Source organism: Lampris incognitus, chromosome 8, assembly GCF_029633865.1.
Source record: "Lampris incognitus isolate fLamInc1 chromosome 8, fLamInc1.hap2, whole genome shotgun sequence".
Taxonomy (NCBI): Eukaryota; Metazoa; Chordata; class Actinopteri; order Lampriformes; family Lampridae; genus Lampris; species Lampris incognitus.
Window position 1 is genome coordinate 32,474,193 of NC_079218.1, and position 144,179 is coordinate 32,618,371.

Below are 144,179 nucleotides of genomic sequence, written 5' to 3' on the forward strand. Positions count from 1 at the left end.
TTAATAACTTTGGAAATGGGGACTGGACCAACAAACCTCGGAGCCAGTTTCTTGGATTGTCTGTGAATGTTCCCATTCATCCAGGTCATGGTTATCCAAAGGAGTTGAATCGAGTGCAACTGGACTTGGTATATATCCGTGAAGACGTTTTGCCTCTCATCCAAGAGGCTTCATCAGTTCGTGCCTTTCTGACTAGACCAAGCTAGTCTGACTGCCTGGTGATGAAACTCAGATATTTATCCTCTTTGGTGTCGTTATCACATCATTAGCTGTGATAACGACTCCAAAGAGGATAAATATCTGAGTTAAAGTGACCCAGTCGTTGGGTAGATTACGTCACATTCGGTGGAGGGACACTGTCTTCAACCACTAATTCTGGGTTATTTTATGTAAGAAAACAACCCAGAATGAGTTAAAATAACCCAAAATATGGTTAAGCAGCCTCAACCCAGCATTTGAATTGAGAAAACAACCCAGCATTTTTTTAGAGTGTATAGAGCCGAAGGAACGGAGAAGACCGTAGGTTCACACTTTAGCCGTGTAGGCAACTTTCTTTAATCCACGGTAAATCAGAGACAAAAAAACCACAGCTCGACTGAGCGGAGGCGGCAAGAATAATCAGAAAACTGGCTTAACAACCATAACTTAACCCTGCGTTAACCTGCCAGGGCAACCCTGACTTGACCCTTAGTTCCTGGGGTGAATTCTATCCCCAATACGTGTCCACCACAAGTGCATATATTCAGTGTCCGCTGGGAGTGCTGAAAGCCGTTTTCCATTCGTCCCCCTCCCTCATTGTAACTGCAGACAGTATCAGTTAAGTTTTTAGTTTTGTTTTCTGCATTATAATTTTGGTTCCTACTTCTCACCTGTATATTTTAGTACGGAGGGCGGAACTAATCTCCGCGGCTCTATTGTTACCGGCAATTTAAGAATGTAGCACCTCGATATCAAGCGCCAAAAATAATAGCACTAACAGCGACGACAACAAGAAAATAGCAGCACACAAAACAAAGCCAATTAAGAGAAAGAAAAGTTAAGATAACAGGAAGATTTAATTGTATACTTACTGTAAGACCTGAGGAAAGAAGATAATCTAGACGGAGACCAGACGAAGTGAAGAATTTAGCCCCTATCAGTACTAAGCAGCTGACGAGGTAACGTTATGTGTTGCTAATTGTCTGTGCTAGCTAATTTGCTAATGTGCTAACTATCTGTGCAGTTATTGAGAATTGACGTACATGTATGCATTTTATTTATTTATTTATTTATTTTTATTTTCATTTGCTCTCAACCCAGTCTCACGGGTTGGCCTGTTCCCGAAGAATAAACCCCGTTCCTATCCAATACTTGCTTCGTTGTGATTACTGAGTGGAGCTACAGTGAGACTCTGCTGCACCGTCCGGATTAGACCAATAGACGGCGCCAAAAGACAGCAAAGTACCGGTAGATGACAGACAGCCCAAGCTATCAACCCAAGATGGAAAGGTCCATCACTCACTGTCATAGACTGTCATCGGTGCTCCTCTTATCTTAAGTTAAAGTCCTACCAAGAGACTAAAACGCATTTATTTGCATTTCTTATACCAAGTTAATTAAGTTTATTTGCTTACCTTTTCAACTGAAGTTCATTTAAGTCATTTAATAACTGATATTGTATTTGTGTGTGGTTGTTATGTGAATGTTCATATAAGAATAGTACATTTAAAGGTGAATTGCAGCTATTTAGTAATTGCACAAGTTAACTTCAGTGAACATTTTGGTTAATTTAAGTCGTTACATTGGTTATTTAAGGTGAAATAAGTCTATTAGGTATAAAATTAACTCAATTGAGTGTCATTAGCCTCGAGATAAGGTAGTTAATTACCAAAATAAAATAACTGCTCAACTAAGGTTTTACTACAAGGCTATAACAAATAAGTCAAAAATAGTGCTATTTGCTGTAAGCTATAGTAGTTATATCAAAGGGGGATAGCTATTCAACTAAACTAGAACATAACATGTAACTGTAAATGTGGTTAAATTACAGTTAAAGACAAGACTCAATTTAAACCAAACTAAGATAAGAGGATAAGTCAAGTAAAATGTCAGAGAATGAGTATTATTGTGAGGGTAGCAAAAATCCTTTAGATGACAACTTGCAGCACTTCACAGTTAGCAACCATCAGCGGCTGAAGGCAAAGGAGCTGATGAGCCTGATTCCTCACAAGAGCCACAAAGAGGCAAAAGAATCCGCAAGTTAATGGAAAAGGGCCAAAAACTACACGATGAGCAAGTAAGAAGACTTGAACACCGCTTCAGAGTGAGCTATAAGAAGTGGAAGGCTATCTCCAAAGACGCCAACCAAGCACTGAGTGAACAATGCTCAAACGAACTGCTGCAAGAGCATATCAGAAGGGTAAGCGACACATCAAATAATGTGTTCCTCATCTATGATGAATTACGGGATATTGACAGTCCTGACCATGACACACGTCACAGGGTAGACACCTGTGAAGCAATAACAAGGATGATGATTGAGACTTCAAAGGATCATCTGGACACAAGACAGGATGATGGTCATGGGGATAATGATCAAGGCAGGAAGGAGATAGCGCCTGCACTTACTTCTGAAGACTTAAAAAAATTAAGTATCAACACTCACCGCAGCAAGACCTCAAAAACATCATCTTCACGTTCAAGCCTGCCTGCGGCCAAGAGACATGATTTTTCCCTTTTTTCTCCCAATTTAGTGGCCAATCGATCCCTATTTTAATTCAAACACCCACCCTCATACTGCATGCGTTCGCCAACTGCATCTCTCTGGCCGGCAGTCTCGAAGGAGACCGCCTCCCCACTTTCGTGACAAGGCGACTCCAGGCCGAACCACTGTTTCTTCCGACACACACAGAGACGCATTCACGTGACGAACACAAGCCGACTCCGCCCCCCTCCCGAAGACAGCGTTTGCCAATGATTGCTGCTTCATCGAGTCCGGCCATAGTCGGATCTGACGAGACCGGGGCGCGAATCCCAGTCCCCAGTGGGCAACTGCATCGACACAAAGCCGATGCTTAGACCGCTACACCACCGCGGACTGTCCAATGAAGCCACTTTAGAGCTACTGCAAGAGCAAGAACGTTATATGGAAGAACTTGGAAGGCTCCAAGCTGAAGCTGCTCAAGTACGAGCTAAACAAGAAGCTGACAATGCAGAAAGACAACGAGAGCTAGAATCCAAGCGCAGACAAGTAGAGCGTCTGGAGACAATTAAGAAGCTAAATGCTGCCAAGGCTAGACTCCAAATATATGAGCAGAGTGAATGCTCCGACGAAGAAATATATAACATGCTCCATGATCATGTCTCTCTGAGGAAGGAAGTCAAGCATAAAAGCCCATCACAGTACCATCCTTCGCCAAAAGCTGTGACACAACCAATGGCTGTGATACAGCCAAAGCAAGAAGACAGCACATCAGCTCTTGTTAGAGCATTCGCAGAGTCTATGAGTGCTAATCGACTTCCTGTGCCTGAACCAACAACATTCAATGGTGACCCACTTAGATTCAACGACTGGAAAGCTTCCTATCAGACATTCATTGATAGAAAAAAGCATACCAGCTGAAGAAAAGCTATGTTATCTGCGAAAGTATGTGGGTGGACCTGCCAAGGCGGCCATAGAGAACTACTTCCTTCTAGGCACAGAGTCAGCCTATAATGCAGCATGGGCCGTTTTGCAAGAACGATAAGGCAACCCATTCCTCATCGCTAAAGCATTCAGAGACAAACTCGATGCATGGCCCAAGATAAGCACCAAGGGCAGCACAGAACTTCAAGAATTCACAGATTCCGTTGCCAGCTGTGAGGCTGCCATGTTGCAGATGAAAGGGCTTGAAGTACTCAATGACTGTAATGAGAACCAGAAATTACTCATTAAACTTCCAGACTGGCTGACCTCAAGATGGAATAGGAAAGTCATAGAAGAGGAAGAGCAAAGTCACACCTACCCAAGCTTCAGCCAGTTCGTTAAGTTCCTCACACGTGAAGCCAAAATTGCTTGTCATCCAGTATCATCCCTCCACGCCCTAAAAGCAAGTTAGAGCGAAAGGTTCAAGGTTTCAAAAAGCAGAAGTCCCGGAGCAAAGGTGCTGGCAACCAATTCAGATGAGAGGGTTGTCTATTTATCCTGTGATTTCTGTGAGAAGGCAGGTCACAAATGTCGTAGATTTATGGATAAGACAATCGCTGAGCGAGTCAAGTTTGTTCAGGAGAAGAAATTGTGCTTCGGCTGTCTGAAGTACGGCCATCGCTCAAATGAATGTAAGAACAAAAATTATTGTGATACGTGTGAGAAAAGACATCCAACTTGCCTCCATGATAATCGCACTAAAGAAGAAAAGATGGCAATAAGGCCTGATGGAGCAAGGAACATTGACAAGTCACATGAAAGGAGAGTGGAACGCTCACATGATACACCGGCAAGAACATCAAGTGAGGCAAGAGCATCAAGTGATGCGAGAACATCAAGTAAAGCAACAACTTCAAGTGAACCAAGCACATCAAGCGAAGCAAGGTCATTGAGAGTTGTTCAGAATGTCAAGGACACTCATACATCCTCAATTGTTCCAGTGTGGGTGTCAGCAGCAAGTGAGCCCACCAACAAAGTTCTTGTGTATGCACTTCTCGATACACAAAGTGACACAACGTTTATCCTCGAAGACACAGCAAAGGCTCTCCACACAAAGAATGCACCAGTTCAGCTAAAGCTCTCCACAATGGCTGCAAAAACCACGCTTGTGTCATGCAGGAAACTGACTGGTTTCCAAGTGAGAGGATACTTCTCAGACAAGATAATCCCTCTTCCAGGGACCTACACTAGAGAGTTCATCCCTGCAAACAGAGATCATATTCCTACACCAAAGACTGCAATGGCTTGGCCTCATCTTGAACACATTGCGCACGAAATCGCTCTTCTGCAAAAATGTGATGTTGGCTTGCTAATTGGCTACAACTGTCCTCAAGCTCTCCTCACAAGACAAGTGGTGTCAAGTAAGGAGGACAATCTGCCCTTCGCTCAGAGAACAGACTTGGGCTGGAGTGTAGTCGGCTATGGCTATCCATGTCTCGATTATGGAGATGTAATTGGAGTAAGTCACCAGATCATCATGAAGCAAGTAATGCCATGCCTTCAGTGCTCTGCAGATCTCATAAGTGAAGTGCACTATGTCCTTAGAACACAGATCAAGGAGGTATACTCACCTGTGGATGTCATCAAAGTGCTGGAATCTGACTTTGTCGAAAGAGCGTCAGAAGATGACCACTTTTCTCAAGAAGATCTTCAATTCCTGTCAACAATGGAAAAAGGCATCAGGCTCAAAGATGATGGACACTATGAAATGCCACTGCCATTTAAGAAAGAAAGCCCCAACTTACCTGATAACAAGGTGTGCGCCATCCACCGTCTCCGATGCCTAGAAAGGAAGTTGAGGAAAAATGTAAAATACAACAAAGACTATAAGACCTTCATGGATGAAACAATCTCATGCGGAGATGCAGAAAGGGTCCCAGAATCAGAAATCTGTAACTGGTTCACAGGCCCAGATTTTCTCTGGCACAAAGAACTACCAAGTGGAGAAGTCAAGGTGGGAGAAATTAAAAGTGGCGACCCAAAGCTCAAGAAAGCTCAGGTTTATGACACCCAGCCAGAGGAAGTAAGGTCATTGTTAGATCGCCTACACAAGTTCTCCGACTGGTTAAGATTGGTGAAAGCTATTGCCAGACTAAAGTTCATCAAGGAAGATCTTTACCTCTGCAAGCGATGGCGCCGAGTGCAACTCTTAGCCAACAGTTTCTGGGCACAGTGGAAAAAGGAGTATCTCCTAAACCTCCAGCAAAGGCAGAAGTGGACTAAAGACCGCAGAAGCGCAAGGATCAACGACATCGTTCTGCTGAAAGAGGATGCTACACCACGAAACCAGTGGAAGTTGGCAAAGGTTATCGAAGTGTACCCAGAAAAGGATGGACGAGTCAGGAGACTCAAGTTGCTCATCAGTGACTCAACTCTGGATTCTAAAGGAAAGCGCATCTCCAAGCCAGTTCACCTGGAGAGGCCTATCCAGAAGACAGTTACACTGTTGGAAGCTGAAGACGGAAGGCTTTAGTATATCTAAAGACTAATACAAATACAGTAGAAGCTAGTAGTTAATAGCTTAATTAAAGATAAGAATTGTGAATTACGTTGACAGTATAATAATTATTTCTAAAGCTGTCTTTATCTCCAATCCCTCCACCAGTAGTTCAGGTGGTTCACAGTATATTTTTTAAGTTAATGTTTCTATGCAACATGACGTCTTTCAAAGTCTGTCGTTCTAAGAAATCACTAATGATTTGGTGGGCATGTAACTGCAGACAGTGTCAGTTAAGTTTTTAGTTTTGTTTTCTACATTATAATTTTGGTTCCTACTTCTCACCTGTATATTGTAGTATGGAGGGCGGAACTAATCTCTGCGGCTCTATTGTTACCGGCAATTTAAGAATGTAGCACCTCGATATCAAGCGCCAAAAATAATAGCACTAACAGCGAATAAATAACAGCGAATAATAGCACTAACAGAAGAATAAACCCCGTTCCTATCCAAAACTTGCTTTGTTGTGATTACTGAGTGGAGCTACACTCATCCTACCCAGATGGTAAGCATTTCTTAGATCTTATTGGAGAACACTTTAGCACCATGTAACAAACAGTTCGAAAGCAGAGGAAATCAAAGGGGGGGGGGTACCTGTTGCGCACAGTAATTTCCTTCAATCCCCGGTAGTCAGTGCTGGGTCTAAGGGACTTGTCCTGCTTCTCAACCAAGAAAAATCCAGCTCCCGCTGGAGAGCAGGATGGACGCATGCTGCTTGCCAACGACTCCTCCACATATTTTTTCATCGTCTGTGTCTCCGGACCTGATAGCGAATAGAGTCGTCCTTTGGCTGGCGAAGTCCCCAGCAGCAAGTCTATGGGGCAATTATAGGGTCGATGGGGGGGGGGTAGCCTTGGTCTTACTGAAGACGTTTCGGAGGTCGTGGTAACAATCCGGAACCAGAGAAAGGTCCTGGGTCTCAGAGTCTGTAGGGGTAGACTGAAGAACAGGGGCGGCCCAGGAGGACAGTGGTAGAGAGGGTGACACACTTTTGAGACAGTTAATAGCACAAAAATTCCCCCAGGTGAGGATCTGACCAGTGGGCCAGTCTATATGGGGATTGTGTTGTGACAGCCAGGGGAAGCCTGTTGAGGAGTGTTGAAAACTCATCCTTTCGGTGTGTGGATCAGGAAAATAGTGTAATAGATTGGGTGCGGTGTGTCACATTGCAGATAATTCTTCCATCAATGGCGCTGGCTTCGAGTGGTTTTTGAAGACGGAAAGGCTTGAGAGCTAACTGTTGTGCTAATTCCAAATTTAGTATATTGTGCGCACATAAATAAAAACGAAATGCCGTTTCTCCCAGCCCACAGCAGTGCAACAGAGAAGACAAAAATACTCATACAAAAATTCTCTAAAAACAATACCATTAAAAAAATAACAGAGAATTGATAGTTCACGAGGTTGGCATCTGAACCTGAATCAATCAAGACAGTATGTTCAGTGGCGTTTGAAGGGGTAGACAGAGTAACTTTAGACTGAATATGAGAGGAGCTGGAAACAGTCCGAGTTCTGCTCGAGAGAGCTCTCACCTTAACCGGGGCTCTTTCTCTCAGCTGGCAGGTGGCAATGAAATGCCCAGAGAACCCGCAGTACAGGCAGCGTCTCTCTGTCATGGCGTCGCGGGCTTTCCTCGGGAGTAAGTCGAGTGCGCCTGAGCTGCACGGGTTCCTCTGGAACAGAAGAGGGCGCGATAGGATGCTCAGGTGAATTACCCCTCTGTCTAGGAGTCTTAAATCAATCTACGGGGCGATGAGGGAATCCAGGTCAGCAGGTAATTCGAGGGAAGCCAGATGGTCTTTGAGGGGCTCAGATAACCCATCCAGGAAGACGTCAAAAAGAGCCGTCTTATTCCAGTTACTCTCGGCTGCCAGTGTGCGGAATTCTATGGCGTAGTCCGAAACCCGCTGACGGCCCTGACGAAGCCTCACCAGAACCCTGGCCGCCTCTCGACCCGGCGCCGTCTGCTGGAAAATCTGGGTATAGGCTTTGGAAAAGGCAGACAGGGAATTGCAGATGGGGGACTTACAACTCCACTCGGCTGTAGCCCAAGACTCGGCTCTGCCGGTCAGGTGAGAGATGAGGTAAGCGATCTTGGACCGTTCAGTGGGAAAGGCTGCTGACTGAAACTCGAAGTGAAGATCGCACTGGGAGAGGAAGGCGCTGCAATCGCCGGAGTCTCCTGAGAAACTCTCAGGTCGGGACAGAGTGAGAGGGACTGAGGCTGAAGTAGGTGGAGCGACGCTGACTGTCGGATCCGAAAGCACGAGGAAACCGGCTCTGGACCCGCTGGCTGAATCTGCAGCTTCTTCATTTGCTCGACCAGGAAGTTCAGTTGTCTACCGAATGCCGTCACGGTAGAATTTTGTTGGTCGGTCAGTTCTCTTACGTGGTGGCGAAAATGACCGATCTGCTCATACTGTGACTGGATCTTGAGATTGAGAGCTTGAAGCACGGAGCGTGCGGAGTCCCTGTCTGCTGGGTCCATGTTTGGCCAGTTCGTACTGTCAAGCAAGGAACTAGAGCAGGACCCAGAATGCAAACACACTCGAGGATAGGGCAAAAATCAAGTCCTTTATTCAGCAGAAGGTTAGGTACACAGCGTCAATTAGCTCAGCAAAGGTATCCAAAAACGACAGGCAAAAGGCAAAGTCCAAAAACACTCAGGTCTGATCTAGAACACTCACGGGGAAAACACAAGGGGGAAAAATGCTGGAATGCTGTCACGCAAGGAGCAAGGCGGAACAGGCACAGAAGACAGGGAGCACACATACTAAATACCCTAGGGAGGGAGTCAATTAGACCGAAGTGTAACACATTAGGGCGGGGCATGTAATCACACACGCGGGGAAACACAGGGGGGCAGGAAGTGAAAGTATTAAGATGGACTGTGACATCTTGACGGAATATAGAGTTTACAAACCGCCCGTCATTTTGACGGCCCATGGTCGTTTTAGGTAGAAGTGAAATCCCAGTTGTTCTTTATCTAAAGTTTCAATGGCCATGTGTACTATTATGGCTTGTAGCCACGGGTGTGCCTGGGTGTGCCTGTGCCAACCATAGAGCGCTGGCACCCCCCCAAAAAAAATCATGCAAAATGAATGTTTAGTTAGTCTTACTAAAACATTTTGATTGAAATGTAGGCTATTATGTTCTAATTATAGTACTTGTTAATTTGAGAATTAATTATAATACATAATTTTCATCAAAAAACAACATCCACCATCATGCACAACCCTACCAATCAAAATTTTAAATTTTGATATACACACGCATGTAACCTTTGTCCCAGTGAGCATCACAGGAGACTAGCAGTCACAATGAAATGACATGGCAGCTAACTTCATACTTGTTTGCTAATGGTAGATTACATTCCATCATATTACAGTCATTTAGCTGACGCTTTTATCCAACCCAGCTTAAAATAAGTGCATTTAACATAGGACATCAGGAGAACTACTAGTCATCAGATGTCATAAGTGCATCTCCTCTCTAAGCAAGCATCCAAGAGCAAAACCAGTGCTAAAGTAAAAGCGCAAGAAAGAGATTTTTTTTAAAGAGTGAATAAAATAAGTGCTAAGAGCAAGTAACAGGGTAGATACTATCTACTTTATCAAAATGAAAAAAAAAACAAAGCTCGCTATTGAATTTCTTTTAAAAAAAACCTTGATAATGCCAAAATGTTGGGCCTAATTCTTAAAATAAAGATAAATTAAAAGTAGAGAACTGCAATGGTGTTCTGTCTCTTGCTTACCAAGGCCTCCACTGTATCATATTGAATCGAAATCGTGCACCCTGAATCATGAGACACTGAACCGTGAGAGTTGTAAATCGTTCCACCCCTACATTTTACACTGTAAAGTTTCACTGTAAACTTTTGCATTTTGGTTTGTCATTGTTACATCATTGAACTGATCCCCACATAAACAGATATAGATAATGAGTAGACAGATGGACATTACACCTTAAACATACTCATGTTAGATGTAGTGCAAGTTTTATTTGGATGGTAGTGAACCAGAGGTAAGCTACCTTTTTTACGATACAATCTACAGATCTTACAGGTTCACTTCACAGTCAACATTTTGCTTCCAGCATCATCTTGCTGATCTTGCATCAACATCTCTCACATTTGTTGAAAACCAATTATGTCAGTACATGGAGCCATTGTGTTTCAGGGGTGTGATTTTATATTTGGGAGTGACACTTCTTCCTACCTGGGTGGAGCTTTGCGAGTAGTTTAGACAAATATGAGATGAGCTGCATCTGATAGTTTCTTACTTGATTTCCACCTCACTGCCTGCCACATTTCACTGAAATTGGAGGGAAAGTAGTCACTCTTGGAGGTATGTACACCTTCTCTTTTTGAAACTATCTCATCTTCATTTCCCTTTCATTCAGAGAGACTCTTCCTAGATCAGTGATATACTGTCGTGTGCCATGGAGGGCCATGCAGGTTCTCATACCGACCCAACATTACACCAACTGATTTCACTAATTACCACATCTTCAACCAGACAGTGGAATACTGATGAGTGAAATCAGCCTTCGGGTCAGAGATAAAAACCTTCATACACATAGTGTATTTCAGTACATTTGAACATTCAAAATAAACAAGTTTTTTTTTCTTCCAGATCATAGGTTCATTTATTGTTCTTGGCTGGTTAAAGATAAATGGTCTAAATTTTATTGTTTATTTACTGTACTTTTTCTGGTTCAGTAAGCATAAGCCATATTCATCACAGAAAAAAATAGGATGTGGATGTATTTTTTTATCTATTTTTAATGTCACAATTACATTAAAAAGAGATTGTAACGTTTTTTTACATTGTAAAATCTATTTTTCAGTCTTTTTTTATAAAAACTTCAGTCTCTCAGTCACACTCTCTCTTAAATAAATTGCTCCCCTTCCCTTCTTCATGTAAAAAATTATTGAGTTCTGAATGTATAGTTTGAGGGATAGGGTTTTGCAGAAAACTGCAAAACCTTTATATATATATATATATATATATATATAAACTAGGCGGCACGGTGGTCAGCACCTCACAGCAAGAAGGTCCTGGGTGCAAGCCCCGGGGTAGTCCAACCTTAGGGGTCGTCCTCTGTGCGGAGTTTGCATGTTCTCCCCGTGTCTGAGTGGGTTTCCTCCGGGGGCTCCGGTTTCCTCCCACAGTGCAAAGACATGTAGGTCAGGTGAATCGGCCATACTAAATTTTCCCTAGGTATGAATGTGTGTGGGTGTGTCGGCCCTGTGTGATGGACTGGCGGCCTGTCCAGGGTGTCTGCCCGCCTGCCGCCCAATGACTGCTGGGATAGGCTGCAGCAACCCCTCGAGCAGGATAATGGATGGATATATAAACTAGAACTCATGTGTGTGTGCGCACACACACACATATATCAGTTCTAGTTTATATATGTATATATAATTATAATGCATTTTATTTATATAGCACTTTTCATTGTACTCAGATGCTTTACACACACACACACACACACACACACACACACACACATATATATATATATATATATATATATATATATATATATATATATATATATATAGATATTGCTCGTTTGTTGAGCACCGTTGAGTATTTCATTTAACGAATTTATACATATACTAAAATTTAATTTTATTAGTGGAGCCCTTGAAGACAACAGACTGTAGTTGTACTGTGCAGTTCTTTTAGTGTGCCAGCTGTCAATGATAACAGAAAATGTGTACACAAACTTCATTATTCAACTTTGTTTAGTAAATGTTTCCAAGTAGTCAAATATAATATAAAGTCACCTTTCCACTAGCACAGGACTGGTTGCAGTGACTAAACAATAGTCTCTCTCAGAGAGACACAATGACACGTCACATAAAAGCCACCTGGCCTAGATTCACCAGGTGATAGGCATGGCAAACAAATGTAAACAAAACGCAAACAAATTAGGTCTTATCAGGATTAACGAAGTGGTTAACTGTCCTTCTTTTTGTCCTCAGACATGAAATAAAATGTACTTCCAAGCATGGGTAATGATGCTACATATATGGAACAAAAATATAAACGCAACACTTTTGTTTTTGCTCCAATTTTTCATGAGCTGTTCAAAGATCTAAGACTTTTTCTATGTACACAAAAGCCAATTTCTCTCGAATTTTGTTCACAAATGTGTTTAAATCTGTGTTAGCGAGCACTTCTCCTTTGCCGAGATAATCCATCCCCCTGACAGGTGGGGCATATCCAGATGCTGATTAGACAGCATGATTATTGCACAGGTGTGCCTTAGGCTGCTCACAATAAAAGGCCACTCTAAAAGGTGTGGTTTTATGTTGAAGACACATTTACTAGGCACTCAACAATGGATTTCACAGATGGGGGTCAGAAAACCAGTCAGCATCTGGTGTGATCACCATTTGCCTCACATCTTCGCATAGTTGATCAGGTTGTTGACTGTGGCATGTTGGTCCACTCCTCTTCAATGGCTGTGCGAAGTTGCTGGATATTAGCAGGAACTGGAACACGCTGTAGTATACGCCGATCTAGAGCATCCCAAACATGCTAAACGGGTGACATGTCCGGTGAGTATGCAGGCCATGCAAGAACTGGGATGTTTTCAGCTTCCAGGAATTGTGTACAGATCCTTCCAACATGGGGCCGTGCATTATCCTGCTGCAACACGAGGTGATGGATGAATGGCACAACAGTGGGCCTCAGGATCTCGTCATGGTATCTGTGCATTCAAAATGCACCTGTGTTCGTTGTCCGTAGCATATGCCTGCCCGTACCATAACCCCACCGCCACCATGGGCCACTCTATTTACAACATTAACATCAATAAACCGCTCACCCACATGACACCATACACAGTCTGCCATCTGCCCAGTAGTGAAAACCGGGATTCATCCGTGAAGAGAGCACTTCTACAAAGTGCCAGACGCCATCCGAGGTGAGCATTTGCCCATTCAAGTCGGTTACGACGACGAACTGCAGTCAGGCCAAGACCCCGGCGAGGACGAGCATGCAGATGAGCTTCCCTGAGACGGTTTCTGACAGTTTGTGCAGAAATTATTTGGTCATGCAAACCAATTGTTGCATCAGCTGGCTGGGCTCAGACGAGCTTGCAGGTGAAGATGCAGGATGTGGAGGTCTTGGGCTGGCGTGGTTACACGTGGTCTGCGGTTGTGAGGCCGGTTGGATGTACTGCCAAATTCTCGGGAACTACTTTGGAGACGGCTTATGGTAGAAAAATTAACGTTCAATTCACGAGCAACAGCTCTGGTGGACATTCCTGCAGGCAGCATGCCAATTGCACGCTCCCTCAAAACTTGCGACATCTGTGGCATCGTGCTGTGTGATAAAACTGCATATTTTAGAGTGGCCTTTTATTGTGAGCAGCCTAAGGCACACCTGTGCAATAATCGTGCTGTCTAATCAGCATCTGGATATGCCCCACCTGTCAGGCGGATGGACTATCTCGGCAAAGGAGAAGTGCTCGCTAACACAGATTTGAGAGAAATAGGCCTTTTGTGTACATAGAAAATGTCTTGGATCTTTGATTTCAACTCGTGAAAAATTGGAGCAAAAACAAAAGTGTTGCGTTTATATCGTTGTTCAGTGTATATAAACTTTCTGGTCATGAAGTAAACAACTCATGCTCTCCCTCAATCCCTGCATTTCTACATTTAAAAACATAGCAGCCGGCCCAGTTTAGCTGCTCTTGTTTTTTTACCCCCCCCCCCCACCAATCCCGAAAAGACTTGCCCTGCATTCACAGTCCTTTTTTCACAACCTTTAGTCTATAATATTAATGAGAAATACAAATTAGAAACAAACACTTGAAATAGAAATGTCTCTTGTCTAACGCTAACTATGAAGTGTTTCTCTAAATTCATGCACTGGAAACTCTCACTTTTATTTAGCAACCCTGAGCGATCCTAGTCATGTCCAGTTCCATGGAAGTGTTTGAGGTGACGGTGCACACCTCACCTCTGCCTACGTCTGGAACCTACAGCCACTTGATACTGCACCTGATTGGCTCTGAAGGGGAAAGCCCACCCATCACTGTCAACGCAGACATGCAGCATCTCCTGCCTGGCTCGGTGAGGTCCCCATCTACTACAGGAGGCATAGGAATATCAATCCACTTCCTTCTTATCTCTTTCTCCTCACAATTATCTCTCTCTGTGGCATTTTATTTTGTTTAGGTGTTCAGTTACCCTCTCCCCATCAGCGGGCAATACTTCTGTTATGTTTTTGTCTCTCTAACTTCTTTGCAAATCTCTTACCAACTCTTAAGGATGGGTTTCCTCTCTCTGCTGTGTCTTTGTAAAACGGAATTTACAAAGAATCGAGAGACATTTTGTTTATATTGACTAAAATGAAAGATGCTTCTCTATGTTTAGCCCCTAATCACGGAGGAGGTATCGTCCTCCTCCACATTGGCCGTGAAATATTTTAGTGCAATGTGATCACTGTCCAACAAAGAGAGCCAACAGGCGGTCACAACAACCTCATTCTGCCTCAACAGGCATGTGGGGTCATCGTACGGAGCAACAGTCCTTTGGGTAAGGTGGTTCTGGTGAGGCTATCGCTGAAGGCTCAGCCCGGCTTCCCTGACTTGGACTGGCACTGTGGCCTGGTGGAGGTCCTTAGGCTGGGTGTCAGACAGGGGAAGGATCAAGCTGAAGAAGAAGACTGGACGGGACCTCAGAATGCAGATGTGGAGGTTTTTCCTTGCCACAGGTGGCTGCGTTCAGTGGATGGCGATGTGGAGCTGCGAAGCGGGAGTTGTAAGAAAACTACACAGCATTGCTCTGTTCCCTCTTATTAAACAGGATTGTATGGCGAAATTCCCTCATGCTCACAAAACTAAAACAAAATGTTGAACTGCTAAAGCTAATTTAACATTAACTATGCAACTTAAGTCTTTGTATTACAAAAATAAAATTTCTATCAGTCAGATCATGCCCTTTCATTTTTAGAGAGGTTGTGTTATGAATTCAAGGTGTGTGTGTGTGTGTGTGTGTGTGTGTGTGTGTGTGTGTGTGTGTGTGTGTGTGTGTGTGTGTGTGTGTGTGTGTGTGGATTGTGGGTTATTTTGTAGTGCTAAGAATGTCGATGATAATGGGATATTTGTGTATTTTGTGTGTGTGTGAATTTGAATCTTGTGAATTTGTATATGTGTATCGTCATCAATCTGTATCATTTTATCGTTCTGTGTAGCAGAACACTTGTGCTGGTGCGTGTCTGGCCATTAGTGTGTCCGAGGGTGTTTATCTATTTTTCTGCCTGTCTGTCTGTCCATCTATGTATGTACGTATGTCTGTCTGTCTGTTTACCTGTCATCCTGCCTGTGGCTATGTTTAACTGTCCACCTGTCTTCGTGTTTCCATCTGCCTGTTTGTCTCTCTGTCAACCCATCTGTATGTCTGCTAACCTGTCTCCTGCACTTCTGTCTGCCTGTCTTTCTGTGTATTTGAATGGTGAGTTTTTGTTTTTTTCCTGCTTTGTTTATCCAGTTCATTCTGCTAATCTGATCTCTGTGGTTGTTTCCTATTTGTGTGCCATTTAAATTTTTTTTGTTTGTCCTGTTCCTCTTTTTCCGATTATTTATTTTATTCAATGCTGCTGTGACATAACTGTTTTTTCTCTGCATAGCGATTGGTATACTACTCCTGTCTCAACACAGGCAAAATATGGAGTCTAAATTCAAACAAAAACAAACCCTGTCTTCACTCTTGCGCCCCTTTCAAATAACATGGCCTAAAGTATAATTTTGTGAGTTGTAACCTAAACAGGCCCTGTGATGGCCTGGCGGCCTGTCCAGGGTGTCTCCCTGCCTGCCGCTCAGTGACTGCTGGGATAGACTCCAGCATCCCCGCGACCCTGAGTAAGGATACGCGGTTTGGATAATGCATGGTAACCTAAACAGGAGCGTGTCTATGTTCCCTCAGCCCTATTTCATTGAACTTACCTATACTTAATCTGACTTAACTTCAACCTCTACTTAACCTTAACCCAACCTTACTGATAGCAAACCTATTCGCTAGCTAACCCGCGTAGCTGAGGAAACAGACATGCATACACACACTTACTCTCTCTTTTTCAAGAATGTTGAGCTTTAGCAGATAAACAATCTTGATATAAGACAGAGGGTGCTTCGGCCATTCCCTTACAGGCAGTGTCTTCTTTTTGCAACAATGATTATCATTATCACGCTTACTTTTATTTTGCCCACAGTGTGCTTGTTGAACTCGGAGACAGAGGAGAAGCTGAAAGTGCACAGACTCAAAGAGCTGCAGGATAAACAGAAGAATATCCGGTAAACTTTGGCCAAGCTTTTACTGTTCTCTTACATCCTACATGCTCACACTCAGAGTCATAAGAGAGGCCAGACAGTCATTGTCAGGACTAGAGAAGGTAAATGTATTGGAAATATTTGCTACTTTGGTAAATCAGCTTATTTTTATTGTTTGTAAACAACTCTGCTGCTGCCCTACTCTTACCTGAAGCTTCCTCTCTCTCACCTTTACTTTTTTTTCTAATGTTTTCCATGAGTATATTAAATTTGTCTCAGGGTATGTGGAACATAGTATATTGAAAATGATCAGTTTTACCTCTCCTCTTGTGTTATTTTGTCACATTTCCTTGCCCTAACGCCTCTCTCTTAGTTCATCAATCTGGGGTCATTGATGTCAGGGGATGGTGGCTCTGACCTTTGACATGCTTACTAGCAGTTACCTGTAAATTTATTGATCAAGGAATTGAGGCCTGAGCTTCTGTCTCACAAAAATCCTGCAATTTTCCTGGATTTCATATTCAGGGATTGTTATGATTAACCCTTCTTACAGACTGTCGATATCAGCTTTTTCCCAGAATGCCCTATTCAACATACACCCACCAAAATCTATGATTTTTAGTTATGTCAGGCGGTGCAGTGGCCCAGTGGTTAGCACTGTTCCCTCACAGTAAGAAGGTCCTGGGTTTGAACCTCAGGCCATCCCAGGTCCTTTCTGAGTGGAGTTTGCATGTTCTCCCCGTGTCTGCGTGGGTTTCCTCTGGGCGCTCCGGTTTCCTCCCACCAACAAAAAGACATGCATATTGGGGTTAATACTCCTGTCTGTGCCCCTGAGCAAGGCAATGGAAAGAAGAACTGAAGTTGGTCCCCAGGTGCTACAGCTGCCCACTGCTCCTATACAATAAGATGGGTTAAATGCAGAAAACAAATTCATTATGAGAATACAACGACAAAATAAAGTGGCTTTCATTTCATGTCCTGCCCTGTTGTCACCTCTGTAACATTAATGGCAGGTGGACTAAATTATTCTGATAAAAGTTTGTTGTGCAAATATTTACCACACAATTGCTTTTTTGCCATTGTTAATATATGGTAAATCATGGCATTCACTCACCTTAGATATATGATAATATATAATTTATGGCTCTGCAGTGCAGTGTGTTTGGACCCAATTGCAGAGAAGAGGCAGAGGCAGTTGGCAAGTACTAAGTCACTTTACTGGACTTCAGCAAACACACAATAACAAAAAAACCACTGCCAAACAGGGCAGGCAAAAATGCAAACCAGAATAAACATAAAAAGACTCAACCCCTCAGATTCTCCCCAGGTCCTTTCGGGTCTTGTCTTTTCGCTGGAGCCTTGGGACAGTGGGCGACGAAGTGGCCAGCCTCCCCGCAGTACCAACAGCAGCCCTCCCTCATCCGGCGGACGCGCTCCGCCCTTGACAGCCTGGGCCTGCCGATCTGCATGGGCTCCTCTGCTCCCAGTGGAGGGGAAGCTGCTGCAGGCGCCGGAAAGTGGACAGCGGGCTGAGTGGCGTAGGCACCGAGCTGAGATCCATGGGCACCCCGAACCCTCTTCTCCCTCCGCCGCTCACGGATGCGATTATCCACTTGGATGGCAAATTTAATGAGCTCCTCCAGGTCATCCTGCCGCTCCCTGGTGGCCAGCTCATCTTTAATGCCCTCCAACAGTCTGTGCTGATAAACGATGAGGAGGGAGGCAGTGTTCCATCCACTCTCTACTGCCAGCGTATGGAACTTGACGGTGTAGTCAGCTACTGTCTCCCCTCCCTGTCGCAGGTCATATAGTCGCTTGGCTGCCTCCTGCCCCATCACAGGGTGGTCAAAAACTCGGTGCAGCTCCTCCACGAAGGTATGGTAGGACTGGCAGGCGGGTGCACGCTGCTCCCACAAAGCAGTGGCTCATGCCAGGGGAGCAGCAGGATGACCTAGAGGAGCTCATTAAACTCGCCATCCAAGTGGATAATCGCATCCGTGAGCGGTGGAGGGAGAAGAGGGTTTGGGGCGCCCATGGATCTCAGCTCGGTGCCTACGCCACTCAGCCCGCTGTCCACTTTCCGGTGCCTGCAGCAGCCACTCCTCCACTGGGAGCAGAGGAGCCCATGCAGATCGGCAGGGCCAGGCTGTCAAGGGTGGAGCACGTCCGCCGGATGAGGGAGGGCTGCTGTTGGTACTGTGGGGAGGCTGGCCACTTCATCGCCCACTGTCCCAAGGCTCCAGCAAAAAGACAAGACCTGTTAGGAGCTGGGGAGATTCTGACGGGTTGAGTCTTGGAGAGGCTTCGCGTCGGTCTGCGGAGGCCAGTGTGTCCTGAACCCTCGTCTGCCTCCTCTGTGTGAGAGAGTGTTTCCTTAGTTTAGCGTTTTATGTTTATTCTGGTTTGCATTTTTGCCTGCCCTGTTTGGCAGTGGTTTTTTTGTTATTGTGTGTTTGCTGAAGTCCAGTAAAGTGACTTAGTACTTACCAACTGCCTCTGCCTCTTCTCTGCAATTGGGTCCAAACACACTGCATTACAGCAAGACTTGACCAGACATGGACCCAGCAGAGTTAGAGCAGTTGTGCATCGCCATTACCACCCAAGGTGCAGCTCTGGGCGAAGAGCACACGGAGCTGCAGTCGCTGAAGGCGAGTGTCCACTCCACCTCCAGTTTTTTTGGAGAGATCCGCCCCATGCTTCAGCAGCAGACAGCGGATCACTCCCAGCTGCAGCAGGTCCAGGCTCGGCAGCAGCAGATGATGGCCACCATCACTGCCTCTGCCTCTTCTCTGCAATTGGGTTCAAACACACTGCGTTACAGACTCTAAACTGATGACTTGTCCAGAGCAACTTTAAATGGTTTCTCTAATAGAATAACTTCCCATTCCCGAGTCAGCAATGTTACAAGAAACAAATAGCGAGAGGGTCAAAGCCACAATGAATTGATTTTTCTGTGGCTCTGGAGAGTTTTTATGAAATAGAAATGTTGGGGAAAGAAACAGAAAAAGAAGCAGAGGGAAGAGAAGAAAGGAATTTTCTCTACTTAAAGTTTCTGCTGTTGGAAAGTCTCTGTATAATGGCTGATGGTTTGGGATTGCAGATGGCAAACGTTTGTCGAGGGGACTCCACACTGCTTGGATGTGAAGACAGTGAAGGAGCTGGGGCCCAATCTAAGCTACACACACAATAGGTGAGTTAATTTATGCCACCACATGTAAAACACAAAAATATTTGACAGATTAAAGGGGCTGTTTGTCCAACATATCCAACAAGCTTTGTTGATTTTCTCAGCTTTCTTTCTTCTTCCTCCCATATCTCCCTTTCCTCTTTTCTTTGCTTTTTTCTTCTTCTCATGTGTTCTGTCTGTCTGTCTGGAGCAATTTTAACCAGGAAATTCTGGTGGACAGTTGATCTGGATGGCCTCTGTGGCTTATTCATCATACATCAATGGCTTAAAGACATGCTACTGTATGGCGCACTCGGTGGGGAAACTACCAGTTTGAGCTGCTCACTGTTCCACCTTTGCTGTAATGCTTACTTGACTAATGCTCAACCACCTCCACCCTTCTTGCAACCTATTTGGATATGTTTGTATGTGCCGTTTTGGGGATTAATGTTCCATGTTTTTGATAAATATGAATGCACTCAGGGTACGGTCAGTAGCAAGGAACTAGCAACGAATTATAGGCCCTGTCCACATGATGTGTATTAAGGCCCCCCCTCCCCCTCCCATATGCACCTCATATGCACTTCCACATGATGTAACAAATTAATCAACACACTATACTCAAAAATGGGACAGCAATACTTGGCTGTTATCAAAACACCATGCAAAATCGTTTGTTTCTCAACCATTGACAACCCCCACACCTCTTTAACTTTGGGTCTCCAAAATATTCCCCGCAGTTCTGCATCACTGGCAGTCAGTACCTACAAACAGATCTATTCATCAATAAAGCTTAGTATCTTATTCCCATACTAATCTGCTAAAATTATATTTCCCAAAATGTGTGGGTTGTCCTAACTGAACTGTCTGTCTATCTCAGTCCAGGCATCAGTATCCAGTATCTGAAGGGCTTCGCTGAGAGAGCTGAGTCCTGGAAAAGTTTCAGAGAGCTAGAGATCTTACTCGCCCACGGTGGAGACCAGAACACTGCTGCCAGTAGGATGGAAATAACACAAAATGGCGCATACACATACAGAAAGAAAAAAGTTATCTACTGAGTCTGCATTTTCTTTGCCAGAAGTTAATCGCTCTGTGCTGTTACAGTCAAAACACTCACGGTGGATGGTTGGCTGTTCCCTTAATGTTGGCCTGTGGCAATTGGGGCGATACTTAGGAACAAAATAATAGATTAGGGAATTACAGTTGAAAGTGGTACTGCATACAAATGTTGGTTGACTTGCTGGGGAATTATATATTGTTTGTTGAAGGATTGTCAGCCCTGGGATGCAAATGAAAGTGATGCACCTGAGAAGAGATTGGAACCTTCTCACAAGGTTACACAGTTAATCATGTGACATGGCAGACCCACAAGGTAGAGGCAGAGGTGTTTAATGTTGCATTCGAAAAGTCGGGTGAGGAGCTGAATCCTGATGAGCAGATTGGAAACTGAGATTGAGAGGGACATGGTTTGGCTGAAAAAATGAAACGTCTCAACCCCTCTATCTTTTATTTCTATCTTTCTCTCTCGGTCTCTGTCAATCTCTATCCCAACCTATTCATCTCTCTCTCTCTCTCTCTCTCTCTCTCTCTCTCTCTCTCTCTCTCTCTCTCTCAGAGTTTGTGAAAGCCAATTGGTTGGAGGACTGGTTCTTTGGCTACCAGTGTCTGAATGGCTGCAACCCACTCCTGGTTCGCCGGATACGTGCCCTCCCTCCCAATCTGTGTGTAACCTCTGACATGCTCCGCCCCTTCCTGCCTGATGGCTCCTCAATAGAAAAGGAGTTCGAGGTATGCACATGGATACACACACACACACTCTCTCTCTCTCTCTCTCTCTCTCTCTCTCGCTCCCTCCCCTCTCTTCTGGGGTTATGGATGCATTTTTTTTAATTAGATTGTAATACTACAGTAGAACATTTATTTGGGTATAAAACAAAAGAAAGTCACTAAAAACCATAAAACTAGTAACCCATTCACAGTGAAGTTACAATATGAAACATTCTTATTTTTTAGCAATACGTGGTAATTGCAGTATACTCCACTGCAAGGTTTGAGTACATTAAATCAAGATCCAGTCATAATGAAACAGAAATTGATGATTTTGATATATAGCGATTTGCTATAGTATCAAATGCACCAGTGAAAGGAAGTATCGGAAAAGTCATTTGTTTGCATTTAATCCTTCCAGTTAACTTTAAGACTCAATGACATCAGCGCAGGGTGGCATGGTGGCGCGGTCGCCTCACAGAAAGAAGGTCCGGGGTTTGAGCCCCGGGGTAGTCCAACCTTGGTGAATCATCCCGGGTCGTCCTCTGTGTGTTGTTTGCATGTCCTCCCCATGTGTGTGTGTGTGTGTGTGTGTGTGTGTGTGTGCCCTGTGATTGCCTGACACCCTGTCCAGGGTGTCTCCCCGCCTGCTGCCCAATGACTGCTGGGATAGGCTCCAGCATCCCTTGACCCTGAGAGCAGGATAAGCTAAGCGGTTTGGCTAATGGATGGATGGACATCAGGGCAGCACGATGGCCCAGTGGTTAGCACTGTTGCCCCACAGCAAGAGGGTCCTGGGTTCAAGTTCCAGGTCCTTTCTGTGTGGAGTTTGCATGTTTTCTCCATGTCTGCGCGGGTTTCCTCTGGGTGCTCCGGTTTCCTCCCACCATCAAAAAGACATGCATGTTAGGGTTATAATACTCCTGCTTGTGTCCCTGATCAAGGCAATGGAAAGAAGAACTGGAGTTGGTCCCCAAGCACTGCAGTTGCCCACTGCTCCTATACAATAGAATGGGTTAAATACAGAGAACAAATGCATTGTAAGCAAACGATTCATTGTAAGAATACAATGTCGGGGCGTCTGGGTAGCGTGGCGGTCTATTCCGTTGCCTACCAACATGGGAATCGCTGGTTCGAATCCCCGTGTTACCTCCGGCTTGGTCAGGCATCCCTACAGACACAATTGTCCATGTCTGCGGGTAGGAAGCCGGATGTGGGTATGTGTCCTGGTCACTGCACTAGTGCTTCTTCTGGTCGGTCGGGGCACCTTTTGGGGGGTAACTGGAGGGAATAGCGTGATCCTCCCACACGCTACGTTCCCCTGGCGAAACTCCTCTCTGTCAGGTGAAAAGAAGCGGCTGGTGACTCTACATGTATCGGAGGAGGCATGTGGAAGTCTGCAGCCTTCCCTGGATCAGCAGAGGAGGTGGAGCAACGACCTGGACGGCTCGGAAGAGCGAGGTAATTGGCCAAGTACAATTGGGAAGAAAAAGGGGAAGAAGAAAAAAAAAAGAAGAAAATGTCGAATAAAGTGGCTTTCATTCATCACACGTTTTAAGCTCAGGAGTCTAAGTTGTCACTTTGGGAGAGCTTTTATACATTTTAACGAAGGCTGCAGTTGTCTTATGGTCTTGTTCTTTACAAACAACACTTTTTCACAAACCCCTTTGGTATGACTATGACAGAAAGGGACCATTTACTTGCTGGACTATGAGGTGCTGGATGGAGTTCCAGCCAACGTGATCAATGGAAAGCAGACCTATCTGTCTGCCCCCCTCTGCCTTCTCCATCTCAACCAGGAGGGACAGCTTAAGCCTTTTGCCATTCAGGTGAGCCTGGGTCTACCTTGGTGGGTGGTAATGTCCGTTATCCACTAGAGATAGGATGGAAGGCAAAGGAATGCTGGCAAGCAGCAACAAGTGTATATAAGTGTGATTGGGCAAGAATTTTGTCTTGAAAGCCCTACATGAAGATTTATCACGTTTTCCTCAGGGATGAGTGATGATTCTATCAGGTGAGGTGATCATAGTCAGAAACAGTTTTATTTGCCAAGGAGTTTTCACAAAATGAGAATTTGACCTGGGGGTTGCTCACTGGGACACTTGTCATAATTAATCCATTAAGAAATTTGTCGCTTGCGGAGTGGGAGATATGGGTTCAGGTCCCGGCTGTGGCGGTTCTCGGACTGCCCCCCCGAATTCGCTACATTGGTGTCAGAAGTGGGATGGTGAGACCGTGAAGTCATCGGAAGCACGTGCGCCCAGAGGCGTGAGGGAGCTGATATGCTGACTATAACTGTTATTAATTAATAAATAATCTACCATTCAATTTAATTATATCTTGGGTGTATTGGCTGCTTATTTGAACTGGTTAAGAGTGCTGGTTCTATGTGCTTAGTAATATAGAACACTACTGGTGCATTACACCTTTTATTAGAGGCATCACAGGCTTGATCGGCAATTGCGCACACACCTATAGAGTAATAGGTATCGATTACCAGTGTTAAAATATTTATAACTTAAATTCTGGGGAAATACATAGTTTATTAGCTTAATTGTGGGTGTAGTAGTTCCGCAACGGAGGCACCGTGATACTTAATGTGTTACATTTCCGTTCAAGTTTTCTTGTTCTACTTTTCAGTCACATGTAATAGTTACCTATTCTAATAATAACTGACATTTAGGGGTAGACAGGAATTTCAGCCATCTCACCATCGACCGCTGAGAACCTAGGATCCTGTTTTGTTTAATATGAGTGTGACTCCTGTGTGCATTATAACACCAGGTAAAAAGGGGTTACATATACCTTTAGCAAAAAGCAGTTTCCTCAGTGCACATTTAGTACACTTCTTTTCCATCAAAAATTGGTAGGTGTGCTTGTATTTTACTTGTGAAAGGTTAACTTTAGAAGTATATTCTTAAACTTGTACTTTTTAGGCTTGCTGAATACTTTCATACTTTTGCAAAAGGTTGTAACAATAAAGGCTGATAACTGTACTTTAAATTAAACAATATTTTTATGTATCTTATGTACATACTATACATTTTATTCCCCCCAAATTAGGATACTTTTTATATTTAAGTATACGTTAAAAATATACGTTGAGGCGTCCGGGTGATGTGGCGGTCTATTCCGTTGCCTACCAACATGGGGATCGGCAGTTCGAATCCCCGTGTTACTTCCGGCTTGGTCGGGCGTCCCTACAGACACAACTGGCCATGTCTGCGGGTGGGAAGCCGGATGTGGGTGTGTCGTGGTCGCTGCACTAGCACCTCCTCTGGTCGGTCGGGGCACCTGTGCCGGGGGGGATAGCGTAATCCTCCCACGCGGTACGGCCACCTGGCGAAACTCCTCATTGTCAGGTGAAAAGAAGTGGCTGTGGCGACTCCACATGTATCGGAAGAGGCATGTGGTAGGTAGCCTGCAGCCCTCCCCGGATCGGAAGAGGGGATGGAGCAGTGACCAGGACGGCTCGGAAGAGTTGGGTATTGGCCAAGCACAATTGTGGAGAAAAAAGGGGAAAAATACGTAGAATATTATTTTTTCAGAGGGGTAAACAGTCAGCTAGCCATTGCACTGCTGTCTAAACGACGCAACGATCAATCAGTCAACCAGTCGGTCAGTCGTCCAAATATCGATCTAATCATCACATCTTTTCCTTCATTCAGCTGCAGCAGAAACCGGGTCCTCTGAACCCTGTCTTCTTGCCCTCTGACCCTGCCTGTGATTGGCTGCTGGCGAAGATGTGGGTGCGTAGTGCTGATTTTCAGTGCCACCAGTTGGTCTCCCATTACCTCAAGACCCACATGACTGGGGAGGTGTTCTGCACTTCCACCCTCCGGCAACTTCCTGAAGTGCATCCTCTGCACCAGGTGGTATTCACATAGCCTGTAGAATTTATTTGGTCGTACATTTTGAGTATTTTCGAAAAGGTTTCAATCATATTGAAAATTATGCAAATGAAAATTATGACTTCTTTGCAGATCGTATGACGCATTGTAACTAAAAACACATTTTTTTTACTGAATATGTTTCTACAGTTTCAAAATCTATTTAAAGGTCTCATTTGTCCATCAAACACCGTTCATAACACTTAATTTATCAACAGTTCAGGCAATCGATTTCAGAATGAAATTTGCCTTTGAACTATTGGATCAGAACACAAACTATGCAAGAGGTAGGAAGCCAGTGTCATTGGACCAGGCCAGGTCAATAATTTCAAGGCAGTTGTTAAGGCTTAACAAAGTGGGGAGCTAACATCTGCATTAACCCGCAACAACAGTGGATGGCTCATTCCATATCTCAACAGCTGCTGTCGATATCTGGCCAGGCAAAATGCCTTTTTAGAGTAGAACTACCCTGGGTGGGATATTTATCACTACCAGGTGTGACAAACTAGACAAAGGCAGGATTCACTCGTGACTTACTGACCATATATCCATCCATCCATCCATCCATCCATTATCTTTTTTTTTTTTTTTAGAATTTTCCCCGTTTTTCTCCCCAATTGTACTTGGCCAATTACCCCACTCTTCAGAGCTGTCCCGGTCTCTGCTCCACCCCCTCTGCCGATCCGCGGAGGGCTGCAGACTACCACGTCTCCTCCGATACATGTGGAGTCGCCAGCCGCTTCTTTTCCTCTGACAGTGAGGAGTTTCACTAGGGGGACGTAGCATGTGGGAGGATCACACTGTTCCCCCTACCCCCCGAACAGGTGCCCTGAGCGACCAGAGGAGGCGCTAGTGCAGCGACCAGGACACATACCCACATCCGGCTTCCCACCTGCAGACATGGCCAATTGTGTCTGTAGGGATGGCCGACCAAGCCGGAGGTAACATGGGGATTCAAACCGATGATCCCCATGTTGGTAGGCAATGGAATAGGCTGCTATGCTACCCAGACGCCCTGGACTTACTGACTATATTGACTGCTCTTGTGTTTTTGCTTATGTCACCGTTGTATGCATGTATTTCAGGAATCAGGAACACTTTGTCATTTCATGTATTGGTGAACACGAAATGAAATGAAATATAATTTCTCCCAGCCCACAGCAGTGCCACACAAACAAAAAAACACATCCAAAAATTACAAGGGCAAATATATCAAACTACAAAAAAATCCCTGTCCAAGAGAACGAACGCAGGATGACTGTCGGAACTGCTGGTCTGCATGGGCCAGCAGTTAGCTTAGCCTGCCCCGCTTCCACATCCTGTCAGACCGCCCGCGGTTTTTCCTCCTTTGGTGCAGCTCTTGCAGGGCCGTAGTCCCTGGGCCCACTGGACACAGCAGACCAGGCTCCCCCAGCCAATCCAACTCCATTTTTCCCGGCTAGACACCTTCAACACACCTGCCTGCATTCCACACGATGACACTAAAACACAGTCGACGCTAGGCGAGGCTGCCACCAGACCGCCCTCAGTGTTATCCGAACGGCCGGTCTGCATGGGCTAGCAATTAGCTTAGCCTGGGCCGTCCTGTCAGACTGCCCTCGGTGTTTCCTCTTCGTGTGCAGCTCCAGGCAGGGTCGTAGTCCCTGGGCCCACAGGACGTGGCAGACCAAGCTCTCCCAGCCATGGAACAAAGACAAAACAAACTTAGACGCAGATGTGGCCAAAGACACTGCATGGGCGGTACTGGGTGAGGCCGCAGCAAACGTAAGTTCGTGCCGCCATCTTCCCACACTGGAATTGGAAACAATGTTCAGTGCTTCTGTGAAACTGCCATGGCTTATATGAATGTTGTGGTGTTATGGTAGTTATATGTGTGCTTTTTTTTTTTAAATTTTGTTCTGTAGTTGAGTATTGTGAGGGTTTTTAAATGTGCTGTTTTAAAGTTCATCTGCTTTGGTCTTCATACCATGTTCTTGCTGTTACATTTTTTTCTCCCTTTTGATATGTGTATATTAATTTACCTACCAACAAATTTGAACCCGTTTTAAATTGTTCCAGTTTCACACACATCCTGGCAATGTGTCATCACTTTGAATTGGTTTATTGTGTTTACCTCTATGATGGTTGTTTTTCTTGTTTTTAGTTACTGATGCCGCATATCAGGTCAGTGCTGAAGATAAACATCCAGGCTAGGACTTCTCTACTGGTTCACAATGGAGTTTTTGACAAGGTGTGTGTGTGTGTGTGTGCGTGTGTGCGTGCGTGCATGTGTGCGCGCGCACACGTACGTACCTTTATTGCTATACTTGACCCTTTGGATTTGGACCTAAAATGTGAAGATTTGGGGAAGAAAAAACTTTGGCCTCAAATCTCATATTTGAAAAGGACCCATGCTCTTTGTTACCAGTTAATGGTATGGTTCAGTTATTGTGGTGCTTTATTCTCTTCTATTGTGATTGTTATGATATTTTTAGTGTGTTTACTGGGACATTGCTTTTATTATTTTGTTTTTGTAGAAAAAAATACACATACCTCAACAACAAATTTTTTTCACTGAATTCAGCTAGATAATGGAGATTTAACTGAAACAAGTGAAACTGGACTGAATTTAATTTAACCAACCTTCACTGACCTGGACTGAACTGAATTAAAGTGGACTAGATTAAAGTGAATAAACTGGATTGTTTCATATCTCCCTAGGCCATTGGTTGTGGTCTGAAGGCGTTGCCTGTATTGTTGTCTCGGGCTTCATCGCGGCTTCATTTCCGCTCTCTGTGTGTCCCTGAGGACCTGGCAGACAGAGGAGTGGATGTACTGCCACAGTGCTACTACGCCCAAGATGCTCTTAGAGTCTGGAACACACTCGACAAGTTAACAGAACCCACACAATCTTGATTTTTCTTCTGATCTGAGACAAAGGATCACCTGGTTTGAACACAGGAAATCATATGCTATGAAGGGACAAGACTGCGTAGGTTTTCCTTCTAGCCGGTCACTACAGTAGGTGATCTTCAATCAAACATGACAGACTAATGAATGAAATGAATTGCTGTAGTGATCGGTTAGTGATAGGGCTGCAACTTCCATCCATCCATGCATTATCCAAACTGCTTATCCTGCTCTCAGGGTTGCAGGAGTGCTGGAGCCTACCCCAGCAGTCATTGGGCTGCAACTTATCATTCATTATTTTCATTATCAGTTAATCTGTTGATTCTTTTTTCAATTAATCGATTAATCATTTAGTCTGTAAAACATCAAAACAATGTCGAAACAAATGCCCATCACAAATTCCCACAGCCAAAAGTGATGCCTTTAACCAGTTTGCTTAGTCAGACCATACCTAAAATGGTCATTTTATAATGATATGAATCAGAGAAAGTCAAGCAGATTTTAACATTTGTGAAGCCCTACCCAGAAAATGGTTTGTATTTTTACTTGATAAAATTATGATATATATATATATATATATATATATATATATATATATATATATATATATATATATATATATATATATACATTTAGCACAAAAAGTAAGGAAATTTGTGTTTGGTAGATTGTTTCTTTGTTGTAACAATGCTTCTTGGCAATAAATCTTATATCAGGCACCTGATTGTCAGCACCTGGGGTACCAGAAGCTCAAAACAAGAGTCAATGGCAACAGCAAAATAAGCTGTTTGGCATTGGCAGAGAAGATTTGGCAATTTTTTCATAGGCGCAACCCACATACTCAGCTCTGTTGCTCATCCCACAAATGCATGTGCCTTACAAATGTGGCACCATTTAAAAGGGAAATAAACAGGCTTTCCAACAGTATAAGATTTATTGCCAAAAAGCATCGTTACAACGAAGAAATAATCTACCAAACACAAATTTCCTTGCTTTTTGTGCTAAGTAGATATACATATATATATAAGATAGATGTAGGAAAAAAAAACTTTAATACATAGCAGAACAAGCTTGTTCTGCTAGTTTTTCCCCCCTACATCTGTCTTAATATTCCACTCATTTGTTGAGCACTTCTATCAACACTATTGACGGTTTCCAAAAAAATAAAAAGGATGTAGGATGTTGGATAGTTTCCAGCATCCCGTGACCCTTAATAGGATAAGTGGCTTGGATAATGGATGGACTTGATAAAAGGCAAGAATGATTAATAGATTAGCAAAATTATAAAAATAATAAAATAATTTCCTGTTGATCGACTAATCTATAGAACAGCTGACCAATTCAGCACTACTTAGAAGGGAAACCTTAATTCGCTTTGCTCTCCATTGTACATGGTTGTCTTTGTATAACCTAGTTAGCAAGCTAACTTACCAAAACATCATGACGTATAATAAGCTCTGCAGTTATGGTATGTTTTTGTAAATTATGTATATGCATATGTGAGTGTTTGGTAGGGTTTATACGTTTTCTTTTTGTCTAATTGTAGGTTGAAATCCAAAATATCTACATATGCCCAATCCTATCTTAATTGTCTAGTTTATGGTGAGATCTTGCACCGTGATATTGAACAGAAGCCAATACATTTTAAATATTTAAGAAAATTTGTGAGAGGTGCTTGACTCTTAAGTTGTGAATCATGCTAGGTGTATGAGTAAATAAATTGAACCTCAAGCAGTTCAGGCTGGGCTTCTAAAGGTGGCAAAGGCAAAGGAAAAGGCGTATGGTGCGTTGTATGAGAGGTTAGACACTAAGGAAGGAGAAAAGGACTTGTACTGACTGGTAGGATGTGCAGGCCAGACCAGGCCAGGTCAGACCAGGCCAGACCAGACCAGACCATCCAGGCCACGCCATACCAGGCCAGACCGGGCCAGGCCAGGACAGGCCAGGCCAGGCTGGGCTTCTAAAGGTGGCAAAGGTAAAGGCGTATGGTGCGTTGCATGAGAGGTTAGACACTAAGGAAGGAGAAAAGGACTTGTACTGACTGGTAGGATGTGCAGACCAGACCAGACCAGCCCAAACCAGGCCAGGCCAGGACAGGCCAGGCCAGGCCAAGCCAGGCCAAACCAGGCCAGGCCAAGACAGGTCAGGCAAGGCCAGACCAGACCAGACCATCCCCGGCCAGGCCAGGCCAGACCAGACCATCCCAGGCCAGGCCAGGCCAGGCCAGGCCAGGCCAAACCAGGCCAGCCCAAGCCAAGCTCAGGCCAGGCCAGGTCAGACCAGACCAGACCAGGCCAGACCAGACCAGACCATCCAGGCCACGCCATACCAGGCCAGACCAGGCCAGGACAGGCCAGGACAGGCCAGGACAGGCCAGGCCAGGCTGGGCTTCTAAAGGAGGCAAAGGAAAAGGCGTATGGTGCGTTGCATGAGAGGATAGACACTAAGGAAGGAGAGAAGGACTTGTACTGACTGGTAGGATGTGCAGACCAGACCAGGCCAGGCCAGGCCAGGCCAAGTTAGGCTAGGCCAGGCCAGACCAGACCAGGCCAGGCCAGATCAGGCCAATCCAGACCAGGCCAAGCCAGGCCAAATCAGGCCAGGCCAGGCCAGGCCAGGCCAGGCCAAGCCGCGCTTCTAAAGGTGGCAAAGGCAAAGGAAAAGGCGTATGGTGCGTTGTATGAGAGGTTAGACACTAAGGAAGGACAAAAGGACTTGTACTGACTGGTAGGATGTGCAGACCAGACCAGGCCAAGCCAAGCCAGGCCAAGCTAGGCCAGGCCAGACCAGACCAGACCAGACCAAGCCAGGAAAGACCAGGCCAAACCACGCCACGCTAGGCCAGACCAGACCAGACCAGGCCAGACCAGGCCAGGCCAGGCCAGACCAGGCCAGGCCAGGCCATACCAGGCCAGGTCAGGCCAAGCCGCGCTTCTAAAGGTGGCAAAGGCAAGGGAAAAGGCGTATGGTGCGTTGTATGAGAGGTTAGACACTAAGGAAGGCGAAAAGGACTTGTACTGACTGGTAGGATGTGCAGACCAGACCAGGCCTAGCCAGGTCAGGCCAGACCAGACCAGACCAGTCCAGTCAGGCCAGGCTAGGTCAGGCCAGACCAGACCAAACCAGGCAAAGGCCAGGCCAGGCCAGACCAGACAAGGCCAGGCCAGACCAGACCAGGCCAGGTTAGGACAGGCTAGGTCAGGCCAGACCAGACCAGACCAGGGCAGGCCAGACCAATTCAGGCCATTCTAGGCCAAGGCCAGGCCAGGCCAGGCCAGACCAGACCAGGTCATTCCAGACCAGGCCAGGTCATGCCAGGCCAGGCCAGGCCAGACCAGACCAGGCCAGACCAGGCCAGGCCAGACCAAGCCAAGTTAGAACAGGCTAGGACAGGCCAGACAAGACCAGACCAGACCAGGTCAGGCCAGACCAGTTCAAGCCAGGCCAAGCAAGGCCAAGCCAGGCCAAGCCAGGCCAGGCCAAGTCAGACCTGGCCAGGCCAGGCCAGGCCAAGCCAGGCCAGGTCAACCAGACCAGGCCATGCCAGGCCAGTCCAGGCCAGGCCAGGCCAAGCCAGTTCAGGCGAGGCCAGGCCAGACTAGACCAACCAGGCCAGGCCAAGTCAGGCCAGGCCAGGCCAGGCCAGGCCAAGCCGCGCTTCTAAAGGTGGCAAAGGCAAAGGAAAAGGCGTATGGTGTGTTGTATGAGAGGTTAGACACTAAGGAAGGACAAAAGGACTTGTACTGACTGGTAGGATGTGCAGACCAGACCAGACCAGGCCAGGCCAGGCTGGGCTTCTAAAGGTGGCAAAGGCAAAGGAAAATGCGTATGGTGTGTTGTATGAGAGGTTAGACACTAAGAAAGGAGAAAAGGACTTGTACTGACTTGTAGGATGTGCAGACCAGACCAGGCCAGGCCAGGCCAGGTCAATCCAGGCCATGCAAGGCCAAGCCAGGCCAGGCCAGGCCTGGCTGGTCTTCTAAAGGTGGCAAAGGAAAAGGAAGAGGCGTAGGGTGCGTTGTATGAGAGGTTAGACACTAAGGAAGGAGAAAAGGACTTGTACTGACTGGTAGGATGTGCAGACAAGACCAGGCCAGGCCAGGCCAAGCCAGGCCAGGTCAGGCCAGACCAGACCAGACCAGACCAGACCAGTCCAGGCCAGACCAGACCAGACCAGACCAGGCCAGTTCAGGCCATGCCGGACCAGGCCAGGCCAGGCCAGACCAGAACAGATCAGACCAGGTCAGGCCAGACCAGGCCAGGTCATGCCATGCCAGGCCAGGCCAGGCCAGACCAGACCAAGCCAGACCAGGCCAGACCAGACCAGATCAGACCAGGCCAGGCTAGGCCAGGCTAGGTCAGGCTAGACCAGACCAGACCAGACCAGGTCAGGCCAGACCAGACCAGATCAGGCCAGGCCAGGCCAGGCCAGGCCAGGCCAGGCCATCCCCAGTTCAGACCAGGCCAGGCCAGGCCATCCCAGGCAAGGCTGGGCTTTTAAAGGTGACAAAGGAAAAGGCGTATGGTGCGTTGTATGAGAGGTTAGACACTAAGGAAGGAGAAAATGACTTGTACTGACTGGTAGCATGTGCAGACCAGACCAAGCCAGACCAGATCAGGCCAGGTCAGACCAGGCCAGGCCAGGCTGGGCTTCTAAAGGTGGCAAAGGCAAAGGAAAAGGCGTATGGTGCATTGTATGAGAGGTTAGACACTAAGGAAGGAGAAAAGGACTAGTACTGACTGGTAGGATGTACAGACCAGACCAGGCCAAGCCAGGTCTAGCCAGACCAGACCAGACCAGACCAGGCCAGGCCAGGCCAGGCCAGGCCAGGCCAAGCCAGGCCAGGCCAGACCAGGTCAGGCCAGATCAGGCAGACCCAGAACAGACCAGGCCAGGCCAGACCAGATCAGGCCAGGCCATACCAGGCCAGGCCAGGCTGGGCTTCTAAAGGTGGCAAAGGCAAAGGAAAAGGCGTATGGTGCGTTGTATGAGAGGTTAGACACTAAGGAAGGAGAAAAGGACTTGTAGAGACTGGTAGGATGTGCAGACCAGACCAGGCCAGGACAGGTCAGTCAGCCAAGCCAGGCCAGGCCAGGCCAGACCATGCCGGGCCAGGTGAGGTTCAAGCCAGGCCAGGCCAGACCAGACCAGGCCAGGGCAGACCAGACCAGACCACGCCAGGCCAGGCCAACAGGCCAGACCAGTCCAAACCAGTCCAGGCCAGGCCAAGCCAGACCAGACCAGGTCAGACCAGGATAAGACAGGCCAGGCCAGACCAAACCATACCAGGCCAGGCCAAACCAGGCCAAACCAGGCCAGACCAGGCCAGTCCAGGTCAGGCCAGGCCAGACCAGACCACGCCAGGCCAGACCAGACCAGACCTCACCAGACCAGACCAAACCAGGCCAGACCAGACCAGGCCAGGCCAGACCAGGCCAAGCCAGACCACATCAGACCAGGCCAGGCCAGGTCAGATCACACCAGACCAGACCAGACCAGGGCAGGCCATACCAGACCAGACCATCCGAGGCCAAGCCAGGCCAGGTCAGACCAGACCAGGCCAGACCAGACCAGACCAGACCAGGCCATGCCAGGCCGTGCCAGGCCAGACCAGACCAGGCCAGGCCAGACCAGACCAGGCTGGGCTTCTAAAGATGGCAAAGGCAAAGGAAAAGGGGTATGGTGCGTTGTATGAGAGGTTAGACACTAAGGAAGGAGAAAAGGACTTGTACTGACTGGTAGGATGTGCAGACCAGACCAGACCAGACCAGACCAAGCCAGGCCAGGCCAGGCCAGACCAGACCAGACCAGACCAGACCACGCCAGGCCATGCCAGGCCAGACCAGACCAACCCCAGGCCAGGTCAGGCCAGGCCAGGCCAGGCCAGGGTGGGCTTCTAAAGGTGGCAAAGGCAAAGGAAAAGGCATATGGAGCGTTGCATGAGAGGTTGGACACTAAGGGAGGAGAAAAGGACTTGTACTGACTGGTAGGATGTGCAGACCAGACCAGGCCATGCCAGGCCAGACCAGGCCAGGCCAAGCCAAGCTAGGCCAAGCCAGACCAGACCAGGCCAGACCAGACCAGACTAGACCAAGCCAGGCCAGGCCAGGCCAGGCCAGGTCAAGCCAGGCAAGGCTGGGCTTCTAAAGGTGGCAAAGGCAAAGGAAAATGCGTATGGTGCGTTGTATGAGAGGTTAGACACTAAGGAAGGAGAAAAGGACTTGTACTGACTGGTAGGATGTGCAGACCAGACCAGGCCAGGCCAACCAGACCAGACCAGGCCAGTCCAGGTCAGGCCAGGCCAGACCAGACCACGCCAGGCAAGACCAGACCAGACCAAACCAGACCAGAACAGGCCAGACAATACCAGGCCAGGCCAGGCCAGCCAGGCCAGACCAGACCAGACCAGACCAGGCCAGACCAGACAAGACCAGACCAGGCCAGCTCAGACCAGACAAGGCCAGGCCAGGCCAGGCCAGGCCAGGCTGGGCTTCTAAAGGTGGCAAAGGAAAAGGCGTATGGTGCGTTGTATGAGAGGTTAGACACTAAGGAAGGAGAAAAGGACTTGTACAGACTGGTAGGATGTGCAGACCAAACCAGGCCAGGCCCGGCCCGGCCCGGCCCGACCCGACCCGACCCGACCCGACCAGGCCAGGCCAGGCCATACAGGCCAGACCACACCAGGCCAGGCCAGGCCAAGCCGGGCTTCTAAAGGTGGCAAAGGCAAAGGAAAAGGCGTATGGTGCGTTGTATGAGAGGTTAGACACTAAGGAAGGAGAAAAGGACTTGTACTGACTGGTAGGATGTGCAGACCAGACCAGGCCAGGCCAACCAGACCAGACCAGGCCAGTCCAGGTCAGGCCAGGCCAGACCAGACCACGCCAGGCCAGACCAGACCAGACCAAACCAGACCAGAACAGGCCAGACAATACCAGGCCAGGCCAGGCCAGCCAGGCCAGACCAGACCAGACCAGACCAGGCCAGACCAGACCAGACCAGACCAGGCCAGCTCAGACCAGACAAGGCCAGGCCAGGCCAGGCCAGGCTGGGCTTCTAAAGGTGGCAAAGGAAAAGGCGTATGGTGCGTTGTATGAGAGGTTAGACACTAAGGAAGGAGAAAAGGACTTGTACAGACTGGTAGGATGTGCAGACCAAACCAGGCCAGGCCCGGCCCGGCCCGGCCCGACCCGACCCGACCCGACCAGGCCAGGCCAGGCCAGGCCATACAGGCCAGACCACACCAGGCCAGGCCAGGCCAAGCCGGGCTTCTAAAGGTGGCAAAGGCAAAGGAAAAGGCGTATGGTGCGTTGTATGAGAGGTTAGACACTAAGGAAGGAGAAAAGGACTTGTACTGACTGGTAGGATGTGCAGGACAGGCCAGGCTAGGCCAGGCCAGACCAGACCAGACCAGACCATCCAAGGCCAGGCCAGGCCCGTCAGACCAGACCAGACCGGACCAGGCCAGGCCAGGCCAGCCAGGCCAGACCAGACCAGGCCAGGCCAGGCCAGGCCAGGCCGGGCTTCTAAAGGTGGCAAAGGCAAAGGAAAAGGCGTATGGTGCGTTGTATGAGAGGTTAGACACTAAGGAAGGAGAAAAGGACTTGTACTGACTGGTAGGATGTGCAGGACAGGCCAGGCTAGGCCAGACCAGACCAGACCATCCCAGGCCTGGACAAGCCAGGCCAGGCCAGGCCAGGGTGGGCTTCTAAAGGTGGCAAAGGCAAAGGAAAAGGCATATGGTGCGTTGCATGAGAGGTTAGACACTAAGGAAGGAGAAAAGGACTTTTACTGACTGGTACGATGTGCAGACCAGACCAGACCAAACCAGGGCAGGCCAGGACAGGCCAGGCCAGGCCAAGACAGGCCAAACCGGGCCAGGCCAGACAGGCCAGGCCAGGCCAGGCCAGGACAGGTCAAGCCAGGCCAGGCTGGGCTTCTAAATGTGGCAAAGGTAAAGGAAAAGGGGTATGGTGCGTTGCATGAGAGGTTAGACACAAAGGAAGGAGAAAAGGACTTGTGCTGACTGGTAGGATGTGCAGACCAGACCAGACCAGACCAGGCCAGGCCAGCCAGGCAAGACCAAACCAGGCCAGGCCAGGCCAGACCAGACCAGACCAGACCAGACCAGACCACGCCAGGCCAGGCCAGGCCAGACCAGACCAGATCAGACCAGGCCAGGCCGGGCCAGGCCAGGCCAGGGTGGGCTTCTAAAGGTGGCAAAGGCAAAGGAAAAGGCATATGGTGCGTTGCATGAGAGCTTAGACACTAAGGAAGGAGAAAAGGACTTGTACTGACTGGTAGGATGTGCAGACCAGACCAGGCCATGCCAGGCCAGGCCAGGCCAAGCCCAGCTAGGCCAAGCCAGACCAGACCAGGCCAGGGCAGACCAGACCAGACTAGACCTAGCCAGGCCAGGCCAGGCCAGGTCAAGCCAGGCCAGGCTGGGCTTCTAAAGGTGGCAAAGGCAAAGGAAAATGCGTATGGTGCGTTGTATGAGAGGTTAGACACTAAGGAAGGAAAAAGGACTTGTACTGACTGGTAGGTTGTGCAGACCAGGACAGGCCAAGCCAGGCCAGACCAGACCAGACCAGACCAGACCATTCCAGGCTAGGTCAGGCTAGGTCAGGCCAGACCAGACCAGACCAGACCAGGCCAGACCAGACCAGACCAGACCAGGCCAGCCAGGCCAGGCCAGGCCAAGCCAGGCCAGTTCAGAACAGGCCAGGCCAAGCCACCCCAGATCAGGCCAGGCCAGGCCATCCAAACCAGGCCAGGCCAGGCCATCCAAACCAGGCCAGGCCAGGCCATGCCAGACCAAACCAGACCAGACCAAGCCAGACCAGACCAAACCAGACCAGACCAAGCCAGACCAACCAGACCACCCCAGACCAGAACAGGACAGGCCAGCCCAGGCCAGGCCAGGCCAGGCCAGTTCAGACCAGTCCATGCCAGGCCATGCCAGGCCAAGCCAGGCCAGGCCAGACCAGACCAGACCAGACCAGACCAGACCACGCCAGGCCAGGCCAGGCCAGACCAGACCAGATCAGACCAGGCCAGGCCGGGCCAGGCCAGGCCAGGGTGGGCTTCTAAAGGTGGCAAAGGCAAAGGAAAAGGCATATGGTGCGTTGCATGAGAGCTTAGACACTAATGAAGGAGAAAAGGACTTGTACTGACTGGTAGGATGTGCAGACCAGACCAGGCCATGCCAGGCCAGGCCAGGCCAGGCCAAGCCAAGCTAGGCCAAGCCAGACCAGACCAGGCCAGACCAGACCAGACTAGACCTAGCCAGGCCAGGCCAGGCCAGGTCAAGCCAGGCCAGGCTGGGCTTCTAAAGGTGGCAAAGGCAAAGGAAAATGCGTATGGTGCGTTGTATGAGAGGTTAGACACTAAGGAAGGAGAAAAGGACTTGTACTGACTGGTAGGTTGTGCAGACCAGGACAGGCCAAGCCAGGCCAGACCAGACCAGACCAGACCATTCCAGGCTAGGTCAGGCTAGGTCAGGCCAGACCAGACCAGACCAGACCAGGCCAGACCAGACCAGACCAGACCAGGCCAGCCAGGCCAGGCCAAGCCAGGCCAGTTCAGAACAGGCCAGGCCAAGCCACCCCAGATCAGGCCAGGCCAGGCCATCCAAACCAGGCCAGGCCAGGCCATGCCAGACCAAACCAGACCAGACCAGGCCAGACCAGACCAGACCAGACCAGACCAGACCAGGCCAGGCCAGGCCAGGCTAGTTTCAGGCCAGCCCAGACCAGACCAACCAGACCACCCCAGACCAGAACAGGACAGGCCAGCCCAGGCCAGGCCACGCCAGGCCAGTTCAGACCAGTCCATGCCAAGCCAGGCCATGCCAGGCCAGGCCAGGCCAAGCCAGGCCAGACCAGACCAGACCAGACCAGACCAGACCAGACCACGCCAGGCCAGGCCAGGCCAGACCAGACCAGATCAGACCAGGCCAGGCCGGGCCAGGCCAGGCCAGGGTGGGCTTCTAAAGGTGGCAAAGGCAAAGGAAAAGGCGTATGGTGCGTTGTATCAGAGGTTAGACACTAAGGAAGGAGAAAAGGACTTGTACTGACTGGTAGGATGTGCAGACCAGACCAGGCCAAGCCAGGTCTGGCCAGACCAGACCAGACCAGACCAGACCAGACCAGACCAGGCCAGGCCACCCCAGACCAGACCAGGTCAAGCAAGGCCAGGCCAGCCAGACAAGACCAGCCAGGCCAGACCAGATCAGGCCAGGCCAGACCAGGCCAGGCCAGGCTGGGCTTCTAAAGGTGGCAAAGGCAAAGGAAAAGGCGTATGGTGCGTTGTATGCGAGGTTAGACACTAAGGAAGGAGAAAAGGACTAGTACTGACTGGTAGGATGTGCAGACCAGACCAGGCCAAGCCAGGTCTAGCCAGACCAGACCAGACCAGACCAGACCAGACCAGACCAGACCAGACCAGGCCAGGCCAGGCCAACCAGGCCAGACCAGACCAGGTCAAGCCAGACCAGGCAGACCCAGGCCAGACCAGGCCAGGCCAGACCAGATCAGGCCAGGCCATACCAGGCCAGGCCAGGCTGGGCTTCTAAAGGTGGCAAAGGCAAAGGAAAAGGCGTATGGTGCGTTTAATGAGAGGTTAGACACTAAGGAAGGAGAAAAGGACTTGTAGAGACTGGTAGGATGTGCAGACCAGACCAGGCCAGGACAGGTCAGTCAGCCAGGCCAGGCTAGGCCAGGCCAGGCCAGACCATGCCGGGCCAGGTGAGGCCAAGCCAGGCCAGGCCAGACCAGACCATGCCAGGGCAGACCAGACCAGACCACGCCAGGCATGGCCAACAGGCCAGACCAGTCCAAACCAGTCCAGGCCAGGCCAAGCCAGACCAGACCAGGTCAGACCAGGATAAGACATGCCAGGCCAGACCAAACCATACCAGGCCAGGCCAAACCAGGCCAAACCAGGCCAGGCTAGGCCAGGCCAAACCAGACCAGACTAAACCAGGCCAGACCAGGTCAAGCCAGGCCAGGCCAGGATGGGCTTCTAAAGGTGGCAAAGGCAAAGGAAAATGCGTATGGTGCGTTGTATGAGAGGTTAGACACTAAGTAAGGAGAAAAGGACTTGTACTGACTGGTAGGATGTGCAGACAAGGCCAGGCCAGGCCAGTTCAGACCAGACCAGACCAGGCCAGGCCAAGCCAGACCAGACCATACCAGGCCAGGCCATGCCAGGCCAGGATGGGCTGGGCTTCTAAAGGTGGTAAAGGCAAAGGAAAAGGCGTATGGTGCGTTGTATGAGAGGTTAGACACTAAGGAAGGAGAAAAGGACTTGTACTGACTGGTAGGATGTGCAGACCAGACCAGACCAGACCAGACCAGGCCAGGCCAGGTCAGACCAGGCCAGGCCAGGACAGGCTGGGCTTCTAAAGGTGGCAAAGGAAAATGAAAAGGCGTATGGTGCGTTGTATGAGAGGTTAGACACTAAAGAAGGAGAAAAGGACTTGTACTGACTGGTAGGATGTCCAGACCAGACCAGGCCAAGCCAGGCCAAGGCTAGGCCAGGCCAGGCCATATCAGACCAGGTCAGGCCAGGCCAGGCCATCCAAACCAGGCCAGGCCAGGCCATGCCAGACCAAACCAGACCAAACCAGGCCAGACCAGACCAGACCAGACCAGGCCAGGACAGGCCAGGCTAGTATCAGGCCAGCCCAGACCAGACCAACCAGACCAGGCCAGACCAGACCAGGCCAAGCCAGGCCAGGCCAGGCCAGGCAAGGCCAGCTCAAGCCCGGCCAGGCCGGACCAGATCAGGCCAGGCCAGGCCAAGCCAAGCCAGGCTGGGCTTCTAAAGGTGGCAAAGGCAAAGGAAAAGGCGTATGGTGCGTTGTATCAGAGGTTAGACACTAAGGAAGGAGAAAAGGACTTGTACTGACTGGTAGGATGTGCAGACCAGACCAGGCCAAGCCAGGTCTGGCCAGACCAGACCAGACCAGACCAGACCAGGCCAGGCCACCCCAGACCAGACCAGGTCAAGCAAGGCCAGGCCAGCCAGACCAGACCAGCCAGGCCAGACCAGATCAGGCCAGGATCAAACCAGGCCAGGCCAGGCTGGGCTTCTAAAGGTGGCAAAGGCAAAGGAAAAGGCGTATGGTGCGTTGTATGAGAGGTTAGACACTAAGGAAGGAGAAAAGGACTAGTACTGACTGGTAGGATGTGCAGACCAGACCGGGCCAAGCCAGGTCTAGCCAGACCAGACCAGACCAGACCAGACCAGGCCAGGCCAGGCCAGGCCAGGCCAAACCAGGTCAGGCCAGACCAGGCAGACCCAGGCCAGACCAGGCCAGGCCAGACCAGATCAGGCCAGGCCATACCAGGCCAGGCCAGGCTGGGCTTCTAAAGGTGGCAAAGGCAAAGGAAAAGGCGTATGGTGCGTTGTATGAGAGGTTAGACACTAAGGAAGGAGAAAAGGACTTGTAGAGACTGGTAGGATGTGCAGACCAGACCAGGCCAGGACAGGTCAGTCAGCCAGGCCAGGCCAGGCCAGGCCAGACCATGCCGGGCCAGGTGAGGCCAAGCCAGGCCAAGCCAGACCAGACCAGGCCAGGGCAGACCAGACCAGACCAGGCCAGGCCAGGCGAACAGGCCAGACCAGTCCAAACCAGTCCAGGCCAGGCCAAGCCAGACCAGACCAGGTCAGACCAGGATAAGACAGGCCAGGCCAGACCAAACCATACCAGGCCAGGCCAAACCAGGCCAAACCAGGCCAGACCAGGCCAGTCCAGGCCAGGCCAGACCAGACCACGCCAGGCCAGACCAGACCAGACCAGACCAGACCAGACCACACCAGACCAGACCAAACCAGGCCAGACCAGACCAGGCCAGGCCAGACCAGGCCAAGCCAGACCACATCAGACCAGGCCAGGCCAGGTCAGATCACACCAGACCAGACCAGACCAGGGCAGGCCATACCAGACCAGACCATCCGAGGCCAAGCCAGGCCAGGTCAGACCATACCAGGCCATACCAGACCAGACCAGGCCATGCCAGGCCGTGCCAGGCCAGACCAGACCAGGCCAGGCCAGGCCAGACCAGACCAGACCAGCCAGGCCAGGCCAGGCCAGGCTGGGCTTCTAAAGATGGCAAAGGCAAAGGAAAAGGCGTATGGTGCGTTGCATGAGAGGTTAGACATTAAGGAAGGAGAAAAGGACTTGTACTGACTGGTGGGATGTGCAGACCAGACCAGACCAGACCAGACCAAACCAGACCAGAACAGGCCAGACAATACCAGGCCAGGCCAGGCCAGCCAGGACAGACCAGACCAGGCCAGGCCAGACCAGACCAGACCAGACCAGGCCAGCTCAGACCAGACAAGGCCAGGCCAGGCCAGGCCAGGCTGGGCTTCTAAAGGTGGCAAAGGAAAAGGCGTATGGTGCGTTGTATGAGAGGTTAGACACTAAGGAAGGAGAAAAGGACTAGTACTGACTGGTAGGATGTGCAGACCAGACCAGGCCAAACCAGGTCTAGCCAGACCAGACCAGACCAGACCAGACCAGGCCAGGCCAGGCCAGGCCAGACCAGTTCAGGCCAGACCAGGCAGACTCAGGTCAGGCCAGGCCAGGCCAGGCCAGGCCAGTTCAGACCAGTCCATGCCAGGCCAGTACATGCCAGGCCAGGCCAGGCAAGTACTGGCCTGGCCCGGCCAGGCCGGACCAGATCACGCCAGGCCAGGCCAGGCCAAGCCAGGCTAGGCTTCTAAAGGTGGCAAAGGCAAAGGAAAAGGCGTATGGTGCGTTGTATCAGAGGTTAGACACTAAGGAAGGAGAAAAGGACTTGTACTGACTGGTAGGATGTGCAGACCAGACCAGGCCAAGCCAGGTCTGGCCAGACCAGACCAGACCAGACCAGGCCAGGCCACCCCAGACCAGACCAGGTCAAGCAAGGCCAGGCCAGCCAGACCACACCAGCCAGGCAAGACCAGATCAGGCCAGGATCAAACCAGGCCAGGCCAGGCTGGGCTTCTAAAGGTGGCAAAGGCAAAGGAAAAGGCGTATGGTGCGTTGTATGAGAGGTTAGACACTAAGGAAGGAGAAAAGGACTAGTACTGACTGGTAGGATGTGCAGACCAGACCAGGCCAAGCCAGGTCTAGCCAGACCAGACCAGACCAGACCAGGCAGACCCAGGCCAGACCAGGCCAGGCCAGACCAGATCAGGCCAGGCCATACCAGGCCAGGCCAGGCTGGGCTTCTAAAGGTGGCAAAGGCAAAGGAAAAGGCGTATGGTGCGTTGTATGAGAGGTTAGACACTAAGGAAGGAGAAAAGGACTTGTACAGACTGGTAGGATGTGCAGACCAGACCAGGCCAGGACAGGTCAGTCAGCCAGGCCAGGCCAGGCCAGGCCAGACCATGCCGGGCCAGGTGAGGCCAAGCCAGGCCAAGCCAGACCAGACCAGGCCAGGGCAGACCAGACCAGACCAGGCCAGGCCAGGCCAACAGGCCAGACCAGTCCAAACCAGTCCAGGCCAGGCCAAGCCAGACCAGACCAGGTCAGACCAGGATAAGACAGGCCAGGCCAGACCAAACCATACCAGGCCAGGCCAAACCAGGCCAAACCAGGCCAGGCCAGACCAGGCCAGTCCAGGTCAGGCCAGGCCATGCCAGACCAGATCACGCCAGGCCAGACCAGACCAGACCACACCAGACCAGACCAAACCAGGCCAGACCAGACCAGGCCAGGCCAGACCAGGCCAAGCCAGACCACATCAGACCAGGCCAGGCCAGGTCAGATCACACCAGACCAGACCAGACCAGGGCAGGCCATACCAGACCAGACCATCCGAGGCCAAGCCAGGCCAGGTCAGACCAGACCAGGCCAGACCAGACCAGACCAGGCCATGCCAGGCCGTGCTAGGCCAGACCAGACCAGGCCAGGCCAGACCAGACCAGACCAGCCAAGCCAGGCCAGGCCAGGCTGGGCTTCTAAAGATGGCAAAGGCAAAGGAAAAGGCGTATGGTGCGTTGCATGAGAGGTTAGACATTAAGGAAGGAGAAAAGGACTTGTACTGACTGGTGGGATGTGCAGACCAGACCAGACCAGACCAGACCAAACCAGACCAGAACAGGCCAGACAATACCAGGCCAGGCCAGGCCAGCCAGGCCAGACCAGACCAGGCCAGGCCAGACCAGACCAGACCAGACCAGGCCAGCTCAGACCAGACAAGGCCAGGCCAGGCCAGGCCAGGCTGGGCTTCTAAAGGTGGCAAAGGAAAAGGCGCATGGTGCGTTGTATGAGAGGTTAGACACTAAGGAAGGAGAAAAGGACTTGTACAGACTGGTAGGATGTGCAGACCAAACCAGGCCAGGCCCGGCCCGGCCCGACCCGACCCGACCCGACCAGGCCAGGCCAGGCCAGGCCATACAGGCCAGACCAAACCAGGCCAGGCCAGGCCAAGCCGGGCTTCTAAAGTTGGCAAAGGCAAAGGAAAAGGCGTATGGTGCGTTGTATGAGAGGTTAGACACTAAGGAAGGAGAAAAGGACTTGTACTGACTGGTAGGATGTGCAGACCAGACCAGACCAAGCCAGGTCTAGCCAGACCAGACCAGACCAGACCAGACCAGACCAGGCCAGGCCAGGCCAGGCCAGGCCAGATCAGGTCAGGCCAGACCAGGCAGACCCAGGCCAGACCAAGCCAGGCCAGACCAGATCAGGCCAGGCCATACCAGGCCAGGCCAGGCTGGGCTTCTAAAGGTGGCAAAGGCAAAGGAAAAGGCGTATGGTGCGTTGTATGAGAGGTTAGACACTAAGGAAGGAGAAAAGGACTTGTACAGACTGGTAGGATGTGCAGACCAGACCAGGCCAGGACAGGTCAGTCAGCCAGGCCAGGCCAGGCCAGGCCAGACCATGCCGGGCCAGGTGAGGCCAAGCCAGGCCAAGCCAGACCAGACCAGGCCAGGGCAGACCAGACCAGACCAGGCCAGGCCAGGCCAACAGGCAAGACCAGTCCAAACCAGTCCAGGCCAGGCCAAGCCAGACCAGACCAGGTCAGACCAGGATAAGACAGGCCAGGCCAGACCAAACCAGACCAGGCCAGGCCAAACCAGGCCAACCCAGGCCAGACCAGGCCAGTCCAGGTCAGGCCAGGCAAGACCAGACCACGCCAGGCCAGACCAGACCAGACCAGACCAGACCACACCAGACCAGACCAAACCAGGCCAGACCAGACCAGGCCAGGCCAGACCAGGCCAAGCCAGACCACATCAGACCAGGCCAGGCCAGGTCAGATCACACCAGACCAGACCAGACCAGGGCAGGCCATACCAGACCAGACCATCCGAGGCCAAGCCAGGCCAGGTCAGACCAGACCAGGCCAGACCAGACCAGAACAGGCCATGCCAGGCCGTGCCAAGCCAGACCAGACCAGGCCAGGCCAGACCAGACCAGACCAGCCAGGCCAGGCCAGGCCAGGCTGGGCTTCTAAAGATGGCAAAGGCAAAGGTAAAAAGGCGTATGGTGCGTTGCATGAGAGGTTAGACATTAAGGAAGGAGAAAAGGACTTGTACTGACTGGTGGGATGTGCAGACCAGACCAGACCAGACCAGACCAAACCAGACCAGAACAGGCCAGACAATACCAGGCCAGGCCAAGCCAGCCAGGCCAGACCAGACCAGGCCAGGCCAGGCCAGACCAGACCAGACCAGACCAGGCCAGCTCAGACCAGACAAGGCCAGGCCAGGCATGGCCAAACTGGGCTTCTAAAGGTGGCAAAGGAAAAGGCGTATGGTGCGTTGTATGAGAGGTTAGACACTAAGGAAGGAGAAAAGGACTTGTACAGACTGGTAGGATGTGCAGACCAAACCAGGCCAGGCCCGGCCCGGCCCGACCCGACCCGACCCGACCAGGCCAGGCCAGGCCAGGCCATACAGGCCAGACCACACCAGGCCAGGCCAGGCCAAGCCGGGCTTCTAAAGGTGGCAAAGGCAAAGGAAAAGGCGTATGGTGCGTTGTATGAGAGGTTAGACACTAAGGAAGGAAAAAAGGACTTGTACTGACTGGTAGGATGTGCAGGACAGGCCAGGCTAGGCCAGGCCAGACCAGACCAGACCAGACCATCCAAGGCCAGGCCAGGCCCGTCAGACCAGACCAGACCAGACCAGACCAGGCCAGACCAGACCAGGCCAGACCAGACCAGGTCAGGCCAGGCCATGCCGGGCTTCTAAAGGTGGCAAAGGCAAAGGAAAAGGCGTATGGTTCGTTGTATGAGAGGTTAGACACTAAGGAAGGAGAAAAGGACTTGTACTGACTGGTAGGATGTGCAGGACAGGCCAGGCTAGGCTTGGCCAGACCAGACCAGACCAGACCAGGCCAGGCCAGCCAGGCAAGACCAAACCAGGCCAGCTCAGACCAGACAAGGCCAGGCCAGGCCAGGCCAGGCTGGGCTTCTAAAGGTGGCAAAGGAAAAGGCGTATGGTGCGTTGTATGAGAGGTTAGACACTAAGGAAGGAGAAAAGGACTTGTACAGACTGGTAGGATGTGCAGACCAAACCAGGCCAGGCCCGGTCCGGCCCGACCCGACCCGACCCGACCAGGCCAGGCCAGGCCAGGCCATACAGGCCAGACCACACCAGGCCAGGCCAGGCCAAGCCGGGCTTCTAAAGGTGGCAAAGGCAAAGGAAAAGGCGTATGGTGCGTTGTATGAGAGGTTAGACACTAAGGAAGGAGAAAAGGACTTGTACTGACTGGTAGGATGTGCAGGACAGGCCAGGCTAGGCCAGGCCAGACCAGACCAGACCAGACCATCCAAGGCCAGGCCAGGCCCGTCAGACCAGACCAGACCAGACCAGACCAGGCCAGACCAGACCAGGCCAGACCAGACCAGACCAGGTCAGGCCAGGCCATGCCGGGCTTCTAAAGGTGGCAAAGGCAAAGGAAAAGGCGTACGGTTCGTTGTATGAGAGGTTAGACACTAAGGAAGGAGAAAAGGACTTGTACTGACTGGTAGGATGTGCAGGACAGGCCAGGCTAGGCTATGCCAGACCAGACCAGACCAGACCAGACCAGGCCAGGCCAGCCAGGCAAGACCAAACCAGGCCAAGCCAAGCCAGACCAGACCAGACCAGACCAGACCAGACCAGACCACGCCAGGCCAGGCCAGGCCAGACCAGACCAGATCAGATCAGGCCAGGCCAGGCCAGTCCAGGCCGAGCCAGGCCAGGCCAGGGTGGGCTTCTAAAGGTGGCAAAGGCAAAGGAAAAGGCATATGGTGCGTTGCATGAGAGCTTGGACACTAAGGAAGGAGAAAAGGACTTGTACTGATTGGTAGGATGTGCAGACCAGACCAGGCCATGCCAGGCCAAACCAGGCCAAGCCAAGCTAGGCCAAGCCAGACCAGACCAGGCCAGACCAGACCAGACTAGACCAAGCCAGGCCAGGCCAGGCCAGGTCAAGCCAGTCCAGGCTGGGCTTCTAAAGGTGGCAAAGGCAAAGGAAAATGCGTAGGATGCGTTGTATGAGAGGTTAGACACTAAGGAAGGAGAAAAGGACTTGTACTGACTGGTAGGATGTGCAGACCAGGACAGGCCAAGCCAGGCCAGACCAGACCAGACCAGACCATTCCAGGCTATGTCAGGCTAGGTCAGGCCAGACCAGACCAGACCAGACCAGGCCAGACCAGACCAGACCAGACCAGACCAGGCCAGCCAGGCCAGGCCAAGCCAGGCCAGTTCAGAACAGGCCAGGCCAAGCCACCCCAGGCCATGCCAGGCCAGGCCAGGTCAGACCAGACCAGACCAGGCCAGGCCAGGTCAGGCCAGGTTGGGCTTCTAAAGGTGGCAAAGGAAAGGCGTATGGTGCGTTGTACGAGAGGTTAGACACTAAGGAAGGAGAAAAGGACTTGTACTGACTGGTAGGATGTGCAGACCAGGCCAGGCAGAACAGACCAGGCCAGGCCAGACCAGATCAGGCCAGGCCAGGCCAGGCCAAGCCAGGCCAAGCCAGGCCAGGCCAGGCTGGGCTTCTAAAGGTGGCAAAGGCAAAGGAAAAGGCGTATGGTGCGTTGTATGAGAGGTTAGACACTAAGGAAGGAGAAAAGGACTTGTACTGACTGGTAGGAAGTGCAGACCGACCAGGTCAGGCCAGGCCAGTTCAGGTCAGGCCAGGCCAGCCAGGCAAGACCAAACCAGGCCAGGCCAGGCCAGACCAGACCAGACCAGACCAGACCAGACCACGCCAGGCCAGGCCAGGCCAGACCAGACCAGATCAGTCAGGCCAGGCCAGGCCAGGCCAGGCCAAGCCAGGCCGTGCCAGGCCAGGCCAGGGTGGGCTTCTAAAGGTGGCAAAGGCAAAGGAAAAGGCATATGGTGCGTTGCATTAGAGCTTAGACACTAAGGAAGGAGAAAAGGACTTGTACTGACTGGTAGGTTGTGCAGTCCAGACCAGGCCAAGCCAGGCCAGGCTAGGCCAGCCAGGCCATACCAGACCAGACCAGGCCAGGCCAGGCCATCCAAACCAGGCCAGGCCAGGCCATGCCAGACCAAACCAGACCAGACCAGGCCAGACCAGACCAGACCAGACCAGACCAGACCAGGCCAGGCCAGGCCAGGCTAGTTTCAGGCCAGCCCAGACCAGACCAACCAGACCAGGCCAGCGCAAGCCAGGCCAGGCCAGGCCAGTTCAGGCCAGTACATGCCAGGCCAGGCCATGCCAGGCCAAGCCAGGCCAGACCAGGCTTGGCCAGGCCGGACCAGATCAGGCCAGGCCAGGCCAGGCCAGGCCAGGCTGGGCTTCTAAAGGTGGCAAAGGCAAAGGAAAAGGCGTATGGTGCGTTGTATCAGAGGTTAGACACTAAGGAAGGAGAAAAGGACTTGTACTGACTGGTAGGATGTGCAGACGAGACCAGACCAGACCAGGCCAGGCCACCCCAGACCAGACCAGGTCAAGCAAGGCCAGGCCAGCCAGACCAGACCAGCCAGGCCAGACCAGATCAGGCCAGGCCAGACCAGGCCAGGCCAGGCTGGGCTTCTAAAGGTGGCAAAGGCAAAGGAAAAGGCGTATGGTGCGTTGTATGAGAGGTTAGACACTAAGGAAGGAGAAAAGGACTTGTAGAGACTGGTAGGATGTGCAGACCAGACCAGGCCAGGACAGGTCAGTCAGCCATGCCAGGCCAGGCCAGGCCAGGCCAGGCCAGACCATGCCGGGCCAGGTGAGGCCAAGCCAGGCCAGGTCAGACCAGACCAGACCAGGCCAGGGCAGACCAGACCAGACCAGACCAGGCCAGGGCAGACCAGACCAGACCAGGCCAGGCCAGGCCAACAGGCCAGACCAGTCCAAACCAGTCCAGGCCAGGCCAAGTCAGACCAGGATAAGACAGGCCAGGCCAGACCAAACCATACCAGGCCAGGCCAAACCAGGCCAAACCAGGCCAGGCTAGGCCAAGGCCAGACCAGACCAGACCAGACCAGGTAAGGCCAGACCAGGCCAAACCAGGCCAACTAGGCCAGGCCAGACCAGACCAGACCAGACTAAACCAGGCCAGACCAGGTCAGGCCAGGCCAGGCTGGGCTTCTAAAGGTGGCAAAGGAAAAGGAAAAGGCGTATGGTGCGTTGTATGAGAGGTTAGACACTAAGGAAGGAGAAAAGGACTTGTAGAGACTGGTAGGATGTGCAGACCAGACCAGGCCAGGACAGGTCAGTCAGCCAGGCCAGGCCAGGCCAGGCCAGACCATGCCGGGCCAGGTGAGGCCAAGCCAGGCCAGGCCAGACCAGACCAGACCAGGCCAGGGCAGACCAGACCAGACCAGGCCAGGCCAGGCCAGGCCAACAGGCCAGACCAGTCCAAACCAGTCCAGGCCAGGCCAAGCCAGACCAGACCAGGTCAGACCAGGATAAGACAGGCCAGGCCAGACCAAACCATACCAGGCCAGGCCAAACCAGGCCAGGCTAGGCCAGGCCAGACCAGACCAGACCAGGTAAGGCCAAACCAGGCCAAACCAGGCCAACTAGGCCAGGCCAGACCAGACCAGACCAGACTATACAGGCCAGACCAGGTCAGGCCAGGCCAGGCTGGGCTTCTAAAGGTGGCAAAGGCAAAGGAAAATGCGTATGGTGCGTTGTATGAGAGGTTAGACACTAAGTAAGGAGAAAAGGACTTGTACTGACTGGTAGGATGTGCAGACAAGGCCAGGCCAGGCCAGGTCAGACCAGACCAGACCAGGCCAGGCCAAGCCAGACCAGACCATACCAGGCCAGGCCATGCCAGGCCAGGATGGGCTGGGCTTCTAAAGGTGGCAAAGGCAAAGGAAAAGGCGTATGGTGCGTTGTATGAGAGGTTAGACACTAAGGAAGGAGAAAAGGACTTGTACTGACTGGTAGGATGTGCAGACCAGACCAGACCAGACCAGACCAGGCAAGGCCAAGCCAGGCCAGGCCAGGCCAGGTCAGACCAGGCCTGGCCAGGCCAGGCTGGGCTTCTAAAGGTGGCAAAGGAAAAGGAAAAGGCGTATGGTGCGTTGTATGAGAGGTTAGACACTAAAGAAGGAGAAAAGGACTTGTACTGACTGGTAGGATGTCCAGACCAGACCAGGCCAAGCCAGGCCAGGCTAGGCCAGGCCAGGCCATATCAGACCAGGTCAGGCCAGGCCAGGCCATCCAGAACAGGCCAGGCCAGGCCAAGCCAGACCAGACCAGACCAGAACAGACCAGGCCAGACCAGGCCAGGCCAAACCAGATCAGGCCAGGCCAGACCAGGCCAGGCCAGGCTGGGCTTCTAAAGGTGGCAAAGGCAAAGGAAAAGGCGTATGGTGAGTTGTATGAGAGGTTAGACACTAAGGAAGGAGAAAAGGACTTGTACTGACTGGTAGGATGTGCAAACCAGACCAGGCCAGGCCAGGCCAGTTCAGGCCAGGCTTCTAAAGTTGGCAAAGGCAAAGGAAAAGGCGTATGGTGCGTTGTATGAGAGGTTAGACACTAAAGAAGGAGAAAAGGACTTGTACTGACTGGTAGGTTGTGCAGTCCAGACCAGGCCAAGCCAGGCCAGGCTAGGCCAGCCAGGCCATACCAGACCAGACCAGGCCAGGCCAGGCCAGTCCAGGCCATCCAAACCAGGCCAGGCCAGGCCAAGCCAGACCAGACCAGACCAGACCACGCCAGACCAGATCAGACCAGACCAGGCCAGGCCAGGCCAGGCTAGTTTCAGGCCAGCCCAGACCAGACCAACCGGACCAGGCCAGACCAGACCAGGCCAGGCCAGGCCAGGCCAGCCCAGCCAGGCCAGGCCAGGCCAAAGCCAGGCCAGTTCAGACCAGTCCATGCCAGGCCTGGCCATGCCAGACCAGGCCCGGCCAAGCCGGACCAGATCAGGCCAGGCCAGGTCTGGCCAGACCAGACGAGACCAGACCAGACCAGGCCAGGCCACCCCAGACCAGACCAGGTCAAGCCAGGCCAGGCCAGCCAGACCAGACCAGCCAGGCCAGACCAGACCAGGCCAGGCCAGGCCAGGCCATCCAAACCAGGCCAACCCAGGCCTGGTTTGGATGGCCTGGCCTGGCCTGGAAGGAGAAAAGGACTTGTACTGACTGGTAGGATGTGCAGACCAGACCAGACCAGACCAGGCCAGGCCAATCCGGCCAGACCAGACCAGACCAGACCAGGTCAGGCCAGGCTGGTCTTCTAAAGGTGGCAAAGGCAAAGGAAAAGGCGTATGGTGCGTTATATGAGAGGTTAGACACTAAAGAAGGAGAAAAGGACTTGTACTGACTGTTAGGATGTGCAGACCAGACCAGGCCAAGCTAGGCCAGGCCAGGTCAGACCAGACCAGACCAGGTCAGACCAGACCAGACCAGACCAGGCCAGGCCAGGCCAGGCCAGGCCAGGCTAGGTTCAGGCCAGACCAGACCAGACCAGACCAGGTCAGGCCAGGCCAGACCAGACCAGGTCAGGTCAGGTCAGGCCAGACCAGACCAGGTCAGGTCAGGCCAGGCCAGGCCAGGTTCAGGCCAGTTCAGGCCAGGTTCAGGCCAGACCAGGCCAAGTCAGGCCAGGCCAGGCCAGGCCAGGCCAGGTCAGGTCAGGCCAGGCCAGGCCAGGCCAGGCCAGGCCAGGCCAGTTATCTTTGTACGCCAATTAATTCTACAAACCTTATTAGACTGATCCCCAGCCAGCCAGTTAAAAGTTATTGTATGGCACAGGTTTGTTGGGGGATGGATTCACCTTTATTACAATGGAGACCCAGATGTGGCAAATGACTCAGAACTGCAGAGGTGGATCAGAGAAATACACACACACAGCTTCAGTCAGCACCCAAACTCAGGTGTGTGTCAGTGTTTGTGTGTGTGTGTTGTCTGTGTATATGTTGTTTGCGTGTGTGTGTTTGTAACCTGGACTGGCCTGTGAGTGGCAAGATTGACTATGTGAGAGAGAGTGAGTGTGTGTGTATGTTTTTGTATGGAGGTCTGTACATAATTAGATGTGTGTGTGTGTGTGTGTGTGTGTGTGTGTGTGTGTGTGTGTGTGTGTGTGTGTGTGTGTGTGTGTGTGTGTGTGTGTGTATTTTTGTGCATGTAGGTTTGAATGTGTATAGCCTATCTATATGTCAAGATCAATGTCAACTTTATTGTCATTATACAAGATTGCACAATGAAACTAAGCAAAAGGTCCTCCAGTGCTACATCACACATGTTACGTAATAAATAGCAAAAAGACTAAAGTTCTAGTACAATAGTCCATTTAATGCATAAAAATAGGGACTATTGCACTAGCACTTTTAACCTTGTACGTGTTGTGTGTGTATATATGTGTGGTTTGTGCACCTGTGTCTGTTGTGGGGGTTAAGTGTTTGTGCATGTCCGATATTTGTCCAAGGGTAAATCATGGAAGTTTTGTGTGTTATCACCATAGTAGTCTGTCTTGTCACTATGGTAAACACAGGGCCAGTAGGCTTGAGACTGCAGAGGGAAACCTACTAGGCAAGGAAGTGAAAGAGCAACTAATCCCTATTGCACTTTTTGTGAGTTTGCTCCCGTCTAAAGGTGAAAACCCATTGCTGGGATGGTCTTGGGACCAAGTGATGTAAGCGTAGCAGGAGAAACACAGCTGCAGCTAATAAGAATTATGGTTTTTGTTGATTTAGGTTGTCAATAGTGGGGTTTCAATCACTTTTTTTTTTTTGCGAAATGTGACGTTTCGCAAAGGAAAAAGCTGAATGGAAACACCAAATTTTTGGGGGGGGGGATCCCAAATATTGCCAAACAGTTAATGCTCTAAATGGGCAATGGAAACACATTCACTGAATTAAAATATGAAATGCGAATAGAATTTAATCACATGATCAGCTGTTTCTTCATCTTAACTGGTCCATCTTTGACATGGACACATGACATAGGACAGGTAAAACTACATCCACGGTTTTATTTGCTTAAGCAGATCTGATGGGAACAAAACTAATTTGTATTTTACTTTCTGCGACTTTAGAAAATGTCACTTAACATTCGCTTGCTCATTGCTAATTCTGCTTGCTCATTGCTACACCTAAATCAAACAAGACCCATTATTTATTTCATTAGCTGCAGTGCTTAGGCTATGTCACTTGGTCCCAAGATCAGTCCAGCAGTTATAGATGGTTTTTCTCCTTTAGATGGCAGCAAAGTCACAAAAGTGTTTTAGGGTTTTGCTGCTCTTTAATAAAGTCTTCCTTGATGGGGTTGCATTCCACCAAAAACAACAACACTAACACAAACAAACAAAACATAAAATAAGTGAAATCCCTCTTCACTGGACATAATTAGACATAAACAATTAATCATTGAATTCATTTAAACTGTCAAACTAGTGGGATGAAGTGCTATACCTGATGTGATAGAGGTCATGTTCCTTCTTCCAGGTTTCCCGCTGTCCTTCCAGACCAAAGCAGAGCTCTCAACGTTTGTCACCATGGTGATCTTCAGCTGCTCTGCTTTACATACTGCTGTGAACTTTTCTCAAGTGTGTGAGAGTTTAATTAAGTCTTATTACCACTGGCATAATGCATTTCCAGAATACGTAGTGCTAGTGAATCTGCATGAAAATTTGATGATCCTTTTTGCTTTCACCCTATTACTTTAATTGCACACAAGCTGGACAAAATAATGGTGACATCTAACAACATATTGGTATCAAGTACCGAGTAAGAGGTAGGGCAAACCTTTGCCTTCAGATCAGATCAGCCTCAATCCCTCTTGGAATGCCATCATTCAACCTCTGAACTGTGTGTAGTGTGATACTGAACCATTCTTCACAAAGAAAAGCCTCCAGTTCTTTAACAAATGAAGGTGGAAACCTTCTACACACTTTGCTGTCCAGACCTTCCCATAAAGGCTCAATGATTTTTAGATCTGATGGGGCAATGGAAGGCATTTGACGTCGTCCTGGTGTTAATAAAACCACTCTTGAATTTGTTTAGCATTGCGTGAGAGGTTCTCCTAAATGGCCTCCAGTTCTTTAGCCATTATATGACCATACAGAGCAATCACTGAACCTAATGGCTCCTAAAGAGTCATTATGGCACAAAGAATACATACTATAATGATATTGTGATTGATGCTTTTCTTTATATAAATGCACAAATCCCTTTGTTCACAGATCTCAGTCTAAAGGAATTTAATTAGAATAACATTACCTCTTTAACTGTAGTCTATAGGTGGTGAACAGTATATGCATAGTCATAACCACCACACCACTGGATAGAGCCTCTATAATTAACTAATTAATTCATTAATATAAATTCAATCTCTCTCTCTCTCTCTCTCTCTCTCTCTCTCTCTCTCTCTCTCTCTCTCTCTCTCTCTCTCTCTCTCTCTCTCTCTCTCTCTCTCTCTCTCTCTGTGTTTGTGTCTGTCTTTCAGTTGGACTTTAACCTATGGATGCCCAATTGCCCACCCTCCATGTGCCAGCCCCCTCCGCAGGTCAAGGGCACTGTGAAGGTGGATGACATTCTCTCCTTCCTCCCTGATGTCAACTCCACCTGCAGCGTCCTCTCCACCCTGACCCTGCTGTCTCAACCTGCTAAGGGCTATGTAAGATACAGTCACACAGACAGGCAGGGGGACAGAGGTCGGCAGACAGATAAATAAGCAGGCAGACAGAGATACTAGAAGATCAGACAAACACACCAATGTACAGGCAATAAAGTCAGCTAAAAACTATTTGTATAGTATCACTGGTACAGTCTCAGAGGGCTTCACATTCACACAGTGAGAAACGGAAGATAAAGTAATAGGCAACAATAGACAAAGAGCTCTTTATAACCTTGATTTGGATGAGGAACAACCCCATTCATTCTGTCCCACTGCTGTTACGAAACATTTTTCTATTTTTTTTTATGCTGGTTTTGAACACACCTCTTCCATCTCCTTCCACCAGGTACCACTTTGCCACTACCGAGAGGTGGTCTTCAGAAGTGGCGCCCCCCTCAGCCTGGTTGAGCAGGTGCAAGCTGATCTCAAGGCCATTTCAAATGACATCACAGACAGGAACCAGAAACTTGAGCTGCCATACCCATACCTGTCACCTGACCACATTGAGAACAGTGTAGCCATTTAGAAGAATACAGTGGTAACTTAAATAGACCAAGTTTATTAGCTAAAACACATGGAAATCGTTGTTACTCTCAGACATGGTAGCTAACTTTTTTTTTCACAAGATGTGGCTGTTGCTTGTTTATCAAACAAGGGCCTATAGGAAAATGAGGTTCAGGGGAGTTTTGGGAAAGAATATAACACTTTTGTAAGTAATCTTCAAAAGGTGTGTTTTTTTCCCCCAGTGTTTGTTTAACTGCATTGCATTCTGTTAGATGACCTTGGTTTCTTACAGCCAGATGCATTTTCTAAAACTTAAAATAGACAATTGAAGAGATTGCAAAAGAGACAAACAGAATCAACATACTTCTAAACATCAGTGTTGTGCACTAATATGAAACCTTTAAAAACAACACAAAAAAATCTCTAATTTGCCAATCTTAAATTATTTCCCATGCATAAATCTTTATAGCACATCTTCTGTTCTGATTTTCTTCACTAGATATGTCAGTTGCGTTATGTGTTTGTTTAATGTGATACAAGCCTACGTAAATTAATTTGTGTTTTGATTTTTTGTATTTTGGGCAAACTGGTGGCATATAAACAGAGACATTTGCTGAACAATAGCACCTGCTGTAACTCATTTGTTCAGTGCTTATGAAATAGAATATATCACTGTTGTTAAATGTAAAAACATAGTTCTACATCTTCAAAGAGAAAAGGAATGAAATAAAGAATTGTTTTCTTGAATCATAAATGTTGTTTTTTTTTTTTTTTAATTCTCCTGCATTGCTTTCCCCCTCTCTCTGTTGCTGGAACAAGCCCATGGAGGCAGACAGTAACATACCGCAGATTAACTTTTAATGACATTTGCTGCAATAACAATGGCTGTGTGTTTCGGCATATTCAGTTTACTGTATTAGAGCTCAAAACCAATTGACCACATCAACATGTTTTGCAAATATGTTGCAGCATCCTGGCAAACCATCAGTATATCCCCATTAACAATGTTTCTCATATTCAGGTTAAATGCGTATGTAGGTTATTAAGATGGATTTCATTCATATTGACAATATAGGGTCAAACTGGAAAATGACTACAGTGGCTGTGACTCACGGCACATGTGGAGGGGACTGCAGGCGATTACAGACTAAATCTAAACCCAGTGTAGCTAGCAAAAGCTCTGCCTCTCTCCTGGATGAGCTCCTGGATGACCATGCCCACCTGATGAAGTCAATCTACAGGTGACAGAGGCTGATGCGAGTAAAACTTTTAAAAGGGTTACGGCTCATAAAACTGCTGGCCCAGACGGCATCTCTTCCCATGTCCTCAAGACATGTTACACTCAGCTATTTCACGTTTTTACTGGCATTTATAACCTGCCCTGTCATTGTGTGTGGTTCCACTGTGTTTTAAGAAAACCACCATTGTGTCTGTACCTAAGAAAACACCTGTCTTTTGCCTTAATGATTGACCTGATGCTTTGACCTCTGTTATTACGAATTGTCTGGAAAGATTGGTAATATATAAAATGTAACATTCCTGTTACCTTTGAACCATTACAATTTACCTACTGTTTCAATACATATTAGACGACGCTGTCTCACTTGCTGTGCATACTGCTTTAGTACACCTTGAAAAGAAAAATACCTATGTCAGGATGTTGTTTATTGATTACAGCTGTGCTTTTAACACAATTGTACCATCCAAACTGGTTGAAACCCAGAGGTCTTGGTGTGGGCAACTCTGTAATTGGCTATTTGATTTCCTATTATTTGCTTTAACCATATGGTGCCATGATAACAATCTCTCTCTAAATGCCAATAAGACAAAAGAAATCATTGTTGACTTTAGAAAAATCAGGGAAAATCACATTCCTATTCCAATCAGTGGGTCATCTGTTGTAGATTTCTCGGTTTAAACATCACAGACACCCTCACATGGTCTCTAAACACCAAGTGCATCCTGAAGAGGCAAAGCAGAGACTATTTTCTGAGATGTCTCAAGAGTTCTGGTATGAGCACCCAAACTCTTATGAACTTTTATGGCAGTAACATGGAGAGTGTCTTGACAGGCTGTATCACAGTGTGGTTTGGCAACCTGACTGCTCAGGACTACAGACTGCTTCAAAGGACTGTAAAGACAGCAGCAAACATCATTGGCATGGAACTACCACAACTTCATATTATTTACACCACTCACTGCAAAAGGAAAGCCCAAAACATCATGAAGGACACCAGCCACCCCGCTCATGTTCTGTTCTTGCTCCTTCCATCTAAAAAACGTTACCAGAGCATCAAATCACACACCACCCATCTCAGTAATAGTTTCTTTCCACAGGTAGTCAGGTTGCTGAACAGCTGACAAACCCACATGCATCTTACATTGTTGTGTTTTCGTGTATTGTATATTGTGTTTAAAGTGTATGAACTGATTGTGTACATAGTCTGTGTTTTTTTTTTTTGGGGTGGGGTGGGGGGGTGTCCTTGTGTCCTCTGTCCTTGTGTGCCTTGTATTAAGGCAGAGAGAGCCAGAGCAGAAGAATTTCATTGTATTCTAAATACATATAACAATAAAGTTGAACTTGAACTGTTGGCTGAGAAACCATTTTGCCCAGAGAAGAGTAAAAGCATGCTATCATTCCTTATTGAAATCACTGTGGAACACTGAGTACCTGCCTGTTGAGCTGTCACCTGAAAATCATGACTCAATTTCCCACTTATCCCTGATTGAAGCAGTTTTTGCAGTTTAGAGGGTTATTAATATTGACTTTGTTGTGATGTGGGTGATATGCTGCTGCGCTGACTATTAGTGTCTTATTGACACAGTTTATTAATAGCTGACTCATGAGTTGTTGTTTAGTTTTTTTATTTTTTGTTTGTTTATGGTTGTGTTATGTTTGTTTTCTTAGTTTCCGCAACTTGTTATGGTGTTTAGCAATAACTCAATTGTCACTTTTTATAATGTCTCTTTATAGGGGCATATATAATTTTTTACTCTTTATAAATGCTCTGGGGACACAATTGTTTTTTTGTTTTTTTTTGCAAAACCCAATAAAAAATATTAAAAAAAAGAAGAAAAAAAGAAAATCATGACTCAAAACTAATAATGTTCCTTTCCTCTTAAAGGTAGGCATGTTTAAAAAAAAAAAAGAAGTCTTGAGACAGCTCAGAACTTCAATAATATTTCAAAAGGAGTTGAATTTTCACACCATAAATTATCTTTTTCAGAGTAAGCCAAGCTTTTGAAATGGTGAATGACATTTTTGAATAAGTTTTTTAGGTTTTTTATTTGGTCATTTTCTTCACCAGACTCTCGAAAAGCAACATTTGCTCTTCAGCATCCCACAAATTACTTGTCAGGTATTTTTAAGCATTTCTCATTGAAACCTTTCAAACATCTCATAAAATTGAGGGGACCAGTGTGAAAATGATCTCTCCCAGCGCAACTGAAATAGTATCTAGTGATAAAAGAAAACACAGTGAAGTTCAAAACACTGTGCCTTTAGTTTTGTTAACATGGTCCAAGATGTGTAGATATTTTACAAGAGATGATGGTCGAGCTCTTTAACCAATGGGGTCCACCACAAGGACCTTGCACTCCCTCTTGGCGATCTTGTCCAGCGAGAGCACAGCCTTGTCCTGGGGGGGCAGGTAGAGGGGCCGGCCAACGGGGGACCCCACAGGGGGGGTGATGGCCCGACGCTCCATGGCACTGCCGGTCCTGTGAGACACACACAAACACACAAAAGACAGATGAACCATGAGTTTGTGTAAAACTGAACATACTCATTTCTGCTGTCAATACATTCTTAGCTAGTTTAACTAGTAAAAGTGAGTGTGCAGTAACCAGAGTTAACCCTTCTTTCTCTTCTGTGTCCTTCCATACCAGGAATTACAAAATGCAAAGATTAAGGAGACTCCATACTCTCCATCTTAAAAACAAGTCAGTAATTGCATAGAGAACATTAATACAAACTTCTCGGCAGTTAACTGTAATAATAATAATAATAATTTTATTTATATAGCACTTTTCTAAAAAAAAATGCCACAAAGTGCTTCACAAAAAAATAAAACCAGACAAGGCAAAAACAATAAGACTAAACAAGTAAGAGCAAAAACAAAAACAGCATAAATAAAAACAAATATTAAACCAGTAAGTGTCCAGTCTGTGTGTAGATAGATAGATAGATAGATAGATAGATAGATAGATAGATAGATAGATAGATAGATAGATAGATAGATAGATAGATAGATAGATAGATAGATAGATAGATAGATAGATAGATAGATAGATAGATAGATAGATAGATAGATAGATAGATAGATAGATAGATAGATAGATGGATGTAGACTTGGTTGTCCAAATTGTTCCTCAACAAACCCCCTTTTTCCCAACATCTCAAGATGGCATCAAAGACACTATCACCTAAAGGGACTCCTTACTGGTGATATATGGGAGTGGTTGACCAAAGATTGAGTTCAACACTGCAAGAACTGATCACAACTTCTCCTCTGCCTGCCTTTGCTGTCAATGTTAACACAAAATTCATCTTGTCTTTCTCACTTCGAAAAAAAACAAGGCCAGGGAAAGGAAATAGAGTGCTAAATAAAGAACTGGTACAAACATAGCAACATTTTCAACACAGCACTGTTTGAGGCAGAGAGAGAAGAGAGAGCACAGAACAGCTGATTTCAGATGGGCTCATCTGTCACTATTTCAATTCCCTTTTTTTCAGCTGGCTGGAATCAAGGCTACTAGCCTGTCCAGAAGAGTTGGGGATAATGTCACACTTCCATCTACTGATGTATTGTTCCTCAATGGAACTACGGTAGAGACACATCAAGGTCTGATGAGATAGTTGGCCTTGGTAATTTTAAAGAGATTCTGCTCTCTGGCTGTTCAGAGTGTTAAAGCTGGAGATGCTGGCCTCTACACCTGTCAACAGTGGTCATCAGCTGGAACAAACATTGGACAAAATCAGGTTTATCTCACTATTATTTCAGTACATGTACCTAAACAACAGAATGCTGGGCATGTTTGATTATGATGGAAAATGTCAAGATGTGACACTGAGCTGGAAGGATGAGACGGATGCTGAAAAACAAAACAATCACTTAAAATTTTTAAGATGTTACAGCAGTCTCATTATTGAGAAACCCATGAAAAATAGTGTCAGGTGGCTGTCAGAGGCAACGTGGAACAAGAACCAAACCTCAAGGAAGTCCCTCTCATCACAACTACATTCGAGTAGGTGTAGTGGTAGCAGTGGTGCTTATTGTCTCCACTGTTTTGCTTACCAGACTCAAGAAGACAGCTAGAGAAAACAACAGATAACATGGCTTTGGCCTGAGCTGGATGGATGAGACAGATACTGAGAAAAAAAAAACTTAATTCAAGTTAGTTGGTGTTCAAGGATTCTTCTGATTCAGAGACCTGGGGAAAATAAGTTCTGGCACTATCTGACTCTCTGAAGCAAAGAGGAAACGCTTGGTGACCATTTAAACTGTTTAGCTTCCTGTCAACAAGAAAACCACCCACTCCTCCTCAAACTGTTTCCATTCCCATGGATCAAGGGTCAACGGACCCCAAAGAAAGCTGCTCTGGCCTCCTCTTCATCACGGTGACAGAAGCTAGAGCTGTGGTAACAGTGGTGCTTTTCCTCACCTTGGCCCTGCTCATCACATACAGGAGGAACCTGGAACATCCCAAAGCACCAACTGATAAGCTTACAGTGAATGAACTGGTCCCTCGGTGTTTCAAACAATGATCAATGTTATGTTTATTTACTTTATTACCAGCTTTTTATTTTATAAAAATATGTATCATACGTCTCTGCCAGACCAAGATCATAGTCTGTGTGAACTGTGTTGTTGCAGAGGAAATATGTCCTGTTCATAATAGTCTTTTCCTCATCTTAGAGAAAAACAGCGGGTATTATTTGGGATCACTGAATCCTGAACTGTGTTTCCTAAACCAAACCTTAGTTGAAAATATTAACATTTGTTTTTAGATCTTGCTGTTACCTCACCTTTGTGTGCTTCAAAAATCAATCAATCAATCAATCAATCAATCAATCAATCAATCAATCAATCAATCAAGTTGCATTTTATAAAGCACCTTTCTAGCTGCAACAGCCACTCAAAGCGGTTTACAATTAATTTACACGCAAACAGGTAATCTTCTGCTTTTCTCAGCTCAGCCAGCGTCTGTTTGGTTTCCCCGACTGGAAACTTCAGACTGAAGAGGTCACTTAGATGAGTGATGAACTGTTTCTCTCAATAAAGGTGTCCAGATAAACTGATTCAACCTTCTATAATTTCACCCATTGTTACAAGGTTAAAGTATTTCCTTCAATACCTTTGTCATAGTTGTAGTACTCCAGTATGGACTAGGCTTTCGAGTCCACATTTTGACGTTTTCTGATGCTGTAAAAGGTTTGTTCCCATCGCTAATGGTTGTAAAGATTGGAGTAAAACATCCATATTTCCAATACCATCGGTTGAGGGTGACACAAAATGCATAAAGACAATAAAGCCTTATTCACCTCGCCACCACATGGAAGTGCCATAATCTCCAATGTTAACACACTGCTCTAAAAATAAAATTTCAAGAGTAGGATTAATCGCAGTCACAGCTAGAAATCATCTCAGTAGCTATAATAAAAAATTTCCCATGGCTGAGCTGTTTTCTTGCTGTTGTTTTATGAATGACAGTCAATCACCTTGACTCATTTTATATCATGAAAACCATGACGGTTAAATGCGTTTGATGTCTTTTAATAAAGGCTCTGAAATTATGATGGCCTGATCTGTCATTTCATGTCAGATTTGGTCTCTTTTGTGAGAGGGTCTGTCTAGGAGGCTGCACATCCACAGACTGACAGGCAAAACATTTTTATCAGGTAGATTGTTTAGCTTGAGCACTGCATATCAAACAATTTTTTTTCTATATTTCCCGTCCAATTGACTTGGACGCTACGCAAAAGTCCTATAATGGCAGGAAAAACACAGGTTTTTATGTATTTCCCTTCTCCCAGTAGGTGAAAAAAGGGGTCGTTTGTCACCAAGTTGGAAACCAAGGGGAGATACACCTGGTGGGGATCTGCACTCAAAAATAAAATACCATCCTCAAAAGTGCTGCAATTTTTTATTTCAGAGTTCTTTGCTAAGTTTAAAACTTGAAATGTATGATCTGAAAATATGTTGGTATTTCCCAAGGGTGGTAAAAATTGATTGCTCTGGTGACACATTCAACAAAAGCAAGACCTCATCACATGGTCACCTTGAGAGAGAATATCGATATTTTCTTTTTTTTCTAGGGTACAGCAAGCATTAGGAACAACCCACCCAATTTGCCTACGTCACAAGAGGGCATCAAAGAAACCAGCATGAAATAATACTGCATTGCCAACACAAGTGTAGTCCAGTGCAAAGTCCAATATTGACATGAGGCGAGTAGAAAGGTGACATGCCAGCGTTAGCCAGCTAAACTCACCGGGTAGGCTTGTGAGAAGCTGGGGTGAGGTGTTCTACTACAACACTGTGCCACCTTCAGCCAAGCCCACATCACCATCACTGTCCTCTACATCGAAACTGTTATTTATCCATTTTCTAAATATGGGTGGACGCAGACAGGCTAAAAATGAGAACTTAATTACTCGTTAAAAACTGAAATCAATGTCTTATAAAAGGCTTCCGTTTTTTGTAAAGCTGAATTTAGATTTCAAATGAATTATGTTTTCATTCTCAGCTCTGTCTCTCTACATTCATTACTGGTGATACATGGGAGAGTTTGGCCAGACATTGAGTTCAATACTGCAAAATCTGACCACAACCTCTCCTCTGCCTGCATTTACTGTCGATGTTAAAACTAAAATCATCCTGTCTTTCTTACATAAAGAACACAAGGAATAGAATGAGGAAGTGGTAAATAGGGAACAAATACAATCACAAGGGTAGTGCAGTTTCACAACTGTTATGTTTGAGAAGGAAAGGGAATCGAGAGCACAGAATGGCTGATTTCGGATGGACTTACCAGTCATTATTTCAATTTGCTTTCTTTCAGTTAGTTGGAATTAGTGCTGAACGAACTAGTCTGTACAAAAGAGTTGGGGATAATGTCACTCTTCCATCTACTGATGCAATTCCTGGTTATCCACGTTGTTCTTCAACTACATGGAACTACAGCAGAGGCAGATCAGAAACTGATGAGATAGTTGGCCTTGGTAAGTTTAAAGAGATTCTGGATCCATTCAAGAGATCAAGAATGAGTTTGGAGTCTGACTGCTCTCTGACTGTTCAGAGTGTTGAAGCTGGAGATGCTGGTCTCTACAACTATCAACAGTGGACATCAACTGGAACAAAAGCTGGAGAAAATCATGTTTATCTGACTGTTCTTTCAGTACATGTATCTGAACAAGGGAATGCTGGGCAACTCCTTTTAAAGTGCACCATGTCTGATTATGATGGAAAATGTCAAGATATGACACTGAGCTGGATGGATGAGACGGATGCTGGAAAACAAAATAACGTAAAACAGTACAGATGTTTCAGCAATCTCATCATTGAGAAACCCATGAAAAATACTGTGTTTAAGTGTCAGATGACTGTCAGCGGCAAAGTGGAAACATTTGTTGACGTTACTGTAAAAGGAACAACACCTCAGAAAGAGAGAGGTTTAACCACAAGTAGAAGAGTCCCAGGCACAGACAAACCAATGACTACCACAGCTTCAGAAACTTTGTTAAACCACAAACACATCATATTTGGTGTAGTTGCAGCAGCGGGAGCAGTGGCATTGTTCCTCTTCGCATTTTTGATTATCAGATGCAAAAAGGCAGCTAGAGACCACCAACCCACAACAGATGAAGTGGCTCTGGCCTTGGACAAAAATGCTGACCCTGTGATGAACCAATCAGGTCTTCCATCTACTAGCAAGGACTCTGATGGTGGTCTCACCTATGCCTTTATCAGCCATTCCAACAGGAGAAAGGTTCCCTCTGAAGGATGGTCAAAGGATAGCAACTGTTCTGATGTGGCTGATAGAGTTACCTATGCCACCGTGAAACACTTGCCTGCTGCCTCTGGAAGAAATCATGCCAATTACAGCAACGTCTATGCCACAGTCAAAAAGCCAGAGATGTAAGGACATTTACCCACATTTAACCTCTGACAGAGCGCTGTGATAGTCAAATATGTTGTCCTGTAAAAGAAAGGTCAAAGATTCAACAGCTACAGCACCAACATGTCCTGCCAAAATGCCATTAAGAAAGCCAAAGGACTTATTATGACTTATTATGCTCATTGGACATTAGTTAACTGGATTTTATGATGTCTAGTATAACTTTAAGCAGGTCAGTAATTTTTTTTTTCAACCTAGTACAGTGGTCTTTTTCATCTCAAAATTCACATGCAACTTTAACTACATAGCTGCCCATTCTCAATTCAGCGTTGAGCATCCACAATGATAGATCACAGACAAACTGATAGTCCATAGGCATACTTTGCAGTTATATGGCCTGTCACTTGTGTTTCTCAGTTCATACCATGTAATTTAAGGTTCATGCTTACATAAGATGGTAAAACTGAGCATGTTGTACATGCTTTAATTATACTTTACAGCTACAGTTGTACATCTGGTACATTTGTTAAACTGAGTGAATGATAATGCGGTTAGTATGAGCAAAAGGAAGTCCTCAGCATGTGCTCATCCTCTGTTGTCACATCACTTTCTTTTGTGGATGTTGCAGGTTTTTAGGTTTGTTTTTTTTTCATTGTTTCTGTGTCATTTGGGGTTTGTGTTTGTATCTCTTTTACCATTTAACCATTTTCTCCTGATTTTCATTTTATGCCTGTTACTTTATGGATTACACTTTTCCTTCTTATGAGTTATCACTAGCTGGGCATAGTGGCCAACATCTGGGTTGAAACAAGGGTTGGGGACTTCTCCTATACAGTAATATAACCACTGTAAACTGGATTCAGATATCTTTATGAATTTACAAAACATCATGACCCAGATCCGTGTACTTCTTTATGTTTCTGCTTTTTGTTTATGTACTGTATTTGAGTACCATGGGGCCTCTAAGAGAGCTGTATTTTAAGTTTTTATCTGCTATGTTCTGTACAACATCCTTTGGCTGTGGAAAAAAGTCCTACTTGTTAATTAACTGTCAAAAGTAATATATCTATCTATCTAATCTAATACTTGTTTCATCTGATTCTGTGCTATGATTTGACCCTCTCCAGGGTTGAATACAACCACAAATAAATACACATGAAGGAAACTAATCTTAACTCTGCAGTCACAGCAAGCCACTGTCGACTTGAACAACTGCTAAATGTATGATATGTGAAGTGTGTCATCAACAAATCAAATCAAATCCATCAGTTAAAATGTAAAAGTTGAAAACCTTCACTTGGAAAAGGAAGTGAACAGGAAGGAAGAGATGAATCAGTCAACCTTCAGTTCTGCCCCTACAGTGCTACAGTGTGCAACAGCCTCTCCCTCTACATCAGGACAGCTACCACACTGGCTGATTTTGAATCAAAACTTAAAAACTCACCTTTTACCCTCTCTCCGTAAAATTATCTCCAGGTATTTTGTCATTTATGTTGTTTTAAAATTTAATTTGGTATTTGCTGTGTTTTTTTGGTTTGTTGTAGCTTTACAACCAACCCTCTGTTGTCAGATTCTTTTGTTGCTTTCTTCTCTTTTTTGGATGATGTGCTATGGCATTTTTACACCGTGAAATGTCCTTGACCTGTGGAAATGTGCTATAGAAGAATTACTGAATGTATTATGCTATGATAACACCACAGTGTATCGCTGTACTATGCCAATTTCTGGACTTTTTTCCTGTTGCTTTTTAATGACTCCCTTGTAAGTCGCTTTGGATAAAAGCTTCTGCCAAATGATTACATGTAAATGTATTATTACAATGTATACAGTAAATATAAAATGGTAAGTGGACAGCATTTCATATAGTGCTTTTCTCCCTGCAACAGCCACCAATTTACAATCAATGAATGACTCACACATACACTCATACACCGATGGTGGTGTCAACCATGCAAGGCAACAGCCAGCTCAGCAGTTTGGGGTTAGGTGTCTTGCTCAGGGACACTTCGACTTTTTTGCGAGAAGGAGCTGAGGATTGAACTGACCAACCCTTCGGTTACCAGATGACCTGCTCTACCTCCAAGCCACTGCCTCAGTAGAGCACATTATCATCATAGTAATCATAATGGTACTAGTAGCAGAGGTGGACAAAGTACACAACTCCATTACTTGAGTCAAAGTATAAATACTTCTGGTCAAATATTACTCCAATACAAGTGAAAGTTGTTCTGTCAAAATTTTATTTGAGTTAAAGTACTGGAGTACTTGCTTTTAAAAATACTTAAGTATTCAAAAGTACATTTTCTTTTTAATGTCAACGCATTGTTTTATTGTTGCCACAATGCATTTGCAGAACCTAATAACTGAAACAACCTACTGAATGCACTGACTGGATTGTAGAACCTGTAGAATAAAAAACTTGTAGAATATGCTACAAAGCTAAAATTAAACCGTTCATATAAAAATCACCTCCAGCAGTTATTGCGAATGCTACTTTGCAGTCCATGGTGAAACGGTAGTGTCTCAAGCAAGATCACATTGCTTATAGGAAAATAAATTCCCCCCAAAACATATTTTTCAGTGGGAATGCACCCGATTTGTGGGTTCACACATATATTGGGCAATATATTAATAGGCCTGCCTTTAAGAAAATAAAACATACAACTCTATGATGAATATAGCAAAGACGATGTAAATATAACACACAAACACACACACACACACACATACATATATATATACACACACACACACATACACACACACACACACATATACATATATATGATGTAAATATAACATATATATCAATATATTTATTTATCTATACATACACACACACACACACACACACACACACACACACACACACACACACACACACACACACACACACACACACATATACACTACCGTTCAAAAGTTTGGGATCACCCAAACAATTTTGTGTTTTCCATGAAAAGTCACACTTATTCACCACCATATGTTGTGAAATGAATAGAAAATAGAGTCAAGACATTGACAAGGTTAGAAATAATGATTTGTATTTGAAATAAGATTTTTTTTACATCAAACTTTGCTTTCGTCAAAGAATCCTCCATTTGCAGCAATTACAGCATTGCAGACCTTTGGCATTCTAGCTGTTAATTTGTTGAGGTAATCTGGAGAAATTGCACCCCACGCTTCCAGAAGCAGCTCCCACAAGTTGGATTGGTTGGATGGGCACTTCTTTGAGCAGATTGAGTTTCTGGAGCATCACATTTGTGGGGTCAATTAAACGCTCAAAATGGCCAGAAAAAGAGAACTTTCCTCTGAAACTCGACAGTCTATTCTTGTTCTTAGAAATGAAGGCTATTCCATGCGAGAAATTGCTAAGAAATTGAAGATTTCCTACACCGGTGTGTACTACTCCCTCCAGAGGACAGCACAAACAGGCTCTAACCAGAGTAGAAAAAGAAGTGGGAGGCCGCGTTGCACAACTGAGCAAGAAGATAAGTACATTAGAGTCTCTAGTTTGAGAAACAGACGCCTCACAGGTCCCCAACTGGCATCTTCATTAAATAGTACCTGTTAGAGCCTGTTTGTGCTGTCCTCTGAAGGGAGTAGTACACACCGGTGTAGGAAATCTTCAATTTCTTAGCAATTTCTCGCATGGAATAGCCTTCATTTCTAAGAACAAGAATAGACTGTCGAGTTTCAGATGAAAGTTCTCTTTTTCTGGCCATTTTGAGCGTTTAATTGACCCCACAAATGTGATGCTCCAGAAACTCAATCTGCTCAAAGAAGTGCCCATCCAACCAATCCAACTTGTGGGAGCTGCTTCTGGAAGCGTGGGGTGCAATTTCTCCAGATTACCTCAACAAATTAACAGCTAGAATGCCAAAGGTCTGCAATGCTGTAATTGCTGCAAATGGAGGATTCTTTGACGAAAGCAAAGTTTGATGTAAAAAAAATCTTATTTCAAATACAAATCATTATTTCTAACCTTGTCAATGTCTTGACTCTATTTTCTATTCATTTCACAACATATGGTGGTGAATAAGTGTGACTTTTCATGGAAAACACAAAATTGTTTGGGTGAAACTTTTGAACGGTAGTGTATATATATATATATATATATATATATATATATATATATATATATATATATATATATATATATATATATTATATTTATTTATTAGCATATGGCTTTTTTTTTAGAAAATTAATGCATCTCATGCCAATACATTTGTAGCCCACTTCCTCAAAACTACATTGGCAATGCCCACAAGCTGGCCGAAGCCAGCGACAGCGACACAGCGACTTGCCGACATACAGTGATAAAGTCGCAGGGTAAAGGGAGCCTTAATAGAAATGTAGTGGGGTCAAAAGGACAATATTTGTCTTTCAAATGTAGTGGAGTAAAAGTCATATTTCCAAAAAAAGTAATACTCAAGTGAAGTACAGATACTCAAAAAATGTACTTAAGTACAGTACTCAAGTAACTGTACTTCGTTACTGTCCACCCCTGACTCGTAGTGATAAGTGTATAGATTGTACCACTAGTGAAATGAAAATAGTAGATAAAATATCAACAGACCAGTGCAAATGTGCTTCCCTTTCTCTTGGCTTTTGGGAAATTATTTTTTAATGTGTTTAATTGTAACCGTTTCTGTTGTTTCTCCTGTATGTCTGAAGGAGAAACCAAACATTTTGTTCATATGAGTAAAATTACTTGGTGCTCAATAAACTTAAATTTCTCTTAAACAACACTGGACCAGACTAAATAGCCTGTGCAAAACCAATATGAATAACACCTGACTTATCTAAAACCAGACTAAATTTGGCAACTTAATTGACACAACTACAAAATGACCACATTTTCGCTAAACTAGATGTAACTATACTAGTCTAGCATGAACAAAACTAGATCAAAACTGTAATAATTGTCTTTACTAAAAAAGACATCAGTTTCAGACCACTAAAAAAGGAGGTACAGCATTACTGCCGACTGACCTCATGATGTGGGAGCGAGACGGCTGTTGGTGGGAGAAAGACTGGGACCGGCCCAGGCTGGCCTGGTGTCGGTCCAACAGGTCCCGGACTGCTGGGCTTGATGGGCTATTCTTCCCTGGAGGACATGAGGGGAAGGAGGGATAGAGAATAAAGGGATGACCACATTTTGTTTTATTTCACATAAATTAATTTTGAAATCAGTTCCACTCAAAAATACTTTGTTGTCATTCTGTTTTACCAAAGTCTAAAGTGAAACACTAAAAAGAGTTTGAGGGTTTAGGGATTCAAGTGTGGAAAAAGCAAGACACTGACAATGCCAAAGGTGGGGGTTCCATTCCCTGGGTTTTTAAATAGTTAGCACAAGGCACTAACGCTGCAAGGTTTAGCATTTTTATTTTTGGTTAAGCTAAATGGGTTGAGCATGGCACAAACACTGCTCCGTTCCCTGTGTATAGCATGGCAGTAACTCGCGCTGCAGTAACATGCTGTTGATAAAAGCCTCTGCAAAAATTTGTGGATGATTATGTATAAAGTGTATCTTTGAGGATGAACTAGGTGGACATCACTATCACTGAAAACTGATTATTCTGCTTGTGGGAAAAAATGTAATTCAAAAAATTCAGATTAGTTAAAACCACATTAGGTAAGATTAATTCACTTTAGTTTGGATTCATGTCATCAAATCTGGTCAACTTCTGTTTAGTTTGGTGTAGTTGAAGTTACAAGTGACCTAACATGAAGCAAAGTCATTACAACACAGTCATAAATTGTATAAAAGGTAGTTAACGTTTCTTTTTCACCAAACGGAAAGCATGTCATCATTTTCATGATCAATTGTGGGTATCTGGATCCATTTGCACTTCAGTTTAATGGGAAAATGCATATACGTATAGGCACAAAAACACCGCCTCTAACTGCATCCAACCCTATTATTTGACTATTTTGCTTTAGATCATGTCATAATTATGTATTTCTTTATATATTGAGATATGTTCTGGTAGTTGAAGTTGCAAGGAAAAAACTGTAAGCAATACCTAACTTAGCAGAATTTAGCATGACCATTTCTGAGCATTCACAACACAAATGTCCCTTTGCACTCTTAGCTCCACCGCTGTCCTCCTACGTACCTATGCCCTGATTGCTTGAGACAATATCAATTGCTGATATTATTTTATTTTCAAACAAATATGGAATCAGAAGCATGAAGAGGGGGGAAAACCACTTAATATGTAGTAAGTGGTTAAAAATTGTAGAGTTCGTTGCCAGACAATTAACAAGCATGATCAGATCCAGGTTTGAGAGGAAAGAACCATTTGTCAGAAAGTGGTGTTGCAACATGGCTGTTAGGATTTATTTCAAACATTTTGTGAGTCATTAAAACATGAAGTGGCTGTGGCATGTGCCATGTCTTATTACAGCCTTCAATATGTTTTCAGGGTAGAGCAATTGGTAAATACATCAAAAAGTCCAACTGAATTTGCCACTGACAAAAACAACAAAAAAAATGGATCTGTGAGTCAACTTAGAGGTCTATTAGCATTAAAAACTATAAAATAAAAAGAGGCCTGTGGCATATTCTTACGTGAGAGAGGGCGCGCATCTGGAGGAGGGTTTGACACTGATGCTGTGAACTGGAGCTTCAACTTCATATGTTGACTCAACTAGATATGGAAAGAGCAGGAATTACAGGACATAGAGAAATAAGAGAAGAGAAGAGAAGAGAAGAGAAGAGAAGAGAAGAGAAGAGAAGAGAAGAGAAGAGAAGAGAAGAGAAGAGAAGAGAAGAGAAGAGAAGAGAAACAAAGATTAGAGAAGACTTGAAGTAAAGAGGAAAATTAGACACAGAAGAGGAGTACATGAAAAGATGCCGAGAGCGAAAAATTTCTGAACATGCAGGGTGGATCTCACAGCCTAAGGTATTTGGAAGTGCATGGGTCACCTCATACAGCCCCGGTTTGAGGATTTGAAAGGTCACGGTGAAGGAGAGGGTGCTGCCTTTACGACAGTGACCCAGGTTGCAGAGAGGGGTGTGACACACTACTGCCCCCTGTGTTGCATCATCGCTCTGGCCCCTGCCTGGGATAAAACAAAAGAGGAATTCAAAGACAACATGAAATGACATTCAGAGCATGTCTTTCCTCCATAATGTGGCAAATTTAAAAAAAAAGAAGGCTATTATGGCAGGACAAAATGTATAGAAGGATGTGATTTGATCCTTCCGGATTTGATTGGATCATGCAAAGCATTTTATATTATTATTGGTTTGAATGTTGCATGCCTGCCCGCTCGAACTCGGTGATGCAATCAGAAAAACTTGGCTGTTTAAAGGAAGTTAAGCTGATGTCAAATAAGTGAATACATATTTTCGTGATTTTTCTTTTTGCATAACCTGTTTAAAAGGCGCATAATCTGACTGGGAAAATGAGCTAACAAGGTAAAAAAGTCAATTGTCATTCATGGTCTTAAAAGGTCTAAAAAGAGAGTATCACTCATTTCTTGACTTATTTATTTGTTTCCTGCTGCAGTAGTGCAGTATAGATAGGGTGTTATGTGTACATAGGTTTATATATTTTGTTCTTATTTCTATTTCTCATTTTAGCTTTTATTTCTATCTGTTTTTCTTGTTTCTATTTGTTTCTATTTTATTGTTATCTTGTATCTTGTTAGTTTTTAGTTTTTTCTTTACTAGAGTGTGAGTGTCCGTAATAGGACCCAATTTCCCCTCGGGGATGAATAAAGTATTCTGATTCTGATTCTGATTTCCTACAAATTTTGTTGGTACGATTTGTGGAAAAAAGGTGGAATTTAGAGAATTAATTAGGGGATATTACAAAGACAGAAATTTCACACAAGAACACAGACACCTTTCACCAACTACACTAAAGTAAGAGTAAACACACACAACACATGCACTCACAAACACATGCACAAAGTCTTTCTTTCTCTCTCTCACACAAATATATTCAGTGTTGGGTACCCTCTGGTGTCCAGACCAGCCGGACAGCCAGGAAATCCTGCAGATTGTTAAGTAGGACGTATCTGACCCGGAAGTGCTCTTTGACTTCGGCTGTGCTGGGGCAGCTGGCGGTCATCACGAACCGCGGCTGGTCCAGACGGATACTGGGCAATCTGGAAGAGGGAAGAGGGCAAGGAGACAATGGAAGAAGAAGAGAAGAATGGAAGGATATGCAATGTTAAATTCAAATTTCTAACTGGGATAAAAAGAGTTTGTCTTAAATCATCTAAAACAGGGGCATCCGGGTAGTGTAGCAGTCTATTCCATTGCCTACCAACATCGCCAGATCAAATCCCTGTGTTACCTCCGGCTTGGTCAGGCATCTCTACAGACACAATTGGTTGTGTCTGCAGGTGGGAAGCCGGATGTGGGTGTGTGTCCTGGTTGTTGCACTGGCGCCTCCTCTGGTCGGTTGGGGCGCCTGTTCGGGGGGAAGGGGGAACTGGGGGGGATAGCATGATTGTCCCATGCACTACGTCCCCCAGGTGAAACTCCTCACTGTCAGGTGAAAAGAAGCGGCTGGCGACTCCACATGTATTGGAGGAGGCATGTGGTAGTCTGCAGCCCTCCCCGGATTGGCAGAGGGGGTGGAGCAGTGACCAGGGCTGCTCAGAAGAGTAGGTTAATTGGCCTGATACAATTGGGGAGAAAAAGGGGGGAAAAAAATCTAAAACACAATTTTTCTTAATTTTTCTTATCTTTTTCAGTTTTCACATCATAACTCATTTTGCCTTGTCTTTTAAAGTACAACCAGATAATATCTAAACATAAAAATGTTGGGTTTAGCATAATGAACAGCATCCATTATGCATCATCCTCAATATATGTTGTCTCGCTATCTTTATAAGTGATCTGCCTGTTGCGTGTATAACAGTTCTATGCTTTATTTCCAGTTAGATGTTGACTACATTTCACAGTGGTGTTTTGTAGTAACATCTGTAGATGATGTTAGCCATTAGCCATCCCAGCATCTACTAATTCAATATGAGGTTTCTGATAGAAAAGATTTCTGAACACTTATAGAGCTAGTATCTATATGCATATAATGTGGTGATCCTGTAATATCAGGTTTCTAAAATTTCTTATTTGCAATTTTCTGCTACTGCAAAGTGAAATCATTGAGGGTTTTTTCTAAAATACAGTATTTTCAATTTTGCCCACTCAACACCTAGTATCTGTCCTAGAAGAAGGATCTCATCTTTCCATGCTCTTCCCTAGATTTCTCCCATTTCTTTCCTAAGAGGTTTTTCCTGTTGAGGTTTTACTCATTTGAATCAGGGGTCAAAAGGAAGGCATTTTATTTGTTGTATCTATGTGTTTACACCATGGGCATGTAAAGCCCATTGAGACACCAAATTTGATTGGGGTTCTACATAAAAAACCTGGCATATTGCTATAGCAGGACAAAAACTGCATGTAAAAAGATAAGCTTTTAAAAAGGCAAGACAAAAGGCCTTTTTGTAATAGTGTTTCAGAGATTATCCCAAGAGCACTTCAACAGAACACATGAGTTTTGGAGGAATAAAACCTGTGCTACTCCTGCTGTCGCTCTCATCACCAGACTAAATTACAGATTTTTAAATAGGGAACACCCACAATGGCAAATGTTCATTCACCAGTTAAATCCATTAACTAAAAAAAGTAATGGATGGACCACAATTTAAAGTGCCACTGTGTATCATTAGAAACTTGCCTGTAGTGTGTGTAGATGCAGCTGGTGAAAGGCATCTTGGGAGTTGACCACTGAAGCACAGCAACCAGGGGAACCTCCAGTCCCTGTTAACAGGACAGAGTCACATAGACATGCTTCCAGCCTGTAATGTAGTGGAGGGTATGAGTTCGGGCAGTGGCTCTCAATTCAGTCCTCAGTGACCCTGAGAACTGGTGATTTTTTTTATGATGCCAGGAAGGTAATCAGGTTCACCTGTTGTGTCACGTATTAAAGCCGGCGAATAGGGAACTCTAGCTGAAACACTATAATAGCCGTACAACTCATTTACATTTGACATTGTCTCATTTGGTGGCGGCATGATGTCTTAGTAGTTAACATTGTCACCTCACAACAAGAGGGTCCTTGGTTCACCTCCAGCTCTCTGTGTTTGTGTGGATTTTCTCTGGTACTCTAGTGTCTTTTCACAGTCCAAAAACATACATGTTAGGTGAAATGAAGTCTTTAATTGTGTGAGTCACTGTGTCTGTGGGCCATACACACACCCTGGATAAGTCACCAGTCCATTGACTGGTGACTTGTCCAGGGTGTCTTCCTACTTTCCATAAAAAGATTCAGGAATCAGCAGATTTTTATGTCAACCCATAGGCATCTTAGAGCACTGGATAGTAATAATATTATAGCTAATACTGCATGGAATTTCCAGTCTTCTTTAATGAAATTAACAAGTCTGCAACCCTGGAGGAAGAAAGGGGTTCATTTCGCCATTTTAGGATCAGGTGGGAGTCTGGACCTTGTGCCCAACCCTCTTGAAGTGGGCATAGGCAATAACCTTCCAGAAGTAGTAAAAAGCGAGCCAGCAGGAGTGCACATGCTAATATAGATTCAAAGGTAGGCCAGAAAGCCAGCAGCAAGGTTTTGAACTTTATGTGGGAACACACACACACACACACACACACACACACACACACACACACACACACACACACACACACACACACACACACACACACACACACACACACACACACACACACACACACACACACCTCTGTGGAGTTATCCAGTGGCATGTCATTGAGGTGCAGCTGGAATAGAAAGTCATGTTCTTCCAGGGGGCTCAGCATGCTGGGTAAACGACACGCAATACTCTCCATCCTGCAGAAAGACGCCATGCCAACTTCTCCTGACTGATGGCTGCAGAGGAACGCACGCACACACACACACACACACACACACACACACACACACACACACACACACACACACACACACACACACACACACACACACACACACACACACACACACACACACACTCACACAGAGCAGGAGGACAGCACTGTATTACAAAGCTATTACGAATTTCACTTAACATTCAACTCAAAAATTGATAAATACAAGATAAATGCATTCATGGTATGTTTTTAACTTAATTTTTATTTAGTTTTAAACAATATTACAATTTATATTTTTGTACAAGGACACTTCCTTTTCCAGCTGTATCTATACATTCTTCACATTGACTTTCACATATTAAGTAGACAAACAACGAAAAAGATCTCCTCCAAAGTAAAGTAATAGCCACATAAACAAGGGATATGTTATAAACCAGAGAAACAACAAATGAAAGTGGAAAGTGAGAGACGAGAATAAAAAAGAAAAGAATAAAAAAACCCTCACTGTATTAGCAAATCCATGACAGGGCCCCACCGCTTTGTAAATATACATTTTGGAACCTTAATAAACATGTTATTTGCTCCATATGGTAGACATCCCACACATTTGTATCCATAAGTTATATGTGTGTGTGTGTGTGGGGGGGGGGTGGAGGGGTGGGGATCTGGTTTTATCCATTTAATCGTAATACACCTAGTCCATGGGCCAGACGATATTTCGGTACACTCAAGGTGGCAAAACTTACTTATAATTTTTGAAAGGATCCATGTCTGTAGATGATATTTTGGTATGATAACCATTCCTGAGTGGCAGCTGTATCACAGTTATCAGCTCATGAAGTTAACCACCCGCTAAACTAAATTGCATTTTAGACGCTGGTGCATATCCTGGTTTAGCCTCATGGTCAGGACATTTTTCAATGTTCTATAATATTGTCTTTGGTATCATTTTAAAGGGGACCTTCTTAGCTTTCATTCAAGCCCTGTTGTGGATATTTCTCACAAATATAGAGGTCACTTGAGCTCTTCAACCCGTCAATAACACACATCTTTCTGCAATGTTCGCCTAAACTATATACTTTGTTTTAGCCCTGTGGCATCTAGGAATATCAGGGACACAAAACACAAAAACTGGAATACTCACAGGACTGTAAAGATTCAGGAAATGTATAATATACCCATACTATTTCATTGTGTGAGGTGATTGTGAGCCTTAAATGAGAACTAGACCAAAGCCAGTTAGGTCACAAACTGGTCTCTATACATTTGTTTAAATACACAATCAAAATACATGATAAAAAGGAATACTATAGTGAGGTAATGAACTATTTTAATATTTTAAACAACATTGACATTTACATATACTTAGTCAATGATACATGTAATCCCATATCATTAGTGGGTATATGTAATGGTAATGGGTAGGGTAATGGGAATATGTGAATATGGTTACATTATTGTTATCAAGCTCTGGGTAACCAAGTCCAGAATCAACATCCTGTGCATCAATAGACTACTACCACAGTAATACCATCAGAATCATCACACTGTCATTAATCAAAATGCTCGTTTCTCTCATCATCTGACTCCCCAAGTTCAAAGTCCAGTTCTGGACCATCCTGCTGTTTTTGGTTACTGCAGGTCTGTAACCTGCACATGTCTGTGCATGGAAGTCCATTTGACAGGCACATGCAGCTTGGCATTTTGCATGAATGCACACACTTGCATGTTAGCATTTCCAAGACCACATCTGGTGCAGGTGGGGAGCGCATCCAGTAAATGGCCAGCTTGCCTTCATCGTCTGTCCATCCATACTCAGTAGGGCTTGGCACCACAGGGTTAGCCTGCAGACAGCACTTCCATATTGCTGCCTGATAGTTGGCTCGTTGAACATGCATAAAGAGACAGTCTCTACATGGTGGCAGCTGGCTGGACTCAACCTCTCCCCTTTTGGTGCAGAAGAGCTGGTAACGCAGTTTGTTCACCTCAGCAGTGCTGCTATTAGCAACATACATCCGACAGGTGAACTGCTCAATTTTCTGGAACAGCTCATCACTCACATTCCATGTCTGTCCCAGTTGACTAAAAGTCTCTTGGCAGGAAGTGTGCTTTCTCACTATCTTCAGGGCATTCAGCTTCCCTCGACCAGCGAATGCACTGACAGTGTCGCAGCCTGTGAAGGCATGTAAGCCAATTAGGCTGTCACAGATGCTGTCTCCAAGTGAACTTGCCAGTTTGGTGATGTCGACAAACTGTGTGCGGTTCTGAGTCCCACACTTCTGGTAGATGGGACAGGTGATGTCCTTCTGGAAGCCAAGACAAAGCACCATGACATCAGTGTCCTCAGCTGTGATGATAACTGACTTTGAGCCCGCATTTGCTGCATGCAATGCATGCAGGAGCAGACGGGTGTCAGCTTTTTCATGTGTGGAGTGCAGTTCTGCTGCTTCCTCACACCCATCTTCTGTCAACTTGTAGCAGGTTTCCTCACAGGTCATGTACAACACCTTGCCATGCAGCATAGCTCTGTATCGTGGGAGTTTCCACTCTTCCACCAGAAACTTGATGAGACTGGTCTTGTTGGAGGAACTGCACAGAAATTTTCTCCACTGCTGGAAGTGGTGTCCCCCTGCAAGATTCTTGTACTGGAGAGTGATGTCTCCACTCCGGTTCAGTCGTTCAGCATCTTTGATCGAAGTCTGGTGATAGACATCAAAAACAACATCAATCCTCCCACTCTGTGCTCCCTCATGGAGGACCTGGGTCAAGGCTGACTCTGCCACCTGTGCAAAGGTTTTGTTGTTGCCATTCATTTTTTGGACCAGGCTCATCCCATCAATGATGGAAGTAGATGGGATTGGGATGTCTTCTGCAGGAGATACATTCTTTTCAAGCTCTCTGGCAAGTGCAGCCTTGTTTGTTTTTCGTAAGGACCCATCAGCATTTGCCAGTGCCCATGGTAGTGGGCCCAATGGGTAGGCAAGGACATCCTTCAGATTCACCTTCCTGCTTTCAGCCACCAGGATCATGTGACTGAAAAGGTTTCTATCTGCCTTCAGAACCACATCCTGTGCTTTCTTTCCATGAGCTTGTTTTGTGCTGACATTGGAGAATGTTTTCAGACTTTGCTTGGTCATCTTGTCGTGGAATTTCACAGGTGGTGGGTCTGCATCTAACCTTGTTTGCTGGAATGCTTAGTAGGCCTCTTCTCCTTTCTCAAGAGCTCTCAAGAGATCTATGTTCACATCAGGTGGAGCCATGTTGCCAGTGGAGAGGCTAACCAAATCAATCTCATCAGGGGACATAGGATTGAGCCAGTTATTCTCCATAAGGTCCATGAGAGACTGGACATCTGCTTCATCTCTCTTGATCCTTGGACTCTGTAGATCTGGATGAGACCATTTGCACCTGCCTTGACCTGTCAGGTCTCTCAGCTGTCTGAGGTACATGCTTCTATACTCAGCTGTGAGATAATATTTGGTCACAGCTCCTGGCTTCAAGCTGAATCCCTTTGTCCCTCCAGCTGTTTGGGTGTCTTTGTTCACCGTTTCTTCTATAGCTTGGTCAACAGGGATTCAGCCAAAGGGATTGGTGGAGCCCAGTTGGACTGAGAAGCCTCCTTCCATGAATTCTGTGTACACATCTGGGTGTGTGATGGGCAGCTCAGACATCTGGGCGTAGTAGTAGGGGAGGTAGCGTGCATAATTCATCCTGTCATAAGCAAAGCACCATGGGATCATTGCTCGAATGCTAGCCAAGTGTAGCATCCAGTCTCCCTCTCTGGATGCTCGGATGAGCCCCAACAAGATTTCAACCATGTCCAAATAGGACATCCAGAAGTTCGAGAGGCTGCCGTTTCCACCTCTAAGGAACTCACGGTAGACTTCAAATAGATCCATGATGCGTGTACAAGAGCTGTTCTCGAGGACCTCCTTCAAAGCATGTTGTGAGACTTCTTTCCCAAGGCTGTCAATGGTCTTCAGTGTCTCATTCAGCTGAACCATGTCATTCCTGTGAGTTTCTTCCAACCAGGACAGGAAACCATTCAAGGTCAGTCGCATGAGAGCCTCATACAGGAGCTTGTGTAGTCGCACTGCCCTGTTGTACTTGCGGCCATCCATAACACCAGCAATTGAGCCTTCTGCAATCATGCCAGACTCAATGCAGAGGTCTTTGAGTCCAGCATCTTGGAAACGCTTTCCTATTATTGCCAGCAGTGTGCAGATGGTGTGGAATACCCCAAGCCTAACGATGATATCATGGAACTTGTCATGGTGTTTCCATGTGATCTCGACAGCCTTCGCATACAGGGCTTGGTCAAAGACACAGACAATCTTCCTCAGGCCTAAGCACTGCATGATGCTCAGTGACTGGTTAAGCACCTCGTTGACAGTAGACATTTGTGTCGCTGGAGCATTGATGGTAGGCAGATAGCCTATATTGTCGGGGATGACCGTCATCTCTCCTCGAGTCAGGATGTTGAAGCCTGTCCAGCTGCTGACTGACTGTTCTTCTTGTTGTGACATGCGTGCTAGGACCCAAAGAAGGTTTTTCTCTCTGGCAAGCTTAGTATTGGCTGCAGTATCGGCATCTGACTTTTTGCTTTGTGGTGGCCCTACCCATTGTCCAGCATTGTAAGTTGGTAACATTGGTGGAGGTCCATCAATGCTTCTCTTCTTTGTTTTGGGAACAGTGGGCATGGGTTGGACAGGAAGTGGGTTGACTGGCTTTGCTTGCACAGCAATCCCATTGACTCTGTGAGATGTTCCCTCACCACTGACAGTTTCTTCAAGACGGTCGATATTGTCCCAGGCTAAAGTTGTGAATATGCCAGGATGGATGTTAGCTGGAAGGGCAATGCCACTCCCTGATGATGAGAGTTTCTGGAGACACAGGGCAGTGTTGATCTCTTCCATCTGTGAATAGGACACACTGTGACCAAGTCGGTTGAGGATGTTTATCAACTCTACATTTCCTGTCAACGATTTGACACTGAATGTCAGAACAATGTGCTTGGAAGGCTTGGTATTTCCACATATCACTGCATATACTATGTCATGGCCAAATGACTGCAGAAGGCACTGCACTCTCTGGGATGCATGATCAGGATCATTTGAGCCTGTGAGTAGAGAGTACAGGAAGATAATGAGCGACTCTGGAATGGTAGGACATTCTGCTTCTGGTTTGACTTCAGGCGGCCAGGTTTGAGGAACATCTTGACTTTTAATGTCTGCTCTCAATTTGATGGCTGCTTTGGCTATAACATCTTGTGCACTGACACTTTTCAGGGTCTGCAGCTCCCTTTTGAGAGACTGATTTTCTTTGGCAAGTTCCCTCATGGACAAGTTATCGGGATAGAGGAGGAATTTTCCTTTCTCATCAGGGAATATCTGCAAGGCTCCAGCAAACTCACTCTCCAGGTTTCGCCTTATGTGCTTCTTGGTTGATTCCTTGACTTGGGCAATGCCTTGGGAGTTCATTGAAGCTACCAGTCTAGAAGAGAGATCAGTCATTGTCATCACTTGAGGATTGCCAAAAAGCTCCATCCTGATGAAGAGGAACAGCTCATTGTATGCCTTATTCACAGCAGCTTCATACTGGGCTGCAGCATCATCATCTTCATTGCTGGCAACCTCTCCTTTGGAAACCTCTTCTTTGGTGTAAAGTCTATAGCATGACCTGTGGCCCTTCAGCTGCTACAAGGTCTCTACTAACAATGGCAAGGATTCTGCTGTCCCTTTTCTTTGTGGCTGCACTCCTGATCTTTGCATCAGCTCGCAGTTCTCGACACTGCACCAGTACTTCTCTCGTATTCTATCTCTTGGAATATTTGCTGTTTTTCTGACAAAATATGCACTCTGCATCATAAGTCCTAGATGTACTTGGAGCATGTCGAGCTACTCTCTTAGATTGTTTCTCTTCAGCAGAGACACAACTTTTCTTTTCTTTTGCAAGGAGGCCATCAAGAATTTGCTTCATAGTGAAGATACTGCGACACTTAATGTGGTAGTAGATTGCTGGAATCTGTCCCTCAGGAATGTCTTTTGCCAGTTTCAAAACTGGTGCATGATTTCGTATCTGAGCTGCCCTGAGCAGAGTTCTCCACGAGTCGACACTTTGTAGTGAAACCAGCTTATCTGTATCATCAGAACAGTGGATAATGCACTCCACCCGTGGGCGCTTTGGTATTGGGTAAAAACTTGCTTGTTCACCAGTGGCCATATTCAGTCAGTTTTCACCTGCCACATACAAACAAATACATGTAACTTAGGTGTATGAACACTACTAAAACAAAGTTTACTTTGCTTCACCAGCGTCATATTACCATTATTTATCTTACATAGCCACAAATAGATACATTACCTAGTTGCTATGCAACAGCTGTATTTTGTCCACATGAGGCCGCTAAAATCAACACAAGATGAAAGTTCCTCGTAGCCACTTTAACTAATCATATTAACATATACATTAAAAGAACATGCTAACATTATGGGAAATTAGCTTACAATCTCCAGAGTGAGACAAGAAGATAGATACCAGTTTCCTCTATATGTGTTTAGTAGAAAGCTATCTGGCTGCACGTTAGCCTAGCTTAGCACAATGAATGGAAGTACACAGTACTGGTTATCCTTGGTTGTTGGCCAACTAAGAACTGTCCCAGAGTTTAAGCTAGGCTAATCAGTACCAGGGGTGTTGAAATGCTATATTTGTAAAAATCTGGGCAAATACACAATCGTGAGAGGCACAGAAACAGGTTTCCTGAAAGAAAAATGAAATAGCTGCTCATATGGAAAGGTTATCATGTATTATTTTACTTCTGTTAGTGTACCAAATAAAATGGCACCAGTGAAGTTGTGTCACATTGGGTGATATCGATATCTGGTCTGACCCATGGACTAACTGGCTTTGGTCTAGTTAGTTTCTTAGTAATAATGCCCTTCTAATTTAAGGTTCACAATCACCTCACATAATGAAATAGTATGGGTATATTATACATTTCCTGAATCTTTACAGTCCTGTGAGTATTCCAGTTTTTGTGTTTTGTGTCCCTGATATTCCTAGATGCCACAGGGCTAAAACAAAGTATATAGTTTAGGCGAACATTGCAGAAAGATGTGTGTTATTGACGGGTTGAAGAGCTCAAGTGACCTCTATATTTGTGAGAAATATCCACAACAGGGCTTGAATGAAAGCTAAGAAGGTCCCCTTTAAAATGATACCAAAGACAATATTATAGAACATTGAAAAATGTCCTGACCATGAGGCTAAACCAGGATATGCACCAGCGTCTAAAATGCAATTTACTTTAGGGGGTGGTTAACTTCATGAGCTGATAACTGTGATACAGCTGCCACTCAGGAATGGTTATCATACCAAAATATCATCTACAGACATGGATCCTTTCAAAAATTATAAGTAAGTTTTGCCACCTTGAGTGTACCGAAATAGGAAATTTTGGGCTCTGGCCCATGGACTAACTTCAGGGATGCTGTAAGTAGTATTCATAGGAGGTATTTCTTAGATCTCCCCTCTAAACCATCAGGTATTACTCCCAGTTGTGCCACCATATGATCTTGTGGGATATTCTGCTTGAACACTTCTTTAAGAGCATCAAATATCTCTTTTCAAAAGACATGTAACTTAGGACATAACCAGAATATGTGAGTATGGTTTCCAATTTGTGCTCCAGTTTCTCTCACATGAACTAGTGTGTGTTGGACCCATCTTTGACACTATCACTGGCATTCGAAAATATTTTGTGATTACTTTCCATTTAAATTCCCTCCATGTGTTTGAATTTGTCCTAGGTTTGCTTCTGTGCATATTTCCTTCCAGGTATTCTGCGTTATACCTGAGTTTAATTCCGATTCCAGTCTCTGCTTTATATTTAAAACGCTATCTTGGTTCATAGACAAAAATATTTGATATAGTTTACAAATTATTCTCCTTTCTCCATCCCCCGTTTGCAATTCAATGAGATAATCTATAGGGGTAGATTTTATGAGTTTTTCCCCATTCTTTGTATGTAGTAAGGAAATGTCTTAGTTGCAAATATTTGAAGAAGTCTGCTCTAGGGAGATTGAGTTCATTTTTTAACTGTTCAAATGTCATGAGATTGTCCTTGTTCAATATCTGATACAATTTAATTGAGCCATGTTCTGATCATTTTTTAAATCCCGTATCTAAATTGTTAGGCATAAAGGTCTTCATATATCCAGTGCTTGCTTGTCAGTGGCAAGATTGTTTTAGGTAGTCCATATGCTGATTGCATTTTTTTCCATATTTTTAAGGTAATTGCAGTCCATTGTCTCATTTCTTTTATAGGGGCATCCAAAAATGGTAGAATGTGCAAGGGCTCTGAACACATGCTTTTTTTCAATATTAAGCCACTGTGTATATGTACTATCCTGGATCCACATTAGCAAGGGCTTCATCTGTGTGGTCCAAAAGTAATATCTTAAGTTTGGAAGTTTAAGCCCCCCATCTGGCTTAGCTAGCTCTAATGTTTTAAGCCTAATTCTTGGGAACTTTCTTTGCCATATGAACTGAAAAATCAATTTATCCAGATTATCAGAAGTAGATTTCGGGACTTCAATAGGTAACATCTGAAATAAACAAAGCAGCGTGGGCAGAACATTCATACATATGCTTTCAATATGACCTAGTAGGGACAGAGGGGGTATAGACCATCGGCCAAAATCTTTACTAATACACCAAATTATTTTCTTATAATTGACATCATAAAGGTTTTGTACAGAATTGGGAATGTATACACCGAGATACTTAATACCATTTTTCACCATTTAAACCCACTCTGGAATTTTATACTTTGTGGTGTTCTGCCATTAATATCCATAACTTTTGTTTTTCCCACATTGATTTTGTATCCTGAATAATATCCATATTGAGACATGAGATTCTTTAGGTGTGGTAAGGGATAATTTGTGTTCTTCTTTATTTATTTCAATTCATTTTATGTTATTATCATCTCTAATGAGCTGTGCTAATGGTTCAATACTAATGGTAAACAGGACGGGCGAAAGAGAGCCACCCTGTCTACATCCACATTCTAATACAAATCTCTCTGATCTATATCCATTAATTTTGACAACAGCCTGTGGCTGTGAATAAAGTGTTTGTATCCAGTTTATGAAATTAGGGCCAAATGTAAACCATTTTAGTGTTTGAAATATGTATTACCATGACGCACGATTAAAGGCCTTTTGGGCATCTAATGATATGATTATCACTTCTTTTTCCTCATCCTTTTGATGGGACATTATGTTCAGTAATTTTCCGATAATATCTCCATAGTATCTTCCAGTAATAAATCTAATCTGATAAGGATGGATAATTTGAGTGATGATTTTACTGATCCGTCTAGCCAAAATTGCTGTGAAAATGTGCAAGTGTCCATTCAATAGTGATGTTGGCCTATAGGATTGGCATTCAGTAGGGTCTTTACCCTTTTTATGTATTATCAATATTGTTGCTTCTCTCCAGGAAGAGGCCATAACTTTTAACTCAAATGCATGATGGTATGCTTTTAATAACAAGGGAGATAACATGTCTTTAAAGATTTTGTGAAACTCATTAATAAATCCATCAGGTCCTGGGGTTTTATTATTTTTCAGAATGGAGATCATCTGCTTAATTTCCCTTTCCTCAACTGGTTTATCTAATGCCTTAGCCATTGATTCTGTTAATTCTGTCAATTTTGTCTTTTAGAAATGCTTCTAGTTGTGTATCCTCAAGTGTCTGATTTATATAGGGATTTGTAAAACTCTGTGAAAGATTCTACCATCTCATCTGGTTTAGTGTGGAATTTGGAGTTCTTGGATTTTATTCTATGCACTATGTTAGATGATTGCTGTTTTTTTTTCAATCTAAATGCCAATAATCTACTTGCTCTGTTAACATATTCATAATACTGCTGGTTAGTGAATCTTAAGCTTCCCTCAATCTTCTCTGATGAACAAGCTGTTAAGTTGTCAACGGGTTGCATTAAGAGTTCTAATAAGACTAGGTGATGCGGTTTGTTTATGTTGTTTTTCTAAATCCCTTATTTTATCCTCCAATTTCCTCTGTTTGGCATCCTTTTTCCTTTTCTTAGCACATGTAAATGAAAAGATGCAACTCCTAATGTACGCTTTAGCACAGTCCCACAATATAAGAGGTGATGTTTCTGGTGAAGTATTAGTATCTAAATAATTATTAAGCTCTATTGTGATAAAGGTGGCAAATTCTTTATCATTGAGGATGGATGCATTAAGTCTCTATGTTTTGAGGTTGGTCTATGACCCAGATCCCACATAAGTACAACAGGTGAACGGTCAGAGTTAGTAATGGGTAATATTTCTAGGTCCACCACTCTATGCAACTCTGACTTAGGGGTGAAAAAGTAATCAATCCTAGAATAGGATGCATGTCTTCATGAATAGTATGTAAAGTCCCTATTTCTTGGAAATTTACTTCTCCAGACATCCACAAGGCCCAGTTCAAGAGATTGGTGTTTAAGCATTTTGCTCATTTTGGGGAAGGGCGCTTTCGATGTGGGTTGTGTATCCATGTGTTGTGACAAAACACAGTTTAATACATAGTATTTTTTAGCACATAGTGTACATACTACATAGTCCATCAATCCATTGATTATCCAAACCACTTATCCTGCTCTCAGGGTCACAGGGATGCTGAAACCTATTGCAGCAGTCATTGGGCGGCAGGTGTGGAGAGACCCTGGACAGGCCACCAGGCCACCAAAGGACAGACAGGCACACACACACACACACACACACACACACACACACACACACACACACACACACACACACACACACACACACACACACACACACACACACACACACACACACACACACACACACACACACACACACACACACACACACACACACACATTCACACCTAGGGACAATTTAGTATGGCAGATTCACCTGACCTACATGTCTTTGGACTGTGGGAGGAAACCTGAGCACCTGGAGGAAACCAACGCAGACACGGGGAGAACATGCAGACTCCACACAGGGGACAACCCGGGACAACCACCAAGGTTGGACTACCCCAGGGCTCGAACCCAGGACCTTTTTGCTGTGAGGCGACCGCACTAACCACTGTGCCACACATACATACTACATAGTATTTTAACATATAAAATATGCTAATACGCAAACACACACACACATGCACACACACACACACGCACGCACACTGCTGTGCTTACCACACATTGTCCACCAACAGCACAGAGCCATCAGGCATCATGGGAAGATAAGAGGCATTGAGGTTTGGTAATATTCTAATGTCCTTCACACTAACTTCCTCCTGAGAGCACTCATTCAGCACTGAGGGAGGAGGCAGAGAAAGAGAGAGTGGTTTAATTAGGGAGATAGTAAGAGAGATAGAGAAGGTGTTTTTATGTTTTGTTGTTTGTGTTGACAGTTTTTCCAAAAGTGCTGTCCATTGATTGATTCATAATCAGAATCAGAATCGTGTTTATTGGCCATGTAGTTTTACACATACATGGAATTTGACTCTGGTTTTGCGGTTCTCTCAGTGTACTTAACATAGAATAACAACACTACAACACAACAAGAACCGATTCATTTAATAATTTATTCCCAGTACAATTTAGACATACAGGGAATAATTATTTTTTTTTACCAGCAGGATCTGAAGTCTACCAAAACTTGCATTGGAAAGAGGGCAGGCAGACACCCTGGACAGGTCAACAGTCCATTACATAGACTATATACACAGTCATTTACACCTACAGGCAACTTGGTCCGCAGTTCACCTTACATGCATGACTGTAGGAGGATACTGGAGTACCTTTTGGAAATCCAAGCCAACAATGGGAGAACATGAAAAATTTAAAACAGAGATGCTGGGATTAATCCCATGATAATTTTGCTTTAAATCAAAGCGAAAAAGTATGTTTCCTTGAGAAAACGAGACAAGCTTAAAGTGTTGGCTTCGAATTTACAATGGGTTCATTTCTTTCTATTGGGAAGTTTCTGGCAAAATGAGTTAAACACCTTGAAAAGCAAACAGAAAATTTGGTACATCCACACACCTTCCAGCTGAACATTTTAAAGTTTGAATTGAGTTGCTACGTTAAGTAAACAACTTTGTGCAGTTTTAGCTAGAAGCTGAGCCCAGAAAAAAAATATTATGTGTTACAGAAATACAAGTCTACTGTGTATATCAGCTGTCTTGTGTCTGAATTTAAAGAAGAAAACCGCTGCACAATGATTTTCCCTTCCACTTTGTGTCAAGTTCAACTTTGGTGAACTATGATTTGCAAATTTGTGCATCTGGCAAATTGAACCACTTGTATGGCCATCTTGACATTTTACAAAATCCAACATGGAGGAATGAATTATCATGGCAGTCAACTCATCTAAAGCGAAAAGTAATTAAAAAAAGAGAAGCTGTTTACTTGGAGTTTCCTGTGAGACAGGATTAGATGGTACATGATGGTTTACCTATCGTTGTAATGTATAGTTAAGGTTATTTTACAAACAACTCAACATAGCATTGGAGTGGCTTGAGAACTATCTAGCAAAGTGTGGTGTCATGTCCTTTTTTTCTTTTCTTACCAAGAACTCATTGAGTGAATTCAGATGTGACCATGCCTCTAGGTGGCGTACCCTGCCCACCCAGTTGCATAAAAGGTTAAGAAAGACTGGAGAAACTAAATACATCTCTTAAAACGATTTCATCTTGTTGCACAAATCAAAAAATAGTTACAATAATTTCAATGCCATCTGTGGATGAAAAAAAAAGATGTGATTTTTTATATCTGTTGTACATAAAACTTTAAATTGTCAAGCTAATAAGGAATTATAGGTATCTAACTTTTTAACGTATGCATTTTCTGAGATATTATGTTTAAACCCATTGAAGTGACTCATAAGAAAATGTATTGTGGAATGTTGGCCTGATGATGTCAGCCAAAGATGGCCTGCAGCCTTCCTAAATCCTGTTACTAACATTTTCAGCTTGCCCACAGACTGAACAGTTCCTACTCCAACATCAGCAGTAGAGATAATTTCCTGGACCAGTCTGACCATACCTTTCAGGACGGTCAGGTGCTTCCCAGAGATGGTCATCTGCTTGCAGCGGACAGTGGGGGGAGGCAAGACTGTCAGAGTTGTACTCACTGTGGTGACGTGAAGGGAGAAGAACCAAGTTTGGTGAGAAAAACACATGTGGCATACTGACAGCTCTGATTCAAAGGATAGAGCATCTCACCTCGGGTTTTTTACACAGCTACGGTTTGTGTATAGTACATATTAAGACCTTTGTGAATGATATCGAGGGAATCAAACAAGCAGCCAAGATGCAAACTCAGAATCAAAGCAGCCATGGCTTTCTTGGCGATATTCACAAACACCATTACAAATTCTTCTCCAAAGCACGGCTTTTTTTTTTTTTCGGGAGAGGAGTCAAATACAACTTACAGTGAAAGATACACAAAAATGAACTGTGATCCACAGATATAACATTATTTTTAAACATATTAATGTGTGTGTGTGTGTGTGTGTGTGTGTGTGTGTGTGTGTGTGTGTGTGTGTGTGTGTGTGTGTGTGTGTGTGTGTCGCCCTGTGTGATGACCTAGCGCCCTGTCCAGGGTGTCTCCCCGCCTGCCCCCAATGACTGCTGGAATAGCCTCCAGCATCCCCGCGACCCTGAGAGCAGGATAAGCGGTTCGGATAATGGATGGATGGAAATACATATCTAATTTCTATTTTACAAACCAATGATTATATGAATATATGAAAAATGCAAAATGCATTGGCAAATGACTACAAGGTTATATGGTTAGACACAGTCCAGCATTTGACCCACCAGTCAAATGTCTGACACAATCTCATTTCGATCTCAATTGAGATTCACAATCTCAATTGCGTCTGGCACAATCTCAAACGCCTTTGTCCGGCACTCTGACATTGGCAAATAAATGTAAAAAAAGAAAAGAAAAGGATGGATCACTGCCCAAATTAAAAAAAAAAAGAAGGATAGATCACTGCCCAAAACATAAACCTTTTGTAATTTTTTTCTTAATTAGCCTAATAAAACCACTGACTGCATGGCAGCATGGTTAAGCTAGCAACACTAAACAGAATTTTTGACATATGAGGGGACACAACGTTTGCGACAGACCATAAAAACGCCTAAATGCAAAACTTTCTTTGACCCAGAATGGTCAAAACAACACAGATTAACCACCAAGAACTGAAAGGTTGAGTATTATCCATTTTTTATTCTCTGTTGCTGCAATTTTAACGTGAGTTCAAAGGAAAGTGTGCTGTGGATACATGCTCCAAGTGTGAAGCATAGCCTTTAACAACAGGAATGCAGGGGCTTCTTTTCCCAATCCATTTTTGAATAGGGACATTTCAATTTGATAATTAATTACTGGTATAGCATTGCATAAGTCAAAAGCGTCTCTCTTGAAACCAAAGCTTGTCGGCTTAAAAAAGCCAGCCTGTGAGTTTCATAGCTTAAGGAGTCGATGATAACTAAGGTGTTGCTGTATGAATGCTAGCTGCTGATAGAGTTGATGGGTTGCTGCAGCTGTGACTGCTTGGTATTGTTTGTTGCAGAGGTGTTGCTTGGTGAATGCTAGTGGTTGCTAAGATCTTTCTGTGGTTGGTGGTAGTTTGTAAAGCCTGCATGATAATAATAATAAAAAACGTATATTGCCGTGTGTGGGTGACTTCATTTTGGGGACCTGTGAATGACCCCTGGGTAGTGTATCTTTTATTTCCTTCCCTAAACTCAAATCTGCCATTCAGTGGTACCTTGGATCAGAGTTTGTGGAAGACAACCTCATGAAAAAGACCATAAGCAGGCATACTTACATCTGCTGATTGATAAATTAGCTACAATTAGCGTAGCCTTTTTACTCAGACATTGCAACAGTTACTGAGGAAGGTGGGATTTAGAGACATTTTGCAAATGGTCAATTACTTCAATGAATCAACACTCATAGCAAGGTTATTGAACTATGTTGTATGTATGTGTCTATGTGTGTGTGTGTGTGTGTGTGTGTGTGTGTGTGTGTGTGTGTGCACGTGCGTGTGTGAGTGTGTGTATACCCTGTGCTTTAAAGGTGTTGAGGTCATGTCTGAAGGTGTGGGTGGGGACTCGCTGCTGTAAGACGCTCAGGTAGCCGTGCTCCTGGACCTCAGCTTTCTCTGCCTCTCTCTTCCACACTGTGACCATCACCTAAAAACACAAACACAAGTACACAATTAGATTCACACACACACATGCGCACACAGTCATGGACACACAAAGATGAGCACATTCACTCACAGATATAAGACCCAGATTCACAGAGAGAGAGAGAGAGAGAGAGAGAGAGAGAGAGAGAGAGAGAGAGAGAGAGAGAGAGAGAGAGAGAGAGAGAGAGAGAGAGAGAGAGAGAGAGAGAGAGAGAGAGAGCGATAGAGAGTGAGATCATATATTGGCTTTCTCTTTCATTTTGAAAAAGTGGAAGAGAAAAAAGGAAAGAGATGACATAGACTGACAGATAGGTAGAGAGACAGGCAGACAGTCAGTCAGACTGACAGAAAGATTGAGTGGTTGGCAGTCAGGCTGACAAACACAAGTCCTGACCTTGACTTTGAGGGTGCTGACTGGGAGCTTGTCCAGAGACACGGTGAGGGGGAAGATGACCTCATCAGTCAGTACAACAGGCTCATCTAGGGGAGACTGGAGGAGAGATGAAAGTGAGGGCAGCATTGATAAGAAAACAGTCCAAAATATTTCACTCATTTCAATCCTACTTTATCGTGTAACCCACTTTATAGAAATTACAATTTTGAAACGAACATATTTTATTCTTGCACCTTTTATGTGCAGCACATTCAAATTTATTCTCATTATGCCACCCAAACACATTTTTACATTGCCTGGGGAGATTTTTGTTGAGAGGGAAAGACGAGGGGAAAATGGGAGAGGGAAAAAGAGAGAGGAAAGGGGGAGTAAGAAGACAGAGAGACAAACAGAAGAGAAACGGGAGAGAGAGAGAGCAAGAGAGAGAGAGAAAGAAAAGAGGGAATAGTGAGAGATAGGGTGCAAGAGAGGAGGGTTAGAAAGAGAGAAGTAGAGGGAAAGACAAGGGGCCGAGAGACATAAGAGAGAATTATTCATGCTCTACTTGCTGAGAGCAAAGAGCAAGCCTGATGTTTGTCCCACAAATTTCTGGTTCTTTATTTTCAGTCACTCATGAGTTGCTATCTATCTCTCTGTCTCTATCTCCATCTCCCTATCTATCTATCTATCTATCTATCTATCTATCTATCTATCTATCTATCTATCTATCTATCTATCTATCTATCTATCTATCTATCTATCTATCTATCTATCTATCTATCTATCTATCTATCTATCTATCTATCTATCTATCTATCTATCTAGTGCTGGGCAATAATTCAATGTTATTGTTTATCATCTTTCAATGGTATCAGGGTGAAATACCGATATTGTCATATTTTCATATACAATTTTGTTACCTCAATTTTTTTATATGGAATTTTCCCCCCTTTTCTCTCCAGCTGCAGTTCCCATCCAATTACCCGACTCTTGTGAGCCATCCTGGTCACTGCTATACCCCCTCTGCTGATCCAGGAAGGGCTGCAGTCTTACCACAATTCTCCTCCAATACATGTGTTGTCGCCAGCCGGTTCTTTTCACCTGATAGTGAGGAGTTTCACCAGGGGGATATAGCACATGGGAGGATCACGCTAGTCCCCCCAGTTCCCCCTCCCCCCTGAACAGGCACCCTGACTGACCAGAGGAGGCGCTAGTGCAGTGACCAGGACACATACCCACATCTGGCTTCCCTCCCACAGACAAAGCCAATTGTGCCTGTAGGGACGCCCAACCAAGTCGGAGGTAACACAGGGATTCCAACCGGCGATCCGTGTTGGTACACAATGGAATAGACCGCTAGGCTAACCGGATGCCCTTTGTTACCTAAATTAATGATAAAAAGAGTCTATTAGCTAAAACGTTTCACAAAATGAGGTCTGAAATGTTCGAAGGAGTATTATTTGAAAACTAGTTTTGATTTGATAATATACTTTACATTACCAAACAGTTCAATGCAATGAACATCAGCTTGATTCTTCAATATGGTATTTTTGCATATAGTATCTAAGCAAATATTATGATAAATATCTAGTAAAATTCCCCATGATTACTGTGATCATATTTTCAAGAATAAGGGCAATGTACCTGAAATCAGCAACATCATAAAATGAACAAGGAAAAGATTTTAAATATTTAAGTTCATCTACATTGTTTTTTTAGTCCTGCATTTGCTAATATATAGTTTATGTTCCCCGTGATTATTGTGATCATATTTTCAAGAATAAGGGCAATGTACAGAACTGCAGCAACTACAAAGGTATAAGGTTGATCAGCCACAGCATGATGATATGGGAAAGAGTACTGGAAGCTAGGTTAAGAGGAGAGGTGATGATTAGTGAGCAGCAGTATGATTTCATGCCATGAAAGACCATTACAGATGCAATGTTTGCTTTCAGAATGTTGACGGAGAAGTAAAGAGAAGGCCAGAAGGAGTTACATTGTGTCTTTGTGAATTTAGAGAAAACATATGACAGAGTGCCGAGGAGTTGTGGTATTGTATGAGGGAGTCAGGAGTTGCAGAGAAGTATGTAGGAGTGGTGCAGGATATGTATGAGGGAAGTGTGACAATGGTGAGGTGTGCGGTTGGAATGACAGATGGGTTCAAGGTGGAGGTGGGATTACATCAAGGATCGGCTCTGAGCCCTTTCTTGTTTGCAATGGTGACGGACAGATTGACAGACCAGATCAGGCAGTAATCTCCATGGACGATAATGTTTGTGGATGACATTGTGATCTGTAGCAAGAGAAGGGTGCAGGTTGAGGACAGCCTGGAGAGGTGGAGGTATGCATTGGAGAGAGGAGGAATGACAGTCAGTAGGAGCAAGATAGAATACCTATGCATGAATGAGAGGGAGGACAGTGGAATGGTGAGGATGCAAGTAGAGTTGATGAAGGCATATGATTTTAAATACTTGGGGTCAACTGCCCAAAGTAACGGGGAGTGCAGAAGAGAGTTGAAGAAGAGAGTGCAGGCAGGGGGGAATGGGTGAAGAGTGTCAGGAGTGATTTGCGACAGAAGGGTACCAGTAAGAGTTAAAGGGAAGGTTTACAAGATGGTTGTGAGACCAGCTATGTTATATGGTTTGGAGACAGTGGCACTGATGAAAAATCAGGAGGCGGAGCTGGAGGTGGCAGAGTTGAAGATGCTAAGATTTTCATTGGGAGTGATAAAGAAGGATAGGATTAGGAACAATTATATTAGAGGAACAGCTCTGGTTGGACTGTTTAGAGACAAAGCAAGAGAGGCAAGATTGAGATGGCTTGGACATGTGTGGAGGAGAGATGCTGGGTATATTGGGAGAAGGATGTTGAATATGGAGCTGCCAGGGAAGAGGAATAGAGGAAGGCCAAAGAGGAGGTTTATGGATGTGGTGAGGGAGGACATGCAGGTGGCTGGTGTGACAGAGGGCGATACAGAGGACAGGAAGAAATGGAAACGGATGATCTGCTGTGGCGACCCCTAATGGAAGCAGCTGAAAGTGGTAGTAGATCATTGGGATCATATTTCTTATGCTACCCAAAAATCTATCTATCATCTCCCTTCCTGCTTGCCTGTTTGTCTACCTATCTACGATTACCTGGACAGGTGCCCTGCGGAACTCCCGAGTGCCAGTCCCTGTTGTGTTGTGGATGAGGAGAGGTTTGCAGTCTCTGAAGGTGTGGCAGCGTGTATCTACCCTGCTGCCCAGAGCAGCGATGGCAGCCTCGGCTGCAGCAATGTAGTCTTGCTCCTCTGCCTCCTCGTTACCCTCGTCTCCGCTGCTCTGGTAATCATGGTAATAATGCTGCTGGTGGTGGTGGGTCCGGTGTCGGCTGCCCTCTCCGGGACTGATACTGGCCACGGCACACAAAGACCCAGCCAATTCTTTCCACGTCTCTGTCCCAAACCTCCGGGCCGTGCTGTCTTCACCCCCCACTATACAGCAAAGTTTGGGGGATGTGGTCGATTAATCAGGTTAAGAATCTATGGCACGTTTTGTACATGGGAGTGAGCAGGAAAACACATAAATTCACATGTATGTAAATACAAATTTAGGAATAATGGGAAGAGACAGAACATCTCCAATATCCTAGATTGCCAGGGTTAAAGGTTTTATTTCCTGTATGGCTCAGTGGGTAGAAGACAACAGTCGCAGCAGCCACATGTACTGGACACATATACACTAACTGCAAGGGTTGTAAATCAGGGCCCACTGTCCTTAAGACTGGTCTAGACCAGAGGGCTGTTATCCTGTCCTCTCGGTCCTCAACCCATTTTGTCTTGGTCTTGACTTCAAGTCTTGAACTGCTAAGTCCAAAACACATTTATATTTTTTCTTTTTACCAAATCAAAATAATGTTTTCGTGTTTTAACTGGTACCACTTAATCTTCCTGATGTTGCCTGTCACTCGATCACTCAGCAAGGCGGTCAGCTCATTTGCATCGTCTGCCATAATCTGGTTTGTTTTTCTTTGGATTTTCAAACCCCTCCAATTGTGAGCGGTCTCGATCCTGATCTCATCCTCTTTTAATCTAGTCTAAGTCTTGTCTTGGTCTTCACCAGTAAAGGTCTTGTTTGGGTATTGGTTACAAAGGGTCTTGGTCTCAACTGAGACATTTCTTGACTACAATGTAGTGAGTAAGGGCACCCACCAAAAGGAATGAAGTAATTACACCTCAACTTTTAATTCCAAGTAACAGGAAATTCAGATGAGTAGTAATTTTCATTTTCCTTATTAGACATTGTGATTTTGTCCTCTGTCACATATTTCTGGGCAATCAAGTTATAGCTAAATCTAATATGTGTATACCTCAATACAGGTTACACTGTTTACTTAGTTTGTGGGTCTGGATTTGTTATTTTAATAATAGACTAATAATTAGTAATTAATTATTCCTCAAGGACAGCTCGTCCACTGTTCCTGTCTCATTTGCCAGTCTCCACTAAATGTTCTGAGCAGTGTGGTTGCTGATCAACCATCCCATCGCCATATATCTATCTCGTACATACACATATATCCTACAGTTCCCGGTCAAACACATCAAAGTCCCGTTTCAGCCAAACCAAACGGGTTGCACGTTTTATCCCTGAGTACTAAGACGAAAGAAAACATCTCATCTCATCCCCTCTTCTTCCATCGCCCACTCGCCTGATTGCGGCGTAGTCTTACCGGGTCCCTGTTCCGTCGGGGTGCCTCCGCTGGAAGCGTCTCTGCACCGCAGCACAAGGAGAAAGCGCACCGTTTCCCCCAGATAAAGGTGACTTCTTCGGGGTAAGGTCCGATACCGTGCCGGATCTGATAAATCTGAGATTGGCACCGCGGGGAAATACATGAAATACTCGCATTGCGACTCCATCATTTGAACCATATTGCCGCAAAAGGAAACGTACTACGAGACAATCGATTGTCACACAAAAAAATGGATTCGTAGGTTACGGGGGAAGCTACTCGCCGATAAATGGGCTTATAATGGCGTGGATGTTCCGTGCCTCTTCATTTGTTGTTTCGTTTCCTCCACAAAAGCTTTTGAAATGATAGAGAATGATGAGGGGGTCTGAGCCGCCGTCTGCTGCTGCATTTCTCCTCTGCAGTGATTGGCTGCAGTGAGAGGAAGGCCACGTGATGCACTGAACAGGCTCTCAGAGGATGCTGCGGCCTGAGACGGGCAGACAGACAGACAGGCTGGCAGAGAGGACGATAGATCGGAAGAAGTCAAGTCAATTTTATTTGTATAGCCCAGTATCACAAACTACAAATGTGCAAAGAAAGTAAGAAAATGAAAACAGAGAACGAGTAGTTCTCTTTTGCCGCTGCTTCTTTAACTAATGTTTGTCTAATCTACGTTTAAGCAATGACTGCATCCTTTGTGCTTTTGGGTCGAAGGCATCAAACTACGTTAAATTAGCAAATCCTTAAACTACGCTTGTCTTGGATTTATAAATTACTATCATCTTATTTGGAGAGCGCTACGTTTTGTCAATAACAGGGAAGGAAGTAGGCCTATTGAGAGCATTACCACAAGGAATGTCCTTAGCATCACATTAAGAGGATGAGTTTATCAAAGACGGCCCTTTTACCATTGAAGATGGGGAATTTCTGGCAAAGCCGTGAAACTTACCAGGAAAAAAAATGATGAAAGAAATGTTTTCTTTTATACATAGTTTGAATTCATTGGGTGAACATAAAAAGACACATTGTGTAGCCTTCTGATAGTTTAGAAATCTCAAACCATTTAAAATGGTTTGAGATTTTCCCAGGTTTCCCAGTCATTAAGGTTGAATTTAAATGACTTAGATTTAAAGGTGGTGCTGGGTCATAGCGAAAACCTAATATCTACGCAGCAGTTTATGTTGACTAGCTGGGAAAAGCGGAGCTCATGAGAAATCTCTTCTCAAAACTAAGATTGAGGATTGCTAGATGAGCTCTTTGTTGTTAAAGTACAACAACAGGGCATGCCATTGTACAGTGCAAGGACGTAGCTTTGGGTCAAATATTTGAGGGGCTGGGGTCAACACCTGTATAAGGGGATCCAGGGCATATCTGGGTATTTACCAGGGGAACGTTTTAACCTATATGCTGTGTTCCAGCCAATGTTGGATATGGGAAGTTCCTACTTGATATTTTAACTTTCGATGATAAAATGTTCCAATCCAGAGCTCGAAAAGATTGAAGGGAAACTTCACCGTTGTCAATGTTACCTCCAGTCATCTGTCATCAGTAATGCTCACCACAGCATCACAACGGCTGGGAAGGTGGAAGAAAGCTGCAGCAGAAATGGGCCCCCAGTCGTCTTTGACTCCATGCCACTGGATCCCGACCCAAATCCGTCAAGGACCGTGTGGTGGCTGTCAGTGCACCAGTCTTCCCATGTTTAACAAAGTCACCTACAGGCGTTCTCCAGAGGAGAGTCATACTCACTTCAAGTGACCACCGATGATGATGAGGTCCAAAATTTAGTCGCCAATGATGTCATTAGTGGGCAAATTTTACTTTTTATTTTGTCTGTCTCGGTCATGTCTCCAGGGGAAGGGAGCAAGGCACAGTTGACACAAGTCCATCATCTTACACCTGGACTGGTTAATAACCACTAATTCATTTAGATTGTGGTAGTTTTATTAAGTAAAATACAAAAAAACAAAAACAAAAAACAAAAGAAAAACGTAAATGGCCGTCCATGATGTAACATGGTGGACAAGGACATAGCATAACAAGGACATATTTCGCGATATTTTGGTGGAGTCTACTGTGCAACCGTAGCTGTAGCAGCTATAGTATACTGAGGAGTCAGGGGAGAAGGAGCAACAGCATGAGCGGTAACAGCAGATTCTCCTGTCAAACAAGCAGCCACAGCTGTGGCTTACAATGACCTGTGAAAAATGTGCACCACTGCTTACTGAAACAGAGTCGTTGTGTTGCCATGAACTTCGCTGAGGGCAATTTTTGTTTGATGAAAAAGAAAATCCAGAGGGAGTGCCAGTGTGTGTAACAAACCATGACAGTTTTAGTCCACATATGGATAGTGAGGTTTTGGAGACATTTTTTGAGATTTCCAAGATGAGAAGAGTTTTGTCTTGATGCATGCTCCAGGTAAGGAAATCCCTGAAAGTTGAATCAGTTGATCTGGACACGTTTATTGAGAGAGAAATGTTTCATCACTCATCTAAGTGACCTCGTCAGTCTCAACTGACTGCAGGTATCCCCACCCTTATAAACAATACAGTGGCATAACGACTGAAAACAATCATCGGTGTCATATGCAAATTGCCGTGACCATTAACTAGAGTTACAATGGCCATGTGTACTATTCACAGAGGATTGGAGAATGTTGGCAATCACAGCATTGTAATAGACCATCTACGTGAAGAAGAAACGACTGTCCCTGAACCGGGGGGGGGGGGGGGCAAGAGTACATTTGTCGCCATCTTACAATGCTGTGATTGCAACTATTCTGCAATCCTCTGTGAATAGTACACATGGCCATTGTAACTCTAATTAATGGTCACAAAAATCTGCATATGAGCAACACAACATCCTGTCCTTGGACCCTCTCATCGGATAAGGAACAACTCTCTAAAAGAAAAAACCTTTAACAGGGAGAAAAAATAGGAATAAATCTCAGGGAGAGCAACAGAGGAGGGATCTCTCTCCCAAGATGGACAACGTGCAATGGATGTTGTGTTTACACAATTTACAGAATACAACATTGAAAGAGGATAACAGAATTATGATGGAATTATAACATTTATGAAGAAGATGATGCGCGGGATGCCAAGCAGTGTCCAGACGCCACCGGAACAGCCCAGGGCCCAAGCCACATGACCAGCATCACCATTTAAAAAAAAAAAACAAACAAAAAAACAGGATAACAAAAATTATATGGATTTATAAGATATATAAAAATAAAATGTGATGAGGGGAATGCCAAGCAGCATCCATGACACCATTCACACACAGAAGAAGAGAAAGGAGAAGACATCATTCAGAGAGAGAGAGAGAGAAGACATGTGAGAGAACAGTTTGCAGTAGTCATTAGTCGTAATCAGTTAAGTCATCAATTAGTCATAATCTATACGCTATAATCTCGTCGGCAGAACAGTGGTTGGTAAATTAATTGAGAGAGAAACCGACCTGCCATGCAGTACAGGTTGTGAAGCACTCAATTTAAAAGCAACTAGTTGTAAGAAGGCAAAAAGATGAGTTTTAAGTTTGGATTTAAAGGACTCAAAAGACTAGTTGTCTGATGACAGCAAGCAGGTTATTCCACAAGAACGTGACACGATCGCGAGCCAGAGGATCCGCCGCCAACAGATGACATTTCCCTATCGACCTGCAATCAGCCAGTATGAGTGGCACCTGCATACTGGTTGGCCTGCGATTAAGTGCACCTGTGCTGGGGACTATTTGACTGGGTGCTTTGCAGACATTCCCGGTCGAGTCTTGCTGTAACGCAGTGTGTTTGGACCCAATTGCAGTGAAGAGGCAGAGGAAGTTGGTAAAGTACCAAGTCTTTTTACTGGATTTCAGAACAACACAAAATAACAAAAGACCACTGCCAAACAGGGCAGGCAATAACGCAATCTTGAATGAACATAAATACTAAACTAAGCAAACACCCTCTCACACAGAGGAGGCCGATGAAACACTTTCACGCAGAGGAGGCAGATGAGATGCTCTCACACAGAGGCAGATGAGGGCTCAGGATCCAAGTGCTTCCATAGACAAACGTGAAGCCTCTCCAAGACTTGACCGGGAATGTCTGCAAAGCACCCAGTCAAATAGTCCCCAGCACAGGTGCACTTAATCACAGGCCAGCCAGTACGCAGGTGCCACTCATACTGGCTGACTGTAGGCCGATAGGGAAATGTCACCTGTCGGCTGCTGATCCTCTGGCCAATGATTGTGTCAGAATGGGGCCTGACAGAAAAAGGCCCTGCCACCAGCTGACTAATTTTTACCTTTGGGTACACACAGGAGCCCTGTATTTTGAGAGCAAAGAGCCCGAGACGGAATTTACGGTTTAAGGAGATCAGACAGGTAAGATGGGGCAAGCCCATTTAGGATCTTATAAGTCAGCAGAGGCACATTGTATTCTGATCTAACATGGATAGGAAGCCAGTGAAGGGAGACAAGAATTGATGTAATATGGTCAAATTTCCTAGATTTAGTTAGCAGCATTCTGAACCATGTGAAGACTTTTAGTACTAGGATGTGGCAGACCTGAAAACAGAACATTACAGTAATCAAGTCTGGATGAAACAAATGCATGTATTAAGAGTCTCTGTGTCAGCCATGGACAGAAAAGACCGAAATTTAGCTATGTTACGTAAGTGAAAAAAGGCAGGCTTGGTGATTTCTTTAATGTGCTTATCAAAGGAAAGGCTAGGGTCAAACGTAACACCAAGATTTTTGGCTGACACACTTTGTAAAACCACAGAACTGTCAATTGTTATCGTTACTTGATCAAACTGGTGTCTGTGTCTAGCAGGGCCTATGACCAGCATCTCGGTTTTATCCGAATTTAAAAGCAGGAAGTTAAGTGACATCCAATTTTTCACAGTAGCCAAGCAGGCCTCTAAATTAGTCACTTGAGTATGATCATCAGCCCTTATAGGCACATACAGCTGAGTATCATCAGCATAGCAATGGAAATTTATTCCATAACTGTGTATAATTTGGCCAAGAGGTGACACATAAAGAGAGAAAAGTAGAGGGCCATGAACTGAGCCCGGAGGTACACCATATTTATCATCAGAGAATTTTGATGTAATATTACTATAGCGGACACAATGTGTTCTTTCAGATAAGTAGGACTTAAGCCAAGAGAGAGCTAAGCCAGAGACACCAAAATTCCATTTTAATCTGTCTAATAGTATACAGTGTATACAGCCTTTGACAATGGTGTCAAAGGCTGCACTGAAGTCCAGTAGTAGAAGCACAGAAGTGGAATCAGAGTCCATAGCTAGTAAAAGAATGGTCATCACTCTGGTCAGAGCAGTTTCAGTGGAGTGACAGGGCCTGAAAGCTGATTGAAAAGGTTCATATAGATGATTTCTTCTATATTGATCGAAAGTTGTTGATACACAACTCTCTCTAGTACTTTGGAAAAGAATGGAAGATTAGAGACTGGGTGATAGTTATTAAGAGACCCTGGATTGAGGTATGTTTTTTTTTAAGTAGAGGTTTAACCACAGCTGTCTTAAAACTGCTGGGAACAATGCCAGTAGCAAGTGATAAATTAACAATGTCTAGCATTGTAGCTCCCAGAAAAGGCCAGAGGTCTTTAAAAAGTTTTGCTGGTAAGGGGGTCAAATAGGCAAGCCGTTGGTTGAGAAGCTGACACAAACTTAGTCAAAGTATCAAGAGAGATAGTCTCAAAAGCTGTGATAACAGGGACTATCAGTGACTCATTGTATGTATAGATATGAATTTGGTAAGACAGGATCTGCAAGAGTAGCTGGAGTTGAAGAACTAATTTTGTTTAAGATCTCATCAACCTTATTGCAGAAAAAAATCTAGAAATCCATGGGCCGTGAATGGTGAGCAGCTAATAGACAGCTGCTTTCTAGTACGTTTAGATAGTGTCAAAGAGAAATCTGGGATTATGTTGATTAATATTGATTAAGTGAAAGAGATACGCTGCTTTTGCAGCAGATAAAGCACGCTTGTATTTCAATAAACACTCATGCCACGATAGGTAAAAAACTTCCCATTTTGATTTTCGCCATTTATGTTCCAGTCTCCTACAGGCCCGCTTAAGAGCACGTGTCTCGTTGTTAAACCGGGGTGTAGGCCTTTTTAGTCGCCTAGCTCTGGTCGTGAGAAGTGGAACTGAATCGAGGAGACTAGAGAGGGCCACATTTAAATCACTAGTGAAATTTCCAAGAGAGTCAGTTACCACAGTGAAAGGGGCCAAGACTTCGGGCAGCTTGCTGGCCAAATGCAGCAACAGTGGAGGGACCAATGTGGTGAGTGGCAATTACATCTGTGCTGACATTAACTGGACAGGCCAATAATGCTTCAAATTTGATGAGACAATGATCTGACACAGCAGATGTGGTTGGCAAGACATTCAGATCAGAAACAGCTATCCCTTTAAATAAAACCAACTCAAGTGTGTTACCCCTGCAATGAATCGACTCTTGAACAAACTGAGCGAACCCAAAAGTATCAACTAGTGCCAGAAAGGCTTTACTTAGAGGATCAACAGCCTTATTCAGATGAATATTGAAATCAACAAGAATTAGAATCTCATCAGAGTGAGTAACAAGGCCTGAGACAAAATCTCGAAATTCTTCAAGAAATAATAGCCAGGAGGCCAATAGAGTATCACAATTTGGACTAAGCCGAGTCTATTCATGGCTGAGGGAGATGGACCGAGAACAAGAGCCTCAAAAGACTGGAATTTAGATTCAAGTCTAGAAGTCAGATTGAAAATAGATTTATTTGTTAAGGCAACATCCCTACCTTGTTCATTTGCCCGAGCTACATTGGCATAAGTATAGTCAGGTGGGGAAGTTTCATTTAAGGGAAGGAAAACGTTTGGTTTCAGCCATGTTTCACATAACCCAATCATATCGAAACTGTGTTCAAGAATCAGATCATTTATTAGTAAGGCTTTGGTAGACAATGATCTGATATTTATGAAACCAAATTTAAGCATGTTGTGGAAGTGATCAGTAATAGGCAGAACTTTAGAGCTACCAATAGGTGAAATATTAATTGGAATTAGACACCTTGTTGACAATTTTAACAACCAACACTTTGGACAATATGTGGTCACATTTTTGATAACATTAGCTTTTTGGTTCTGTAGATTATTAGGTACTTGGTTGCACATTTCATCACTACCGGTGGTAGGAATAATTATTAGATTATTGTGATTCACACATGTAGGAGAGGAGAGCTTGGGCGCAATAAAGCAGGTTAGGGAGACAGTCTCAATGTTATAGACCAAGCTATCAGTCTGATAATCTACATTATGAGAAATTCCCTGACTAATCCTATTAATTAAACTACTTGACTCCACATCCGCACTAGATTTAAACCTAGCAGGCTCTCTAATCACCTGCAACCTGCTGAATGATAAGTCCCTAGTGTCAAACTAAACGTTAACAGCTATCTATATTGCTAGACTAAAGAGCGGCGCCGTTGCCAGTAGGGTGAATGCGTCCGTTTTCAGCAAGTAAAGGCGGCCCCAGAAAGAAGGCCAGTTATCAACAAAGCCAAATCCCTGCTCATTACAGTTACGATCCAGCCATCGATTCATTTAGGTGAGCCTACAGTGCATCTCATCATTACCCCTCACAGGTAAGGGACCAGATACAATTAATCGATGCTGACACATCTTTCTGGCTAACTCAAGCGTTCTGACTAGACTGGCTTTTGTGATCTCTGATTGCTTCATCCTAGCATTATAGGTGCCAACATGAATAACAATGTTGCTGAAAGTAGTTGTGCTGTGGGCTTGGGTTCCCTGACTCTTCCTCCGTGATGCCAGCACCCTAAGATTATCCTCTATGTCGGAGATTCTGGCCCCGGGTAAACAGTGAACCAAGGCTGCCGAAGCTAATCTAATATTGCAGGTAATGGAGTCTCCTATCACTAGCGTGCGTTGCTTTACTCTGTCATTAGGAGGGGAGAAGTATGCTGCCCAGTAGGACTACCAACAGGGCTGGTTGTTATATCTGGTTAGGTAGTGTTCTGCCCTAATCTGACTTGTATGATTAAGTACTAGCAGTTACTGTGCCTTTAAGGAAGGAGAAAAGGACTTGTACCGATTGGCTAGACAGAGGGACCAAGCTGCAAAGGATGTGCAGCAAGTTAGGGCGATCAAGGATAGAGATGGAAATGTGCTGACAAGCGAGGAGAGTGTGCTAAGAAGGTGGAAGGAATACTTTGAGGGGCTGATGAATGAAGAAAATGAGAGAGAGAGAAGGTTGGATGATGTAGGGATAGTGAATCAGGAAGTTCAGCGGATTAGCAAGGAGGAAGTGAGGGCAGCTATGAAGAGGATGAAGAATGGAAAGGCAGTTGGTCCTGATGACATACCTGTGGAGGCATGGAGATGTTTAGGAGAGATGGCAGTGGAGTTTCTAACTAGATTGTTTAACACAATCCTGGAAAGTGAGAGGATGCCTGAGGAGTGGAGAAGAAGCATACTGGTACCGATTTTCAAGAACAATGGCGATGTGCAGAACTGTAACAACTACAGAGGTATAAAGTTGATCAGCCACAGCATGAAGATTTGGGAAAGAGTAATAGAAGCTAGGTTAAGAGGAGAGGTGACGATCAGCGAGCAGCAGTATGGTTTCATGCCACGAAAGAGCACCACAGATGCGATGTTTGCTTTGAGAATGTTGATTGAGAAGTATAGAGAAGGCCAGAAAGAGTTGCATTGTGTCTTTGTAGATTTAGAGAAAGCTTATGACAGAGTACCGAGAGAGGAGGTGTGGTATTGTATGAGGAAGTCAGGAGTTGCAGAGAAGTATGTAGGAGTGGTGCAGGATACGTATGAGGGAAGTGTGACAATGGTGAGGTGTGCGGTTGGAATGACGGATGGGTTCAAGGTGGAGGTGGGATTACATCAAGGATCTGCTCTTAGCCCTTTCTTGTTTGCAATGGTGATGGACAGGTTGACGGACAAGATCAGGCAGGAGTCTCCATGGACGATGATGTTCGCGGATGACATTGTGATCTGTAGTGAGAGTAGGGTGCAGGTTGAGGAGAGCCTGGAGAGGTGGAGGTATGCACTAGAGAGAAGAGGAATGAAAGTCAGTAGGAGCAAGACGGAATACCTATGCGTGAATGAGAGAGAGGACAGTGGAATGGTCAGGATGCAAGGAGTGGAGGTGACAAAGACATCTGAGTTTAAATACTTGGGGTCAACTGTCCAAAGTAACGGGGAGTGCAGTAGAGAGGTGAAAAAGAGAGTGCAGGCAGGTTGGAGTGGGTGGAGAAGTGTGTCAGGAGTGATTTGCGACAGAAGGGTACCAGCAAGAGTTAAAGGGAAAGTTTACAAGATGGTTGTGAGACCAGCTATGTTATATGGTTTGGAGACAGTGGCACTGACGAAAAGACAGGAGGCGGAGCTGGAGGTGGCAGAGTTGAAGATGCTAAGATTTTCACTGGGAGTAACGAAGAAGGACAGGATTAGGAACGATTATATTAGAGGGACCGCTCAGGTTGGACGGTTTGGAGACAAAGCAAGAGAGGCAAGATTGAGATGGCTTGAACATGTGTGGAGGAGAGATGCTGAGTATATTGGGAGAAGGATGCTGAATATGGAGCTGCCAGGGAAGAGGAGAAGAGGAAGGCCAAAGAGGAGGTTTATGGATGTGGTGAGGGAAGACATGCAGGTGGCTGGTGTGACAGAGGAAGACGCAGAAGACAAGAAGAAATGGAAACGGATGATCCGCTGTGGCGACCCCTAACGGGAGCAGCCGAAAGTAGTAGTAGTAGTAGTAGTAGTAGTAGTAGTTACTGTGCCTTTAAGAAAAGCAGGGGGCAGTGTGAATTATGGCAAGGTGGAAAGTGTCGTGAGTTGATGTTAGTCAAGTAAAAGTTATAAACGTGGCTCCCGGTGTGGTCATTGACTGAACATAATATTCGGCGAATGAGGATGGCTGGCTTCGTTCTATCGCCACCGCCACAGCTCCTACCCGTTCCCGGTGACCCAGCTGTTCCCAGGGACCGATGGATATTGTCGTTTGATGACTATTTACTGGCTCTGGGGCATTCGGATTTAGCAGCAGCTAGAAAATATGCGCTCTTGCAGCACTGCCTTGGTCAGGAGGAGCAACGTATTTTCACTACACTCTCGGTGGCGGATGACACCTATGGTGCGGCTACCAAAGCACTACAGTCCCATTTCAGCTCAGGAAGGAGCCGACGTCTGCACCGGTATGAGTTTCGTGAGAGAGCCCAGAAGTCTGGTGAGTCAGTGGGCCAGTTTGTCTCTGCCTTACATGGGCTAGCAAAGCATTGTGACTTCGGGGCTTTGGAGGATGGACTTATAGTTGATCAGCTAATAGAGAAAACGTCTTGTGCTCAGCTGAGAGAAAGACTGTTACTCGAACCAGAAATCATGACATTATCTGACGCTATAGTGATTGGGAAGCAGTTGGAAACGGCTCTGCTGGAAGCACACAAGTTCTCTTGCACTGTGCAGGAGCCCGTGATGTCACCGCTACCAGCAGTTCACTGCTTAAACGTGTCTCTGTTTAAAGTACCTACTGTTGCTCAGGAGACGGCAGGGGCGGCTGACATGGACAGTGACAGTTTTGATGTGCAAAGAGTTGCAGACAGGGGGACTAGGGAGAGTGGGCCCAAGTGTTGTACTAACTGTGGCTCCACAAAGCATGTATCTCGGGACAAATCATGTCCTGCCCTGGGCAAGCGCTGTCATAACTGCAACAAGATGAATCACTTTGCACGCTGGTGCCGCTCCCCGCCTGCAGACTCACAGGCTGCTGCAGTTCTTATCAACACAGTTCAGAGCCAGCAGGCCTCATTCAGCCACTGCACATGCCTTGTGGGCGGAGCCTACATACCACTCCTTGTTGGCATGGAGGCAAAGGTGTCACTGCTGAACAGACCCACATATGACCGGCTTTTCCGTCACGTGCCCCTGGAAGCAGCAGCCAACTCCCTGTCGGGCTACAGCCATGCCCCCATCGCCACTTTGGGAGTAGTCTGCCTTCTCGTGGAGTATTATCACCAGTACGTCCCTGAAACCAGGTTGTACATCACACAGAAAGGGAATAACATCATGGGGCTAGATTTGTTCCATGCCCTGGACTTTACACTGACTGACGCTGTGGGCCTGCGTGTCCTGCAGGTCTCCACCTCCTGGCCCGAACATTACCCAGAACTGTTTGTAGGACTGGGCTGCATGTCTGGGTTTGTGCACCAGCCTGCTGTGGACTCAACGGTCCACCCGGTAATCCAGCCACTATGACGCATTCCCCTGTCCTTCCGGGATGGGGCGGAAGAGAAGATACACTGCCTGCTGAAGGAGAACATCATCGAACTAATCAATGCCTCACCCTGGATGTCCAACCTGGTGATAGCCAAGAAGCGGGGTGGTGGACTGCGCCTCTGCGTGGATCTGACGGACGTCAACAAAGCCATCATCCCTGACAAATACCCCCTGCCCACAGCTGAGGAGCTGACTAGCTATTTCCATGGCTCCACAGTTTTCATCAAAATGGATTTACGCCACGGCTACCTGCAGGTTCCTCTGGCACTGGCCAGCATGGACTTCACAGCTTTCTTCTTCACATGTGGGGGTGTTCAGATACAAGTGCATGGCTTTCGGGCTGTCATCAGCCCCAAGCTGTTTTCAGAAAATAATGCCACGCATCCTAGCTGGCATTGCAGGGGGTCGCCATCTACCTGGACGATGTGGTGGTAAACGCAACCTCCGCCACACTGCACGATACTCACCCGGAACAGGTCTTCCAGCGCTTCAAGACACACGGGGTCACACTGAACATACTGAAGTGTGTGTTTAGTGCCAAGGAGGTCGAGTTCCTGAGTTTCCGGCTCTCCAAGGGGGGTATTGCCCTAATCATGTCCCACACGGAGGCCATTCTGTCCCTGCCGGACCCACAGTCACCATCCCAGCTGTCCTCTTTTCTGGGGATGACCGCCTACTATCTCCGTTACATGCCACACTACTCCAACTCAATGGCCCCCCTGCGCCAACTGCTACGGAAGGATGCTGTATGGGACTGGACCCCAGCATGCTGGGAGACTGTGGGCATCATCAAACAGCAGCTCACATCCCTGCCCACTTTGGCCTATTTCAGCCTGACTGCGCCCACCATAGTCACGTGTAACGCGTCCGGGGTCGCACTTGGTGCAGTGCTCTCCCAGGTCCATGAGGGGGTAGAGTGTCCGGTGGCCTTTGGCTCGCGGGCACTCACTCCGGTGGAGCAGACATACTCAGTGGGGGAGAGGGAAGCTCTTGCCTGCCTGTGGGCATGTGAACGTTGGCACGTCTACCTATACGGCAGGGCTTTCACTATCCGCAAAGATCATCAGGTGCTGATGGCTCTGCTGGTCACCCGAGGTTCGGGGCACAGGCCCATGAGACTACGAGATGGGCAGACAGGCTGAATCAGTACAACTTCAGACTCGAGTTTATGCCGGGGCGTACCAATACAGTCGCTGACCTCCTGTCCCGAGCCACCTCTCTGACCCAAGAGGTAAGAGGGGCAACGCCAGAGGATGACGACGACGACGACTGTGTCCACATGCTGCATGGGCCCCTCAGCACAGTAGTCACCCTGGCCGAGCTGCAGCCGGCCTCGGCTGAGGATGAGACACTCAGAACCCTTCGTGCCTACGTTCAGGATGGCTGGCCTGCCAAGGTAGATGACAGGCTGCTCCCCTACCATAAAGTCTGCAATGAGCTCTCCTGCTGGGGGACGGTGTGCCTCTCCTGTGGCCACCGCACCATTGTACCAGAGACTCTAAGGGCCAGAGTGCTGCAAATGGTGCATGATGGGAATCTGGGGGTGGTCAAGGTGAAGCAGCGCTGCCGAGACACCGTGTGGTGGCCTCACATAGTCTCTGACACAGAGGAGCTTGTGCGTAACCGCACCTGCTGCCTTCTGAGTGGGAAAACCAGCCAGCCTACCACAGCACCCCTCACTCCAACCCCGTGGCTGTCCGCGCATGGGAGCACATCCAGATCGACCTCTGTGGAGAGGTCCATGGGGCACCTGTGCATGCCCGCTACTTGCTGGTCATGCATGACCTTCACTCGAAGTGGCCAGAGGCCATCGAACTGGGCCGCATCACCTCACACACCATCATCGACCGCCTCGATAAGCTGTTTGGGTGCTGGGGCCTGTCCAGTGTCATCACGACGGACAATGGACCCCGATTTGCATCGGTGGAGTTCTCAGAGTTCCTGTCACTGCGGTCAATCAAGCACATCAGGACAGCAGTGTACCACCCGGAGAGTAACGGAGGGGTGGAAAGACTGAACAAAACTCTAAAGAATGGAATTCGAGCTTGTCTGGGGGAAGGGAAAACCTTCAGCACTGCACTCAGCCAAACTCTCCTGACCATTAGGACATCCAAGCACTACACCACAGGGGTGACACCGGCTCTGCTCATGATCGGGCGGGAACTAAAGCAACCATTGGACTGCTTGAGAGCAGAGCCAGCCACTGCACACGAGAGCCCAGGGCTCCAGAAAGCCAGAGCTCAGGTCCGAAGCTCACAGGCCCGGATGAAACAGAGATTTGATGCCTCCCGCCGAATACAGACTCCCTCTCTGTCTGTGGGGGACTGGGTCAGGATCAAACACGCCCATTGCCAGAACAAGCTGCAGTCATACTGGTCGAAGCCCCATCAGGTGACTCAGAAGCTGGGACCAGCTACCTACAGACTGGACGATGGGACTCATTGGCACTCAAACCGCCTGGGTTGTAGCCCCTACAAACCCTGCATCATCCCTGTCCCCAGCTGTTGCTCTCAGTTGGCAGCCCAGACCGGAGGCAAACTGGGTGGGTGGCAACCCACTGCCATTGCCAGGCCCTGCTCCCCAGCCTGCTCGCCCTCAGAGGGTGAGGGTTCCGCCTGTCTGGCACAGGGACTAAGTTATGAATGGTTAAGGGACATCTAGGGTAGGGACTGATATGTTATGGTACTTTCTCAAGGGGGGTGGGGGGAGAAAATGTTATATCTGGTTAGGTAGTGTTATGCCCGAATCTGACTTGTATGGATAAGCACTAGCAGTTACTTTAAGAAAAGCAGGGGGCAGTGTGAATTACGGCAAGGTGGAAAGTGTCGTGAGTTGATGTTAGTTAAGTAAAAGTTATAAACGTGGCTCCCGGTGTGGTCATTGATTGAACATGATACTGGTAAGTGGCGAAAACCGGTTTGCAGTCGGGAGAGGTGACTGCAGACCAGGCCACACAACCGGTGGCTTGCTCTTGCGAACCTTCCCACACTGGTAAACAGAGACAAACTCTGCTGCATCTGCCGATGAGGCTGAGCTAGTGCTAACAATAGCAGGTCTGCTGTTAAGCCCGGGGCTAAGGCTATCTGGTGTGCCCGTCACATCTAACGTAATCCTAGCTGAAAGAAGCTGCTCTAACTCACGGACATGTCTTTCTAATAAATTAGCCTAATTAAAACCATCGTTTTAATTAGGCTGTTTTGACTGCGAATGTAATGGAGCTAACTGCTAAACTAGGCTAAGCTCAAAGCCAGTTACAAACTAGGAACGAGAAGCTGCCTACTAAACACAAGAGTCGTATGAGAAAGAAAACTAGAGAATCAAGCAACAAGTGAACGAAGCACAGAAAATAGCTAAATCAGAACAAGATGAACAGGTTAGGGCAGCATATAGAGAAGAGATAGTAAGAAAATAAACGCGGTCGATCTCACGAAGCCGCCTCTTTTTTATTGCATTTCTTATTCATGTACAGATCAATTTTACAAAAAGAAACGGAACATAAAAAAATAACAAGACAACAAGACGGGATATCATACAACAATCAACGAGGCACTAAACAAATCCATTTAAGGCTTTACAACTGTCTACAGTTTTAATTGCTTTACTATTCTTCAAACCACGTAATGTGTCAATATAATATCTAAATTCTATTTTAAATTGTTGTGTGTGGATTTCTTTTGGACCACTTGCATTTGTGAATATAATATTTTCCATACAACAAAATGAGATTCAAGATAAACAGGTTTTTATAATCAATGTCATTCTTATCATAATAAAAAATATCTCGTTTTTCCAATCGAGTAGTTGAACCAGTCAGTCTGTTAAAGAAGTACTCTGTCTAACCAAAATAACTTAATAAACATACATTCATAAAATAAATGAAAAATAGTCTCAATGTCATTATTGCAGAAAACACACCTATCAATATCGTCTCTGAATCTCGAAAGCACCTGGTTTACAGGATAAATCCGATGTATAATCTTAAATGAAACTTCTCTGATTTTGTTGGTGACACAGTATTTCTTATTGAAATTCCAGGCTGACTTCCAATTAATATTTTCAAATTTAAGGTTCCACAATGATTTGACAAGAGGGGTTGAGGATCCCTGACAAAGTCTCCAAATGTGACTATTAGTACATTTTCTGTCAGTGATGTTTATACCTTCTAACATAGGGATACAATTCAACTGTGGAGTAATATCAAACATGTCAATTCCTTGCATTAATCTTAAAAGACCAGAGGGTATCACATCAAAAACTACACTTAAATTCTTTTGGAGTAACTGGAAATCCATAATTTCTTTAGAAATTCTGCATAGGTAAATACATGTCCGCTTTCATTTAATAATTGTGTCACCAACAAAATATCTTTTTTAACCCAGCTATGAATAAATAATGTTTTATTTTTAAATCTAATATCTTTATTGTTCCAAATTGAACATTTATGGGGAGAAAAATTGTGATTATATAGTATGAGTAACCAGGACAATAATGCTTGCTTATGGTAGTTAGTTTCACAGGGAGCTTATTTATATCAAAATTGCATTGCAGGAGAAGTTTGACACCACCTAGCTTTTCAAAAATTAGTTCTAGGATACTAAACGGTAATTTATCTAATTTTTAAGCCAATTGACCCTGAATGTAGTATTGGAAGTACCAACATCTAAGACATTAAGTCCCCCTTCACAATATGGGTTACATATCACCCTCTTTTTTTAAATAATGGGGTCTATTCCTCCAAACAAACTTAAAGAGCATAGTATCAATTTGTTTGATTAATTTCTGCAAGACATCCATGACCATTGCAGTATATACCAATCTTGATAACCCTTCACTTTTAGTTAATAATACACGGCCTTCTAATGATAGATCTCTTAATAACCAAATATCAAATTTCTTTTTAATCTTTTCAATCAATGGCTTAAAATTCAATTCCACCCTTTCATTTTGATTTTTGCACATTTTAACACCCAAGTATGATATGACATCTTTCACGGGAATACCACATATTTCAAACAAATCATTCGGCCTGTCCTTCAAAGCAAAAATATCACATTTTTTAATATTTAAAGTTAGACCTGATACCAAGGAGAATGCACCAAGACAATCAATAGCTTTTTTTAACTTCTTTTTCATCATGTAAAAGAAATTGTTGTATCATCTGCTAATTGACAGCATTTTAATTGTTTTCCAGCTATTTGGGTACCTTTTGAAATGGTTTTTGTTGACGTGAAGAGCCATCGTTTGCATGACTAACAGAAATAAGAAGGGAGCAGCCAGATACCCTTATTTAATCCCTCTGCCAATATTAAATCTAGAAGTGGTACCAAATCATAATTTAACTGAGCTATTACATCCTTCATATAATGTCTGAACTGCACGTTTAAAATAACTGCCAAAGCCAAAGAAATCTAAAGTATTGAGTAAGAAGCTGTGCTCTACAATGTCAAATGCCTTATAGTAATCCACAAACAAAATATAGCTATTGTCATCAATGAACTCGTTGTAATCAATCAAATCTAAAATTAGGCGAATATTATTACTTATGTGTCTTCCACTCATAAATCCAGATTGACAATCATCAATAATTGTATTGAGACTTAAGTCTTTGAGCAAGTATAAGAGCAAACAATTTAGCATCATTGTTGATTAAGGTTATAGGCCTCCAATTTTCAATTATCAATGGATCTTTATCTGGCTTAGGTATTAAGGTAATAAGCCCTTGAGACAAAGTAGGGGGAGATTCTCAGCCTCAATTCCTTCCTTAAATACACATAAAACAAATTCAGAAATGTTGTCTTGCAACACTTAATAAAATTCACCCGTTAGGCCATCATTCCCAGGGGATTTATTTTTTTTTTTAATTTAGAGATATTGTCTTTTATTTCTTCTAAAGTTACATTCTGGTCACACATATTTTTTGAATCCTCATCTATAGCCTTTGCCCTCTCCCTTATGGAGGAAAAAAAGATGCATCACAAAAATAATTCCTCTTTGTGTATAATTTTTCATAAAGTGTTTTAACAAAACAAGAGATATCTTTCGGATTTTCAGAAATGTGGCCATTAATATTGAGTTTGATCAGGGAGGAAAGTTCTGCATTGCGTTTTTCCAAATTGAAAAAAATATTTTGTATTCTTTTTTTCCTTCTTCCAACCATTTCCTCCCATATCTAACAAAAGCTCCTCTTGCCTTATCTTCATAAATTTGGTCTAATTCCAATTGTAATTTGGTTAAATTATCCTTAACTTGGAGACACAAATCTTCTTTTTCATATATTGCAATTATTTCTTTGTTTATATTATCCTCTCTTAAACATTTGGCCTTTGCTATTTCCTTTCCTCTCTGGATAGCCAATCTTCTGATTTTATATTTCATAAATTCCCATTGTCCGCCGTAGGATTTCACATTAGCCTTATTCCAACTCTCCTTAATAATCAGTTTAGCATAATCTATAAACTGTTTATCACCTAAAAGGGTATTGTTTAATTTCCAATAACTTATGTTGGGATTCTTTCCTTCCATTGTGTTATCAAGGCTAACTGATATGTCAATACATTTGTGGTCAGTGAGTACAGAGGGCTCAATATGAACATCCAATACTTGTTTCTCTAATTCCCTAGATATTAACCAATAATCAATCCTTGACTGTTTAGCCACATCTTTGGTACACCAAGTAAAATCTGTTTTATCAGGATTCCTCTGTCTCCATATATCAAAACAGTTTAGACCTAAGCATAAGTTATCAAAATCTGCGGCATTATTCACTCTTACAGGTCGAGGAGGCATACAATCCAGCTGTGGATATTTAATGGAATTTCAATTTCCTCCGAGGATTAATTTAGCATTAGGAAAAGTTCTCAAGAATGTAGAAATTTCCTCCTCAAACTCTTGGAAAAGCATATTTCTAGAATTATTATTAGTGGCATGAATATTTCCCAAAATGAAAAGGACATCCTTCACTTCTACAACTAAGAATAACCATCTACCAAAAGCATGAGCTTTACTTTTCAAGACTTTACCGTTAAACTTTCCTCTCATAGTGGCAACACCTGCAGATGTATTACTACCATATGACATCCAAATATTGTCACCCCATTGGATCTTCCAAAAAATTAAAATCAGATACTGACGCGTGTGTCTCTTGTATAAAATAAAAATCAGCCTAAAATCTCTTAAAAAACAAAAAATAGCCTTTCTTTTCAACAGATCTCTGATACCCCTAACATTGATTGAACATGTTGATAACGGCAACTTCTTACTCTCAACGTAAAGAAAGATTAACAATACCTGTTAATAAGATGATATGTTGTGTTGCTGTAAAGCCCCTTGAGGCGAATTTGTAATTTGCGATGTTGGGCTATACAAATAAAATTGACTTGACTTATATCTCCTGGAAATTTGTCCGTTACGTGCAGCAAAATATGAAAATAAAAAAGACACTTTATTTGGCATTGTATATATATATATATATATATATATATATATATATATATATATATATATATATATATATATATATACAATGAAATTCCTCTCTGCATTTAACCCATCCTATACTGGGAGCAGTGGGCAGCTGCCATGCAGCAGCCGGGGACCAACTCCAGTTCTTCTTCCCATGCCTTGGTCAGTGGCACAGACAGGAGTATTAACCCTAACATGCATTTCTTTTTAATGAAAAGTGAACTGGAAAAGGCAACCTGAGCCAGCAGACCCAAAACAGAAGGTGACTGTCAAGCACAATGTAACATGAGCTAAGGATATGTGATAACTTTCTCGGTAACCCAGCTGGCTCAAGTGATTATACTGTGGAACTACATGAGTGTCTAGTTTCAGTCTTCAACTCTGGGGAACACACTCTGTGTTGAAACAGCACTCCATTGCAGTTGCCCTAGTTGGAAGTTGGACATTCTAACTTTCTGAGTTGTCTGGAACGCAGCACAAACCACCCTGCTGTTTATCAATCAATCAAGTTGCATTTTATATAGCACTTTTCTAGCTGCAACAGTTTATACATCCCTCAACCTAAATAATGTAATTTTGATCTGCATTATACTTAATATGTGGTATTTAATAGAAACTCTATAGTTCTCTTTAGGGATATTAAGATATCCGTCTCTCTGTTAACATTATACTCTTTAACTCTAACCATGGTCTGCTACTCTTTGACATCTACAGGTACAAACTTATGCACAGCTGTTGTGTGGAATAAACCAGGAAAAGCATCGGAGTAAACTGAATTTTTCAAGCACACCGTTTTATTCAGGCGGTCTCCTATTTTACATATTTCGAATATTCCATGTCTTTTTTGTCGACTGCATCAGAGAGATTCAAGAGAGATTTTGCCATTTGCAGGTACAGAACAACACAGGTTGGAATTCTTCTGCTAAACTCAGAGTCAGCTTTTAAAAAGAAAAACAAGGAAAGAAACATGATTAAAAGAGCAGCACCCTATATACATCCTATATAAAAATACACACTATGAATTATTGCACAATAATGAATTGAATTATTGCACAAAACAAACCAATAGACTGGGGAAAAACTCTGTCTCCAGGTCGAGACCTGGAGAATGAGAGTGTGTCCATGGAGAGGAGGTAAGAGCTGACCATTCTCTCAGCAGTTTTGATGACACGTTGAAGAGATTTCCTCTCAGCCTGTGTGGTGTTTCCAAACCACACAGTGATGCCGCTGGTGAGAACACTCTCAATGAGTCCTCTGTAGGCCTGGGCGAGGGGCTGACGTCTGAGTCTAGCCTTCTTCAGCAGCCTGAAGAAGTAAAGCCGCTGCTGTGCTTTCTTTACTGTTGTCACGGTTTTTTGATATGCGAAGACCTAGAAACTTGACTGTCAGCCTGCTCCACCTCAGTCCCCTTGATGGTGAGAGGCTGTGCAGGTTCTCCTCCTGATGTCCAGAATTAATTCCGAGGGAATTAACTCAATAATTAATTCAAAGTCCAGAATTAAGCAGTCTTCCAAATACCAGAAAAGGGTTTACAGCCCAGAATTTAAATAAAAGCACCAAAGCCATGTCTCCAACTCTCAAAACCAGAAATGAATTGTTGGCACACTGTTTTTCTTTTCTTTAAATGTCATCCAACGTTCTCTCTGCAGTAGACAATACTGATAGTGTAGCAGGCCTCCACAGAGTAGTTTATGTATGGGATGCACTCTTACAATTGCACTGACTGGAAGATGGTTATATTAGCATTGCCAATTTTTCAATAAAATCCAGACAAAGTTGTAATTTAAATGTAATTATATACATTTAAGTTGTGTCATAATATTGGATTGCATTTTAAATTATGAGACCTGTGATGAGAACAGACCTCCAAACTGATGAGCACATTCTCACCTTATGAGATTTTCAGAAACCAAATCACTTGTATCCAAAGCAAGATCAGTCACCCACACCATCTGAAGACCAATATATCAAGCCAACATGTTTACAAGACAGAACAGCATCTGCATCCAAGAGTCAAAGCAAGTTGAACAAAGAACAGCCTACCCCATAGGAAAAACTACAGTCAAAAGACAGCTTGCAAAATGCAGCCCACAGGGTAAGATTAGCAGTTTCATACCTGCCAACCTGCACGCATTTTGTGCACCAACTACACAATTCTTGGTTAAAGTACGCAGGTACGAGATGTGAGCTAAAACTATGCAGAAATAGCGTGGTGTCTTTATTTTGTTTATTTACTTGTTCAGTTTGAATTTGATTCCGTGCATCACCGATTCCCGAGACTAAACACAAGAGATGTTGTTTGTGTCAGCCCATCTTGGTCGGTGTTTGACTTGAATGAATGAATGAATGATGATTTAATTCAAACATGTAAACAAGCAGGATATAACATACAAATAATCCATTGCCAATAATCTGAAGTGATCAACTAATCCACACATCAAACTCAGCGACCAAATCTCCTTAAACATCAGATTATTTGTTACATGTTTGAAAAGGAGTAGGAGAAAGTATACACTTATTTTTTCCTACCTCTTCCCACCTGGTCTTAAGTTACTTCAGCTACTATACATTACAAAAAAAAAAATATATATATATATACACTACCGTTCAAAAGTTTGGGATCACCCAAACAATTTTGTGTTTTCCATGAAAAGTCACACTTATTCACCACCATATGTTGTGAAATGAATAGAAAATAGAGTCAAGACATTGACAAGGTTAGAAATAATGATTTGTATTTGAAATAAGATTTTTTTTACATCAAACTTTGCTTTCGTCAAAGAATCCTCCATTTGCAGCAATTACAGCATTGCAGACCTTTGGCATTCTAGCTGTTAATTTGTTGAGGTAATCTGGAGAAATTGCACCCCACGCTTCCAGAAGCAGCTCCCACAAGTTGGATTGGTTGGATGGGCACTTCTTTGAGCAGATTGAGTTTCTGGAGCATCACATTTGTGGGGTCAATTAAACGCTCAAAATGGCCAGAAAAAGAGAACTTTCATCTGAAACTCGACAGTCTATTCTTGTTCTTAGAAATGAAGGCTATTCCATGCGAGAAATTGCTAAGAAATTGAAGATTTCCTACACCGGTGTGTACTACTCCCTTCAGAGGACAGCACAAACAGGCTCTAACAGGTACTATTTAATGAAGATGCCAGTTGGGGACCTGTGAGGCGTCTGTTTCTCAAACTAGAGACTCTAATGTACTTATCTTCTTGCTCAGTTGTGCAACGCGGCCTCCCACTTCTTTTTCTACTCTGGTTAGAGCCTGTTTGTGCTGTCCTCTGAAGGGAGTAGTACACACCGGTGTAGGAAATCTTCAATTTCTTAGCAATTTCTCGCATGGAATAGCCTTCATTTCTAAGAACAAGAATAGACTGTCGAGTTTCAGATGAAAGTTCTCTTTTTCTGGCCATTTTGAGCGTTTAATTGACCCCACAAATGTGATGCTCCAGAAACTCAATCTGCTCAAAGAAGTGCCCATCCAACCAATCCAACTTGTGGGAGCTGCTTCTGGAAGCGTGGGGTGCAATTTCTCCAGATTACCTCAACAAATTAACAGCTAGAATGCCAAAGGTCTGCAATGCTGTAATTGCTGCAAATGGAGGATTCTTTGACGAAAGCAAAGTTTGATGTAAAAAAAATCTTATTTCAAATACAAATCATTATTTCTAACCTTGTCAATGTCTTGACTCTATTTTCTATTCATTTCACAACATATGGTGGTGAATAAGTGTGACTTTTCATGGAAAACACAAAATTGTTTGGGTGATCCCAAACTTTTGAACGGTAGTGTATATATATATATATATATATATATCGACCCAAATAGCCACTCGGTGTCATAGAAAGGAAAATGAAAAAAAATTAATTAGGAAATATTTGGAGATAAGTAAAACTTTAATAGCTACAACAACTCTTCATTGTCCCTATATCTCTTGAAAATCTGATCTTTGTACTTCTTGAACTGCATAATGTTTGTACATTGTTTGAGTTCCATGTTCAAACTGTTCCACAGTATTACCCCACAGATTGAAATGCCCATGCCCATGCTCTTCAAAGCTGTTCGAACACAAAATTTCTTGAAATTTAATTTCCTTCTCAAATTATATTCCCCTTCTCTGAGAATATTTTTGTGTATTACTTGAAAGTACATTGTTTCTTGCTTTGAGCATTACTTGTGCTGTGTTGAATTCGATTAAATCCCTGAACTTCAAGGCACTTGACTTTAAAAATAGCTTGTTGGGGTGTTCACAATATCCTACATTATTAATTATCCTTATGGCTCTTTTTTGTAGCATACTATGTCAGTACTGAACCACAGGCTTGGACTCAAAACACAGACTTAGTCTCAGTTCACAAAAATCTATCCTTTTAATAAAAATGAGGTCGGTACACAAGCGATCAGATAAGGCAACAGTGTCCAAATCACCAGGTGAAAGGTGAGGTCAAAAAAGGCAAAAACAGGTCAGGAAACTATAGGGCTCACGAAACTCACACAAGGGGAAAAATGTTGGAACGCTGTCACAAGGAACAAGACGCACTGGCACAGAAGGAAGGGAACTCTAAGACTATATACTCTGGAGGAGGGGCGACAATGAGACACAGGTGCAACACATTAGGGCAGGGCAGGTAATCACACAGGAGGGAGACACATGAGGGCAGTAAGAAAAGGACCTGAAACGAGACAAGATGTGAGTATCAAAATAAAACAGGAAGTACAAGACAAGGAACACTGGGAGAAACAAAAGATAACTTAACTATCCAGACAGGGCATGACAGTACCCCCCCCCCCACGGCCGGCTCCAGACGGACCAGGGTCACCAGAGTGGGCCCGATGGAAGTCCCAGATGAGGGAGGGGTCCAGGATGTTGCTGGCCGAGACCCAGGAACGTTCCCTCCCAATCGACCAGGTATTGGGAGCCCCAGACCCGACGCCGGACCGCCAGGAGCTTGCGGACAGTGTAAACAGGGCCATCATCGATGAACCAGGGGGGAGGAGGTGGCCTGGAGGCAGGGACCAGAGGGCTTTCTATGGCCAGTTTGATCTGACTCACGTGGAAGGATGGGTGGACTCTCATGGCTCTGGGGAGTTTGAGCTTGACAGCAACTGGGTTAATAACCTTGGAAATAGTGAATGGCCCCACAAACCTGGGAGTGAGTTTCCAGGACTCCACTCTGAGAGGCAGGTCTTTAGTGGATAGCCATACCCTCTGGCCGCTCCTGTAATTGGGGGCAGGGATCTGCCGTCGGTCAGCCGCCTTCTTGTAACGCTCGGAATTGTGGAGCAGGGTGCGTTGGGCCCGGGCCCAGGTGTGGCGACAGCGGCGCACCAGAGCCAGCGCAGAGGGCACATTGACCTCCCTCTCCAGGGCAGGGAAGAGAGAAGGTTGATATCCATAGGCACACTGAAAGGGGGAGCAACCAGATGAGGAACATGGGAGAGAGTTGTGTGCATACTCAACCCAGGTGAGCTGACTGCTCCATGTGTTGGGGCTCTGGGAGGCAAGGCAACGCAGGCTGGTCTCCAGCTCCTGGTTCAGCCGCTCCGTCTGACTGTTGGTTTGGGGATGGTGGCCAGATGAGAGGCTGATGGATGCTCCCAGGAGTGAACAGAAAGCCCGCCAGAACTGTGCCACAAACTGTGGGCCCCGATCAGACACAATGTCCCTGGGGAACCCATGGAGGCGAAAAACATGATGCAGCATCACCTCGGCTGTCTCCTTGGCCGAGGGCAACTTGGGCAAGGGAACAAAATGAACCATCTTTGAAAATCTATCCACCACTGTCAGGATGGTGGTGTTACCTTCAGAGGGGGGGAGACCAGTCACAAAGTCCATGGAGATGTCTGACCAGGGTTGATGTGGCACAGGGAGTGGGCGAAGCTGACCAGAAGCTGGGCGTTGGGAGACCTTACTGCGAGCACACACCGGACAGGCTGCCACGTACTCTGTCACCTCCTTCTCCATCACCGGCCATCAGAACTGCTGTCGTATGATGAACAAGGTCCTGCGTACTCCAGTGTGACAGGATAACCGGGAAGAGTGGGCCCAGTGGATGACCCGTGAACGCAAGACAGGAGGCACAAACAGCTGGTTCGGCGGGCAGGCCGGCCGGAGGTTGACAGTTCACATTGGCCTCGTTGACTCTTCTCTCGATGTCCCAAGTGACAGAACCCACAACACACGAGTGAGGAAGAATGGGAGTAGGATCTTTACAAGAGTTCTCGGAGGGAAACAAACGGGAGAGAGCATCAGGCTTTAAGTTCTTGGAGCCAGGGCGATAAGACAGGGTGAAATGGAACCAGTTGAAAAAGAGAGCCCACCTAGCCTGCCGAGAGTTGAGCCTCTTGGCCATCCTCAAGTACTCAAGGTTTTTATGATCCATCCAGATGAGAAAAGGCTGTTTGGCCCCCTCCAACAAGTGCCTCCACTCCTCCAATGCCACCTTGATGGCAAGTAGCTCACGGTTGTCAACATCATAGTTTCTCTCAGAGGCCGACAGCTTGGGGAAAGAAAGGCACAGGGGTGTAGCTTATTGTCCTTAGCCTACCTCTGAGAGAGAACAGCTCCCACCCCCACATCGGAGGCATCCACCTCCACCACAAACTGCAGGTTGGGGTCAGGCAACATGAGGACAGGAGCTGAGGTGAAGCTGGTCTTCAGTGTCTGGAAAGCGAGCTCAGCCCGGGGCTTCCACTTGAAGCTAAGCTTAGAAGAGGTCAATGCATGAAAGGGGGGCAGCAACAGAATTAAAATTTCAGATTAACTTTCTGTAAAAGTTGGCAAACCCCAGGAATCATTGAACCGCCTTACGGCTAGCGGGAGTGGGCCAATCCATAACAGCGCTAACCTTTTCTGGGTCCATCCTGAACCTCCCCCTCAGACACGATGAACCCCAGGAAGGACACGGAGGGCACGTGAAACTCACACTTCTCAGCTTTGACAAAGAGTTGGTGGTGGAAGAGGCGCTAGAAGACTCGCCGGACATGCTGAATGTGAGTTTGCTCATCAGGGGAGAAGATTAAGATGTCGTCCAGGTAAACAAAAACAACCTCATTGAGCATATCCTGGAGGATGTTGTTCACCAGGGCCTGAAAGACAGCTGGGGCATTGGTAAGTCCAAACGGCATGACCAGGTACTCGTAATGACCACTGGGAGTGTTAAATGCTGTCTTTCATTCATCCCCCTCCCTTATTCTAACTAGGTGATAAGCATTCCTTAAATCCAGTTTAGTGAAAACCTTAGCACCATTTAGTAGTTCAAAAGCAGTGGAAATTAAAGGGAGGGGGTACCTGTTGTGAACAGTGATCTCGTTGAGTCCTCTGTAGTCAATGCAAGGCCGCAGGGTTTTATCCTTCTTGTCAACGAAGAAGAACCCAGTGCCAGCAGGAGAGGAGGAAGGCTGAATAATCCCTGCAGCCAGGGATTCCTCAACGTACTTTCTCATGGCCTTGGTTTCAGGAGCTGACAGGGAATACAGGCGACCCTTTAGTGGTGAAGTTCCAGGGAGCAGGTCAATGGGGCAGTCATAGGTCCGGTGTGGAGGCAAGGATATGGCACGGGCCTTGCTAAAAACCTCCTTAAGGTCATGGTAGCAGACGGTAACCCGGGAAAGGTCGGGAAACTCTGGATCCAGGCTGGGGGAGTTCTGGGAGGTGTTAGGAGGTTGAGGCTCTGACAGGAAAGGTTGAGAGGGTGAGAAACAGTTCTTTGCACAAGTCTTTCCCCATGAAATTACCTGCCCTGTTTTCCAGTCTATATGGGGGCTGTGGAGTGTGAGCCAGGAGTATCTCAGGATAAGTGGGGGCTGAGGAGCTCGAAAGACCTGAAAGCTAATTCTTTTGGTGTGAGAGTCGGGAAAAGACAGGTGCAGTGACTGAGTGCAATGGGTGACCTTACATACTAGCCTGCCGTCCAGGGCACTGGCATCCAGGGGCTGGTTGAGGCAGAAGGTTTTGAGGCCCAGTTTCCTGGCTAGATCAAAGTCCATTAGGTTAGCGTCTGAGCCGGAATCAACTAGGACTGGATGCTTAAGAGAAAACGCAGGGGAGATGAGAGACACTAGAGGTTGTAAACGAGAGGGATTAGAAACAGTCGAAGTATGGCTCACCAGTGCCCTCACCTTCACTGGCGAGTCCAGTCTTTTAATGGGCAGAAGGCGATGAAGTGGCCCAGTTGGCCACAGTAGATGCAGCAACCCTCTGAAACTCATCGCTGGCATTCCTCTGGGGTCAGGTGGGTTTGGCCAAGCTGCATAGGTTCCTTCGTGTCTGGGGGAGGTGCTGTGACAAAGTCAGCAGGAGTAGTGCATCACGAGGAAGAAGAAGAAGAGCTGCTGAACTGTTGCCTCCACTGGAGCGGCGGGGAACTGCAGGGTCTGGTTCTGCCTCTCTCTCTCTCTCTCTCTCTCTCTCTCTCTCTCTCTCTAATACAGACGCTTGTCAATCTTTATAGCCAGGGCTACAAGGGAATCCAGCTCTGCAGGTAGGTCCAGGGGGGCTAATTGGTCTTTGAGAGTGTCAGAAAGTCCATCAAGAAAAGCAACAAGGCTGGCTGGTTCCAATCACTCTCTGCTGTTAGAGTGCGGAACTCTATGGCATAATGAGAGACTGTCTTCTTACCCTGTCGCAGTCTCACCAGGGCTCGGGCTGCCTCCCGTCCAGGGACTGTCTGCTGGAAGATCTGGGTGAAGGTCTTGGAGAACAGCGACAGTGAATTGCAGACAGGTGATTTCCGACTCCTCTGCCATCGCCCAGGCCTCCTTTCTCTCAGTCAGGTTAGAAATAATGTATGCAATCTTTGAGCGGTCAGAGGAGAAGGCAGCAGCCTGAAGCTCAAAATACAAATCACACTGGGTTAGAAAAGCTCTGCTGTCACCTGTGTCTCTGGAGAAACACTCTGGTCTGGAAAGGTGGAGAGGCAGGGACGGAGAGGCAGGGACGGAGTGGCGAGATCTGGAGAAGCAGCATCGGACCCAGAACCAGGAGGTGCCGCCGGTGTTGATTCGCCAGAGCCTGGCGGGTTCTGCATCTTCCGCATTTGGTCAAAGAGATGGTTGAGCTGGGTTTCCGAAAGCTGCCAAGAGGGACTCCTGACGGTCTGTCAGCTCCTTCACTTCATGGCGAAGAAGACTGATCTGTTCATCTTGACTCTGGATCTTGTGAACCTGTGCCCGGAGCACAGAGCATACTTTATCTGAATCTGCTGAGTTCATGTTCTGGCCAGTTTGTACTGTCAGTACTGAACCACAGGCTTGGACTCAAAAAGCAGACTCAGTCTCAGTTCACAAAAATCAGTCCTTTTAATAAAAATGAGGTCGGTACACAGGTGATCAGATAACAAGGCAACAGTGGCCAAATTGCCAGGTGAAAGGCGAGGTCAAAAAAGGCAAAAACAGGTCAGGAAACTATAGGGCTCAAGAAACTCACACAAGGGGAAAAATGCTGGAATGCTGTCACAAGTAACAAGACGAACTGGCACAGAAGGAAGGGAACACTAAGACTATATACTCTGGAGGAGGGGAGACAATGAGACACAGGTGCAACACAGTAGCGCAGGGCAAGTAATCACACAGGAGGGAGACACATGAGGGCAAGAAGAAAAGGACCTGATACGAGACAAGAGGTGAGTATCAAAATAAAACAGGAAGTACAAGACAAGGAACACTGAGAGAAACAAAAGATAACTATCCAGATGGGGCGTGACATACATAATGGTTGTAGGTTGGTTTTGTATGTGTTAACCCATACCTCCACACAGTAGTTCAGATAGGGCAAAATAAATAAACAATACAGAGTGTGCAATGATTTATGATCAAGAATGTGACTTGCTTTTCTCAAGACTGCAATGCTTCTTGCCAATTTTGCTCGCACATGTTATGTGAGGTTTCCAGCAGGTTGTGTGGCCTAGTCTCACACCTAGAAATGTATTCTCGTATACTTGTTCTAGTTCCATGTTGTCTATCACTACTTTTACTTTGGTATTTATCAAGTGATTTCCAAACAACATAAACTTTGTTTTGTCCTGATTTAAGGATAATTTGTTTTTGTCCAACCACCATTTTAATTTTTCCATTTCTATTGTGGTCACCTCCAAAAGCTGCTTTAAATTCTCACCAGAACAAATTATATTCCGGTCATCAGCAAATAAAATCAATTTAAATATTTTTGATGTATTGCATATATAATTTAAGTGCAGAATGAACAATTTTGGACCTAAAACTGACCCCTGGGGTACACCACAAGTAATATCCATGCATGACGATTTAATTTCACCTGTTTTCTTTGCGGTTATCATTCCATACATAATAGTGCTTTGCACAAACACTGTGGTTTAGTAGAGAAAGAGAAAACCCAAATAGTGCAATCTCTGGATCAGGTTCAAACTAAAGGGCTGGACCCTTTAGTTGACTGGTTAGCGCAGTTCCCGGCTGGCCCCTGAGTTAGCTATAATACCTTTATTTTGCCCTGTGGACTGGTGGCCTGTCCAGGATGTCTCCCCGTCTGTCACCCGATGACTGCTGGGATAGGCTCCAGCATCCCCGTGACCCTGAGAGCAGGATAAGCAGTTTAGATAAAGGATGGATGGATGGATCATTACAAACTGCTATCTGTTACTTAAATAGCTTCTTAGCCAATTCTGTACCACCCCTCTGATACCATACCTTTCCAATTTATCTATCAATCTATTGTGGTCAAAAGTGTCAAAGGCTTTTTTTAGGTCTATAAATATTCCCAAAGCAAACTTTTTTGGTCTATGTAATTAATTCAATGAGCGCCAGAGATATCGATCTGTTTGGTCAAAACCTGTACTGGCTATCGGTCAACACATTGTGCTTCTCAGTGAATTTGTCTAGTCTAACGGCAACTAGCTTTTCTAGTATTTTGGAGAATTGTGACAATAATGAAATAGGTCTGTAGTTTGTAAATTGGCGTCTATCTCCGGTTTTATATAGGGGTATAACTTTTGTTATTTTCATTTTGCTTGGAACATTACCAGATTGAAAGTACATGTTATAGATGTGGGTTAGTGGTTTAGCAATACATTTGATTACTTTTTTAACTATTGTCATATCAATATCTTTCTAGTCAGTAGATTTTTTTGTTTGTTCTTGCAATCATTTACAATGTCCATGACTTCCTTCTCTTCTACCGCTTGCTCTAAGAAAAATGGTACTTGGATTTCTGTCCCCATAATCACTATCATTCCCCTCTGTGATTGTTTGTGTGTCATTGATTTTTTTTTGTTGTTGCCAGTTTTGGGCCCACATTTACAAAGAATCTGTTGAAGCCATTGACCACATCTTCCATGTTATTTATAGTCTTATCATTATCTGTAAAGTATTGAGGGTAGCTTGGGTTTCTAGATCTAATAATACTATTCAACACATTCCATATACATTTGCTGTTTTTTGTTTTTTTTACTGGTCTCTAATTCTTTGTTGTAGTATTCCTACTTGCATATCCTCATAATGTTGTTTTTGTATTTTATTTCTGCTTCTATGGTTCTGTGCTTTATGAATTCTTTGTAGAGCTAATTTTTATGACAAGGGTTATGTAGTCCCTTTGTGATCTATGGACTATCTTTATATTTCTATTTACTGTTGAATTGTTTTATTGGGCAATTTTTGCCATATAAGGACTGAAATATGTTTAGGAATGAATCATAAGCTTTATCAGTTTTTTTTCTTTGTATACTATATTCCAGTTATGTGTTAGTAATTCATCTTTAAAAGCATTCACGGATTCCTCTGTTCTTACTCTTATAGATATAATGTTGGGAACTTTGTTATTCCTAAAATTGCAGTCATAGACAGTGAAAACTGGTAGATGGTCATCTATTAAAAGCCCACTCTGTGGTGCCTTCTATAATCTTTGTGATATATTGTCTATTAAGGACAAAGTATACAAAGGAAGAGGTTGGCAAAGAAGAAATGGGACAGTAAGAGAGATGAAGAAAGTAGACAGGAGTACGAGGAGAAGCAGCGTAAAGCGAAGAGACAGGTGGCAAAGGAAAAGGCGTTTGGTGAGTTGTATGAGAGGTTAGACACTAAGAAAGGCGAAAAGGACTTTTACTGACTGGCTAGACAGAGGGACCAAGCTGGGAAGGATACGCAGCAGGTTAGGGCAATCAAGGATAGAGATGGAAATGTGCTGACAAGAGAGGAGTGTGTGCTGAGAGGGTGGAAGGAATACTTTGAGGGGCTGATGAATGAAGAAAATGAGAGAGACAGAGAAGGTTGGATGATGTGGGATTAGTGAATCAGGAAGTGCGGTGGATCAGCAAGGGGGAAGTGAGGGCAGCTATGAAGAGGATGAAAAGTTGAAAAGCAGTTGGTCCTGATGACATACCTGTGGAGGTATGGAGATGTTTAAGAGAGATGGCAGTGGAGTTTTTAACTAGATTGTTTAACACAATTTTGGAAAGTGAGAGGATGAGTGGAGAAGAAGCCTACTGGTACCGATCTTTAAGAATAAGGGTGATGCGCAGATCTGTACCAACTACAGAGGTATAAAGTTGATCAGCCACAGCATGAAGATATGGGAAAGAGAAATAGAAACTAGGTTAAGAGGAGAGGTGATGATTAGCGAGCAGCAATATGGTTTCATGCCACAAAAGAGCACCACAGATGCGATGTTTGCTTTGAGAATGTTGATTGAGGGTCCGCGGTGGCGTAGCGGTCTAAGCATCGGCTTGGTGTCGATGCAGTTGCCCACTGGGGACTGGGGTTCGCGCCCCGGTCTCGTCAGATCCGACTATGGCCGGACTCAATGAAGCAGCAATCATTGGCAACGCTGTCTTCGGGAGGGGGGCGGAGTCGGCTTGTGTTCGTCATGTGAATGCGTCTCTGTGTGTGTCGGAAAAACAGTGGATCGGCTTGGATTCGCCTTGTCACGAAAGTGGGGAGGCGCTTTCCTTCGAGACTGCCGGCCGGAGAGATGCAGTTGGCAAACGCATGCAATACGAGGGTGGGTGTTTGAATTAAAATAGGGATCAATTGGCCACTAAATTGGGAGAAAAAAGGGAAAAATCAGAAATAAATTTATAAAAAAAAAAGAGAATGTTGATTGAGAAGTATAGAGAAGGCTAGAAGGAGTTACATTGTGTCTTTGTGGATTGAGAGAAAGCATACGACAGGGTGCTGAGAGAGGAGGTGTGGTATTGTACGAGGAAGTCGGGAGTTGCAGAGAAGTATGTAGGAGTGGTGCAGGATATGTATGAGAGAAGTGTGAAAGTGGTGAGGTGTGCCATTGGAATGACAGATGGGTTCAAGTTGGAGGTGGGATTACACCAAGGATCGGCTCTGAGCCCTTTCTTGTTTGCAATGGTGATGGACAGTTGACGGACAAGATCAAGCAGGAGTCTACGTGGACTAGGATGTTTGCGGATGACATTGTGATCTGTAGCAAGAGTAGGGTGCAGGTTGAGGAGAGCCTGGAGAGGTGGAGGTATGCACTGGAGAGAAGAGGAATGACAGTCTGCAGGAGCAAGGCGGAATACCTATGCATGAATGAGAGGGAGGACAGTGGAATGGTGAGGATGCAAGGAGTAGAGGTGAAGAAGGTGTATGAGTTTAAATAGTTGGGGTCAACTGTCCAAAGTAATGGGGAGTGCAGAAGAGAGTGCAGGCAGGGTGGAGAAGAGTGTCAGGAGTGATTTGCGACAGAAGGGCACCAGCAAGAGTTAAAGGGAAGGTGTACAAGACAGTTGTGAGACTAGCTGTTATATGGTTTGGAGACAGTGGCACTGACGAAAAGACAGGAGGCAGAGCTGGAGGTGGCAGAGTTGAAGATGCTAAGATTTTCATTGGGAGTGACAACAGATTAGGAACGTTTATATTAGCGGGACAGCTCAGGTTGGACAGTTTGGAGACAAAGCAAGAGAGACAAGATTGAGATGGCTTGGACATGTGTGGAGGAGAGTTGCTGGGTATACTGGGAGAAGGATGCTGAATATGGAGCTGCCAGGGGAGAGGAATAGATGAAGGACAAAGAGGAGGTTTATGGATGTGGTGAGGGAGGACATGTAGGTGGCTGGTGTGATAGAGGAAGATGCAGAGGACAGGAAGAAATGGAAATGGATGATCCGGTGTGGCGGCCCCTAACAAGAGCAGCTGAAAGTAGTAGTAGATTGTCTATTAAGATGGCACAGTGTGGTGTGATTCTGCTAGGTTTACTGATTTTAGGATATAAACTCAAAACTATACATTGTATGAATGAACACTTCAGTCTTTTTGTGCTCATTTGGATTTAACGGGTCTATATTGAAATCCTCATATATGAACATATCCTTTTGTTTTGCTTTTGAATGAGTATCTTCTATCCAGTCCTTGAATATTTCAATATTTGAACTCGGCGATCTGTTTATACAGCTCATAATTAAATTTTTCTTTTTTTCCATGCAGATTTCTACTGTAATGTATTCTAGCACGTCATCAGCCGCTGTTACCATGCTTTCCACCACCTTATATTTGAAGCTTTTATCCACGTAAAGCCACACCCTCTCCATTCTTGTTTTTCCTGTTCATATACGTCAATTTATATCCATTCAGCTCAAAGTCCACACCCTTCTCGGGGCTGAGATAAGTCTCTGATGTGACTATTATACTGAATGTTTTTTTTTAAATTGACTTAAATATTCTTTATTGTTTTGGAAGTTGGCATATAGGATTCTGCTGTTAAAGTGGATAATTGATATTTCATGATCAGATTTAACCTTAGTGTTAAACTGATCATCTGTATAATAACAGCAATTGTTGGTGATATTATTGAAGAGATATTTTCCGGATCAATATCATTTTCCATATCTTGTGATTTATGCTCTGTATTCAAAAGTTTTCAATCCCATTTTATCATATTCTGTAATCTTTGTTGTTTGCTGATTATCATTATTTTCAGATGGAGATGAATGACTTCTTTCAGAAAATGTCATGGTTGGTTGCATGTAGTGCGTCTAGTCACTCTTTAAAGAGTTTTCATTACTTTATTGTGTTATTCTTTTGGACTCACTAGTATTCATCCAATTCCTCAATGTCTCTGATGAGCAGCACTTCGGCCTCTTCTGGTGTTCCGTTTAATTTTATGAAGATTTTACAGTTTGTTGACCATGTAGATTGGTCTGTGGCAGGTTGCTGCTGGTCTGCGGGTCTCTGATGAGTGGCTGAGACAGGGATGAGACCTAGGTCCTTTCTGTGAAAACTGAGGACAGTCATTAATTGCGCCCCCACCCATCCCGAACAAGCACCAAAATTGTTGTGGCAATTACTTAATTCCACTCTGACATTAAATGAGAAGTGAGACAAAAATCTAGCCCTGTGATGGCCGGGCGGCCTATCCAGGGTGTCCCCCCACCTGCCGCCCAAGGACTGCTGGGATAGGCCCCAGCATCCCCGTGACCCTGAGAGCAGGATAAAAGGTTTGGATAATGGCTGAATGACCATGTAGATTGGATTTTCCTCTGCTTTCTCAGGAGGGGTGCTTTTCTGGCGATGTCTGATTCTTTTAGTCAGATGTTCGTTCAGGTAGACATCTGACCCCTTCAGCTTTTTTCCATGCCTTAGCAGAGTGGTTTTATGCTCTCTGTTCGAAAACCTTGTTATTATGTCTGGGTTCATCACGCATCTTTTTCCGAAGGGGAGGGTGACATGCCTCAAAGTAGTTGTTGTCCACTTCAGTTCCCTTAGACTGGAGAAAAGAAGTCAACTGTTGCTCGATAGAGCCCGGCTCGCTGAATTCCCCACCGTTCATCGCCGCCACTGCCCGGGCGTATGACCGGGGTTTAATCTATAACCCGGTGACAATGATGTTCATTCACGTGTAGTACTGCACCAAATCATCCACCCGGCTCTCCAGGAAAACTATTCTCTTGTACCGTGACTTCTTCCACCAGGTCCAAAATTGTTTTTTTTTTTTGTTGTTGTTGTAGTTTGACCGTTGCAACCTTCTCAGTCAGAAAATCAAGCGATCTTTCTATATCGTCAGCTGGGGGATCCCTTTTTTTCTGTCCTATGGCGTTTTGTTTGTGCCAGCTAGTTACCTTAGCCAGTTAGTTAGTTTAGCTAGGCTACCGGTATAGCCGTCGTCTTTTTCAGTCGCAACAAGAGAACCCGGCTCCGTGTCTCTCCCACTTTGTCCGCAGTTGCCCAAATAGTGATTTGACGTAAACCAGCGGCTTCCTGTGCAAAAAATAGTCTTTCTTGATGTGACGAAAAATCAGGTCTCTGAGCTTACAAAAGGGTCGACCGCGCTCCGCCATCAAGACCGGAAGTCAATGACTTGACAACAAGCTTCATCGGTCAGTACGGAGATTGACGGCTACACTCAACATTGGCTCCTTATTAAAAAGGTAAATGGGGAGGGAGAAGAAATACTTTAAAACCATTGATGATTTAGTAGCTAAATTTAGAATATCGAAGATTTAAAGACCAAAGTTCAGTAGTGTCGTTAGTCGCCAGGTCACATACGAGTGCACTGCAACGGGTTATCTGTAAAAGCTAAACTAGCTTAAACATTGATTTAAGTATACGTAAAGCTCTTGTTGTTGCTAGACTTCTCATACGTGTGTTACATCCCCAAAAAATATCCAAACAATGTAGATTGTGTTTACCAGTTCGTCCCAAATGTGACGTTTTCGAGTGGCGGTGCTGCGGGGTGCCCAAGAGAGGGGGGCTACCAAAAACGCATTCACCCCCCCCCCCCCGCCAAAGTATATGTGATGAATACGTGTATGTGTTGAGAGCAGTAAAACAAACTGAATTATGTATGTGATTAATACGTGTGTGGGTAGAGAGCAGTATAACAAACTGAATTAGAGCCGCGAACATAACGGGGAGTAAATAAATCTAGTTTTGCAGCATCCAGCTGTGTGTGTGTGTGTGTGTGTGTGTGTGTGTGTGTGTGTGTGTGTGTGTGTGTGTGTGTGTGTGTGTGTGTGTGTGTGTGTGTGTGTACATATTCGTTTAGGCTACATTAGTGGACCAACAATGTTTTAATATCCCACATGTGTCCCGGCCAATGCTGAAGCCAAATCTACACCCTTGTGCGAGGGCAGGGGTAGTGTGTGTCACCAGGTTCACTCTGATGAGCACTGCTTCTAGCAGCAAAATCATCAAGCCATGAGGCAAAGCTCCCAAGAAAGGATCCTCCACATTAGCTTTATATGCTTGTAGTATGCATGTTGATGTTCAGCTGTTCAGAACATTTATTGTCAGGCAAGAAAGCTGGGGGTGGGTCCGCTACATCTGCAAGTTTTAAATGTACTTTTGTTTTCTACACTGTCTGGTTACACATGTGTAAGCAAAGTTATTTTCTTCATTAAGTCAAGTCAATTATATTAGTTCTCTAGAATATAAGCATATTGTCTACTCCTTTGTTACCATGGTGCAGATGGGAGGAAAAATGTGATAGGGGTAATTCTGAAAGAAGAGCATGTCAATATAGGTTACGTTAGAGCAGAGGTGGGCAACAACCCCACCCCCCATTTTTTGTGGCCCCCAGAAACATTATTTTTTAGTAAGAAAACATGCTTAAGGGTTGTCTGGATAGTGTAACAATCTATTCCATTGCCTACCACCACAGGGATCGCCGGTTCGAATCCTCATGTTACCTCCGGCTTGGTCGGGTGTCCTTACAGACACAATTGGCCGTGTCTGCAGGTGGGAAGCTGGATGTGGGTATGTGTCCTGGTTGCTACACTAGCACTTCCTCTGGTTGGTCAGGGCACCTGTCTGGGGGGGGGGGGGAGGGGGAACTGGGGGGAATAGGGTGATCCTTCCATGCTCTACGTCCCCCTGGTGAAACTCCTCACTGTCAGGTGAAAAGAAGCGACTGGAGACTCCACATGTATCGGAGGAGGCATGTGGTAGTCTGCAGCCCTCCCCGGATCGGCAGAGGGGATGGAGCAGCGACCGGGATGGCTCGGAAGAGTGGGGTAATTGGCCAAGTACAATTGGGGAGAAAAATGGGGGGAAAAAAACCCAAAATATACTTTTAGTGACTATTTTTTAAGCTTTGACTGCTAGCAGACTCAATTGCTTGTACCTTCAACCAAAAGTATAAGCTGCTACCTTGAAACTGCCAGAATTTATTTACCCAGTCAGCTTTTTTCATTGGGGTATATTGTTAGAATTGTGTTTTTCCAGTAATGTGCTTTTAAAAAAAAAAGTACATGAGTAAAGTTAGTACTCATAAATATTGTCTCAGGTTGGCAGGTATGCAGTTTCTAAACAACTTTTTTGACCAAATAGCAAGTCACATGGTTAGCATTGGCCAGAAAATACTGAGATTTCCCTATTGAACACTGGAGAAATGTCCTATTTTCAGATTTTTTAAAATTTTACGTTTTTAGTTGTAATCATAGGGCTCATCATCACACCTTTGATTTCCAGCTTCATACTCATCACTGTCTGACACTCCCTTCACCTCCAAGCATTGACGTGCAGTCTGGGTAGGCAGGGTAGGCAGTGCCTACCCTGTGATAATTTAATAAAAATAACCATACAACAAATTCATAACAACATATCAAAATCTCACTCTAGTTGTGCTGTGTTACAATGTATTTTTAATGATATTTTATGTCCTTGTCCTTTTCAAGTCCTTAAACTTCTAAGAGCGAAACTTCGTATAGTGCACGAGCTCACCTACTTTTTCAGTCAAAAGGGTAGGCTCTGCTTTTTTTCAGGATTGCCTTTAACGTTGTGAATTTTGGAGTTTGCGCATGCTTATTGCATGGCTTAAGGCGACATCAACGAACAAAGAAAGGCACTGCTTATGGCAGGAGTGCAAGCCAATCAAAGGTCATGTCATGTCACAGAGAGATTCGTGGAGAAAGACAGGCGAATGGACTTCATCTTCAAGTGAAGGTAAGCCATTGATTTTGTGCTTTTATGCTCATGGAAGTGTTAAAGTAATCTGTAAACATGTTTTTCATGTAGTGTGGCTGTGTTGGACAAGTTAACATATAAATGATTTTTCATTTGATTTTATTCTCTAAATTTTGACTTTTTTCTAGAATGTGTCCTGCATCAGACAACCATCATTGAAATGCCTCCCCTATCAGCTGCACACACTCGGTATTTCACGTCATTATTAATAGCTTATTAATTGTATACAATTATTTTAAAGATGCTTTAATTCAAGTTTCATTGTTCATTTTTACAAATCTACAAAGTTTGCATTGATATTTATTGTTCAGTGGCGCAGTGGATAGCGCGGTCGACTAACAGCAAGAAGGTTCTGGATTCGAGCCCCGGGTTAGTCCAACCTTGGGGGTCGTCCCGGGTCGTCCACTGTGTGGAGTTTGGATGTTCCCCCCGTGTCTGCGTGGGTTTCCTCCGAGTGTTCCGGTTTCCTCCCACAGTCCAAAGACATGTAGGTCAGGTGAGTCGGCCATACTAAATTGCCCATAGGTATGAATGTGTGTGTGTGTGTGTGTGTGTGTGTGTGTGTGTGTGTGTGTGTACATACACACAGGGTGTTGTGATGCGTCTAATGCAGCAGTGTGTAGTTGGAGGGAAGGTGCATGTGTTCTTCCAACCCGCTTGTGTCCTTCCTGTCCTTAGCTTGCTGCCGCTGGCTAGCCTTTGTGGCGAATAGGGAAGCATCCTAGCGTGTAAGCCTTCCCTTGCCAGTACATAGCCTCTCCTTCACCAAGACTCCTGCCAGGCCTCCCTGTGGCCACACGTAACTGGGGTCTTGCGGCCCCAGGCTAACTTGGCAGGGGATCTCGGAGCAGCAGTGGGCCCCAGAGATATGGTGTGCAGGCCCACCCTGGTGGACACGCCCTGGCACCTATCAACCACTGCCCCGCTGCCTTGTGGGTGAGTCTGGAAGACATAAGGCTAAGGGAGCTAACCCCAACAGAAAAGCAAACTGTGGCGGCATGCTTCGAGGCGGTTTCCGAAAAACTGGATTTCCGGCAGCCCCCTGCAGTTGTGTGGAGGTGCCGGTCGTCTAGGTATCCCCCTTGCCATCGGAACCATCTCCTCTACAATCAAGTCATGTGGCGTTGGGAGAAGCGCACCCCCCATGCCACTTTAAAAACCATCTCTGCGCAGGTATCTTCTGCTATCTGAGTCCTCAAACGACCCACAAATAGAAGAAGATGGTCATCATCGGGCACGATGGACAACCAGCAAGCAATGTTGGCCCTGTGTGATAGCTTGGCGGTCTCTCTAGGGTGTATCCCCACCTGCCACCCAATGACTGCTGGGATAAGCTCCAGCATCCCTGCAACCCTGAGAGCAGGATAAGCAGTTCGGATAATGGATGGCTGGATAAATACAGTGATTTTCACACAAGTCCTAAAAGTAGATAAAGAGAACCCAATTAAACAAATTAGACAAAAATATTATATTTGGTCATTTATTTATTGAGGAAAATGATCCAATATTACATATCTGTGAGTGGCAAAAGTATGTGAATCTTTGTTTTCAGTATCTGGTGTGACACCCCCCCCCCCATGTGCAGCAATAACTGCAACTAAACGTTTCTGGTAACTGTTGATTAATGCTGCATATCGGCTTGGAGGAATGTTAGCCCATTCCTCCATACAGAACAGCTTCAACTCTGGGATGTTGGTGGGTTTCCTCACATGAACTGCCCACTTCAGGTCTTTCCACAACATTTCAGTTTGATTAAGGTCAGGACTTTGACTTGGCCATTCCAAAACATTAGCTTTATTCTTCTTTAACCGTTCTTTGGTAGAACGACTTGTGTGCTTAGGGTAGGGATGTCCCGATCAGATCTCAAGGATCAAGATTGGGGCCGATCCAGGCATTTTTTTAAGAAATTGGCTCAGATCGGATTGAGCAGAAAATAAGTCTGATCTTTTATTTTGTTTTGCGACACCTCCACTCAGTCCGCTGTCACGCAGCTGTCGTAAACAGGGAGTACAAGTTGTGGCAGAATCAGGCATGACCAGGACGCAGCTAAAATGTCTGAAGTGTGGCGTTATTTTAAAATAGAAATTGAAAATAACCCAACAGCCATTTGCAGTGCTTGCAATGCAAGCATTTCGCAGGGCGGTTTTTGTAGAGCTGCGTACAATACCACTAACTTGATTCGGCAACTAAAAAAACATGAACCGGAATTTAGCGAGTTCACTCAGCTAACCAAGGTGAAGGCTGCACTGAAGCAACTCACACTGGAAGGTACTTTTAAAAAGAGAGAGGAATTTCCTCCCGGCAGCAACAAGGCCAAAAAGATAACTGAAAAAGTAGCTGAATTCATCGCCTTGGATGACCAGCCCATCGCTGTGGTAGAGGGCAATGGTTTTCACTGTCTTTTGGAGCTGTTGGAGCTACCCTCCCGACACTACATGTCATGCACAGCCCTGCTAGAACTGTACAACAAGGTTCGTGGCCACCTATGAGGTCTTTTATCAGATGTGAAGGCTGTTGCATTTACTACAGACATTTGGAGTTCTGATGTTAGCCCTATGTCACTGCTTAGCGTCTGCACACTAGATCGACTCCACTTTTGAGTTGAAGTCTGCGGTATTGCATGCACATCAGTTTCACGAGTCTCAGAGCAGAGCATGTCAAACAGGCAATTGAGGAGATGCTGAACATGTGGGAAATAGACAAGCAACGGGTCCATGTGATACTGTGTGACAGTGCAAGAAGTATGAAAAAGGCAATAGATGAGATGGAGGTACCAAGCCTGGGCTGCCTCGCGTACACGTTTCAGCTAGTATTACATGAGGGTCTGCTTTCACAGCGCAGTATCACAGACACACTGGCTAACTCAAGGAAGATCGTAAGCCATTTCAAGCACTCACCACAGGCCTACGCATGTCTGGAAGATATCCAGATTGATATGAAAATGCCAGCCAAACGCCTACAGCAAGATGTGCAAGTCAGATGGAACAGCACTCACTACATGGCACAGAGCCTCCTGGAGCAAAAGCGACCTCTCAGTGTCTATGCAGCTGACCACAGCCTTCCAGCTACACTGATGGCGAATCAGTGGACACTGATGGAGAAGACAGTCCAGGTTTTAGCTCCGTTTGAAGGACTGACGAGGGTAGTGAGTGCTGAGACTGCAACTGCAGCTGATGTGATCCCTGCCATAATGGTCCTTAAACGTGTTCTTTCTCGATAAGGCTCTGACAAAGGGAATCAAGACGATGAAGAGTACTCTCCTACAGGCAGTATATAGATGCTTCAGCCAAGTTGAGACTGAGCCACTATACTCCATTGCTACTCTGGTGGATCCCAGATACAAAGACAGGCAAGTCCAGTAAATATAGTAAAGTACTACCTTTTGAATGCTATGATAGTCTATTTTTTACTTTATAATTAATGTAAGTCACCAGTCAGTCATTTAAACCAATTTCTTTTTTAATTTGTAGTCATTTATTTTTTATGTAGATTTAGCTCTGTTAATGGTTAGATGCTTTTTTATTCAAGTACACATCCTGTATCTATTTTCAGATACTTTACAAATCCAGACAACCTGAGGCATGCCAAGGATGCTCTCATTCAAGAGATGGAGAGGCTGGAGGTAAGGAGAGCCACCAGTGAGGAGGCAGAGCTAGAGGCAGAGCATGTGAGAAAGATACCACATCAAAACACAGCAAACAGCAGCATCGGCAGTGTGTTTGATGAGATCTTAGAAGAGATGGAGACAGCGTCTGTGAGCACGTCATCAGCAGTTGTTCAGATGCAGAGCTACCTCGCAGAGCAAACCATCCCAAGGTCAGACAATCCACTACAGTACTGGAGGGCACATGCTACACAATATCCCTCACTTGCTGTTTCTCTGTGCCCCCTGCACAAGCGTGGACAGCGAGAGGCTCTTAGTGCAGTCTCAAACGTCATCAATGAGAAGAGGAATCGTCTGTTCGCTGACACGGAGAGAAGCTGGTTTTCCTTAAAAAGAACATTCACCGCATTTTGAAGTGAGAGAGAGTATAGATAATGAAAGAGAGGAGAAACTCCTGTAGTAGCTCAAACAACAGCAGCACTTTAAGAACTGGCCTTCCCTGATAACAAAAGTGCCTTGCAATTTTATTATTTTGATATTCATCGTTTACTGTAATGCTGCTAGCCTGCTACTCCAAGTAGAAACAGATTTTGCTTCCCCCTCATGTTCAAGTTAAGCTGCTACACCACTTTTAAGTGGAATTGAGATTTATGTTGTTCATTTTCACACTACACTACTTGTACACTAGTGTACTATAATGCACACTAAGCGGAATTGTGATCTGTGATTGTCAAAGTTAAGCTCCACTTGGAAGTGGACTTGTGATTATATTACTTATTTTGAGTGTTCTAGTTTTAGTACAGTGCTGCTTAAGGGATTGATTGTTGTGACTGAATGTCAAAGTTAAGCTGCCATTTTGAAGTGGAATTGTGACTATTTGCACTAAGTGGAATAAACTATATATTTTAGTTTGTTTACAATTTCTTGGTTATTTTGTTAAAGAACAAATTAAAACCAATGCTGCACGACAAGTGGACTTGTGATAAGAGGCATATTTATACTGTTTATTTTGAAAATAATTAAAAAAAACATTAAGGAACAGCTTGGATGCAGACATTTTCTTTCTTAATGCATTGCAAAGCCATTCAATTGTCAAGCATATACATTGGATTGGTTGTTCTAGGAAAATGTATCGGATCGGTATCGACAGATAGCAATATTAAATGATCAGAATTGGATCGGGGCCCAAAAAACTTGATTTGGACATGCCTAGCTTATGGTCATTGTCTTGCTGCATGACCCAAGTTCTCTTGAGATTCAGTTCACGGACAGACGTCCTGACATTTTCCTTAAGAATTCGCTGGTATAATTCAGAATTCATAGTTCCATCAATGATGGCAAACTGTCCTAGCCAAGATGCAGCAAAACAGGCCCAAACCATGATACTACCACCATGATGTTTCAGAGATGGGATAAGCTTATGCTAGAATGCAGTGTTTTCCTTTCTCCAAAAATAACGCCTCTAATTTAAACAAAAAAAGTTCTATTTTGGTCTGATCTGTCCACAAAACATTTTTCCAATTGCCTTCTGGCTTGTCCACATGATCTTTAGCAAACTGCAGACGGGCAGCAATGTTCTTTTTGGAGAACAGTGGCTTTCTCCTTGCAACCCTGCTGTGCACACAATTGTTGTTCAGTGTTCTCCTGATGGTGGACTCATGAACATTAACATTAGCCAATGTGAGAGAGGCCTTTAGTTGCTTAGAAGTTACCCTGGGTTCGTTTGTGACCTGGCCGACTATTACACGCCTTGCTCTTGGAGTGATCTTTGATGGTCGTCCACACCTGGGGAGGGTAACAATGGTCTTGAATTTCCTCCATTTGTATGCAACCTGTCAGATTTTCACTGGGAGTGGCGAAGGACAGTATTAGGAATGATTATATTAGAGGGACAGAGTTGGCAGAGTTGAAGATGCTAAGATTTTCATTGGGAGTGACAACAGATTAGGAACAATTATATTAGAGGGACAGCTCAGGTTGGATGGTTTGGAGACAAAGCAAGAGAGACTAGATTGAGATGGCTTGGACATGTGTGGAGGAGAGATGCTAGGTATATTGGGAGAAGGATACTGAATATGGAGCTGCCAGGGAAGAGGAATAGAGGAAGGACAAAGAGAAGGTTTATGGATGTGGTGAGGGAGGACAAGCAGGTGGCTGGTGTGACAGAGGAAGATGCAGAGGACAGGAAGAAATGGTAACGGATGATCCGCTGTGGCGGCCCCTAATGGGAGCAGCCGAAAGTAGTAGTAGTGGTGGGTACGCAACCTGTCTGACTGTGGATTGGTGAAGTCCAAACTCTTGAGAGATGGTTTTGTAACCTTTTCCAGCCTGATGAGCATCAACAACGCTTTTTCTGAGATCCTCAGAAATCTCCTTTGTTCTTACCAGGATACACTTCCACAAACCTGTTGTGAAGATCAGACTTTGACAGGTCCCTGTTCTTAAATAAAACAGGGCGCCCACTCACACCTGATTGTCATCCCATTGATTGAAAACACCTGACTCTAATTTCACCTTCAAATTAACTGCTAATCCCTAGAGGTTCACATACTTTTGCCACTCACAGATATGTAATATTGGATAGTTTCCTCAATAAATAAATGACCAACTATAATATTTTGGTCTCATTTGTTTAATTGGGTTCTCTTTGTTTACTTTAAGGACTTAAGTCATATTTATGCAGAAATATAGGAAATTCTAAAGGGTTCACAAACGTTCAAGCACCAGTGTGTGTGTGTGTGTGTGTGTGTGTGTGTGTGTGTGTGTGTGTGTGTGTGTGTGTGTGTGTGTGTGTGTGTGTGTGTGTGTGTGTGTGTGTGGCGTTTTTTCATTCTTTCTGGAAACCGTCAGTGGTGTTGATAAAAGTGCAAAAGTGCTCAACAAATGAGGAGCAGAATATCAATATAGATGTAGGAAAAAACATGAGCAGCTGATGAGTGCGCGACGTACGAAACAAGCTCGTACTGCTATGTATTAAAAAAAAATTTCCTACATCTATATTGAGATATATATATATATATTTATATATATATATATATATATATATATATATATATTAGGGCTGGGACTTTAACGCGTTAATTCGATAATTAATTATAGGAAAAATAACGGCGTTAAAAAAATTAACGTATTTTATTGCATTTTATTTTTACATTCCAGCCAACACGGAATGCTTCTCAGTGCACTCTTTTCTGGCATACGGATTATACCGATGCACCGAGTGACGTCAGTCAAGCGGAAGGCAGAGAAGGTTAGGCTAACAAGTTAGTATGCTAACAACAGATGTGATGGACGACAAGGATGACGCCGCGTTGCTTAGCTCTGTGGATGGGAAATTTACGATTAAAAAAACGGTCGGATGGAAGCCTAGATAAGAGCACTGTTGTGTGCAGACTCTGCAACAAAGAGTTTGCATTCCACCGCAGTTATTCAAGCCTCCGGTACCACCTAAATGCGAAACACGTTGCAGCTAGTACGAACACCGGAGCTAACGCTAGTGCTCCTAGTACAACCAAGCAGAGTCGCCAACCGACTCTCCACCAGATGACGGGTTTCAAAGCCAAGATGAGCAAGTCCACATCTGATAAATTAACAAACTCACTGGCGAGATGGATTGCTGTGGACTGTAGACCACTTTCAGTGGTAGAAGATCAGGGGTTACAAAAAGTACTGTGTTTACAAAACAAACTTGTTTTGAACAAAATAAACAGGATTTTGTTGTTTAAACTCATGTATGTGTCTATTCATTGATATAGTCATCTACCAAGACCTGTTTGAATTGAAAAATGTTGCTTCTGGTGTCAAATATCGATATGCGATTAAAATGCGATGAATTACGATTAATTACAAATTAATTACAAAGCCCATAATTATTTTTTTTAATCAAGTCCCACCACTTATATATATATATATATATATATATATATATATACACACACACACACACACACAGCCTTGAACTCTTATGTCAACTACATCCTGGTTAACATGTATTTTATCAAAACACCAACAGGTGTCTTTAAACAACCAGAATCAGAATCAAGTTTATTGGCCATGTAGGTTTGCACACATGGACTTTAACTCCAGTTTCATGGCTCTTACAGTGTACTTAACATAGAATAACAACATAGTAATCTTCATATATATAATTATATATATACACACACACAAAAAGAATGATAAAATACAGATGAAATAAGAAGCAATAAAGTGCAATGTTGCAGAGATTATATCAGAGATGCTGCAATCGTTGATATATTCTATATATAACCAGCATCAAACATATGCCTATATGTAACATACCTGTGCACAAAAAAATAGTCTGATAGGTCCACTAGCATTTGAGATTAGCCCCAGCCAGATATACAAACACACGCACACACACAGCCAAACACAATATTTCCTCCAGGCTAACGCCTGGTGGCAATTACAGAGTAAGTAAGTAAGTAAGTCAATTTTTATTTACATAGCTCTTTTAAAAACATAATTACAAAGTGCTTTACACTCAATACAGAAAGTACAAGTAAATACATAAAATAAATTGAATGAACATAAAACATGGCATAGGGAGTAACAGACCAAGCTAAAAATGAGCCAATAGAGAAGGCAGGGATGGGGATCTATAAAAAGGCTTGCCTGAAAAGATAGGTTTTTAAAAGCCGCTTAAAACAGTCCAAAGATTCAGCAAATCTGATGGATTGGCGAAGAATATTCCAGAGGCTTGGAGCTAAAACTGCAGCGGCGCAGTCACCTTTGTTTTGCTGTTGGAGTGGGGGATGGATGAAAGACCGAGGTTTGAGGATGGCAGTATTCGGGAAGTGAAATGAGGGATGAGAACATCAGAAATGTAACTTGGGGCAAGATCATGCAGTGCTTTAAATATAATCAATAAGATCTCATAGATTATTCTAAATTTTACGGGAAGCCAATGGAAGGATGCAAGAGTAAGGGTAACATGGGACTTATGGCTAGCTCCAGTTAGTAGTCTAGCAGCTGCATTCTGGACCAACTGTAGACGAGTTAAAGTAGCTTCATTGAGGCACAAGTAGACGGGAGTTACAGTAATCTAGATGGGAGAAAATTAAAGTGAGTTAATATTTTGATATCTGTAAAAGACAAAATGTTTCTGATTTTTGCAGTATTTTTTAGCTGAAGAAAACGGGGTTGGACAAGCTTAGTAACATGGTGATCAAAAGACATTCTGGCCAAAGATGATACCAAGATTTTTAGCAGTAGGTTTGATGTTTGACTAAAGTGGACCAATAAATTGATCAACTGCAGTGGCAAAGTTCTCAGGACCAATTAAGAGAACTTCGGGGTTTAGATGGAGGAAATTAAGGGACATCCAGTCTTTGGTGGCAGCTAAGCAATCATGGATGGAGGACAGTTGATTCAGGTTGTTGGGGTTTGCCAGAGAAATAGATCTGAGTATCATCGGCATAAAAGTGGTATGACATGTCTTGAATGTGACTAAACAAATGACCCAGAGGAAGCATGTATAAAGAGTAGAGGCCCCTGAAGGATTCCATACAGTAGGGGAGCTGATGAGGATACAAGATTGTTTGTGCAAACATTAAAATGTCTATTAGTCAGATAAGAACAAAACCAATTTAACACTGTACGAGAAATGCCAACCCAGTTCTCCAACTTATCAAGTAAGATGGCATGATCGATGATATCAAAGGCAGTGGTTAAATCTAGAATAAGAATGGAGTATTCACCTTTATCAGCATTCATAAGAATGTCATTGGATACTCTTAGTAATGCAGTCTCAGCAGTCTCAGTACTATGCTTGTGACGAAAGCCGGATTGAAATGTTATGACCCTCAGTCAACTGCAGGAACAGAGCGCAAGGTAACTTCGGGACGGCGCATAACCTTGGCAACGTGCATGTCTACAATTAAGGTAAATGGTGGATGTTGTAAGTGTTGTAATGAGTTAAACAAGATTATTATTATCCTTTTATGGGGTTCCGGATCCTTTTAGGACGTCACACAGGAAGTAAATGAGTTGTGACTGTCAGTCTATTGGTATGTACCATGTTAGAGCTCGCGGACTGTTTTTGGTCCCATTCAGTTACTACATTTTTGGTGACAAGGATAACACGGGAGATAGAAGGCTGAAGTTTCGGCGAGTAAAACTACATCTGATCATTGTTTTGCTAGCTAGTTGAGCTAACGTTATGTTCATGAGTTCACGTGAGAACACCGACAGAGGAAACGGCACCATGGCTATGTTTGGGACTATCAGTGAGTTTGTGGAGGAGAATGGGGACTGGACGGAATGTGTGGAAATATTGGGACACTTTTTCTCTGCTAACGGAATTACAGATGACGATAAACAGCGCTCAATTCTACTGAGTGTGTGTGAGTCAAAGCCGTACAAATTGATGAGGACTTTGGTGACACCACATAAACCGGGCAACCTTTCATTTGATGAATTAGTCAAGCTCGTTCAGGTTCACCACAATCCCAGTCTATCAGTGATTGTCCGGAGGTTTACATTCAACCCTCTGGTCCGGAAGCCAGGTCAATCCGTAGCCCAGTTTGTGGCAGAGTTCAATCAGTTCTCAGAATGTTGTGAGTACGGGCTGATGTTAGAGAACATGCTCCGTGACAGATTTGTAGTTGGCATTAATGGCGACAGGATTCGGTGTTGTTTACTGAGCGAGACCACGTTAACGTTCAAGAGAGCATTGGAATGGCTCAAGGAATGGAAATGGCTGATAACAACGCAAAAGAAATTCAGAGAGCATGTGCTGGTGCGCAGGTGGGAGAAGTGCACCAGGTTAGGAGGGAGGCAGATAGTTGTTGAGCAGTGGAGTGTTTCAGGTGTGGAGGAGCACATTATGCAAACAACTGCAAATTCAAGGACATTTAGCTAAAAAGAGTAGGGTTGCTAAGGGTAAAACAAAGACCGGGCAAGGTAATTCTACCTTTAGGAAGCCACAGTCAGCTGCACACTATATGGAGGACTCCGAGCAGGAGGAGGAATACTCTGTCAACATGTTCAATGTGAGTGAGCCACGTGCTGAGCCTATCTACGCCACAGTGGTGGTCAATGGAAAAGAGATGAGGATGGAGGTTGACACAGGGGCCTCTGCCTCTGTCATCAGTGAGAAGACCTACAGAGAGACTTCGAGTGATACCAAGGCGCCCACTATCAACCCAGCAAGTATTAATCTACGGACATACACAGGACAGACCATACCATTGGTCGGGGCACTAGAGGTGGACATTCAGTGTAACAGCCAGGAAGCAAGAGCACGGCTTCTGGTAGTAAAAGGTAGGGGGCCCAGTCTACTGGGACGGGACTGGCTCCAGAAAATTAAGCTGAGCTGGGGTGAGATTAAACACACAAGGGTGACTGAGGATGTCATTCATAAGTATGCTGAGGTTTTCAAAGATGAGCTGGAGGCACTGCAGGGAACTACTGTTAAACTGCACATAGATCCGCAGGCTACCCCTCGCTTTTACAAGCCCAGAGGGGTAGCCCATGCTATGAAAGGCAAAGTGGAGGAGGAGCTGGGCAGACTACAGAGGCTGGGAGTCCTGCATCCTGGCCAGTTCTCAGCCTGGGCGGCCCTCATTGTTCCAGTTCTCAAGAGCGATGGCACAGTATGTATCTGTGGAGACTACAAACTCAAACTCACCATCAACCAGGCCTCCAAGCTAGATGAATACCCGCTGCTGAGGTTGGAGGACCTGTTTGCAACCGTGGCTGGCGGTAAGACATTTTCAAAACTAGACATGAGCCATGCCTACCAACAGCTGGTTTTGGACGAGGACTCTAAACAGTTCACCACAATTAACACCCACAAGGGGTTGGAGTGGCCTCCAGCCCAGCCATTTTCCAAAGAACGATTGACAGTCTGTTGCAGGGTATTCTCCATGTAGCAGTTTATCTGGATGATATCCTG

At 45.2% G+C, this 144,179-nt stretch overlaps 2 protein-coding genes across 2 annotated transcripts; one reads left to right on the top strand and one right to left on the bottom strand.

Annotated features, from left to right (window-relative positions):
• The first annotated feature begins 10,485 nt into the window (after positions 1-10,485).
• Positions 10,486-54,794, top strand: zgc:152891 (uncharacterized protein LOC767741 homolog). Its single transcript, XM_056285332.1, has 16 exons — positions 10,486-10,507; positions 14,074-14,253; positions 14,682-14,811; positions 14,842-14,943; positions 16,394-16,475; positions 19,552-19,641; positions 20,498-20,619; positions 21,167-21,405; positions 23,070-23,213; positions 25,053-25,256; positions 27,418-27,504; positions 27,975-28,144; positions 51,322-51,443; positions 53,013-53,113; positions 54,013-54,183; positions 54,530-54,794. The coding sequence occupies exons 2-16, from the start codon at positions 14,095-14,097 to the stop codon at positions 54,707-54,709; spliced, it is 2,103 nt and encodes a 700-aa protein (XP_056141307.1). The 5' UTR covers positions 10,486-10,507; positions 14,074-14,094; the 3' UTR covers positions 54,710-54,794.
• A 3,446-nt stretch (positions 54,795-58,240) lies between these two features.
• Positions 58,241-95,192, bottom strand: trappc14 (trafficking protein particle complex subunit 14). Its single transcript, XM_056284286.1, is given in 13 exon segments — positions 58,241-58,407; positions 68,806-68,920; positions 70,388-70,466; positions 70,745-70,852; positions 71,727-71,934; positions 73,515-73,597; positions 74,540-74,687; positions 85,911-86,031; positions 87,765-87,851; positions 89,794-89,923; positions 90,317-90,412; positions 93,433-93,731; positions 95,036-95,192. Coding segments are annotated over 13 exon segments (1,788 nt in total). The 3' UTR covers positions 58,241-58,250.
• Positions 95,193-144,179: the final 48,987 nt, after the last annotated feature.

Coding starts and splice junctions, on each gene's coding strand:
- zgc:152891 (XM_056285332.1), top strand. CDS start 14,095: ATGTCCAGTTCCATGGAAGTGTTTGAGGTGACGGTGCACACCTCACCT. Junction 19,642..20,497: donor CTAAGCTACACACACAATAG/GTGAGTTAATTT, acceptor TGTCTATCTCAG/TCCAGGCATCAGTATCCAGT. Junction 23,214..25,052: donor TTAAGCCTTTTGCCATTCAG/GTGAGCCTGGGT, acceptor TCCTTCATTCAG/CTGCAGCAGAAACCGGGTCC.